This window comes from Brachyhypopomus gauderio, chromosome 2, assembly GCF_052324685.1.
Source record: "Brachyhypopomus gauderio isolate BG-103 chromosome 2, BGAUD_0.2, whole genome shotgun sequence".
Lineage (NCBI taxonomy): Eukaryota > Metazoa > Chordata > Actinopteri > Gymnotiformes > Hypopomidae > Brachyhypopomus > Brachyhypopomus gauderio.
In genome coordinates this window covers 9,838,932-9,980,618 of record NC_135212.1, presented here as the reverse complement: position 1 = coordinate 9,980,618, position 141,687 = coordinate 9,838,932, and the positions used below count along the sequence as shown (strand labels likewise).

Genomic DNA, 141,687 nt, shown 5'->3' with positions numbered 1-141,687 from the left:
ACAGAGAAGAACACAGGTTCAAGAGTTGAGATGAAGAGCAGAAACACCGAAGACAGCAGGAAGGAAGTTGTGTTTTAATATTTTATGAGTTCAGAAAAGCAGAGGCAAAAAACGTCAGTTTTAGAATTTGTTTTGCTCACTGAAGAGTCAGAGAGAGAGAGAGAGAGAAAACATGAAATATGATGAGCATTAAAACAGCAAAGAGAGGGGGAAAAGCAAATGAATAAAAGACGAAAGGTCAAATCACAGAGGGGGCGACGCTATACATTCAGAGCACATAATAGTGAAATAACAGTGAGATAACTGAAACCACCCACCCCAAGAAATACCACAACTAAAACACAGGATCACGTCATCAGAAAGACTAGTATGCTAACACTATTGCAGACCGCAGTCAGAGAATCCAGAAGGACCCCCGTCGGTCGGGCTCAGATCGCGTTTGTCTCCACTTCGCCTTTAAGATCTAGGCTGCAATCCTTCTTATACTTTTTTTTTTTGTTTGTTTTTACATTTCCCCCCCCCCCATCTTTTTTAAATGTCGAAACATCCCCCTCCTGGTGGGTGTGTGCTCCGCACTTGACGCCCAATCGTGTTGCCCTGGGCTCGGAGCGAGGCTGGGGCTCCGCCCCTTGGCGCGGCGGTGCACGCCCAGGCGGGCAGACGGGGCGGAGCGGGCGTTCACGACTTGATGTTGAGGGCGCGGGCGGACCTATCGTGGTGCCAGTCTCTCAGCCTGGCGTAGCGTGGGCTCTGAATCTCACTGAGGAACTTCTCCCTGCCAGAGGCCCCGCGGGGAGACGCGTAGAGGAGGTGGACGAGGTTTTGCACGTGTGGAGGGGACAGGGTCGCACAGGGGAGACCGAGGGAGAAGGAGAAACAGAGAAAACTAGAAAACAGAGACAGAGGCTCATAGAAAAGTAATAAGAACAAAACACAAAGTCTAGGGGGGAGAAGAACTAATTGTACTAATAATAGTTATAGATGGAAATGGAGGTAAAATAGGATGGGGGGGAAAAAGAATAAAACAATGAAGACAAGCAAGCACTCCTCTATACAGTCGAGCCATGCAGGGCACAGTGTGCATGTGGCTGGATGAGAGAGCACTGCTGATTAGAGGTGAGCAGGCCTCTGTGTCTGGGTGGAGCAGAGCACCATCAACTCCTCCATCACAGGATCAGACAGCACTCGGAAACACACGTGGGCCGAGGTGTGGTTTAGTGCCCTCTACCGCACTTCTCTCAGTCTCTCTCTCTCTCTCTCTCTCTCACATACACACACGCACACAAATTACCTGGACCTTTTCATGGTTTCATCATCGGGGTCCTGCACTGAGGGAGGCACGAGAGAGACACAAATGAGATTCTGTTTGGCTCACACACACACCACCACAAACCACCAATCAAAAACAACAACTGAACTGAGCAGGACGTATCTGCAGCGGTTCTGATCCAAGGTTAACAAACAAGCGTCCCTCCGTCTATCCTCGTCAATCCAGGAACACGGCGAGTCAATCCAGGGCTGCATGCGAAACTTTGTTATCTCCAATTTACAGAGGCCAGATCAGGACCACTCAAGCCTCAGCGATTTAGAAAATAAATAATAAACCTCTGGAGAAAAGGTCTAATCCACAACCTGTAGCGCAGCAACGAGATTGGACAGGGGGCTTTATTCTGGCTGATGGTTCAGCCCGAAACATCAGATCAGGGATTCAGTAGTTTAAGCCTCTACTTTCGGACAAGAAAGGTCGTCCCCCGCCCCAATCAACAGCAGGGCCAGAGGCTTAACTACATGTTAGGGGATGAGAGGAATAAATATTTCTACAAGATGACCAAAAAAAAAAAAAATTATATATATATATATAGCAGTAACGTCTGAGGCAGTATTGTCTGGAAAGTGTTGTCGGAGCGTGATGATTACATCAACAGCGGGAGGTTACTCAGATCCTTCACTCAAAACGGAGGCGTTCCTGGGTCTAGACTCCAGCTGGCCTTTACACGCTCTCCCTCGTTTTTGCAAGTGAATGAGTTACTGTGAGTTGCCTGTACTGTAGCTACTACATACGAGAGATGGGCATGAATGTGGCTTACTGTAATCAGCTGCCCCGAGCTGGTGAGAGCTGCTGACTGTAGTCAGCTACAGAGCGCCGGGCGAGGGCGTGAGACGTTGACTGTAGTCAGCTACAGAGCGCCAGGCGGGCGTGAGACGTTGACTATAGTCAGCTACAGAGCGCCGGGCGAGGGCGTGAGACGTTGACTGTAGTCAGCTACAGAGCGCCGGGCGAGGGCGTGAGACGTTGACTGTAGTCAGCTACAGAGCGCCGGGCGAGGGCGTGAGACGTTGACTGTAGTCAGCTACAGAGCGCCGGGCGAGGGCGTGAGACGTTGACTGTAGTCAGCTACAGAGCGCCGGGCGAGGGCGTGAGACGTTGACTGTAGTCATCTACAGAGCGTCGTGCGAGGGCGTGAGACGTTGACTGTAGTCAGCTACAGAGCGCCGGGCGAGGGCGTGAGGCGAGGGCGTGAGACGTTGACTGTAATCAGCTACAGAGCGCCGGGCGAGGGCGTGAGACGTTGACTGTAATCAGCTACAGAGCGCCGGGCGAGGGCGTGAGACGTTGACTGTAGTCATCTACAGAGCGTCGTGCGAGGGCGTGAGACGTTGACTGTAGTCAGCTACAGAGCGTCGTGCGAGGGCGTGAGACGTTGACTGTAGTCAGCTACAGAGCGTCGTGCGAGGGCGTGAGACGTTGACTGTAGTCAGCTACAGAGCGTCGTGCGAGGGCGTGAGACGTTGACTGTAGTCAGCTACAGAGCGCCAGGCGGGCGTGAGACGTTGACTGTAGTCAGCTACAGAGCGCCAGGCGGGCGTGAGACGTTGACTGTAGTCAGCTACAGAGCGCCGGGCGAGGGCGTGAGACGTTGACTGTAGTCAGCTACAGAGCGCCGGGCGAGGGCGTGAGACGTTGACTGTAGTCAGCTACAGAGCGCCAGGCGGGCGTGAGACGTTGACTATAGTCAGCTACAGAGCGCCGGGCGAGGGCGTGAGACGTTGACTGTAGTCAGCTACAGAGCGCCGGGCGAGGGCGTGAGACGTTGACTGTAGTCAGCTACAGAGCGCCGGGCGAGGGCGTGAGACGTTGACTGTAGTCAGCTACAGAGCGCCGGGCGAGGGCGTGAGACGTTGACTGTAGTCAGCTACAGAGCGCCGGGCGAGGGCGTGAGACGTTGACTGTAATCAGCTACAGAGCGCCGGGCGAGGGCGTGAGACGTTGACTGTAATCAGCTACAGAGCGCCGGGCGAGGGCGTGAGACGTTGACTGTAGTCAGCTACAGAGCGTCGTGCGAGGGCGTGAGACGTTGACTGTAGTCAGCTACAGAGCGCCGTGCGAGGGCGTGAGACGTTGACTGTAGTCAGCTACAGAGCGTCGTGCGAGGGCGTGAGACGTTGACTGTAGTCAGCTACAGAGCGTCGTGCGAGGGCGTGAGACGTTGACTGTAGTCAGCTACAGAGCGTCGTGCGAGGGCGTGAGACGTTGACTGTAGTCAGCTACAGAGCGTCGTGCGAGGGCGTGAGACGTTGACTGTAGTCAGCTACAGAGCGCCAGGCGGGCGTGAGACGTTGACTGTAGTCAGCTACAGAGCGCCGGGCGAGGGCGTGAGACGTTGACTGTAGTCAGCTACAGAGCGCCGGGCGAGGGCGTGAGACGTTGACTGTAGTCAGCTACAGAGCGCCGGGCGAGGGCGTGAGACATTGACTGTAGTCAGCTACAGAGCGCCGGGCGAGGGCGTGAGACGTTGACTGTAGTCAGCTACAGAGCGCCGGGCGAGGGCGTGAGACGTTGACTGTAGTCAGCTACAGAGCGCCGGGCGAGGGCGTGAGACGTTGACTGTAGTCAGCTACAGAGCGCCGGGCGAGGGCGTGAGACGTTGACTGTAGTCAGCTACAGAGCGCCGGGCGAGGGCGTGAGACGTTGACTGTAGTCAGCTACAGAGCGCCGGGCGAGGGCGTGAGACGTTGACTGTAGTCAGCTACAGAGCGCCGGGCGAGGGCGTGAGACGTTGACTGTAGTCAGCTACAGAGCGCCGGGCGAGGGCGTGAGACGTTGACTGTAATCAGCTACAGAGCGCCGGGCGAGGGCGTGAGACGTTGACTGTAATCAGCTACAGAGCGCCGGGCGAGGGCGTGAGACGTTGACTGTAATCAGCTACAGAGCGCCGGGCGAGGGCGTGAGACGTTGACTATAATCAGCTACAGAGCGTCGGGCGAGGGCGTGAGACGTTGACTGTAGTCATCTACAGAGCGTCGTGCGAGGGCGTGAGACGTTGACTGTAATCAGCTACAGAGCGCCGGGCGAGGGCGTGAGACGTTGACTATAATCAGCTACAGAGCGTCGGGCGAGGGCGTGAGACGTTGACTGTAGTCATCTACAGAGCGTCGTGCGAGGGCGTGAGACGTTGACTGTAGTCAGCTACAGAGCGTCGTGCGAGGGCGTGAGACGTTGACTGTAGTCAGCTACAGAGCGTCGTGCGAGGGCGTGAGACGTTGACTGTAGTCAGCTACAGAGCGTTGTGCGAGGGCGTGAGACGTTGACTGTAGTCAGCTACAGAGCGCCAGGCGGGCGTGAGACGTTGACTGTAGTCAGCTACAGAGCACCAGGCGGGCGTGAGACGTTGACTGTAGTCAGCTACAGAGCGCCGGGCGAGGGCGTGAGACGTTGACTGTAGTCAGCTACAGAGCGCCGGGCGAGGGCGTGAGACGTTGACTGTAGTCAGCTACAGAGCGCCGGGCGAGGGCGTGAGACGTTGACTGTAGTCAGCTACAGAGCGCCGGGCGAGGGCGTGAGACGTTGACTGTAGTCAGTTACAGAGCGCCGGGCGAGGGCGTGAGACGTTGACTGTAGTCAGCTACAGAGCGCCGGGCGAGGGCGTGAGACGTTGACTGTAGTCAGCTACAGAGCGCCGGGCGAGGGCGTGAGGGCTGCTTACTGTAGTCGGTTCCTGTGAGCTGGGCTAGGATGCGGAAGGAGCGGGACTGCGTGGTGCCGGTGCGCGGCTGCCAGTCCTGTGTGTCCTCGATCAGTCGCTTCTTACTGCGGTCGTTCGGGATAAAGCACGGCAGGTTGTCCACACGCAGACCGTGCCTGGGGGGGGGGAGGGGCGAGGTCAGAGGTCACGGAACGCCGCTCGTTACAACGCAACATTCCGACACGACATGCCACGGCTACAACTCATGCGCCCGGTTTGTTTGTTTACTCAAGCAATGAGCCATCAAACAAAACAAAAAGGATCAAGCCGAGCATGCAGGTGCTACACGTGGTGAGTCATGACCCGGGCACGGACCCACATACGCGCCACCCTTTCTGGTGTGGCTAGAACACCTCACACACACACACACACACACACACAAACGCCAAAACAGCATTTTGAGACGAACGCTCCTAATCCGCTTTATGTGGCGATTTTCTGGGGCCGCGCGACACGGCTGTTTCGGTTAACGCGATGGAGCGCCGACACCAGCTCAGTGAAGCAAACACGCTAGGAGCAAAGCAGTGGAGGTCAACGCAGGGTCAGCACACACACACACACACACACACACACACACACGGGGAGGTTATAGTCTGCACCGCACGCTCAGCCTAATCACCTCCGGGGGCCTAACTTACTTGTCATGGTACAGATCCTCATAGAAACCTTCACCTCTGCCACGAAGGGGGGGAAAAATAGAATGAAGAAAAGAGGAATGAAAGAAAGATCAGAAACACAGGGGGAAAGCGAATAGCAGTACAGAAACAACAAAAGCTGGAACAAAGTGAATCCCACGGTGAATTACACAAGCTCAGTAAAGCCGTGGCATCCACCATGTTTGCACTAGGCTAGACTGGGCCTGATCAGAAACAAGGAACGTGGAATTGCACACGAACGAGCAAAAGAGGGTGCGGCCCAGACAACCGGCTGTGGTGCAGCGAAACCATCACGAGGACGATCTGCTTCTCGGAACTAAATCAAAACTAAATAAGTAAGAAAGCGGTACTAACTTGTCAGGAACCTCCATCTGCTGGATGAGAGGGCAACAAATAAAATAAATTAGAAAAGGTAAACAATTAATTTGTTAAGGAATAACAATTATTTGTTAAAAGGAATAAGAAGCACAAGTCACACATGCGCGAGCAAAATGCCAAAAAGCACAAACCGTGTGCAGCTTGAGGAACAAACGCAGGTGCCCCGTGTGGGCGGAGCTTCACTGCTCATGCCATTGCCTTGAGAAAACTCCTCCCACCACCGGCCCCGCCTCCAATAAGTCTAGTAAAATAACGCCCTGGTCAATAGTTGTTTCTCGCGTCATCCTTTAGCTACTACAGCAGACTGAGTGGGCGTGGTCTTGTGGCATAGTTGTTCCGTTTTGCGAATTGTCTACAATGATCCCTCAAAGAATATCTCGATGTCTGCGGGGTCTTCAGTCAGAAGGTCATTCTGCAGTGCCCAGAGATGTAAACACTTGAGGGGCACACACACACACAGGCGCTAACCACTCTCCCTCCACTACAGCTCAACCCCACACACCCCCCTCGCTCCACAATGAGAAACAGAGACCGGCGGCTGACCTTTTGCTAAAAACAGCTCGCTCAAACACCAAGTTTGTTTGTTTTGAGTACGAACAACTAGGCTTGACGTGTGGTGAAGCGGGAGACTGTTCAGTCGCTCAGGGCAGAGGATGAGACACAGAGCTGAGGCTCTTTCCAAGTAAGGCTGTTAAGTAACTCTGCACTCTGGCAGCTAAAGAACTCGGTGCATTTTAAGGGAAGGCCAGGGCTCTATAAACAGCAGCAGACAACGCCAAGCGCTCGCCTAAAGGCTGACACACACACACACACACACACACACACACACACACACACACACACACACACACACACACACACACACACACACACACACACACACACACACACACACACACACACACACACACACACACACACACCACGCTCCTAAAGTAGTCTCCTACAAATTTAGCCCAACCCCTCAAAGACGAGATGTTCACCGCCTCCTGTCCGGCAACATCTGCTGCTTGGAGTGTTTTTGGGTCTCCTTTATAACGCAGCATCTCCTCCTCACAGCAGTTGGACGGGAGACGTTCCCTGCTGAGGGACGATAAAGGGGAGAGGGGAGGGCCGAGGAAGTAGGCCGGGAGCGTGTCCGACACGGCGGTGCTCCAAACGCACGGAAGAACTCGAACGACATACACCTGCATGGTGTCCAATGAATGAGAGAGAGAGAAAGAGTCGCGCAGCTGCCTAACAGTGTGTGTATCAAAACCCTGCTAAATAAATGCAGTTACACACCCACTCAGACAGAGAAATGATAAACACTGAGAAACAAGTCCGAGACAAGGGAGAGGTAATTAAACAAAAGAGAGAGAGAGAGAGAGAGAGAGAGAGAGAGAGAATTGAATTGAAAATTGAATTGAGAGAGAGAGAGAGAGAGAGAGAGAGAGCGAGAGAGAGAGAGCGAGAGAGCTCAGACAGGAGAGAAGCAGAAAGAGCAAATTATAGACAGAGAGAAGAAAAGTCTCAACTGAAACACTCCTCCCTAGCCAGGTCCCACATCTCTGATGTTCAGGCACCGCCCGCGTTAAGACAGCGAGACAGAAAGCAGACGTGAAGCTGACGGCCGATGCGGCTGGTCTCACGCGCTACTCTCCCTTCAGGGCCAACTATACCTTCACGTGTTGGGAGCCTCCGAATTTCTCGACTTAAAAAACTTTTTCCGCTCAAAAAAAATGTATTTGTTGCCCTCGTTTTGGCTTCAATAACCTTGCATCTTCAGAAAGGTCAAAAGGTTTGAAAATTCACCGCGGTCATAGTGACCGGGGGTTTGTGAGGGACCTACCCATTGTGAGAGTGGGGCGTGCTGGCAGTGGGCAGGGCGCTGAGGCCGTGGGCGGGGCCGGGGCTGCCCATGCTCATATTGTGCGCATACGCCACAGGTCTGATGATGGGCCCTGCGCTTGCATTACTAGCGGCTGCGGAGAAGGGTCGTGCCATCTTGTTTATTCTCATGCTGGGTGAGAAGGAGTACTTTGCTTGAGTGGGTGCAGGTGTGAGTGAACCCTGGGGAGGTCAGACACACACACACACACACACACACACACACACAGCACAACAAACCCAAAACCATGCAGATCAAACAAGGCATTTACACAAACATCAATCGTAACAGATTGGACAATCCCAGACTCACGGGGCCATCACTCAAACGTGACAGACCTGGACCACTGCACAGAAAATAAGCTGCTCGGTCTAAATGAGCTTAGTGGACCAGTCACAGAAACAAACAACGAAAGCCGTATGCTTCTGTGAACATTCATCTCAGCCTCCCCAGACAGCCGGGATCTTCAACAGCTGCGGCTTCCGATGCTCCTGCATCATCATTCAATCCCAGATTAAAATCCATGCATTCAATCTTCCTCGGAGAGCAGTTGCAAATCAAAATAAATAACACTAATAGTTATGCTAAGTGATAAATCTGCCGTCACCTGTTCAGGAGGAGAGAGGGGCGAGAAAGGCAGACAGAAGCCTCAACACAGCCCGCTGTCTGAGTAATATTTCTCTTGGGCGGCCGCCAGAAGCATCCTCTCTGCTTTCTGCTGCATCGGCACTCAGCGCTCGAGTGGCTCCCAGAGTCGAGCTGAATCGTTCGATACGTGGCAGGGATGTGAACAAGAGCGCGGCTCCAGACCGGCCACAGGAGGGCGCCATTTCTCCCCACCGCTCATCTTCCCAAATGGGGAACTCTCGTATGAGGCAGATGTGAATGTCCGCCCATCCTGAAAGATTACTTTTTTTTTTTTTTTTTTTTTTGCATTTCCAGCATTATTTCCACCCACAAAATCTTCCACTGACTTCTCAAACGGGCCCCTGTTGGATCTGTCAAATGAGTCTGGGATTGTGCATTCTGTGGCAGCGTCACAAGGCCCAAACAAAACTGCCAAGAACAGATTTCAGATTTTCATTAGCGTGCAAATAACAGACTTCAACACGGCCTCAGCAAATGGCAAATCACCCGGCGACGGCCCGACAAGACTTCTGCAGCTTAGCACAGCTCGAACAACCCGAACAACGGCTCAACAACGAGAGAGTCAAAGGAGGCACTGCAGTCATGAACCGGAGACTGCAGTCCAACAATGAGCTGCATATATATATATTTTATATATATTGAGGGGCCACAGTCTGCCGTGAGCCACAGCAGAAGCCTTGCAGATTACCAATCAGAACAGCAGAGGAAGACCGTTACCTTCTGTTCACCTCCGCCAGGCTGGAAGGCCCTGTTGAGTGTGAGAGAGAGAGAGAGTGTGTGTGAGAGAGAGTGTGTGTGAGAGAGAGAGAGAGAGAGAGTTACAAATTACAGCAGCATGTTGATTTCTATACATTTTCAGTTAAGAAACAAGAACATTAAAACGCTCTTCTACTCATTATTAGTGATTAGTGCTCTTTGCACATAGAGCCACTTGAACAATGACAGGTATATTTGATCAGATAGAAGTCCCACTGGCAGGCGAGACTTTTCAAGTCTGGACGGTCTCTGTTCCTCCCTCACACGAGGCTCTCTGAAGTCTTTCTACACAATCTCTCTCTCTGTAGGATGCTGTAAAAGGTACATTTCAGATTTCTTGTGGGGTTTGGGGCTTCGGTATATTTACTACTGCTCAATACCTCAGACATGTCTAAGAAGACGTGTTCAACTGCAAAGAAGAGGATTGGTGGATGGGCGGGGGGGTATCCAAACATTCACTTTTTAAACGCACATCGCTCAACACACATCACTTTGCCCTGTTGGCAACCGCGTTCAGTGATCTCACTGCACAAAAGTCCAGGCCCTGATCGAACACGCAGGTCATCCATCTTGCAGCTGCAAAGCGAGCGTCAACAAACGCGTTCCACAGAAAACACATCATTTAAAGCACAGGCTGCCACGAGAAGCTTCTATGTGACACCCTAAGCACTCTGGAGATGGAGCAAAGACTTATGGGATGTAGTGGCATTTCTATAAACAAGCAAACAACAACAACAACCACAACTACAACAACAACCCCCCATAAAGCTCCAGACACTGCCAAATAATTTATAAGTCACTGTGTCTATCGGTTTTGGGGAGTGTTTGTTGTTTTTTTTAAGCTGTATTCTGAGAGCAGCCGTAGTCTGACCTTCCCATACGCAGAGCCACAGTCATGGTAACTTGTCTTGTCCAGCTGCATTGTGTCTGGGGGAAACATCTGTACTCCTCAAACTGATTAATCCATATATTAACATGATGGATTAGGACAGGACTGCTCTTTTAACACGAGACTTGGCTTGACCGTTCTGGCACTGGACTTAAGCTCACGCGGCATGAGGGAATATAACAAATTAATTTGGTAACGAATCTCTGTGGTGAATTGCTTAAAGCCCTTAATAAAGATCAGCTTTTGCAGCGTTTATGAGAACGAAGACGCTCAGAGAGCTCAATGAAGAGTGAATGAGAGACACCCAAACTTGCTTAGTGTCCCTTCCTCAAATCTATCCGCCCATCTTCCTTTAACCTTTGTCTCAGCTGACCAACAAACTAAGGCAACAGAATTTATGACGTTCCATCAATGACAACTCCCCCCACCGTCATGAGCTTGCATTTCCTGTGACCAGGCGTTACTTCCTGCGACACGGCAGGAGCTGGACATCCTGCAACACACTCAGACAACTGCAGGAAGCAAACAGGATGAGATAGTCAGAGTGAGGCTGCTTATCTAAACAGAGGGCACTGAGCATACGGTCCATGAAACTGTAGTCCATCTCTTGCTACACGCCATTCTGCTAAAGGAGGACAAAGGGATACCAGAGTGGGATTCAGGAGTGTTAGGATATCGAGGCTTAAGTATATAAACGCCCAAGTGAGATCGGGGCTCGTATTTACCCCAGTGAGGGGCAAGTCCCTAGCCACTGGCCCAAAGATTTGCAGGGTCTTTTACACATGTGTAGAAGTCTTGCCTTTATGTGTAAAATGTATTTCCTTTATCGCAGGGCCCGTAATGCATCTCCAGCTGGATTTTGGACAGCTCGATGGCTTTAACCACGAGTTCCCAGCAGGTAGCGGCCAGGCAAGCCCATGCCCACTGACTGGGAAGAGAGTGGTGTTAGTAACTTCGCACTTCACGAAAAGACCTCGTGTGTAGAGAAATGGAACAATAGTTTTTCAGGCTGACCTTATAAAGGATACCCCATCCACAAAAACAAGCCACCTTGACAGAAACCAAAGCAGAAACTGCTAAAATTCAACAATGCATTCACTTCCTGACCATCCAATTCTGCGTGTGGAAAAAAAAAAAAAAAAAGAGATCTGTGTATATGCAAGGTGTCAGTTTTCAATGGCACATCACCATCAATACTACCACCACCGCTCCGAGCGCAGACAAGGCCACATACTGTATGTACAAATGAGACACATCAGTAATCTAATCCACTCCAGAGCTTGACCAGAACAGCGGTTGAATCTAGTCAAAGTGAAATCAAAGCAGGAGGCGCGTGGAGATGCGAGTGTAGCTGGACCGGACTTACTAAGCGTGACGCACAAAAAAAGTCCACAAACCGCTTCCAAGAACTTGATGAGCACTATAAATCCACTAATTGCACAACCAGTCTGAAAGGGCCACTAAAAAAAGAACCATAGACGTGTTTGGACTCACACCTGTGATTATGTCCTCCTGCAGACAATGAGCACTGTAATTTTACCACAGTCAACACAACAGAACAGTCAACCTGCTGCAACAAAAGACCAGAAGCCACAGCAAAGCTTCTGATGCAATAACTGCCATTTGTAAATAGCCAGAACTAAACAATTAAAAATTATACTTTGGGATGAGAGTGCCTGTACAATGCCGTAAAGACTTACAAATGTGCCCTAGCTGTCTATTCAGAAAAGCACCCTTAGCTAGCACAAATAGGTTCAAAGTTCACAGTTCGGAGCAAGGGCAAGTGCAAACGTAAAAGTCTTTTTACAAGTGACCTGAAGGTCAAAATCGCAGGTTGGGTGTTGGGCCAGTGCCCTCAAGTATAATGAAGCAGCAGGTCAATTTTTGCCCTTGTAGACAAGCATCAGTTTTAAACCCAATACGAGGGGCTACAAGAAGCCAGTGAGGTGAAGCAGGAAGCAGTGGCGAGATTGTTTGTGCAGCAACATCCTGGATCAATTGCAAGAGCACACGAAAAACACACCAGAAGTGAGCCACAGTGGTAAGGCCTAGAGATGACCAGTGACTAAACCTGCCTGGACACCCTGGAGGGAAAAGGGTGCACTCCCCCCCATCCTTAATATATGCATGATCTATGCTAATATGGTAATATCTGCTCCAAATATGCATGACCATATTAGTGACGTGATCCGAGAGCGACAGCCAGTCATCCACAATTACGCCAAGGTTTCCCCACGCTCTCAGATGGGACGATCGGGTTCTCGAAAGAGATGGCAAACATCCCTGAGAGGACCAACTGCTTCAGTCATGCGTAGCAGCTCCGTCTCGCTGGTATTCAGCTTTAGAGGGCGAGCTGAGCGGCTGCTCGAGTCCAGGGTGAAGAGAACATTAAATTACACGGAGTCCAGGTCAGGAATACGGGGACATCTTCATGGTATATGGTTATATACAATATGCACGATGATATTTCGTTTCTCTGAGGTTTTCCAACATGCTGGAACAAACATGGTGCCCCAGAAAAACAGTACTGCACTCCAAAAATGCTCCAACTGGTCCAATTTGTTTTTAAAATTACTGATGCCTGCAACGTACTCAGAAAAGCACATCAACAATTTGCCAGGATAATGACAACGTAATGCGTAACCACCACCCCATTGTCAGACACAAAAGCAGTCTAGATCAAACTTGTTCACAGGAAGCAAAAACCATGCAACACGTTACATTTCCGCAATGACATCATCTTCACTTTTCGAGTCATCTTCTCCGCATTAAGAAGCACTACCCACTCCGGGACTTCTCCATGACAACCAAAGTCTCCTCTTCTCCCTTAAAAGGAGATAGTCGTGGTGGAGACCAGCAGCTTGGCCCAAAACCCAGAGACTTCAGTCAGCGCACCCCTCAGTGTTGACGTAACGACCGCCTAACGACGGGATAGACCCGTCTGCTCCCATAAACCCCCGTGGGGCCGTAAAGCCGTGGGGCTCGGGGGTTTTACCCCAGCACTCCTCACACCACGTGGGCCACAAAGCCTGCCGGACTCCCTCCTATAGGAGAGCAGTGCTGAGATTTGTAAGGAAAACTGCATTTAAAAGGCAGTTTGATATCGTTTTATAGTTTTAGTCCAAGCTAGAAAGTGCAGTTCTGTCACTCCGGTCATATCAGGGAGCCCATGGTCCTCGGGTCCCGCTCATGAAGCAACAAGCATTCAGAGACAACAAATTTGCTTAGAGCTGATCGTTACAGAAACAGCCCGGAACAAATAAAAATCTATTGGCAGGACGGACGTAGCCTCAAGCGTTTTCAAATCGAGTCTCGATTCGAGTCGTTAAGAAACAAGAGAGCAACAGTGCACATGTGCAGGCCCCTGTCCTGTTGGAGTTTAACAACGAATATACGGTTAGCAAAAGTGCATGTTGAAAGAGTGGGTGAATGCGTTCACACCTGCTGAGCGTCAGGACGAGGGAGTCGGTAGCGGCCTTGATCTTATTCTGCGCCTCCACGTGAGTCATCTCCTCGGCATTGCTGCCTCCGATAGACATCACCCAATCTCCCATACCCACGCCGGCCTGGGCGGCCTTACCTCCTGGAGTCACCTGCAACACACACACACACACACACACACACACACACACACACACACACACACACACACACACACACACACACACACACACACACACACACACACACACACACACACACACACACACACACACACACACACACAGTGAGGGGGGAGGTGTGAATTACATTAGCCATGTCATTATTAATACACCCAGCAGACACAGGTTACGTCTATTTCAAGATGTCAGTGGTGTTTCTCCAGGAAATATATTTATATGTCTAGAACCAGACTTATTCTATTTCTGCACAACCTGCTGTCCACCACATTTGTGTAAGTAGAAGAACACAAGAAGAATAACCGATCAATCGACTCCATGAAGATTTTCCATGTAGATCATTTCATAGTGGCAGCAAGTCAAGTCTACTCAAGGAAATGACGACACGTGTCGGGTCGTTATTAGGGTAGATTATCATTAGCTCCGTTACAATATGGTTAACACCTTTTCCCAGGTAACGTTTAAACACCTTTTCAGCTCAATAGTGCGAGAGCGACATATTCGTTACTTACAGTACATTTATTATTGTTATTAATTATTATTACTTCTACCAATATTACTACTATTAATAACATTGTTAATAGTAACTTCTGTAGTGGTAGTAAAAGTGTATAAATATATTTATATATGTTTATAAAGGCTCTGACTCGTGGAAAAAATTAAACTCCAAAAACTCCCGAGTTAACGACATCGACAGATAATGTAACGGTGTGTCACGTACAGGAAACCGGTACCGTATAACCGCGCGGCTGCTACTCCTGACTCACCGTCTGCAGACGCTGCGGAGTGTCGTCATGGCAGCACGCGCGACGCGACCGAGAGAGTCGACGGGAAAACCGAGGATAAACAGAGTGCGCGCGGGGAGAGATCTCGCGCGTCCAGCGTTCTTCACTTCGCGTTCTGCCAGGTGCAGCACCGTGAGCACCTGCGGCTCGGGTGGATGTGTTCGTGGCGGAGAGGCTCTTCCCGAACCCTGACAAAGCGGGTTCACAATACACAACACGACATTTGAAGCACCTGCGGCAGTCCTAACATAATCACTGCAAATAAAACCAAAAAAGGTGTCGTTTTCTGACTAGGGCGACATTAAGATTGTTATGAAACGTAGTCCATAAACAGATTAATTCTGCTAAGACTTAATCATTGAAAAGTAATTTTAAAAGACTAAATAATAAAGATATCGTGGAAATTAAGCTTGGTTATTAAAATGGCCTGTAACAAGTGGTTACAAAAATAGCATTTTCATTCTCCAGTACTAAACTGATGTGTGATCACCAGAAATGTTGACTGCAGAATTAAATAGGGCATCTGATTGGTTGCAACACCCCCCATTGCGTTTCTGTTAACTTAACAAAATAAATAAATAACTACATGCCACCGATCCTTCACTCACACACACACACACACACACACACACACACCGTCCTTCAAGGCAATCACGAACAGCGATTCTGAATTTCTTGACGGCTTTTATTGCACGAAAACACGTTTCTGAGAGCTTCCCGGTGTCGTTTCCGAGCTATATCTATTCCACTGAATGCAGGGATGTTTTCACGGAGACCCAGCTCTGAACGTCTGAAGCATGCACGCACAAAGATAGCTTCCCCTTCTGCAACACCTCATTCTGTCATTTGCTACTAACTCACTTGTCAATAAAAACACCACATCACCTTGCATAAGCGTTTGAGCCTCCCACCCTAAAAACCTGCTTGACAGGAACCTGTATAGGAAATAAATACACAGGAGGTTTTGGGTGTCAGTGGGACGCCTCAGCCCGAGCAAATGCACACTGGTGATGATCTGGGCAGGTCAGCAGGGCCCTCTCCCGTCTCGAGGACGTAAACGCTCCGGTCAAGTGGGGGGGGGAGTTACGCTGTATCCCACAGCGATGTGGGCAGATCACCTTGCCCTTATGACGCAAACGTGACCTTATGACGTGAGCGCGACCTTTAGAAGAGGAACGTGGCAAACCTGGTGCGGCCAGATCTAACCGCTCCTATAACGAATGATGGGTTGGACGTTTCTCGGTATCGATAGATACGACATCAGTACGCCAAACATTTTAAAAGAGAGCGTTGGGGGGGGGGGGGGTGTTAGGCAAAGGGCGAAGCTTGAACGAGAGTGGCCGTAAGGTTCGGAGGTAAGACAGACAGGGGCACCTGTTCTGCGGGCTCAGGTTCAGAGCAGCTGTTGCTGGACCCGCCCTCTGTTCAGCACAGCGTGGAAATGCTGAGCACAGGCCTTCCAGGTGAAACCGTAAACCCCATCGGCACGGGCGGTGGCAGGAGACGCAGCTCACTCACTCACTCACACATACAAGTCGGGCCACTACCAGCACATTCCAGGGGTGATGGGTTTTTCTTTTTCTTTTTTGTCGGCCTTAAACCACACAGTAGAAAAAAGAAATGCCTCCCACGGTTTCAGGGAGTAGTCAGAGGATTATAAAGATGCCCAGAACAGAGAAGGGTCACTGTGTACATAGCTGGACAGACGATTGCATCAAGACAGCCAGGCAGCTCCTTAAATCACCCTAGGGGTCTCCGCTCTGTGCCCGACGCCACCTGCAGACTCGCCGTCGGCGCCACTCGGAGGCCACCCGGTGAACTGCAGGAGCCCAAACCCGTCCCGGCTCGACTCCTCGTCACATTTCATTTTTACGCTTTACTCACTGCCTTTCAGGGGCCGGGAGGAAGGGCCTTGTGTGCTGCATCAGCTGATAAACAGGAGCCATAAATATCTCGCGTGGTGGTGGGGAAGGGTGGGTTGGGAGTTTGCAGGCGGCCTTCAAGCTCCCAACGTGAGAAACGCAGCCCTCCACCGGGCCGAGCGGCCTGCGGCGGGGCCGAGCGGGTTCGGCGTCGGGAGTCCGACCTTCACCGCGAGAGAGAGGAACGACTCGGGGCAGCGGGTTTACGAGTGGGAAGGCTTTGTGCCGAGATCACTCTGTCGGATAAATCTCCCTCGCAGTTCATTACAACAGCAGAATAAAGAGAGCCGAGGGAGCCGTCGTCGGCACGGGACGGAGGCGGAGGGCCAGGCCGGCTGCCACGCCACCCCAGACGGGCCCACGGATCACGGGCTACACCATCGGCAGCGAGACCTCGGACGAGAGGCGCGGATGAACACATCAAAAGGTGACGTCATAATTACAGCTCAGCTTGACCTCAGCGGGGAAGGCCTGGTGCGGCTCGATGAGAACCAGATGGACGATCCATCGGGAAGGAGCTGAAAATGTAGCGTTTAAAACATCTGAACCGTCGCCCCGTCTCAGCTTCATCTCATGGGGAGACGTCTAATAAACGACCTCGCAATAAAATCCAGCCAAGAGAGAGAGAGGGAGTGTGAAAGAGAGCGAGGGCGAGAGCGTGAGAGAGTAAGCATTCCAAGGAATCCTTCACTGGTTTCATGCCCGTGATTTCACCAGGAAAGTATTCCTTTGAGTCGAGTCTCGCTCTGGACCACAGTGGCCAGGGGGGTTTGAGGGTCCTGTACAGGGGGAAGCAGACAAAGGGGCCCTGTGTGTTTGCCAGGAATAGGAAAGGGACAGGAAAAATAAATAAATAAACAAACAAGAAATGTCAGGAATGCCGCAGTGCCATGGAGATGTTGAGAGGGGAAGGAGGAGGAATAGGAACAAACCAAGAAACAGAAGAGCAGAGGGTGGGGGGCTAAGGGCTGATCCAGGATCAGCATTCGTGTTCTCCTTGGGCATTTCCAAGCCAAGGAAACTGATCCGAGAACAGGCTTTCACTTTTGTGAATGAACACGGACACGGATACGGCGCCTGGGTGGGCTTTCTAGCAGCACATCAGACAAGCGTAGGAGGACGGGAGGAGGCCAGAGACACACAAACGTTTCATCTATGCAAATGTTCACACAAACTTACTAAAGGAAAAAAACAACACAACACTGCTCATACTGTGACATTCCTATTTGGAATCTCACTCACAAAACCTGCCATGTAAACCGGTCATCAGACAGAGCTCGTAAAAAACTTTGCTGCGTTTTGTTTTGTGATTGTTTTGCTGTGGCCTACTTATCCCAAGACACGTGGAGGGGGCGCGGCCTGCAGGGCGTGGCCAGCTGTCAAATAAGGCCCACAATTCTACGGGCCAGCTACAGAGCCTTAACTCGGGCGATCAGCCTCCTGGAACACAGGCGAGCACTCACAGCAAGGCTCAACTTTAGGGGCTCTGGAGGAGACCAGTACGCTCAGCTCTGGATAGAGCCATTAGCACCTTTCACACCAACTTTATGATCTGGATGAAGACCAGAAGAATTTGTTTACTTTTGTGACCAGACACTTAAGCATAAAACTGAACTCCGCTGCATAAAACCAGAAATGTGAATCAGCACTGTAACCTTTTTTTTCGTTTTTGACCTTGTCTCTCTGGGTTAATAAAAGTTGGTACAATGCCATGTCTCCTGGAAGTTAAGAAAATGTACTCTAAACAGGCTGCCGTTTTAACTGCAAGATCAAAACACAACTTCCTTTTTTGCAGTCCTGCTCTTTTACAACCCTCCACTAAAGTGCCGTTTCAAAGACACGAATCCCCCACTGATAGGAAAAAGTCATTATGTGTCACGAAACACACACAAACTGGGTGGAGTCTAAGAGCCACTGGTTCTGAGGAGATCAGGTCGAAGGCGATGCACGTACAGACATGCTCCTCTTATTGGGCAACACCTGCTGGCTGCAGCTCCGTGATTGGCTGCCGCGCTAATGCATGAGGTCATCTAGGAGCTGAAAGCAGACAGTCTGTGTACTGTCCAACACTCAGGTCAGACTTAGTCACCAAACTCAGGCTGACATTAACTGAAACAGATGGAAGGTGTAGCCCCAGGTCATGCTCTGTGTGTGTGTACGAGACAGTGAGTGTGTGTGTGTGTGTGTGTGTGTGACGCAATGCGTTATTCAAGCCATAAAACCCACCATTAAACACGGAGGTGGGGCTACAGGAAAACGCTGACTTGAAAAGATAACGTTTCAAAAATCTCACAGGACAAAAGGCATTGAAAAAAAAAAAATGTTGGCAGAAAACATCAGTTATATTCACATTTTGATGGTACTTTTCAGGTACACATGAAGCATAATTCCAGACTAATAAGGGTGTGTAATGAAGAGCAGATCTGAGTCTAGAAAAAAGGTCATTCATTTGTTGTACCATTCCTGTAGGGAAATTATCAGAGGGATTGTGAACGAACCAATAAGCTGAAACTGGCATGTTCGAGAGGGGAATAAATTCGGAATCCGATGATTCCGACGCGGATAAACCCAAGTGGGCCTGAACTGTCTGAACTGCACCGTCTTATTGTGGAGCTCGACACGGCAACGTAAAACTATAAATATATAAAACAAAACTCTGCGACTTTGTCCAACAGGCGACACCGGCGGGAAGTGGGACGAGAGCAGCGTTCCCCGTCAGCAGCCGACGCGAAGCGGTGCCGAGAAAGTTCGCCGCGATACAAACGTTGAACATATAAGGGCTGGAAGGCACGTTGTAGGCAAGGAAGAAGCACAGAGTCGGGCGACCTTTAGGGAGAGGAGGAGGAGGAGGAGGAGGAGGAGGCGTCCCACAAACCAAACAAACCCAGAACATATCCTTGTGAGGAGAGAGGAGAAGGAGAACGCTGTGGAGAGACCTCGTCTTATGGGTTGGATATCAAGCAGTGACATGTCGGAGATGGAATGCATGTGCCGGAGTGGACCTCACGAAGCAGAGTACACGCGGTTCTCATTAACCTCATTACCATTCCTTTTTAGGATTTGTTTGAAGTCTTTGTGGTTTGTTTTTTAAGAGGAGAACTTTTTTGTTTTGTTTTTTTACATAAAGCCCTCAACAACAAGGCATAAATAGGGATTTTAAGAGAAAGTGAGCAAAAGCCAAAGTGGCCAGGTTAGCATTATGTTGCTATAAAACCTGGACTAGCTTACAGGCATCCTTGGCCACATTAGCAGTTTTAAAGCAAATCTACAGTAAATGGATAAGACGCTTGGTATATGAATGAGGAAATGGCATGTTTGTCAATAGGGCCGCACAATATACAAATAATCCATATTGCGATATTGATCTTGGTGACATTTTTTGTGTTCCATCACTAGTGTGTACCAATGATAACACACAGAAAACAAGGCAAAACAATCTGTATGTCACGGCAGGGTTAATACATTGTGCAAACACATCACAAATGGGGTATGCATCAATGTAATCACAAGATAATGAATTTGGTTACATGGTGCAGCCCCCTGTGATGGTCTGGTGCGGTCCAGACGGCAGGCACTCACCCTGGACACGGTGAGGGGCATACTGAAGTCCTTGCCTCCCTGTAGCCGGAAGCCCCAGGGTGCTGGCCCGTCCAACGTCACACTGTAAGCGTTCATGGCCTGTGGGAGGGAGAGAGGGAGGAAGAGAGAGAGGAAGGAGAAAGGGATGTCATTAGAACAGAGAGAGTGATGGATGGGTGGCTCCAGAGGGCCGTGCTTCCCGGACCGGCTAACCCGACCCTTTACCTCACTGATGTCACAGGGGGCGGGGTCTCTGCGAGCCATCTCCTATGCGACGGCATTTCAAGGCAATTTACAGACATTTCCTGCATTTCTGCGGCAACTTTAAGCCAATTTTTCCCCTACAGGGTAAACCAAATCCCCGAGTTGAATTACACAGTCATCAGAGATTCACCCAAGGAATCTCAACGTCCAGAGAGCCCAGATCGGGCCGCCATCGCGCAGAACAAGCAAAGCGCAGCAGTTTTATCTCGTCCATCTGCTGCCTTGTTTACGGTACAGCGGCAAACACAAGGAACAAAGAAATCGGAGAACGATGCTTAGGTCAGTTAGGAAACCCGAGCAGAGTTAGAAACGCCGCACTCTCCACCGAGGAGTGAAAGGAGCAGAACGGGCCTCGTACCAGCAGAAGCTTCGACCTCCACAAAGTTCTGTAAAGTTCTGTGGAGATGACGAGGCACCAGAACATCCAGAAATTCCTGAGCATGTCCCTGTACGTGTCTATCATTAGAATTATTTATTTATTTATTTTAAGTCATGAGAACTATTACTGTAAGCCATCCGACACAAGATACACCCACGTTCACTGTATACCAAACTGATCAAGAAGCTATAAAACTCTCTATGCCTATGAACCAAAGTCAACTATACAGTGCAAAAAATATCAGAAATAAAGAGATTTTTTTTAGTACAGGCAAGCCAATGAATCTTTCTCTATCCATATCTATATATATTTATTTCCCCTCAAACTATGAGAGTTAAGACCACAGCATTATCTCAGAAGGGAAAAAGTAGCCGAACTGGTAAACTAACATTCATCACAGTTTCTTTGCAGTTTTTGTTCAACTTTTCACGTAAAGCAATGATCTCTCACTGGCCTCTCAGCCTGAAGACTCAGGCAGCCTGTAACCATTGCGTCACCGGGGTCGAGTCGTGTACAAAAGTAAAAAACGCTTGCGTGACATTTAAAGACCCAAGCCATTTAAAGGACCGAGGAGAACCTGAACCCTGTTCAGTACACGACACCTGCTCCCCTCCTCAAATGAGTTACAGCAGTAACGCTGAGGTCTTCTCCCACCGCAACCCCCCCACCCCACAACACCACCCACCCAACCACCATTGAGCTCCGCCGCGTACCTGGAACGGGCCGCTTCAAACGTACCTCGCAGAGAAGGGCCAAATCGGTCACCCAAACCCGTTGAAGAGTGAGAGGAACAGAGGTACTGGGAAGGGAGTCCGACCCTGCGACTGCCGGCCAACGCTGGCGCCCCCACCTGCCCCCCCCCCTATGACTCTCCCCACTCCACTGGCTATATAAGGAATGTAAAACTACACCAAACTATTTCAGCCCAACACCCACATGAGTCACACAGAGAGAGAGAGAGAGAGAGAGAGAGAGAGAGAGAGAGAGAGAGAGAGAGAGAGAGAGAGAGAGAGAGAGAGAGAGAAAGGAGGGAGAAAGAGAGGGAGAAAGAGAGGGAGGGAGGGAGAGGGAGGAAAAAAAAAAGCACCTACTTCCTCACATTTTCTGGATCCAGCAAAAACCATTTAAACCAACGGTTACTGGGAGTCTTGCAAAAAGTGATCACAGAGTGGGAGCATTCCACCGAGAACCAGTTCCATGCTCCAGGGGGCATTACCAAATCACCATCACTGGGATGGTGGCAGACACACGTTCAAAACTACCTCAGGGTAAGTGTCGTGGTGTCCAGTGGTCAAACCACAAACTACCCCCAATCAGGTAACACCAAAGCGGATGCTCTCAGTGACCCCAGGGCCAACTCTGAAGACTCAGTAAACATGTGTGATGATGGTTTCAGCAGTCACAGCAGAGGGGTGGGAGACATACTACACTTCCTTCAGGAGAAATTACATCACAACACGTTTTCCTGTGCTTATTGTTGGGTTTGGCCGTACATCCAGAAATATGATGTCCAATGTTTCATAATAATAAAAACATATATAAGTTTTACTTTGTCCATCTACATAGTCCAACAATGACAAATAGCACCCAAACATGTTGTGGAATCATCAACCATAATGCCATTTTTGATGCTTGCTTGCTTTCTACCAGGTGTTTGATTTTTACTCCTGCTCTTTGTTAAACTGATTATTTTTGGAAACACTGAAAGAAAAATAATCATGTTTGCACCATACCTCTGCATCTAATCTAAGGTAAACTAAGTTAAATATAATGAGATCTATTGGGAAACCTGTTTATAATCTGCTTCCATTAACTTTAGCTGCTGACTTGTGGAATAGTTGTTTGATTGAATCTGTTGGTCAGTGCGGTGTCTCCATTTCAACAGACCACTTTCAACAAGTCCTTTACACCCAAGTCACTAAGGAAACTGCTTCTCATTTTAGTTAGCTAGCCTGTTTATTACAGTTCAGTACTCATCGTCCAGACCAGTTCAGTACTCATGGTCCAGAAGAGACAGGAGTCAAAGTAATAATCCAGGAAAGGACAAACCAGAAACATACACCAATTACAAACATTAATCAAAAAGTTTAAGAATGCATAATAATTAAAAAATAATGAGGAGAATGCTTATTTGCCCCATTTCAAATGAATATGCAAAAAAAGGTAAAACGTCTACATAAAATGAAATATATATCCGTTTTTGTGTGCACCAGGACCTCATTAAAGCTCTGAAAGAGTGTACTGGAAACGGACCGGTCCAGAGGGGCAACAACCTGCAATTACCCAAGTCCAAAATATTCCGAGTTGCTTTTCTGGTGACATCACATAAATTAAGAGGACAAAAAAGGTCTCTCTCGAGCCGACATAACAGCAATGTCCTGGAAGCAAATGCATCTAATAAATGACAATATGCTACATGTATAAATACATTTAGAAAGAAAAGAACATTGAGTTGTATAGAGGAATTTTAACAGCACTCCTAAATGCTATGGCTGAAAAAGCAACAGGAAACTCGGGTAGTCGTCGGCTGTATGAATGAAACGGTAACTCGAATGACGAAGACTCAAACCGAGCTGCCGTTAAAACAACAACATTTGGAAAAACTTCAGGAATACCAAACTCATTTAGATGATCAAAAACATAACGCAGGAAAAGTGCAGCAGACGTGACTATCTGTGGTTAGACGTGGTTAGACGTCGATTCATACAGGAATGCCGAATATTTGTTTCTAAACTTCTCGAATGAGTTCTAACAAAAATCAGAATGCAGCTCGAATTAACTCGAAATCTCACAGTAAACTCAAATCCCTGAGAACACGCGCCACTCAAATCTCCCTCAAGAAAATCCTGAAAGCTGTATAATTACCTCTTGCGTCCCTTGTGTATCTCCAGACATGTTAAAAGACGTTCTAATGGTTCTGTGAGCACGGAGACCACCGACAGGCCAACTATAAACCCAAGACTTCCTTGAGTTGTGCGTGAGGGTTTGAGTTACCCCTCTCGCAGCAGCAACTTTCTGCCCCTCTCGGTTTTTTTACTTGGAGTCAGATGTTACGTCACAGGTCACGTGGGAAGTGACGCGGAAGGTGCGCCCGTGCTGTGCACCTTGATGCAATAACATTTCAAATCTAAATTGGGCTACCTAAAGACTAGTTTAAAAATAAAACAAAACATAGTTTATGTCGTTCTGAAATTCTCCGACGTGTTCGACTTTAAATGGTTTTTCCTGTCAGTTGTTAAGCAACTCGTTTAACTCTTTATTTGATTTGAAGATGCGAATCGAAATATTAAAGATGCAAAAAACAACATTTGGTATTAAAACAAAATACTAAAATTAGGTGAATTTATCCTCCCCTCTATCCCACCCAATCCAATAGAACACGCGTTATACACATATCTGTACTGAAACATTAATTCACAGAATAACCATTGTCATATTATAGTATACTGAAATTTAAGAAGCATGAACTCTCCGCGAGCATCCACTCTCAAGAGCAGGATGTATTAATACCTATCAATCATATGTAAGGCGCGCAGCACGTTTAAGACTTGACTTTTACTTTTAGGCTACTGCTTTTCAGGGAATACTGCAAGAATGAAAGCATGTGTGCTTGCGTCATTCGCGCAGCCCTGCAAGAAACAATTCCTGCATACACGTTGCGAGGTTGTTGAATGAAATTATTTATTTTTTCTTAATCTGACACAGATCAAAATTTGCAATGCAATGCAAATAAACAAATCCGATTTGAGTCACTTGTGCTGTGTGGCACTAGATCAGTATTTGTGGCCATACGACATGAATGAGAACAGTCAGATATGCATTACTGTGGCATTTTGCCTAAACCAAGGGTGGCCGACCAGGGGCGGACTGGGGAGAAAAAGTGGCCCGGGAGTTCCTGACAGACTGGCCCACTATATATATATGTGTATATATACTGTGTATGTATGTATACATACATACATATATATGTATATATAGGCTATATATATATATGTGTGTGTGTGTGTGTGTGTGTGTGTGTGTGTGTGTGTGTGTACTGTATGTGAATCTATACATGGCACGTAGTGTATATGACGGCATTTATTGTCATATGGACAATATTAATTCCAGCAATAATATGATTACAAAGCCACATAGTGGCTTTTAAATAGTCCATCATAAGACCACCAAACAAGTTGTTTTACGCAAAGTGCATCCTAAAGAACAACCTACAACTCTAACGTGGGTATTTCTTCCTCGTACCTATTTGTGGTGGTTAGTTTTAATCTAAGAATTTCAATAGCTTAAAAAAACACAGTGCTTTGGAACCTTTAAGACCGCCACTTGCGTCCGTGTTAACCATGTTAAGGTAATTTGTACATGGTGCCTTAGACGTTGCAGAGGCGACAGCAGTACATTTTAAATAACATGTTATCTACAATTTAAACTGCTGTATGTTTTCGTAGTCCGGCCCGGAGTTTCTGGGACAAGTTGGTTTTTTTTCTGATCTCCGCTGCATCAACTGGCCCAGTCCGCGACCCGGTCCAACTCGTTCATGTGTTTACAGGCCCAGTCCGCGGCCGCGCAGGTTAGTCTGACTGGAGCGGGGGAGGTAATAACACCGTTAAACAGCAGCGTGACTACGGGCCGGGGCCGCAGTGCGCGGCAGTGGCTCCTCCACGGGATGAGTTAGACCACCGGCGGCCCACTAACCCATCGGCCCACCGGGGAAATCCCCGGTAGCAATGTATGCCAGTCCGCCCCTGTGGCCGACCAACCAGGGACTTTAATCTCATTGGTCACAATTGTTTAGGGGGGGGGGGGGGCAAAATAACATGAAGGGCGCCAAAATCACCAGAAAACAGCAAAGCTTGCTGTCTGGATTTAGTCGTTTTCTCGACTTGATCATGTAGCCTACAGCTATTTTGCCATCATACACAGCAAACGCGCTGCATACATGAGCCACTGTGTTAGCTTACAATAATAATCATCTTACACATAATAAGGCTTGTGCAAAAACGTGTCAATGTTCGCGTGCTGTTCCAAATACAGACGCTTTCACACTGCAGGCAAATACAGGACACTTGTGATTTTGAATATGAAAGGTGAACATAGGCAAATACATGGAGCTAACGTGACGGTGTCCTCTGTAGTTAAACTACAACTAAGGGTAGAGGACGCCCATTGGCACCTGTGCGAGGTGCGCAACCCTGTAGGAGACACCCACCCGTCCGCACTGGCGTCACCAACTGGAGATTTACCACTCCACGTATGTCTTATGGGTCTCTGCACTGCCACCTGTAGTCTCGGAGACAACTAGCGCAGACAGCTTCGCCCAATGGGTTAAAAAACATTTGCATCACTTTTTTTGCCATTTACTTCCATATTTACATCCATATTCACTCCTAGTGGTGAGATATTGAGCGCACGTTAATGTACTTTATGATTGTTTTTCGTTTGGTGTTTAAGCGGTGGGATATTTGAGAGAAAGCGCGCAGCGAGAGAAATAAAGAACTAACGACACAAAATGTAAAACTCCTAAATCAACCATGCATGTCAGAAGCGCTGAAGAAACTTTCATTTTGGCGACTATTTACCAGGCTATATTGTGTTCAAATAGGGTGTCTACTCTTACATTCATTTTTAAATACTTTTTTTTGCTTTTCCCGTTGCATCAGAATGAGAGTAGGCGTGCTTGTTTGTTTCCTCATATGGGGTTGTTCATTATACTGTCATTGTTCAGCACTGTGATTATAATAACTCAATTATTATGCAATCTGGCACAACAGCATTGTGCTGTTTTGCTTGACGGGTTTGCTTTAAAATCATTTTGATTTTCAGCCATAATCAATATTTGAAATGTTTTTGAAGTATACGCGTTGACCTCCCTTTCATACCATTTTTGTAATTGGTTTCAGATCCCCCCCGTTAAACATAGCCTGTAAAACTAAAAACACTAAGTTTGGTCTAAAAGTAGACCTTAGTGTAAACTATGTATACAGAGATAACTTCTAGAATTGAGCAAAAAAGTCAATATAATTTGTGTAAAACAAGAACAAGGAAAACATTGAATCGGTCTAATATACAATCTCTTTACAACATTATTAATTAATAATGACGCTTTATTACAAAAGGCTTGTAGTTGTCGCAAACGTCCTGTAGATGGCAGCATAACGTCGCAAATAAAGTGCTCCGTGAGTTCCGCCGTTTCCAGTTTTCCTCCCGACTTCTGATCCGAGATTCTTTGGCGCTGTAGCTCGGTTGTTTGGGTTTTTAAAGAACGATCCGCTGCTTCTGAAGCTGGATTTTTACCTATAAAACCAAGAGCGTTTTTTAAAATTTAGTTCCTAACTTAACATTCAGGAGTGTGTTAGCGTTCTTGTTTTCTCAGCAAATAAATAAATAATAATAATAAAACAGCTGGAGACGCGGTGTACGGAAGCAGGTGCTACTTTTGTTGAAAATGGCCGACACCTTCGGCTTCTCCTCTTTCGACAACGGGGTCCAGGCGGAGGAAGACCCGGCGGCGGCGTTCCTGGCCCAGCAGGAGAGCGAGATCGCGGTCATCGAGAACGACGACGACGACGACGACGGTTTCGGGGCTCTCGAGGAAGCCCAACCGCCGCCACAGCAGCAGCAGGCCTCGCGCTCGTCCGCTCACGCGCTCGACGGTAGGCTGCCCTCGCGCGCGTTAGCCGGCTTTGGCTTTCCCGTCTGTATTCGGACGTTATCTCGACCCAGACTCGAGTTCGGCGACGAGCGGCGGCACAAAGTTCCGCCGAAGCGTTTTTCTTCCCCGAGTTTTGAAAACAGAACGTTTTCATCTCGCCTAGTGCCGTGGTCGCCATTTCAGCCGAGCTAGCCGGTTAGCTGCTTGGCTAACACCTCAGGCGAGCCGTCGCGCGACAGCTGTAAAAGCGGCGGATCACGTGACCAGCTGGCTTACAAACTGACATTTAACACGTACAACACTCGCCAAACCAGACACCCGCCAACTAAATACACTTAATTGTTGTTCATAACTAAATCTGTGGTGAAATAAACGACCTGTCGCTTATTTGTCACAAAACAGATGCGTTTGGAGGAGCGCCCGCCACGGCGGTGAACGGAGACATGTTTCAGGTAGGCGGTACCGAGTGAGTGGACCGGGACGGGCACGTTGTGAGTCCCGAGTCTTCACACCACCGGCAAGAGAGCTTCGGTTAACGGCATGTGATTTATTTATTTTTTGGGTCAGGACTCGAATGGCTTGTCAGACAGCTATGCAGCCATCGCCCAGGTGGACCAGCAGAGGCAGGAGCCCGAGAGTCTGCGCAAGTGGCGTGAGGAGCAGAAGGCCCGGCTGGAGCGATTAGGTACCAACACTCACTTACGTGAGACTGCCAAGCTCGGGTGAAATGAGAATAAAAAACTATTAAAACACCAGTTTGTGGTGGACGCTGAAGTGGTTATACCAGTCCTGGGTGTGTTGTGGATGTTCTTGGGTTGTATAGATTTTACAGGAGATTAGGTCATAGACTTATGTTGTAATTATGGAGACAAAGATGATGCTATGTGTGTTTCTACTTTATCTACATATAAAATTTCACGAGGGCTACACACCTATACCTGACCTTTATGGTTACATCAGTTCTTCTTGTCATGTATTTAAAATGGCAAAGATAAGGTTTAGCTGACGACAAAAGATGCATTCGAGCAAATGTGTCCAGCCTTTGTCACAGAGTGACCGACATCACCAAATGCATCTATATTTGTGCCTCTTTGCACTCCTGGTACACCATTGGGTTTGTTAAAACATGGGCTTCACGGGCAGTAACATGTAAAACACCCTCTCCGGGGAGTTCCTCCCATGGTTGCATGGCTACGACATGATGAGCGCCGAGGTCCTTCAGTCCCGTGTTGGTAGGGCAGGACTTGAGCAGAGTGGTTGGTCCACAGATACGGCATCGAAGGCGGCGGAGGTGGAGTGGAAGGAGAAGGCGAAGAAGGAACTGGAGGACTGGCACCTTCACCAGCAAGAGCAGATGGAGAAGAACAAGGTCAACAACAGGTGCGTCTCCACGCCCGCAGTCTGCCGTACTAGCGAAAGTCAAAGTGAATCAAATGTTTAAAATGTTAATCCCCCTCCCCCGTCCCTATAGATCACTTGCTGATCCTCGTGTAGCTGCTTACAACTGTCTTGTTTAATCGAGCTAATTATCGTAGTCCCTGAAGCAAAGACTTCCATCTGAAGGATTGCATCCCCAGTGGTGGTGATACTTGAATCTAGCCAACATCAGATGTCAGGCCATAGCTTGTGCTGTAATAGAGCTGTGTCGCATAAGGACTTGTACCACTAAGGTTAGAAGAATCGGCCATTCAAATGTGTCGTTAGCCTAAGCCTGGTTCTTAATTCCTGAGTACTAACATCATCCCTCTTTCATACTTTTCAACAGACTCTATCCAAGTCTTGCACGGTATCATATTCCGACTATTGATGTGTATTTACTGCAAAACTGCATGCACACGGAGAAGACTGAGAAACCTTGTTCTCTATCAGATTACTTTGTTCCTATTTATTAGACGCACATCTTAAATGTTTATGAGGGTAGAAACTTGCACATCCACCAGATTGAGTTAACACTCCCATGGTTTTAACATTTGGTTTTCTGGACACGGTTTCTTTAAGATCATTGTTTCAAGCAAAGGTTCCTGGATCGGGCCTAATTGGTGGCACTGAGAAAGGCAGTAATGTAGTTGTGGCTGCCAGGTCGACTTAAATCACTCCGTGTCTTCTACACGAGAAAACATGTCGCATTCTGCCAAACATTTGACTCATAATGTCAGGCTGGTTTAAATCTCAATTTGCTGAAGTTAAGTGTTTCTTAGATAGACGAAAATCACGGATCCATACGGCTCTCTGTGGACTGGTTTATATATCCGGTTGCGTACACATAGTCACAAGGCCAAATTCCCATCGGATTGAACTGAGGGGAATGAGTGGGGAAATGTTGGCGTTTGAACAGTACAAAAGGAAAAAAATGTTCAGTAAAGATGTGGACATTGTAGGATAGGGAGACATTTGACTGGCTTCATGAAGGATAGAGGTGAGTACATGATTAGTTTTCTGAGCTTTATAGAAATTCCCATAGAAAGTTAATAAACAGTCATTGTCTGTCTAAACTTAAACTGTGTCCTGAAAACCAGCATAAAGACCGATAATACACCAGATTCACTATGTACTTCCACCAGTTTTCATTACTAACAATTGTAATGCTGTTTTGGCAGCAGGTTAAATCTGTTAATATAACTCATCCTTTAAATAATACTTTTTACATTCTCACTATCAGTCTTCTTGGTGTCATGAGGAAGTTTCTGATGGCCTTCTAACGCCTTGTTTGTGTGTAGCTTGTGTGAGACTGACTCTCCCCCACCCCCCCCTCTTCCTGTCTGTCCTTCTCTCACTTCTGTCTCCTCTGTCTCTCCCCCACCCCCCTCTTCCTGTCTGTCCTTCTCTCACTTCTGTCTCCTCTGTCTCTCCCCCACCCACCCTCTTCCTGTCTGTCCTTCTCTCACTTCTGTCTCCTCTGTCTCTCCCCCACCCACCCTCTTCCTGTCTGTCCTTCTCTCACTTCTGTCTCCTCTGTCTCTCCCCCACCCCCCTCTTCCTGTCTGTCCTTCTCTCACTTCTGTCTCCTCTGTCTCTCCCCCACCCCCCTCTTCCTGTCTGTCCTTCTCTCACTTCTGTCTCCTCTGTCTCTCCCCCACCCCCCCCTCTTCCTGTCTGTCCTTCTCTCACTTCTGTCTCCTCTGTCTCTCCCCCACCCCCCCCTCTTCCTGTCTGTCCTTCTCTCACTTCTGTCTCCTCTGTCTCTCTTCCACCAACCCGCACTCTAGGATCGCTGATAAGGCTTTCTACAAACAGCCCAACTCTGATGTGATAGGCTTTGTGTATGTCTCCAGTCACATTATCCTTAATTCTTAACAAAGGACAGATCAGCAAAATGACATCACCCTCCCTCCTACTGATTGGATAGAACTCGGGGGGGGGGGGGGGGGGGGGGGGGGCGCAGGGGTACGTGGGTGGTGATGGGTTAATACAGACACTCTCTCTGTGCCTTTGCCATTGACAGATTGTTGAGTGTGATGTCCTCTTGCAGACCGCTTCCTTTGAGCCACAATACATGATTGTGAAGCTGTTATGTTCTGAATGTGCATGTCTGCATCTGCAGGTTTATTGGTCATTATAAGTGATTGTAGTTTTTTGAGAGGAGTTTTGTGTATATTTTTTTAATCAGTGATTTCTGTTCGGTTTGTGTTTACACCCCTCACCCCATCGAGTTACATATGTGCACATGCTTAGAAAGGAACTGCTGTCCCATCCCATCTCACGGCTCCCATTGGCATGGCATGTGTCCAGCGCCACGTTCCCGAGTCTCCTCGTCCTCCGTCCTCACGTCTCCGTGCGTGTGCCTTCACAGAGCATCGGAGGACGCCTTCCTGAAGGAGTGTGACGACAACAGCCCCGGCTCCGAGTGGGAGAAGGTGGCCCGGCTGTGCGACTTCAACCCCAAGACCAGCCGCCAGACGAAAGACGTGTCCCGGATGCGCTCCGTGCTAATCTCCCTGAAACAGACACCGCTGGTCCGCTAAGGCCCCGCCCTGCTGAGGCCCCGCCCCTCCCCGCCGCTGCATCTCGCCTTTCTGTCCCGCTCCCTCTCGCACTTTATTTTAGCACAACTTAACACACTAACGGTTTGGCTTTTACTTTATTTTTAAACGGCGTTACGAAAGAGACGTAAACGTCTGGCCCGTTCACTCCGTTGATCCCGTCATATTGGAAGCGAATGAAAAATGCCTTTTCCTTTCTCCCACGTTTGCCTGTTTAAGGTAGAGGATCTATTCAAGTCTCCAGCTTGGGGAAGTAGAGCGGTTAAAAAAAACAAATTGTAGCTAAGACTGTGGCAAGTGCAGTGGTTTGCCCTTATTTTAATATCCAGGTGGTGCGACGGACGAAAACCGTTGTCTTTAGTCATGTGCCATAGAACATTACGTCTCTGTCTCGCCAGCTACTGAACGATCGTACAATCGTGTCCCGCTCATCCATGGGAATCCCGCCGAAACCTAACGCGCCGTTCTGTTACAGGAGACCCCTGTTGCTTCTCACGTCTGTTACAAAGTTTGAAGGTTTACAAACCTCTGCGTCTTTCGTAGAGCCCGCCTCCATTCCGAAGCTAGATACCACATCGCTCCTGCTCTCGGCTGCTACCACTGAGCATTATGGGCTGGAGCGTCAACCCTGCTGGGTCCTCGGATGAACCATGCTGCCTTTCACGAGGGATTTCCACCAAGGCCAGGAACAGAACACAGCTTGCTTTCTCTCCCAGCCTTTTCCAGAGTGCATGTTGCAGATATTTCATATAGGCTCATTAATGGCTTTTTCCAAGTTAACACATTATTTCAGAATGTTACTTGCTTATTTATTGGTGGTCCTGTTTATACCATTAAACCTACTGTATATTGATTAGACATCTGAGCTGTAGCAGGTTTGACTAGAGGCTTAATTAGCGTTTCAGCCAATCACCTTTTAAGATGAACTTAGTTTGGCATGTGTTGGTGTTGATGATTATTTCCTTTCACTAATATCCACTATATATCTTACAACTTTGAGGCCTTTCTTGATGACAGATTAAATACTGTTACTTGCCTTTCAATTAACCAATTCTGTTGTTGTATGACAGATTGTGTTTGACTGGCTGCCAAAGAGTCCATCGGTATGTCCATGCTATAAATAAAAAACAACCAACCAACCCTTGGGGTGATTTTCCAGACACGGGTTGCTTTACAATGAGTGTTTTACATTGCTCATCACAAAACTCTCCACTCCGGCGTCTGGCCATCTCAGGCTGTGTTATTGTCATGTACACAAGGTTTCTCACTTTCGGGAGAGAGGAGCCTGTTTTTGGTTTAAGAGCAGTCAGAGCCATTCACTGGTGTCCCAATTCCCTGACCTGCAGAGGACTGTTTGAGTGTCTTAAGCTGCACATAAATCATAAATAAATATATCTTTAATAAATCTATTTAATGATACATAATCTCAGACAATGAATGCATTACACTTTGCATAGTCTCAAATGTACAAATATATTTGAATATATGAGGCACAAAGCAATATATAGAAGATCAAACATCGTTCTGTGAAAATTATTCACAGGTGCTTCATACCTCAATGCGTCAAAAAAAAAAAAGTCTTACTATGTCTCATTAACTCAAGCCCCTGTATCTGACATGACCCGGAAGTGCTCCTCGAATGTAGGGCAGCGCTCCCCAAGATTGACCCCTTGCTCCTCCACTACGGTTTGGTTTTCAGGGCCGCGGCGGCCACGCCCACTATGATGGCGACGACGGTGAATCCTTGCGCAAAGATGCGCGTCCGCATGAGCAACTGTGACTGCCGCGTCTTGCCCTGTTTGAAGGCTCGGAGACCGTAAATCAACGCCCCCGCTGTCCCCAAGCAACCTGGAGAACCACAGAAGGACAAGCCAGATAATGACTCAAAATGCTGGGAAGAACAACATGCCATTTTTCAAAAAAAGGTCTTGGTGATTTGAGGTACATTCAATCTTTTCTGCAGCCCTTGATGCAGCTGTCTGCAATATACTGGCAAACTCGGTAAGTATATATAAACACTGATGGTGTACAAGAGGTTAAATAATTGATGTGGCACATCTGGGTAGGATCTCGCACCTATTGTTCTTTTGTGCCTTAAAAAGTTAAAAGCCTGTTTGTAGTATATGAAAGGCACGAAGGCAACGTTACGCAAATTCATCGCCTCACGTGACCAGAGCCAGTGACAGTAAATGCTCACATCACTTTTATAACCCCTGGCAAACCTACTTGGTGCATTTGGATTACTGGGGGCACTTTGAGTAGGAGCACGTGTGCTTTTGTGTGAATGGTGCAGGATGGCCCTCATATTTGAAGAGAGAAGCTTTTGTTTGTTTAATCGTTTCCTGTGCATCTAGACTGCTGGAATTCTGATGCATATCAGAACTCTTCCTGTGTCAGGAGACGGAAGCAAAGGTTTGGAGACAAATTCTTGTTCGTGTTGACATATCCCACCCAAACTTTTGCACACAACCATGAACTGTTCATGTTGACAGATTCTTATAACTTTCCCAAAGTTACTAGACATATGAAATAAGTATTCACAGGTCAGTATTAATGCTTTCAGACAAAGCATGTTTGCTCCTTTTCATTTGCAGAAGGGGTATAAATGAACACCACCCCTGCACTTTTTACTGCAGCGACACTGTACTGCAATAGACTTGTGTGTTTATGTTTGTCACTGTTTAGGAACAAGATAAGTAGCCTCAAGAATTTATTAAAAGAAATTATTCTTCTTAAGTTCCCTTTTAAAGATCCAATTACAAAATAAGTAATGAATTCCAATTTACCAAAAATAACACTTTTTTAATCTAATTGAAGCAGTAGAACTATTGTGTGTTCTTATAAGGGAGGTAATGTAGTCCTCATTTTGTATATGTGATTTTATTTTCTCATAAAATACCCCATTCAATTTTTATGAAAGAAAAATCACTATCTTATAAAAAAAATGGCTTACATGCCAAATTTCTATAAACATTTACTGGTTCCTATATAATGGTTGGTATATGTACACAGGTATGAGGGGACAGATGTGTAGAAGGGCTGCAGTATTTTGTTATTGTTTCTTCTGACGTCATCAACATTTCAGCCACACCTGTAATATCTAGTGACATTAGCTAGCAATAAAGGTCAAAACTCCCTGTGACAGATAGAAACACACCAACATGTGAACTTTGAGAGCGAATGTAAAGTTATTGAAAGCCTTAGGCCATTAAAAACTACATGTTTAATTAATAACAGTAAAAACACATCTAGGTTCGTTCACTTTAAGCAGCTGGACAGACGAGTGGCGTCACTCACCAATAGGTACAAACGGGTTTTCTTTCGTCTTCCGTATAAATTTGTCTTTAAAGCCTTCTTCCTTGGGCCGTGGCAGCGGAGTGAAGCCCTCGATGACTGGGGGTCTGGCCAGGTCAAATGCGATGACCGCTGGAGGTGCGGTGGATTTATCTTTATCAACTGGAGTCGGCGCAGCTGCCATTGCGTCGGCTTGTTTCTTCTCCTTGGACGACTTCTTCGCGCTCAGCAGCTCTGATGTGTACGCACGGTGTGCGCCAGTGTACTGCCCCCTAGTGGACATTCACTCAATTACCTCTAGGGGACGAATGCGTCGATCTGGATTTGCTTGCATTTTCTGTGAGTGAATGAATGAATGCTTCGTTATGTTAAACATTTAAATAAATGCAAAAAAATTACTTATCACTACTGATCTTTTGGCAAAGTAAGGTTGAAAAGTTATAATAAATGTGCCTTCGTTTAAAAATAGTGCACGGACTACTTACTACATCAGTTTGTACATTCATTCCTACGTCACACATCAATTTGTATATTAATTCATACATACGTCACATCACGCAGGCCTATGCATTTGATATTTGGTAGTCCAGTACATTTAGCCCCGCTATTCAGGTAAATGGATACTTATTTCTAAACAAGACAAATATGCTTTAGCTAACAATCATCATCATCAGGAATCAAGGTTTCTGAGAAATAAAACGGGTCAATTGAGTGTTGAGCTCAATGACTTCACCGTCATGTAAAACACATGCAGGTGTGGTAGTCTGGAGGGGAAATATTAGTTGTGATCGGTCTCTTGAGTGCAGAAAGCAGATATATGTAGAAGGCAGAGCTCACATTCTCAGTGTTCATTTATCCTAAAGTCTGGACTCACACACACAGTAAGGAATGGGAAATAAGGTTCAGAAGGTCACAGTTGGCAATTTGCTTCTCCGTTCAGAAATGTACGCTATAGTTTGGTGATGATAAGACATCTTTTGTGAATGCATCTTTGAACATTACAGTCCAATCCACAGTGATGCAGCTTGAAGTCGTTTATCATTTAAACTAGTTCGGTGGCCTGGAGGAGAGTCACCACAGCATTTATCACGCAAACAAACATGAACCGACAAAAGTATATAATAAGGCACAAATTAACACAAATACGGTAAGCAAAAACATTAAAAACGAACCATATAAAATACTGCATTTGTGCATTTTACCACAGCACATGAGCGTTAAGCCACATAACATGAATTAAAATGCTGCATTTGAGGTCGCTCACAGCAGAAATGCTCTTGGCCACTAGGGGGCATTTCGGATGCCAAAGCTACCCCAGTAATTGTGCCTTATGTCTATCGTTGTGAACGTTATGAAGTTAAATGTTTTATGATACTTTTCTATTTAGACAGTAGCTATGCAGCCTAAACCTAGCGTGTCTTAGTGTCCTATGCAGCATAAGCCGCATTTCAACTAAGACTCTTTAAGATAAGTAATTTGTACAAGAAGGCAAATAAATTACCAGCAAATGGTTTACTGACGATTCCACGAGTCGGTCTTCACACGGAAACATCGCCCTCTAATGGCCAAAGAACGCACGTAATGCGAGTGTTTCCTGCCCGTTTTGATTAGTACTTTTGTGTTGTGTCTTAATTTTGGATTGTTTCCACAAATGCAGCGTTTAAAACACTATATAATGTTGTCAGTTAGGTTAAAAGTTAGATTTGATTCGTCAATATTGTAAGTTTACTTTCGGGTCCACATTGTATTTAAAAACAAACATTTGCTCGAAGATCTTTAAGTGTTGTGAGATAGAAACAGCAAAATATATTTCTACTATTATCTTTTCTTGCCCAGTTCCTGAAGTGGACTAACGTCATTTTCAAATGGGTGACTAACACTATCCTTCTCTGTGCAGGCGGGTTCAAGACTCCAAGGCAGTAGGGGGCGCGAGACACGCGCAAGGCGGCGTATTACGTGTCAGAAAACGTGCCTTCGGTTTAAACGTCATCACGTTTTGTTAGGGACTGGCGAGGTAAGATGGCGGCGCCAGAGGAGCAGGAATTATCTCAGGCTCAAACTGAGAAACTCCTTCAGTTTCAGGTAGCGTTACATTCATGTTTATATTTAGCGACGTTAAGTGCCGTGTCTAAATAAAATGAGCTCTAGCGCGTATTCGGCATGTACAAGTTAGTTATTCGTTTGCAAATGATAAGTTCTGTTGTCCACATAGCCATGCTAAATAGCTACTTAGCTAGCCAGTTAGCTGCCGTCAGCGTAGCTAACTAGCTGTGGTCGTTGAGCGAGTTGTTTGACGTTTTCTACATTTATATAATGAAACCCTTGTTTGTGAACCATTTTAACTAGAATAATGTTCAATTAAAAATTCCATACAGTATAGATATTAAGCGCCACTATATCATTAGCAGATGTCAGTTGCCATCAACTTTGTTAGCTAGCTAGTTACTCAGCATGTAAGTATTTGTTTGGCCTTGTTTGGTTGTAGGAAGATGAACTGTGTTTGCTGTGAAATTTAATAATCTTTCTAGTTATATACAATATCAGTTTATCCTCTATACTGCGTGGTAGTTAGTTATGTTACTTAAAATGACTGTTAAACTTCACGAGTGAACATGGCTGTCTAAACCTAGGCAGATAGATTGATGACCAGCTCGGCTGCATTTGATTTGGCCTAGTCAAAATGTATTATTTGAAATGTTTCTAGTTGCTCTGTACTGTTTTGGATTGGACTTTGGCCCGTCTTTATCCATCATCACATTATCTACACAAAAATCCATAGCTACTGTTCCCCCCAGGAATGTCTAAGCACTTTTCAGTGTTAATGGCTTTTCCATAATTTTCTGAAGGCTATTTATCCCTAACCATCTGATGCAGATATTGAGTGTATGTGCTCAGTTTGTAGCAGAACAACTTTTAACGGATGCGTTTCCTTCTGCCTCACAGGACCTGACGGGTCTGGAGTCGATGGACCAATGCCGTCGCACGCTAGAACAGCACAACTGGAACATTGAGGTGAGACCAGATGAATGAAACAAGTGGTGGATTTAGATCGGTACTATATGTCCCCTGAACCATTTAATGGCTGGTTATGGAGAAAAACTCTAAATAATTCTTTGTTTTTTGCAGGCTGCAGTACAAGACAGACTAAATGAGCAAGAAGGAGTTCCGAGTGTGTTTAACCCGCCACCCTCCCGACCCTTACAGGTCAACACAGCAGACCACAGAGTGTATAGTTATATTGTACCAAGGCCACAGCCTAGAGTGAGTGTTCTCCCTGTCTGTAGTGCTTGCAGTCTTCTTTGTCATCAGTCTTTTTGGTTTCAAACACTTACATCTATTTTCTGCTTGTGTTTTCAGGGTTTATTAGGTTGGAGTTATTATTTGATAATGCTTCCATTCAGGTTTACATATTACACACTTCTGGATATATTCAGGTAACGTTGCATTAGTATAACTCTAAAACCTGTCAGATGAATTCAGAATGTTTTTTCCGTGTGAATTCTTCATCTTTCCCCATGCTGTCTGGCCTTTGTTAATCAGGTTTGCCCTGAGGTTCATTAGGCCACACCCACGGGGCCGTGTGACTGATCCTGTTGGAGATGTCGTGGCTTTCATTCATAGTTTTGAAGAAAAATATGGACGCTCACATCCAGTATTCTACCAAGGAACATATAGTCAGGTCATTATTGCCAGTCTCTCAGTTACTGCTTGTGTAATGCTGGACATGATAGCTTCAGATACTGTAAGATTTTGTACAATTACAATTTTTTTTATTGACAGAATTGTCTCACTCACAATGGCCACTTCCTGAATTTGTAGACAAAATATGAACTGTGTAACTGGTTCTCCACTGCATGGATGATATTAAACCTCAGGAACTCCATTATAGTGTAACGACATTAAATGAAAGGCTGATAAATGGCAATGGCGAGTGTTCTGTTTTAAACAGTTTGATGTTTAAAAACCTAAACCGGTGGTCAAAAAAGATTCCCTGACACTTGTTCTTTCCCCTACAGGCTCTGAACGATGCCAAACGAGAACTACGCTACCTGTTAGTTTACCTTCACGGTGATGACCACCAGGACACAGATGAGTTCTGCAGGTAGGTACTGCAGACCAGAGATCCTCTAGTCTGGACTTAAACAATTCCCATTTGCAGCGAGTCCTCACAATCTGGCTTTCTGTCCCATCATCCCCCACAGAAGCACGTTATGCACAGAAGAGGTGCTCACCTTCATTAACACGAGGATGCTCTTCTGGGCATGTTCCACTAGCAAGCCCGAAGGATACAGAGGTACGTGTTACAGCAACCACTTCAGTTCAGCTCCATAAAACCTTTAGACTCTGGGCCTATGTCTGTGTAAAGGGAATCAGAGCGCCGGTTCTAAAGCTCATAGGTGGCACTCAAAAGGCCAATCGGGGTGTGTTCTGTGTTGCTACATAAACGAATGCAAGTTGACATCAGGCGATCTGTGCAGTTTTTACACTTTTCTGTATTTTGTTGGTGCCCTCTGTCATACAAACCATCATTATTTATTACAGGGACTATATTATCATTTGTTTATATTAACATTTATATTTGTATTGTTCTCTTTGTGATGGTAGCCAAGACCAGTTTTAGCTAGTTAGCTTGTAAAGGTGTAAGAATATAGGAGCTCTAGTATGTTAAAACTGGGCTACATCACCACCTCCACAGGCTGAAATGTCAACACATCTGCTTTGCCAAAAAGACAGTATATCATGACCGTGATGGCCAAGACAAAACACAGTACACTGTTCACAGAAACGGGCTGGATGTATCTTTGTCTATCAACCTTTTGGAGTTGTTGACTTTTCTGAGAGGGAACTCCAGTCTTACTGTCCTGGACCTCCTAACTGTGCAGCTGTGTTTGTGAACGTCCTGAACTGTGTTTTGATGACGCTAAAACGTTACACGAGGAGATGTGGGCAGACCTTGCGGTGCCTGACTGTAGTGTTGGGCTCAGTGTCTCAGGCCCTGCGGGAGAACACCTATCCCTTCCTGGCCATGATCATGCTGAAGGAGAGGAAGATGACGGTGGTGGGGAGGCTGGAGGGCCTGATCCAGCCTGACGACCTCATCAACCAGCTCACCTTCATCATGGAGGCCAACCAGACCTACCTGATGTCCGAGCGTATGGAGAGGTGAGTGGGGTGTGGTGGTGAATGATCATCCAAACAGAAGCTCTAGTCGCTGCTGCATGTAGGATGCTGTAAACAAGACACCGCCTGACCTTTGAAATGACAGGACCTAGCACTTCACGCTGGAAAAACTTAGTCAATTAAATCTGCAGTGGAAAATGCATTTGTTTTCTTAGGACAAAACGCATGCAGTGTGTCTAACAAATTACACTCACTCCCGTCAACTCTGAGTAATTGGATTATTGGCTGTTAGGTTTGTTTCTTTACAATATTGTGTGTGTGACAGGGAGGAGAGGAACCAGACTCAGGCTCTGAGGCAGCAGCAGGACGAGGCGTATCTGGCGTCTCTGCGGGCCGACCAGGAGAAGGAGCGTCGGCGGAGGGAGGAGCAGGAGCAGAGGAGACTAGAGGAGGAGGCAGCGCGGCAGAGCGTGCTGGCCGAGGAGAAGAGGCGCAGGGTCAGTGCGCGCGTACACACGCGTACACACACACACACACGACGATGACCTCTGCCTGGGAGAGCTGTGATGAGCACGTTTGCCTGGCGTTCGTGTGTTTACAGACGCTGGAAGAGGAGAAGGAGCGCAAGTCCGAGTGCCTCCCCCCAGAGCCGCCCGTGGAGGACCCGGACAACGTCAAAATAGTGTTCAAACTGCCCAACGATACGCGCGTGGAGCGCCGGTTCCTCTTCTCTCAGTCCCTGGAGGTAAGGCCGCGCTTTACTGAAGAGTCGTTTATGACGCAGGGGCTTAAATCACTCGGGGAATCCTGAGACCGTAGAATTATCCTGCCCTTTTCTGATTCGCCGCTTTCATCTCTTTCCTCCTCCCCCCTTTTTAGGTCATATACGACTTCCTGTTTTCCTTGAAGGAGACCCCTGAGAAATTCCAAATCGTGGCGAACTTCCCGCGGCGAGTCCTGCCATGTTTGCCCACGCCGGAGCAGCCCACCCCCCCCACGCTGAAGGAGGCCGGCCTCAGCTGCTCCCAGGTCCTATTTGTGCAGGACCTCACGGACGATTGACATTTAGCCACGCCTCCCGCTGCTCCTCCTGCCTCACATACAACTCCTTGTCCCTCCGAATGCCCCGCCCCCTTTTTGTCCTCTAACTACGCCCCCCCTTCCCCCCCTTTGGTTCTGTGACATGGCCATTCTGTACAAGGGATTGCTGAAATCTCCTTGGATTAAATTAAGGATCTAAACCACCATCCACACAAGTAACATTTTATTTAAACCGAGCGAAAGGCGAACGCCCCTGTAAATATGACGGAGATATTTAAGGACAAGCCTGAGTACAGTACACATACTTTCCTTACTTTTGTTTTTTTACCACAAAGTCGACCATATAATAAATGTCATACAGTGACCAAATGAGGGTTGATACAAGTATGACAGGCTGTTTTGAGCTCATAGGAAATCGAGTTCTCCAGGAGTGGTTAAAAAAAATAAAAGGCCACAACTATGTGGCTCAGTATGTAGAGTAGTAGAGTCTGCCCATAGTGTGCCTGTGGTCATTCATTAATGCCTACATGGACCATCTGACTGGGCTGGTCGTGTAAAAGATGTAATTTTGCAGTTCTAAATTAAACATTTTAAAATGTTGTTGTGGTTTGACTTTGATAATATTCTAGTTCGAGCTCTTGGTAACCTTTTGCATTGCAGCCTGCTGCAGATACTGCTAACCTTAAAGCCATGTCAATTTTAATATTTTTGTAGGTATGTGGAAACAAATAAAAATATTATACTAAATTATGGGTTAAAATATTCATTTCAAACATACAGTATGAGGAGACATCAAGTGGCAATCAGCAATTAAGAGTTTTATCCCACTGAGGAAAAATGACACTGCTGGTCAGATATCTGCTGTTAAAAAGGCAAAATGCAAAAAATCCTGAGATTTAAACAAACGTAGAGATTTTAAAGCATTGATTACTTAGCCAGTGTAATATTGGTATACATCATACATTTATTAGTGAACAACCCTCTCAAATCAGCCACAACAATTAAAAAAAATATGATTGCACTACTCGGTAAAGCAGAACTAGCAACTTTCATTTAAAAAAAGTACAAATCTTAAAAATTTCAATCAGTATACACGTGTATATAATAATACACTATACCTAGTTATATGTTAAATGCTACAAACAATATGATTCAAATGGAATGAAAAATTATAGCATTAAGAACCATTTCCTATATATAATATATATTAGCTTTTTTATTTTTTACTTTTTTTTTCTTCCAAATACAAACATGGCAAAAATGAGGTAACTGTAAATGTGCAAGTACCAAAGCAAAATATCTTCCTAACACAGAACACATGTCCCTGGCCCTGTTGGCGGCTGGGTAGTCTGGAGTTCAGGCAGCGACCCCTAGAGGCCAGGGGGACTATTAGAACAGTAAACAATCCACTATCCCACAGCAAGAAATCATTGGTAAACAATCAGTGGCATCTACGGAGCAATCAACAAATCACAAATCCTAAATAATTTTAGCTGCTTATTGGAACACAATTTTGCACCACACAAGCTGTGAGATTATTAATTGGATCACAGAAAGACTACAAGATTCTATGTTTGTGTATGTATTTTTTTCAGTACAGGTAACACTGAGGTTTTTTTTTTTTAAGGAATTGGGTTATTGTGAAAATTTCCTTATAAATCTAAATAAGTACAGTATAAACAGCCATCAGGTTTTTCCCAAGCTAAAATGCTCATGTATATGGCAACTGAATTCGTGGGTTTTTTTTTTTTGTATTCTTTTTTTCTTTGTTTTGTTTTTTAACCATAACATTTACAGACAGTGCTTGTTAAGGTAAAAGACCTATGGCAGGTAAATATTTTTAACAGTTTTGGTGAGAGCAAGACAATGCTATTTATGTCCCCTTTAATACACACATTTAAGGCAGATGCACTTCATCTGATCTCCTGGGCAGTAAAAGATCCGTTATACGTTAGACACATTTTGAAGGGGCCACTTTATCAGTGCCCTTAGATCAAACTAAGTTGTTTTTTTTTTTTTATCCCCCGCCAGCCCAACCCCCTGTGTCAACACTTAACTGACCGTTTTCAGGGGGACCACTAGCACTGCATGCTGTAAGGAATACATGAGATTCATAGCAAACTATTGCATTCCCTTAAGTGAGTGTAGCAACATACCTAAAATAGAACGCCTAGCACCTTTTCACTATATGGCTTTCAATTATCTAGTTTCCAGGCATGTCAGTATCAGTGTCACCGAGGACAACAGAAGCACAGAGCAGTCAAGAGCAGGCTTCCTCTGCACCAGGAGGACGACGCCCACCGTTTGTTTTTTGTTTGTTTGTTTATCCTTTAATCACATCTCTCACGGGCACTGGCGCTAATAAAATCTTGTAGTCATTCAGATCTGTTACAAATGTGTGCAGTACGACACATGGCAGTTTTCAGCTGAGCCACAAGTCCTTGATCCCTAGGAACCCGAGGCCAACCAGAGCGGAAAAACAAAGACAAAGAAAAGAAAGAGGGGAAAAAAAATAAAATAAGAGAACCAACTGGGATCTGGTTAGACACGCATGCATACTGTGCACAGTTAAGTAGTGGCCCACTCAGGTCTAGATATCTTTCACTGAAAATACAGGATTTATTTCATTAATTTTTTTTTTCTTCATTTTTTTCTCCCCTTAAATCATGCAAACACTGTTAGAATAGTTTTGGAAGTGGTTTAGGTAGGATAATGTGCTCGAGTGCACGCTTTTCAACGGGATCACGACCTCTAAGTATGTGTGGTTCAAGTACGAGAACACAGAACTTAAACGTTAAACAGGTGTGAACAACACTGGGACGATTGGCCGCAGTGACACCTCACCTGTTCTTAATACACCTCTATGAGTCTTTTTTTTTCTTTTTTTTATTTCCTCCTTGCATGCCGGTCTTTAGATGGCGGAAGAGTAACTACTACCGTTGAAAAGGAATATTCGTTCAGTTGATTACATGTAAAATATGCGTGGCCTGAGGAAAACAACCAAGAAAATTCAAACGCGTCCCCTTCATGGCATCAATCTCACCAACAGACTGTTTTCCTTTATTTTCAGTTACTGAGAGGCCCTGAGTTTTTTTTTCCTTTTCAAAATATATGCCAGTGAACAGATATGTATACACAGATTATTATCAAAAATGTGGGTTAAATTCATCACAATTGCTTTTTTTTTTTCTTAAATTACCTGGCACGTATCAGCACAGACTTACATGCTTCTAAAAATCACAGCAACGGCCCTTGACCCAAGAAAGCAAGTCTGCCTATCTGCTTATGTCTGCTACTCAGTGTACACAATGAAGCAAGAATAATCATTATATATATATATTGTGTGAGTGGTGCATGTGTATACACACATACACGTGCACGCACACCCACCATATATAGTCCTATAATTAGAGTACTTTAAGAAAACATAAGGAAGAAATACTACTCAAACATTTCAACCCTACCCCCCCTTTCAGTTTGGTTTAAGCAGAGCGAACCAGGCGCTAAGCGCGTTTGCAGTGCATTTCTATCGACGGCCGCGTTACCCCCGTCTCTCCCGCTCCTCACGCGGATCGGACCAACACTCGGGAGGAGGGGGGGTCAACGTCACGTGGGTACGGGGGGGGTATTTCGACATTCTTCTGTCTTAAAAGCAAGACGTTACGACGAGGCTACTCGCAGGATGCTTCACCTTTGACATGACTTCACACCACTAGCGTGGCCTGGACCAGACGAATGCTGGCGAAGCATAAACACACAGATACGCCGCGCTAGCATCGCGCCCTCGTCCTTCAGGCTATTCTCCGGGAAGATAAAAACCAATAAATAACACCATGTTAAAAACCGCATACTCTTAAAACAAGTTAAAGCGACTACGGGTTTTAAGATTAGTAACAGGTTTGTGCTTGTCAAGGTCTCGAAGAAGGCAGAGCTGAAATCTTGTTGAGTGTATTGAATATTTGGCTCACGAACAAGGAAAATACCAAGTCCTCCCCCCCCCCCCCAAAAAAAAAGAAACGAAGGATAAAAAGAAAAAAAAAAGTTTCATTCAAAAGAGACACTCATTGCACATATTGCTTTCTGCAAAAGGGTTGCACCTTCTCCACAGTCTTTTCTGTTTGGTTGTTGTTATTATTATTTTTTTGGACGTCGGGTGTAACAAATATTTCTCCGCTTCCGTGGCCAACGTAAGCGTGCTGGGAGATGAGATGGGATGAAGGTGGTCACTGTCCTGGGAGAGAGAGCAGTTTGGGGGGTGGTGGGGGGGGGTAATCGATCGTTCCCCCCTGGCCACTTCTTCGCCACCCCCCCCTCGACCTGGGTCTTGACTGCTGAAATGTACTGGAGCGTGTCAATTAAAAATATTGCTAGCCTAAAAGAAGAATCCGTGCAAAGGCCTGTGGGGTGGTGCTCCTGGGTGTAGCAAAGCCGTGGAGTGGGGCTGGGTGGAGGTGAGTCTTCCCAGAGGGCTTATGCCTGCCAGCAGGGTGGGGAGGGGGGGGGGGGGGGGGGGGGGGGGCTTGGTACAGGTGTGCCATGCAGACAAGAGGTCAGAGGGTAAAGGGCGGAGGTCAGAGGCACGGTGCCAACCTTGCCCTCGTCTTCCAGGGCCGCAGTGACCGTTTCAACTTAGCAACAGTGCATAACGCCACAGCGGTGAGGCCCAGAGTCTGTCTCCAAAGAGGCCGTATGCTCAGTCTCTCTCACTGCACGACAAGCAGGAGGGGATGAGTGGGGTCCCACACACACACACACACACACACACACACACACACCCTGTTGTGTCTGCAGTATGGTGCTCTGTTTTTTTTGTATTTTTTTACTTTTATCTCAGGCCTCCAGAGACTCAGACCCACTGCAAGTCGTACGTTCACATTAGCATTCGCAGATAAAAAGTTGGGATAAGGATATTGAAATTATCAGTACATTATTGCAAAAAATACATTATTAACAAGTCACTTCAGCCCATCACGTATACAAACATGCATCTTATGATGGTCAGACTTTTTTTTTTCTTGTAGCCACGGGAACGGCCTCTTTAAGGATCCAGCATCTGTTTTCGCTGCTGCTCATCTAACTGCACCGTGTCATTAAACCCAACCCAGTGCACAGGGCCCGCCTCCAGGTCCCGCCTCCAGCTCCCTCAAACACAGCTTGAATTATTTGTGATCGGACAACTACAGAATATTCAACTGTGTAAGCAAAGATGTCAACACAACGTGTATTACAGGTTATCTTTGGAATCTGCAAAAACAAGGGCAGAGGCGGAGGAGAAAAGAAAAATGGGAAGGGGCCTCTGAAGGGGCGTGGTCATGGGCGGGGCCACAGAAGGCAGTAGCTTTCATGAAAACTCGCACAATGATGCACAGCGGAGGTCTAACAGGTTCCGTCCAAATTCCAAGATTGCTTATTTGTCAAAAGGCAGGCAGGGAATGGGAGGTGCCTTTGCAATGGGCTAATGAGCACAGGACTGAGTGGCAGGTAGGTGTGTCTGTGCAAGTGTGTGTGTGTGTGTGTGTGTGTGTGTGTGTGTGTGTGTGTGCAAGTGTGAGTGTGTGTGTGTGTGTGTGTGCCTGCCTGCTCGTGCCACACTCTTCAGGGTTTGTGCTGTTTTCCAGTGATGGATGAAGGCCTCAACTCACTCCACGTCTCGGTGAACTTCAGACGCGTCCGCACGGCAGATCGGACACGTGCGATTGGTCTGCACAGCAACAAGGACAATGACGATGAAGTTATTAAACACAACGGCTGTCCCAGCATCATTCTACATGCACACCCCCATACCTACATTATACTGCCTGCTTCTTCAAAACAACACTCAGAGATCGGGACAAACATTTTAATAATAATAATTTAAATTATTTTAATTAAATGTTCTAACTAATCCACCATGCAAGACGGTTGCATATACAGCATTTCCTCAAACAGCTCAGTCACAATATAACAATATTAGCACTTTGATTTGTTCATCCAAACTGAATCAGAAATAAGAATCAATATTGACTCAATCTGGGACCTTGCGTGATCGGCCTGCAAATCTACTGATCTTCCGGTTCAGTCAGATCATGTCTAGCCCCGTTTTTTAAGGGTGGAACGCATAAATAAAGAATCAGGCGAACATGAACAGCAATGGCGAGAAAAACGTCACAAGCTTCGCCAGCCTTTGCTGCAAAAGCACAACATGCTCGTTGGCCGTTTGTCCCGACACAGAAACTCCGGTCAACAGTCAAACGGCCGGCATGGTGTGGGAGTCCTGACGGCGTGAGACACTCACCTTTAACCATTTGTCCACGCACTTCGCATGAAACTCGTGATTACAGGGTAAGACTCGAAGTAGCTGCCTTGACTCAAAATCACTAAAGCACACGACACATCTGAAAGAAGAGGAAACAAAAATCGAATAAAAAAAATACAAAGAGTCTCTTCACAAGCGAATGTTGTATAATGAACAGTCAATACGCAGAAGCACACGCGTCTTACAAGGTTTGCTCGGACTGGTGGCTTTCGGAGTTGAACCGGTAGGATGGGAGCTGTTCTATGTCTGCTTTTGTCAGTCCTCGAGGTTTGGCCTCCCCGAGCCTTTCGGCGAGGTTGAGCAACGCCTGAGACAGAAGACACAGTACGTGTTCCGCATCACACACACACACACACACACACACACACACACTAGATCACATGTGGCTAAGCATGCTAGCTCCACCTCCACCGTCCTGGGCTAGCAAACGGTGTTTGCCCGTCCTCATGACTAGGGTTGTCCCGATCCAATATTTGGATCAGATCGGCCGCCGATATTAGCAAAAAATGCGTATCGGTATCGGATCGGCAGACACGAGAAAATGCCGATCCAGACTCCCGATCCAGTTTTTTTAAGTCCGATCCCGGTTTTCCTGCGCACCCATTTAGATAATCCATTCCAGTTTTTGCTAGTGAGAGTAAAATCCGGTCCGCATTTTCCAGCACACGAGCGTAGTTTCTGCCCCAATTTAGCTCCGTGGCATCTCGGACCGCCGTGTAAATTTGAAGTTATCGGTCAGTTGTGTGGGATTATTTTACCTTAAAGGATGACAAAGACGAAGAGGTAGAGTGCAACATATGCCACAGTAAAGTCAAGCGTTGTGGTAAAGCTGTAAGAACTTTTAATACCACCAATCTAATCAAGCATTTAGCGAAATACCACCATAAACAACATGACGAGTTTCTAATGAAAACCGAAGACAAAAAGAAAGGTCTTACACAACTAACACTGGCAGAAACGTTTGAATTGAAGGCAGTGTATAGATGGGGATGGAGCAGTTTACGATATGTGCACGGATTTTTTTTTAAGCTTTGGTTTACACTTGTTCAAGAGCACTGATGGATGTTAATGTTAATAATAGACTATTTTCCACTCAGGTTGTGTGTTTTTTTTTTTTATATAATTTACAATATTATTTGCACTTGTGGCTTTTTAATCCTTGGTTTACTGATGCTATTTCTGTTTGTTATTTAATATTTTGTCTATTTTGAGTTTATTAATTGCTAAATAAACAGGTCAGTTTCTCCTTACCAACCATTGTGTATTATTCAAACACACCTAATTCAGCTGGCTACTTGTTATCAAGAGTAAAACGCTTTTCAACATGAGTTTGACAACAAAGTAAGTTGGCTAAATAACTTTAAACTTTAATACATGCTCGGATAGGCCGGTATCGGTATCGGCCGATATCGGTATCGGAAGTGCAAATAAATATCGGTATCGGATCGGAAGTTCAAAAAGCTGGATCGGGACATCCCTACTCACGACACGGCCGGCCCGGAACACGTGGCGGTCGCTAACAGGGGAAGGGTGAACGAGGCTGCGTCTCACGTGTACGCTCCTCACCTCGTAATTCTCCATCTCCACGTCATCCACGTCCAAGTCCAGGCTGATGGCCGGGCCCACAGCGGTCGGAGGCACAGGAAGCATCGAGCTGTTCGAGCAACACACGCACACACACACATTACCCAGCATAAAACGGCAGTGTGCTTTTTGACGAGCAGAAACACTTTCACTGCCTTTGTAGTTCAGACAGCGTAGCCTCTAAGGCTATGTGCCTCGTCCCAGACACTGAGAGCTGTGTTTGGGCTCCGTTCCAAACCCCACACTCCCGAGTGAGGTGTGCGGCTGCTTGCCGCCTGACTTCAGGGCTCTGCTAGCTGGAGCAGAACAAACCGGTGTTGTACCAATTAGTCAGAGCCCTGAAGGAGCCCGTGCCTCCTACAAGTGGAGTAACGCTATTTGTTCATGTTCCCCAACTAGTACACTTTAGAGGGACCCTCAGATAGAGTGTACAAGTGTGCAGAAGGAGCGAGGACTCTTACAGGAAGTAGGGAAGGAAGCCGGGGTAGTAGGGTGGAGGTGGTGGTGGCGGAGGCAGGGGTTGCTGTAACCGGTACCTCTGGCCGCTCCCGCGTCTGGGCAGCACGTGCGGGTATGGCTGGAGAAACGAACGGAACCAGGTGAGAGCCAGTCCTACGCATGACAGCTGTGAAGAAAAACGCGGTCACACGGGCAGCCTCAGTTTAGGACAGCGGAGGGAATTGAAACGCCATCGTACCGTCGGAAAAAAGGAACTCAAAAGCATGCCGGCGCATCTCTGACTGGCGGATCAGTTCTTCTCTGGGGCGTCTTACAAACGTGTCTAAGATAGGCAGAGTGGGCGGCGTGTGTGGAATGGGGCTGTGGCTAAGCTGGCGACGTCGGACAGTGATGGTTAAAGACCTGGCGCTAAGGTGCTCGTATAGCTAGGTCATCACACACAGCCGGCGCGGAGGTGGAGGAAAGGGGCTGCTCACCACTCCGAAGGGCAGTTCTTGGTGGAGGGGGTCCTGTGAGAGGTACTGGAGGGGCACGGAGGGGGGCATGGCCGTCGGCGGGTGATGGGCCGGGGGGTAAGAGAACGTCCCCAGGGGGTGCTGCTCTCCTCTCAGGTCCACCTCGTTCTCCACTCTCTGCAGAGGCTGGAGGCAAAGCAGGAGGAGCGCCACGTGAGACGTCTGAGTGGGGTGGTCACGTCGGACGCCCGAGGGGATCCCGTCAACACGCCCGAGGGGATCCCGTCAAGACGCCCGAGGGGATCGCTGCGATGCACTGAAGTACTTCATTCACAACACACCAATATGGCCAACACTGAGCCAAAGGCTGTGGGAAGCAGACAGTGCGTGGGAATGTAGGGCCTAAACGCAGACCATGGCTCCCAGCTGTTAATACTGGGATTAGGGGCTAGTGAGTTATATTCCCCTAGAGTTTATGACAATGCAGTCGTAAATCCTTTCATCTGATGGTTCACTGTCCATTATGTTTATGTTAAGCAAACAACACATGAACCAGGGCGTTTAAAACGTGTTATTTTCATCATTTTATAGAGTGAGATTAAACTTGCAAGTGAGCCGTTTGCAACTCTTGCACTAGCAGAACAGATGAAGAGCTTTGTACCGTCGCTGGTGACAGCATATCTGGTGGGCAAGAGGTGTCAAAATCAGCAGTTTGTCACAAGGACAAGATTCTTTGTTCAAGCTAGAGAAGTCTGCATTAACTCTGTAATTAGCCTGTCTGCCAAAGAGTACAATGAAACCCAGCCACCGGTAATGTGGAAGCCTGCAGCATCATAGGGACCGTGCTGCTCACAGCGGGGGGCCCGCAACTCCAATAAAAAACACAAGCCTCACAAGGCAAACATTGTCAATCCTGCAATGGCGGTGGTTGAAGTGTCTGCAAACTTGGCTCTCACGGTGTGCGCACATTTCATTTGGGCTTCTGTGGCATTTGTACGAGTCTCATCAAAAGAGTAGGAGTAGGTCATTTGTCATAGAAGCCTTTTTTGTTTCGATTTTAAATATTCTTTATAACCCTGTAGCAATCAATCAAACGCTCTGAGGATAATGTCTGTGGCATCCACAGGACTGTGGCCTTGTGTTGACTAAAACGACTGAACGATCTACCTACCTTCTACCCCCCCACGACCTGCCCCCGCCCCCACGCCTTGAGCCCGTGCTCGTTTACACAAGTGCGGAGTTCTTTGCACGGCTCTGCGCACACGCCGCTGAAAAGCTCACCGAGCTAGTAGTGCAAGCACGACAGAGAAAGTTACACCACTACTTACGACAGCTCAATGAGGAAAGAGACGAAAGTAGAAAAGGCTACAACCGAAGAGATTCGATTAAAACGAGTCTTCGTGCTCATCACCATCAGCAAACATTATGAATTAAATTCAGTTTTTAGTTTTTCCTGATGTCCAACATGATGACAGCTTGCCGGCAGGAAGTTATTGAATGCACTAAATATTGAAATAAAATGTCCCAGTACCAACAGACTAACTTGACAAATTTAAGTGCCAACTAGGGCTGCCATGATTAGTCGACTAGTCACGACTATGTCGACTACTAAAATAATCGACGACTAATTTATTAGTCGATGCGTCGGTTTTTTCCCCTCTCCAAACTGCTGCGACAGTTTCCACTGCTGCGTCTGCGTTTCATTCCTTGACGCACATGCGCAGTTTAGTGGAAACCGGAGTAGACAGTTGACGACATCCCAGGACGTTATACAGACAGGCTCTGGTATCGTGTCTACCCGGCTACGGAACTCAAAAGTGCGGGATCATTTTCCGTAGTCGGGTTCCGAAACGCGTGCAATATCTGCAAGGCAGAACTTGCCTTCCACGGCAGCACAACCGCGATGTACGAGCATGTACCTGAAGCATGTTGTGGCTAATTGTGACAACAATGATGAATAGGGACCGTCATCTCTGTAATCTAAATTGCTCGTTAGCTGCTAAAGTTACCATAAACAGAGCGTTAACTTAGTACTTACTTATCGCAGGGTTGCCAACTTTTTTTTCGGCGTGAGATATCGGATGTGTGGTGTGTGAGCGTGTGAAGACGGTCAAATGCGTGTGTCTCACTCTCAATGCGTGAGAGTTGGCAACCCTGCTTATCGTGGTAACTGTAAAAGTTAACATTAGTGATGGCGATTTGTTTCATTAGCCTTAGCACGCATTCGTGTATTTTCTGTAACGTCAGTGAGACCAAAACTTTATTTTTGTGAATAACTCCTTAGTTTCAGGTCCCTACCTAATTTGATTTAAATGTAGCGAAGTTTGTTGCCAGAGACTAATGAAAGAAAGAAAAACCTAAAAAAAAATTCTTTATTAATGTAGGCCTATTTATTTTTGTGTTTTTTAAGGCAGTGCCTTATCCTTATTTTAATAATTGTTTGTTGCAACAAGCTGCATATTTCATTAAAGGTTTAATGAACTATGATCTTAATTGTTTTTATTTTTAGTTATAGCTGAAATCTAATGATGGTTATATAATAGCAGTTGCATTCTAGTGTGATAAGCTGTATGTTTTATATTCAATTAACGTACAATCCGACTAGTCGACTAATCGTAAAAATTAATCGGTGATTAGTCGACTATTAAAATAATCGTTTGTGGCAGCCCTAGTGCCAACAATAGCCATGTTTATCATTTTCCTCCATTATGATGTTGTTTTGTTACATATGAATGTGACAAATTCTGGACTGGGCGATATGACAAAAATATTATCACGATATTTTTCAATATTGATATTTATCATAATGTATAATTTGATAATGTATCTTGCTAATGACTGAACCCTGAGGAAGCCAGAGTGGTTATTTACTTAAACTTTAGAATATAGTTTACTTGCATAATTAAATAAAACATTTAACATGCTTGCTTGCATTTTTTCATACAGGTAATGGCTGTAAAAGGTGACACGATCTGTTATTGTTTTGGTACAACCGCTATATCACCGCTTAAACACAGACAGACCAATGTGGGCCGCATTTTCACACTGTGGCTGTGATAACTAGGATGGCAACCTTCTCAGATGGTGGAAAAGATTTGTTGCGCTTCCTGTCTTGGTTAACACTGACCGACAACATTTTGCAGATTTAACCTGTGCTTCATCGCATTGTCAGGAATTTTCGCTGCTTTGAAAGATATCACAGGCTTCACTTTCATCTTCACACCACTTGTTGGTTCCACTAACGTTTTCCTATTTTTCAGAGCTTTCTTCAGTGCTGGTAGCTAAAACATTCCTTTGTGGAAGGAAACGGGTGTGCGTAAGCCAAGATGTGTAAGCCAAAACTGACTAACAGTCGTGCTTATTTCTGCTGTGTAATGGACAGTTACAGCTATCCTTATAGTAAAAACATCAAATTTACCATTGTTATCGACAAATTGTATCGCGATGCTGATTCAGGATCGTTTTAATCGTCCACCTCTACACAAAGTGGTTGGAAATAATGATAATTTTGTTCTTTCCTCCGGTGCTCTCTCTCATGACTCTAGGCAGTGTGTGTTTTGGATGAGTGGAGGAGTGAAGGTAGGGGCGGTATTTCTTTGGTTGGATTTCAAAAACTAGCAAATATTTGCTGGTTTCTACAAAATTACCTACTCCATTTTACCATAAACGGAAGACGAACAAGTCCCTGCACAGCACCAACCACGGCTCCAACAACCACAGTTCTGAACGGAGCCGAACGAACCCGCTCCAATCTATAAAAGTGTCAGCCCTGATCAACAGAACAAGGCGTCTGCGCGTCCTGATCCAGACATGCTCTGCTCCATCTGGCCACACTAGTGAACTCCCCTCCTTAAGGGAACATGACTGATGAAATTAGTGGTGGACAAAGTTAGAATAAATAAATGTCTAGACAGCAGGGAGGGTGAACCCTGTGTTTGTTTGTTTTTTTCTGTAATTACATTTTCGTTATGCCAATTCCCACGCAGCAGCTAGCTAGGCTACGACGGCTAGGAGCAAGGAAGCGGGCAGTCGAACACGTGCTTCCTCGGAGAGACACACGGGGCTAAGGGTTTTAGGGAACCGCTATGTGGAGAAAAACTTTAGATAGCAATTCAACTGCAATATATATATGAAAAACATAGTATTTAAAGATTGACCGTTTGTTTTGTTTTCACTCTTATTTACCTCATTATTTACACTTGTTGAATTGAGCAAAGAGTGATTCATTCAAACGTGCAGGGAAAGCTCATCAGAGATTGTTCAAGATCCTCACAGCACACAAGGAGAAATGTCATGATGTGTCAAGAGACCGATCGCACCCTTCTGCGATCATCACAGAGGCCGATAACGATACAAGGAATGATACATCGTGCGACACTGATCATTTGCAAACTAGATGAAGCACTCCCTGGCAGCAGCAGGCGAGGGCCTCCGGGTCCCTCCACCCCTAGGGGGCGGCGGCGGGTCTTACCATGCGCGGGTGCTGCAGGGGCACGAACTGGCTGAGCGGGGCCAGGTGAGGGGGCTGGTGCGCTGGCACCGGCGGGCTGGGGTGCAGGATGAAATGCTCACTGGAAATCAGCGGTGGGAAGGCCTGGTAAGACACTGGTAAGTGCTGCATGGTGCATGCCTGAATAAGCTGGAGAGAGAGAGAGAGAGAGAGAGAGAGAGAGAGAGAGAGAGAGAGAGAGAGAGAGAGAGAGAGAGAGAGAGAGAGAGAGAGATCATGAAAGGTGCTCATTTGACAGTCAAAGCAAGGTATCAAAGCAAAAAGGCTGTGACATCATTAATGCAATAACATCCTTTTAACCAGAAACATGGCTAACGCTTCACAACTCTGCTCGTTGTTCTTGGAACACGAAACCGTCGCAGACGGTGCTGCGCTCACGTGAACGGCCATTTTGTGGCGCCCATGTTGCAAAATATGAAAAAGTGAAAGGCGTGGATGTCGGCCACAGCGCAGGCTGGTGCGTGCTGCCCGTCCGCTACCATCAGAGCGAACACAAACACAACGCACGGGTGGAGGCTACTCATGTCAACAGCACAGATGTAATGAATTAAGCGGATGACATCACCAGAACCTACTCTTTTTAAATACAGGCTTAAAAGACATTATTAACAAAGCATGGTGGCTACAGCAACGGCCCTGACCGAATGTGCCGAGCGGACCGGTCGACTACAATGCCAACGAGGTTAATCGGGAATGACGGCAGCCAACGATCGCCGAGACGTTAATTCTCCAACGCCTGGAGTCTGGAGGGGCTGCAGGCACTCGTCAACAAGCACATTGGCACGTAAAGTCACACCAGATCCAGGGCGGGCGGAGGTCGGGCTAATCTGTGGAGCTAGCACTGGGAGCTGGTGGCGGAATGACGCGCGGCAGGTGGAGGCGCACGCTACACAGACGGCACGGACATTCCAGCTCTTCCTTTTCAGACTCACGGGAGGAGGAAGGCAGCAGAGCAGAGAGAGCTGTCCGCTGAACATTACCGAGCATGCTGGGAGCTGATGGCCGCCGCACGCCGGCATCGGCTGCCCCGCGTGCACGGGGAAGCCGTGGGTCGTCACCGTGGTAACTGTGTAAGATATCGGTACTGATCCTTGATGCATCTTTGGAAGAAAGGGGGGGGGGGAGACACACAGAAGCATTTAAAACACAGTGAGGGAAGAAGGGGGAAATAAGAGGCGTACCGTTTTTTTTTTAAGCGAGCCCTAGTAGACTAATTCTCTGTGGGGTTCAGGGCCACTCGGTAAAGGCGTGAACCTGGACTGGTCCCCCGCGCCCCAGCGGGTGCAGCCTACCTGCTCGTGGAGGTCCACCATGATGGAGCTTGGCTGAGGTGGGTGCGGGTGGAGGAGGCGCGGAGGCGCGCCGGCGTGACCGTACTGCCTGGAGTCCTCTAGGGGGAGCTGTTGAGGCGGGAACGCAGCGTGTGGAAAGCTCTCATCCTGTCGCGGGGTACCGCGCACCACAGCTGCGTCTCGCTGTCCCCACTGCCGTCGCGCTGGAGGACTGGGGACCACAGAACAAACACCACCACCACCACCCCCCACACATGAGCTTCCTTTATCTGGACACTTTTGTCAATAAGGCTGGCAACCTCAAAAGTACTGAGGCAAAAATTTTTTATGACGAAATGTAAATGAATAACACCCCTGCTGGACAACTTGGCGTTCTCCAACCACCAACACCTCTGAATCATCTCATCCACAGCTTGAAGAGCCTCACACTCTGCTGAGGTCCGTGCCGTGCTAGCACGACGGCTGAAAACATAATGGGTGACCCACCTTCTCCTGAGGTGCACAGGCGTGTTGCACGGTCCCCCGAGGAACCTCCTCTGGTTTAAGGGGGCTGTTGGCGGCCGCCTATTCACAGCAATTTCCCATGGTCGCATTTGGGACGTCGTGAAGAACGAGTCACCGCTGGGGTAGGGGAGGGAGTCGTGCGGGAGGCACTTGTGTTGGAAAGCGCAGATTGTCTTCACTCTGTCACAGACACAAACTATGATGATTCAAGTGCACTAAAGAGCGTTCTTGCATTTACTACCTTACTAAAATTGTCATCAAAGCTGTTAACTTTGATATTATATAACAATAATATACATTATATAAAATAAAATATTTCCCCAAAAAACATATATTTTTATTATTTAAATGCCTCGATGTAATAACGAAGCACTCTAGAGTTTTCTATGAATTGACAGAAAGAGCCATTGATCGTTTCATTCATTAAAGGAATTATTATTATAACCTATATCTTTTCTAGTACTCTGCCTAGCTGGGAAACAGGAAAATTGACCAAACACTGGCCGAAATGAAAAGTATCGGGAGTACTTAATTTCTTTATTAAGACCACGATTTATCGTTTGACGTATCGTATGACTTATCGTACGAAAACGTGGAGATTAAACGCTGTGAAACGGGACGCTGCAACTTCAACAAAGCGCGTAACGTTAAAGCCATGTGCTCGCAGACAAAGCAATAACAAAGAAGCCACATCAAAACAGACCTTAGTCACGCCAGACTCGTGTGTCCAAACACGACGAGGCGAAATCAGACTAAAGTAAACCAGCTGTGCACATTTAACACGCTTTAAACGTGTATAGAGCGTGCAAATGAGCGTTCGTCTCTTTAATGTAGAATATATTATTGCAATGCTACGGCTAGCTAACTAGCTCAACAGCTAGCTAGCTAGCACAAAGACAGAAATGCCATGCACGTGCGGCTGACTTTGTTGCCACTGATTAGCTTATAGCTGCAGTTTTTTTTTTTGTTTTGATAAAGTTCACATTATTTTGGGACGCTTTTTAACATAAAGAGTAAAAGTAGGGGGGTCGCAAACGTACAGCAGACATCAAACACAACGTTAGCCGACTGGCTGGCGTTTCAAATTAAGTGACTTTTCTTTAGCCGTCCACCACCTCGGCTAGCTGCGGTTAGCGCGGACTGTATGCAAAACAAGCAGAAACAGGAAACGCAAGCGGCGCGCGCGCCACGACAAAGGAGAGCGGACCGTTGGGGTCGCGCGACGCGCAGCTCGCGCCACGACAAAGGAGAGCGGACCGTTGGGGTCGCGCGTTAGCCGGCTAGCTTTGTTTCTGTGTAGGATGGGAAGTTACCCAGCAAGCTAGTTTAAAACGTTTTCGGTTACTTTGACTCCGGTTATATCAGTTGATACGTTGTCCTAGCTGCGTGTGGCCGACGTTAGCCGTTTAAATAAATAATAGTTAGAGTAGTTGAGTTTTTTTCCGAGAATAAGTGTCAGCTAGCTAGATAGCTAAGCTAGCTGGGTAGCTAAGTTGCCTAGCAGCATAGCTAGCAGCTGCCTTACTTGTTCTTTCAACTGGCGGATCAGGCTCCGACACGTCCGGGGAGTCTTTAGCGTCAGGAACCCGACAAGTTCTGCAAATAGACCAAAAACCCAGTGGGCAGCCACGACCTGCATGCGAACCAAAGCTCATGCGAGCCGCGCGTAGACTCGTTCTGCGTCCTGCCCGTTTACTTCCTTTCGCATGAGGTTGTTGACTGTGGCTGGTAGCTGTTCATGTCCAGCATCGGATTAAAAGAGGGAGAAGTCGGTCTTTTCCGTTTAGCTCGTTTATTTCCACTCGAAAGCCATGCGGCTAAACGGACGATTCGACAGTTTCGTTTAGGATAACTATATCGCTGCGTCCCAGTAACACTTTAATGCGCCACATTCCTCTGCGCCTGTTGTCATTCTGTAGGTCCGCGTACAACACACTCACGTAGCCCCGCCCTCTTCCTCCAAAACACCAGGCGAATGTTTCAGTGTGCTTTTTTTTCTAGATTTAGCTGTAGTTCTGTTAAAACTTCACATCAACTTCAGAATTGTTTCACACTGACCTGTCACTAAACCCCAGAGTCGTTTTACAGGGCTATAAGGGCTTTCAATAGCCTATTATGCAAAAGGAAAGGACGGTGTGGTTTTCAAAGCTAGGAATGAGTGACGGGGTTGATCCGTAATTTAAATAATATAATGATTCATGCCGATAAATAAATGGCTACTTAACTACAGCCTCTTTATACCTCCGGTCACAGCGATATATAGGCTATTATGATAATTGTTGTTGCAGCACTGGACCTTGCAATATCGCATTCACAAAAGGCTGCAATTATCACTTTCTAGTTGGCAGTACGCCTAGTTAAGAATCAAGCCCCCCCTGGAAGCTCAACTGAGCAAATGTTCTGAAGAATCAGACCTTCATATGGCCTGATAAATACAGTTCTGTGAGCCTCGTATTTAAAGATACGAAATATCAACCTTGCATTATCTCATATTGTTATTGAATTAAACAGCTCGAATTTAAGCATGAACCATTTTGTCCTGTTGTTTTTTAGTATTCACTATATTACCAAATTTACTAATGTCCTCGCTGAGATCAGTTTTTATCAAGCATTTAATGTATCTTTTTGTGTTGAACTTTAACAATGTGTTTATTTTCCACTAGGAAAAAAAAAATCAGTATACTACAAAAATATGACCGTGATTTGCACTTAACATTTGATGTAACTATAGCATACAATTTGTAGTTACATTATAGCTAGATACAAAAGCCCGTTATTGTACAGTAAGTAGGCTTATGAATAGTCTACCACCATTATAAACGTAAGGCTTTCTAAATGCCCTTTTCCAGCAAAGTTAGTACACCCACGAAACATGCGTCGAAACAGCACCCGATATCTAACACTATTACACAGTCGTTACTTCATGGCTCACATCTTTTCACAACACAAAAAGGCGCAACCAGTGACATTGCTGAATATATTTCCGAGCTCAATGTAGCCCAGGATGCTACAGCCACGGGTCCTAGTGTTTCTCTCTCTGTTCTGTATAGAATAGGCCTATTTCTATTATAGCTTTTCTATGCGCTCTTTACGCGCACTGCATGCTCATGGCAGGACAGCAGCGTCTCGTCTGCGCACAGGTGAACATCTCAAACGGTTCTGACGGACCTTCTCCAGTCACAGGGTGACATAGACAACCTCGTTACGTAAGCCTTGCGACAAATGACTAGCCGGCAACGAAGACAATCCAACGGAATAACATTAGTCGAAGCTTCCTATCCTCTTTAAAGCTGACTTTAAAAGAAGCTCTGAACTGTGGAAACAGAAAATAGAAATGCAATTTCTGTCGCAAATAAACATGTTGGTGTGCAGTAACCACACGGATCACTTGGGCGATGACTAACACAATTTTCAGTATAGTCTTGGTCAGGTACTTCAATGTCATTTTTTAAATTCAACTAGTTGATATTACAGAGCAAATGTTTGCGTTTTACATCATTTACAGAAGCCCCTCGTCGGCTTCACTGCAGGGAAGACACTGCAATGTGACAGACGAGCCTGTTTCTGGCCAAAAGCACAGAAGCAATTATATATTTTCGTTATCGCCTTTGGACCGTTTATGAAATATCGTTGCAGAACTCGACGTGCACGGCTGAACACCGTGTTTACAACCAGCACCAGAACATTCACTATGTGCTTCCAGTCCAATGTAAACATTACATAGCTCTCACAGCCATAGAAAACAAGGAGGGGCGCAAGGATGGGGGGAAAAGACGAACACGGTGGAGGCGCAAAAGCACCTAATCTAACCGATACCCAAGCACTGCACCAAGGCCAAACGCACACGAGCACGTCGATATGTTGCAGATCATTACCTGATTGTTAATTTGCACGCATTTCAGTCACTGGCATTTTTTTTCTCGTAATCCATCACATGTCTCACATATTCGGTGCGGCATTATCCTCAGCGGTTCCTGTTAGTGGAACATTCCGTGGATTTCACCACCGTTAGGGCGAAAGGTGCAAACAGTGGCGCACCAGAGTCAAGAAACCTAACCGATGCAAAATGCGTAACATTTCTCGCTTCGTAACCGAACAGTTTAAGTGTTGGACTTCTGGATAAACTATGCAACCTGCGTGGCTCCGTGTGATACTTTAGGCAATTGCATGCTTTTTTGGACAGACCCCTATGTGGGACGTTTTAAAGGGCGCTCGCCATTACGACTTGTTCTACCGTAATTATTGTATAACTTTATCCACCGAACTCCCCAATGTCATACCTCCGTTGCCAAGATCATGCGATATGTGGAGGTCAATGAACCGTAAGGTGAACCCCGCAAATTAAATGATCTTATTCTTGATATACCTACTGTAGCAATCAAACGTGACTTTCTAGAGAGTCGAATGCGCATTTGCACATGGAATTATACATGGTTCTCATATTAATTAAGGTTATGTGCAAGACAGTAATAGCACAATATTCAAGACAATTGGTAAAATTAACTCGAATTCATCGTAGCCTTTTTGATTGATTGATTGATTGATCGACTGAGTTTGTTTTGCGATTTGAATAAACGAAATATTAGATTGCAGTCATTATATGACCGACCAATACCTGCGCAGTGGCACTGTGTGCATAGCAATTACACGATGCATTGAGACGTCTCCCTCCACTGGCGAGGTGTTGTAGGTGAACACCGTCTCATAATGCAGATTCTAACGCATGAAACTATATGAAGAGAGCTTATAGAGACTACACTATTACCGTTTATAAGAGATTAAAGCATGCATTAAAGCCTTTAACATTTTTGGAAGATTTTTGTTCAGTTGGCATATCACTACAAACAGTACAGAAAGTTGGGTACTTCAAATTAAAAATATTAAATACTTTATTTTCTTTATTTATATACTTGATTTATTTTCTGCTATGCTCTCTTACACTGTTGAGTTAAATAGCACTGATATCAATGACTGGATAAAACAATAATCATATACTGAAAAAAATCTAAAATCACACGAGACTGCATCATTCAAAACTGAATGTATATGTATTTTACAGTACATGTATTTTATAGCAAATATAAAAGAAGGTAAAGAGATGATTCAGATCTTTTCAGAAAAATCGCAAAATCACGTGTATTCTAACCAGTCAAAATGCGACCAGTCCAAACAAACTAACAAAACCAAACTTTTATAGCTGGGCAAAAATCTTTTAGTTTGTAGCACTATTGCACATGCATTAATGACCAGAGTTCTGGATTGTGGTTTTCTTAACGGCACATTACTATCTTTTACGTTTCTTAGTTGCTGTAAATGTGACGAATTCCCAATTATCTATTAACTGTGCAAACTATCATTTTAGTCATAAAGTAAGCAAGGGTTTAGACTGGCTGGAATAGTTTCCACCTGACTGTCATGACTTCTCGCACTGCCCGTCTCGTGCATCTTAACCAGAACTGGGAGGATGACAGGACAAAAATGTAAAGTAATTAAAAATCTTCACAATACAGTTCATGTCTAATGTATCATTTTGGCCCACAAGTCTACTTGCGTTACTCTTGTATTTCTGATATAATGATTTTACTGAATATATTTAAAATGCTGTATAATGTATTTATATAAAAATGCATGATGTATATTATGTATAATGTAGAAATTGGTGTAATGCATGTATAGACACTAATGTATTTGGTGTAATGCATGTATAGACACTAATGTATTTGGTGTAATGCATGTATATACACTAATGTATTTGGTGTAATGCATATATAGACACTAATGCATTTGGTGTAGTGCATGTATAGACACTAATGTATTTGGTGTAATGCATGTATATACACTAATGTATTTGGTGTAGTGCATGTATAGACACTAATGTATTTGGTGTAATGCATGTATAGACACTAATGTATTTGGTGTAATGCATGTATATACACTAATGTATTTGGTGTAATGCATATATAGACACTAATGCATTTGGTGTAGTGCACGTATAGACACTAATGTATTTGGTGTAATGCACGTATAGACACTAATGTATTTGGTGTAATGCACGTATAGACACTAATGTATTTGGTGTAATGCATATATAGACACTAATGCATTTGGTGTAGTGCATGTATAGACACTAATGTATTTGGTGTAATGCATGTATAGACACTAATGTATTTGGTGTAGTGCATGTATATACACTAATGCATTTGGTGTAGTGCATGTATAGACACTAATGTATTTGGTGTAATGCATGTATAGACACTAATGTATTTGGTGTAATGCATGTATAGACACTAATGTATTTGGTGTAGTGCATGTATAGACACTAATGTATTTGGTGTAATGCATGTATAGACACTAATGTATTTGGTGTAGTGCATGTATATACACTAATGCATTTGGTGTAGTGCATGTATAGACACTAATGTATTTGGTGTAGTGCATGTATAGACACTAATGTATTTGGTGTAATGCATGTATAGACACTAATGTATTTGGTGTAGTGCATGTATAGACACTAATGTATTTGGTGTAATGCACGTATAGACACTAATGTATTTGGTGTAATGCATATATAGACACTAATGCATTTGGTGTAATGCATGTATAGACACTAATGCATTTGGTGTAATGCATGTATAGACACTAATGTATTTGGTGTAATGCATATATATGTATTTGGTGTAGTGCATGTATAGACACTAATGCATTTGGTGTAATGCATGTATAGACACTAATGTATTTGGTGTAATGCATATATAGACACTAATGTATTTGGTGTAATGCATGTATAGACACTAATGTATTTGGTGTAGTGCATGTATAGACACTAATGTATTTGGTGTAATGCATATATAGACACTAATGTATTTGGTGTAATGCATGTATATACACTAATGCATTTGGTGTAATGCATGTATAGACACTAATGTATTTGGTGTAATGCATGTATATACACTAATGTATTTGGTGTAGTGCATGTATAGACACTAATGTATTTGGTGTAATGCATGTATAGACACTAATGTATTTGGTGTAATGCATGTATATACACTAATGTATTTGGTGTAGTGCATGTATAGACACTAATGTATTTGGTGTAATGCATGTATAGACACTAATGCATTTGTATATCGACTGCTAGACTTCCCTCGACCATCGTTTATTGCAGCAGCCTGCCCCCTACAGGTGGTTCGCGCACTGTGAACTACAGGCGGAAGCAATGTATCGCGAGCGCGCCTTTTACTGGAGGAGCTTAGAGAAAAGGTGACCAGTTGAGGCCGATCACTGGGCCAACTGGGAGACTCGTCACGAGGCCAACACAAAGACGACTGTGGTAACTCGACGCCAAGTATATAAAAGCGCACGAACAGACAAACTTATACAAAATACATAACCGAACGGACATGCCTTTCTATATATTGCTATGATCGGTCAGTTCGTCATTAGAACAGAAATTATTTTAAAAACTACTGGTTATGCTCGTGTATTTCCCTTGGCACATTTTTATGGGAACTCAAGAGCAAATTTGAAAACAAAATAGTGCGATTACTTTTTACTGAAAGTTCTCAGTAATAATCACCCAGTAGCCTACAGGGCTGCCATCCGTCCCGTAAAATGCGGAATCGTGTTTTACTTGGTAATTAAATGTTGGGCTGCTTATTGAACCAATACAGGACGCGATTTGATCCGTATTTCCATATATGTCAATCACAACACCGCACAAGCACCCCCAACCCCACACCTCCACAGCTTCAGTGGAGATGTTTGCAAGAAGTGCCACAGCAGTGGTGGGCGTGGCCATGAGGAGCCATGGTGGGCGTCCCACCCATTTTCATTTCTGTAAGGTGGCAACCAGAACTCAATAATTTGCAATTAATTACTTTTTTTGAGTAACTTCTCCAGCAAATATTATTTTATAATTTTTTACATTATTTATTAAGATAATTTATTATTAGTAGAACTTATAAAAGACAAATAACGTGTAGAATGTAATTAGCCTGACTTACTGAGCTTTGCTTGGTGCAGTCCCCACGCTGTTGCCAACCATAAAAACACAACAAGGATGGGTAGAACCCCACACTCTTATCTGGCCCTCTAACTGCCTGGGTGTTTATGGCCTCTTAGGTACAGAATGCACCAAAGCTTATGATAATATTTTATAGCAGCTTACACACACTTTCACTGCATTTTAGAAATATGACAAATGCAACTAATTCTTTAACAATTCTTTAACAAGTCTCAGATCAGACCAGACATTTCCATCATCATTGAGTATATGTAAACTACATTATTAATTGTTGTTGGGGGTATGTATGCTTTGTAGAGTATGTTATAAATCAATGTCTAACAGGATAAGATTACAGCCTCATGAAATGTTTCTATTAAACTTTCAGGTAGATATTTACAGTAAGCCAGTTTATTAACTTCACTGTCATTCTATTTTTAATTACTGTGCCCACACCTTATTAGATGGCCTATGATTGTTTTGCATGTTCAATTAATGTTAATGTTATTTACATTATTTACATACAAATTATTGGTATAGCCCAAATAACTTGCCCAGACAGAGGCAGTTTATTAAATATGCTTAATGCTTGTGCTTACAGTATTACAGTCTGCTCACAATAATGTGCTTGCAGTATTTTAGAACCACATTACATAATTTTATTGATGTCAGTCATGATTATACAGTGCAATCTTATGTACATGTGGAATTTCCTGGTGGAAGTCAATGTTCAGAAATGGCTCCTATATACAGGGCTAGTTGATGAGATTAATGAAGTGTGTTAAAGCAGGCCAACTGATGAGTCAGTGTTGAACAATGTCAAATTGAAGTTTAGTGTTGTTTTCTCCTCTATTACACCTCACGGCTGAACCGGTAGAAAAGCCATGGTAGAGTAGTGAGGATCCCCTCTGCTCAGGCTCGTTAGGAGAATATCCACCATTGTTATATGTTGGGTTTGATGATGGCCATGGTTGATAGTCCATTAAACCACAATTCACTATGAGGCCCAAATGGTAAAAGGGAGAGTTCAAAAAGGGTATGGAGAAAGCAGGTTTGTTTTGGTCTCTGGGAAATGTGAAGAAAGATGTAGAAAGTTCCTCTCAGCAAGTGAGCCATTGGACAGAGGCCGCAGTGGAAAACTGAGACTGCCGCCCTCCTCTTCCCAACATCCAAGTGGGTGACGCTCTAGTCCCTTCACTCCTGAACCCCCACACCCTCTGCTCGAAGGCCTGCTCCGTACCGCAGAGCCGCCCCGGCTGGCTCCAGCTTCCTGGTTCCCCCCCTCCCCCACATCAACTCTCCCTCCGCTGTGTTAATGATTCATGTTTACAACAGTGTGATGTCAATCAACATATTTCATACCAGGCAAAGGTTTCATCCTGAGTTCAGTTAGCCCACACTCAAGAAACAGCGGCCATCAGAAACGGGGAAGACTCGGTAAGATGAGCCAATTCCCTGGTTTATCATAACCTCAGGGGTCACTATTTTTTCTTCTGTTGCTGGGTTTTTAATTTGCTATTTATAATATTCCTTGAGATTTAAGCCTTGTCGCGTCCTATTTTGAAGATTTATTTATTGCTTGTTTGTTGGAGCTCCTGAATCATTTAACTGCATCTGAATAATCTACATGGATGAGTGAAAAACAAAAATATTTTTTCTTGCTCTTCTTTTTCTTTGGATTGTTTTGACAAAAAAGTCACCTGTAAAAAAGAAAGAAAGCTGTATGACCTCTATATGTTACATTTGGGGACTATGTCCTCTTATCTTAAAGAATCACATTTTAATATATAATACAAATAATGTATGTTGTTATTTAAAAATAAGATACAAATGTTTCCTTTCTAAAATTGTGAGACTCATTGGCAAATTGTGAGGGTTTGAGGAAGTTGTGCTGATGACTGATCCGTATGTTACGGATTTCTTAACCACTTGTTTGCCATCTGCAGACGGACGGCGGGAGAATGGGGAGTTTTCTATTTCTGCTCCTGTTTCTCTTTTCCACCTGTAAGTATGACACCGAAAGGTGAAACTGATGTGCTGATGATTAACGATTGCTGCATCGCATGAGATCAAAGTTCAAAATATCATTGTGGCAGTCCACTAACGACAGTCTCGGGAGGGCTCAATCTGTTCATCGCATGGCTTATGTGCCCATGTCATGTGGTTTATGCAGGTTACTCTCAAAATGTTCCAGTCATTGAAACATTCTCGGCCAGCGTGAGGGAAGATCTTCGTAAAGGTACAGTGTGTCCGTATCATCCTGAACAACCATGTTGTCAGAGATGCTGGGCATTTTACAGATTGTGTGTCGCCTGATATTCGTGATATTCGTGTTGGCAAGAGGCTTATCATTGGTATATTTCATTTTGAGGTACTCAGATAATTTGAGAGATGTTTTCAAGTATAGTTTAATCTGCAAAATTTGTAGAATGCCTGTAGCAAAACAGATGGGTCTGTGATAGCTCAGGTAAAATATAAAGTTCCCATTAAAAGTATTTTAAGGGAGCAGAGGGTGTCACCTGTTGATGAGTAAAATAAACTCAACTCAGCAGTTTTTGGTTCACAAAATCAGCTCTTTGATGTTTTAAAACGACATAATTACGACATAATTTAAATGTGCACAAGACATAATGATAATGTTACATGATGCTCTGCAATATGACAATTATTTAACATGCCGACAAACTGAAGAAGGTATGGATCGAGTTTTTCATTTTTAGTACTGTATCAAACACAATGTTCCTTTTTTCTCCTGTTAACTGTCACACTCACTGAGGTTAAAAGTGACGATGGTTCCTCACTCTTCCCCACAGATGATTTTGCTTTTCAAATTGTGGCGTTCGATCTAGATAATGACCCACTGACATATACTATCAGAAACAATAAGAATCATTTCAGAGTGGATGAAAATACCGGTGCCGTATACATCAACAACCCACTCGACAGAGAGGTAATTCTATTTTAAAGAAGCCTTGCAAACACAAGACATTTATTCATTTTGAGCTTTGTCAAAGAGCAACACACAACCTGATGTTTTTTCCCATAGGAGGAAGAGAGGGTTTCAGCAGACGTTGCTGTGAGTGATGGAGATTACGATGAGGTAAGATTAATTCATGCAGTGCGGAGTTCACAGCTTTCTGAAACTTGACTCTAATACTTAGCATTTCATTTGCAGACGAGGAAAACAATATATATTTTAGTTGAAGATGCAAACGACAATGCTCCAAGGTTCGAGAACACTCCGTACACCGTGAATGTGCAAGAGGTGAGTGTGACTACTGCGAATACACAGGCATTTTTTAAAGCAGTCAAAGCATCGTCTCTGGTAGTGCAGACACTCCAGTCAGAAGAATCAGATTATGAACGTGGCCAGCTCTCCTGCTGTTGCCAACTGCTGGAATGTACCATACATCCTTGTGAAGTTTCATCTCAAGTGGAGACTCTCTTTGTTTAAGTTTAGAAGCTTATTAAATGCTGTCAGGCTGGGTTCTGAAACTTGGTGTGATGAGAATGTGGTGGAAATATTTAGAAACCATTAAAAATCTACCAGAGAGTCTGACGTTTTGCTGGTTTCAGTATTCAACCACACAGCCCTAGTGCTCATGTGCACAAATGTTCCTTCTGTGCTCTACTACACTGTTCATCGTTGTGTGATGTCTCCACCTATAGAACACCCCTGTGGACAGCACGATACTGACAGTTCGGGCGACAGATCCTGACTCTGGACCGGCTGGACGCATCAGTTTTTCCATCCATCAAGTACGTTTCTCTTTATATACCTCATAAAAGTCAACACATACTGTAACTCATATATTGTGCCTTTGAGGTTGGTTACAGTGTACAAAGTAAACCGGCTTCAAATGCAGACGATGGTTCTGAGTGTTTGTTTATCATGCGGGAAATTTGCTGACTTGCAGTCAGTACAATCACTGTGTCTGTATCAGGTTCAACCTGTAGAAGGATTCGGCATGTTCGCAGTCTCTAATGAAGGTCACGTCACACTGAAAGAGCCACTGAGTTTCAATGACAAGAGTGCTTATTATCAGATAACCATCACTGCGACTGTGAGTATACCTTTACCCACCCAATTACTTTCAGAAAGCTGATAGTTGTGTAGGATCTGTTTCTGAGATCAAACTACATAAGAGCTGATATGCAGAGTTGGAATGCTGAACATTCTGTATAGTGATTACCTTGTAGGCTATTTTACTCCATCATCATGTAAAGAAGGACACAAAAGCTTTATACAGAATAATTAATAGTTAATAATTATTACTTAATTCAGTTCTCTACTTGTTTATTCTTTATGCTTTGTGCTCCAAAGGACGGTGGTGGACAACTGTATGAAGATCCCAACTACGTTCAGTCCAGCGACACCACTGCTTTCATTACAGTGCTTGATGTACCCGACCTTGAACCTCTGTTCTTAAATCTTCCTACCATGGTCACAGTCGATGAGAATTCACCAGTGGTATGTACCATGTGTGGCTTTCATGTTGTCTTTAAGGGCAATAGAGAATTTAAAACAACAGTTTTAGCATTTGTAAATCTTATGACTTATTTAATCATAAATTCCCACAAACATAAGTATCAACAAACTCTTTATAACTTTTGTTTTGTATCGTTTCATTCTAGTATATTTGTCTGCAGAGTTTACGTTTTTTTTCTTTATGGTTCACAAGCAGACGTTTTGACTCAAAGGACAGAAAACAAATGGTGTGATGTCATTGGTTGCAGGGCACTTCTGTATTCAAGGTCCAAGCCAGAGATCCGGATACAGGAGTCAATGACATCATTCGGTACACCATTGCAGGTGAGCTAACTGTGGATCCGCACTGGATCTCACTGGATCCGCATTGGATCTAACGGTAAAACCCAATCATGAAAGGATGGACTTTTTAATGTTTTCACCAGCTTCATACAAAACAACAACAGTGACAAAAACTCAAACTTAAAAAATTTAAACTTGGCAGCAAATGAGGGAGCAGTAGAATTTTAGAAGTAGATGGTCTTCCTGGTTCACCACTAGACTAGTGTTCATTGGCTTACAAAAATGCTCTCACTTCCTTTGTGAAATACTAACCCCTTTTTTTAACAGAGACTAATAAACCAGACCTGTTCCAGATCAACGAAAACGATGGTGTTGTTTCCATCAAGACCGTCTTTGATCGAGAAGAACTGATGGACATCAACTCTATTGTAAAGTTGACCGTGAAGGTATCATGATCCAACATTTGTAGCATAAGTCATGTGCTGGACAGAAGCAAATGCAGACAGCCATGTGCTGGGGTCTACAACTCGGGATGCCAGTCTTCATTTCCCAGTTCTGGTGTTTCATGGCAGGTAGTTAATTCAACAATGAATGGAAGCAAATGGTCAGTCTATGGACAATCTTGGCTCACAGGTAGAAATAGCTGTAGCACTGGGACCATAAAGACTGTGATTTGAGCAGTTATCATCTATGATGTAAATAAATTACCAGCAATTACAGTAACCATGAATACATTCTGGATTCAAGGTCCAGAGAAGAAGAAGAGACGTGGCTTAGAAGATCATAGTTTCGATGTCTCACGAATCATGAGGAGTTTTTTTCTTTACTCTGCCATGAACCTTTAAAAGAAGTATTTTTATTTACATTTTATTGAGCTTATTTAAAAAGATGTATAATATAAAAACCTAAATCATTTTTTAAAGTTAAATGTAAACAGTCATGGCTGTTTGAAAGCATTAGATTTCACACATATTAAATCATATTTGTCTTCAGGCCACTGAGTCCAAACTAGACGTGAACAACATCTATGCGAGTGCGACAGCAACGCTGGACATCATGATAGGCGACGTGAATGACAATGAGCCACTCTTCTACAAATGTGGAGAGGACTCGTGCACCGTGTCGAACACCTTCAACGGTGACATCGATGAGCACTCGTCTGTGGGGCTGTCCGTGACAGGCCTGAACATTAGGGTGAAAGACAAAGATCAGGTGAGGCAAACATGATTTACCCGAAGTCTGATGGGCATCTGGTGAACGCACCGCAAAAAAAAATCCCGCCACCGAAGAATAGCGTCGCATGACACTAAAGAGACAAGGATACAGTCACCTATGCATTTATCATGGAAAACAATGGTTTTAATACCTTCCAACAAATAAATTATAACAGGCAACCTTTTCCTTTAAGATGGGGCCAGCAGCAGATCTTTAAGGCCTTTGCACTGGTCCTCACCAATGTAAAACTGAGGGTGCCATCTCTCTCTGAAATCCCACACTCACCGCTGATTAGAAGTGGTGCAGAAATGAGTGACTGTGCGTCTGTTTGTACGAATGACATGAGGAGCACGTTTGTGATTTTTAGGGTGAGAACAGCCACTTCAACCTGCGCCTCGAGGGACCAGATATGGATGCCTTCTCCGTCTCGCCCGTGTCCGGCACTTTGGAGACTAATGTGCTGATCCAGGTTAAAAACCCCGTTGATATCGACTATGAGGAGAAAAAGACAATGATCGTGGAGGTAGGCACAAATACTTGGCTAAACAGGTTCTGGGATTTTTTTTCTGACCTTTGAACCCATGTGATGATTGCTGTGGTTTAGGAGAGGCGGGCTTTTGTGTAGATAAGGAGGGAGTGGGTGACTATATATCAGAGGTGGGGACTCGAGTCACATGACTTGGACTCGAGTCAGACTCGAGTCATTAATATTAAGACTTTTGACTTGACTTGAAAAAATATTCAGAGACTTAGACTTGACTTGGACTTTTACACCAATAACTTGGGACTTGAATTGGACTTGAACCTGTTTACTTGCAAAGACTTGATTTTTTTACCCCAAATCTAAATTTTAAAACGCATATTAATATTTATAAAGTGCGCCCCATTAATTTCATTTCCGTACTTCTGACGCAGACCGGTCCTCTGCTTTTCCACACTCTGTACGTTATGTGTGTGTGTGTGTGTGTGTGTGTGTGTGTGTGTGTGTGTGTGTGTGTGCATGAGCTGCAGCACAACCAATCAAATAGGGGGGGGTCAGCGAACGTGAATTGTTACCGGGCGGGGTGTAAAATGGACACAAATTAAGTATTATATCGCGATCGATCAATCGCCAGTGGTTGGTGCCAGAGCGAACTAGTAACTCATTGAATCATAGATAAGGATCAGAGGTAAATAAACTAGATTTTTTTTCGGCGTGAGAAATCGGATGTGTGGCGTGAGAGCGTGTAAAGACGGTCAAATGCGTGTGTCTCACGCTCAATGCGTGAGGGTTGGCAACCCTGGGTTCTGTATCTGAACTCAGGGAAGAGAACCTCTCTCTGTCACCATCATATCCAGTTCTATCTCAGCATGGATTGTGTATTTGAAGATATCTACGTCGAGAAAAAAATATATTGACAAAAGTGGAGCGAGTTTTCAGCCTAGTGGGACATCATTCATCGTGCACAAATGACATACAGACTTTTGGCCAGTTTGGTCTTTTGCTAATGCAATGCAGAATAGTTTACTGAAATGTCTAAAGTTGCATTCCTGATTCCTGTTAATTGTTCAGTTCTTATATTTGTTTGTCTTGTGTCACTCACACATGGACACACATGTTCTCCAAGAAACCAGATAAGAGAAGAGAGGGAAAAATGCTGTTATGGTTCTTTGTATTGTACTGTGAAAATATCAGCACTTTTTATTTGAACATGGAGTTCTATTTATGACTTTTTCACAGAATATTTATTTCTGGAAAATTGTAGTTTAAAGTATGAATATTTTTGCAGCTAATTTTAACAAATTGAACTGTGCAATAAAGAGGTGTAATTTAAATTTTTTTTATACTTCGTGTTTTCAGTTACACATGTTTTATCAAGATTTGAGGAGAATACAGATTTAAAAAAGAACACATGTCTATTATTTACATTTAAAATATACCTGCAACATTGGTTTAAAAAAAAAAGACTCGAAAGGACTTGAAATTCCAAGTTTCAGACTTGGGACTTGACTTGACTGTTGCCTGTCTTGACTCGAGACTTGACTTGACTTGACTGTCTTTGCTTGAGACTTGACTCGGGACTTGAGGATAAAGACTTGGACTTACTTGAGACTTGCAAAACACTGACTTGGTCCCACCTCTGCTATATATCCTCTTTCTTACAGGTCTGTGATGTTCTTCTTTTTTAGATCTAAAATGCCTACAATGTCAGGGATTTGTCTTTCCTTTTATGATGCCATTTTTACACTATACGGCTGTTTTTGGATTGCTTTTTTCCATTCTTTATGTCCCATTGCACTATTGGTCAGTGGTGTACATACCCTTGGTCAGATTGCTTCTCTGCATATGGTTGTGATTTCTATTTTATCTGCACGCATGTGACAAAATAATTTGAATAAATCAGTCTTCGTTTATTCACACTCCACCACCTGTTAAATTACTTTATAAGCTTGTTGTTCATTTTCATTTGTTCTATGATCAAGAATATGGATTCCTGTTGTTTCGCTTACACTTGCTAATTTGACAGAAGAGTAGCCTATAGAAGATTAAACGTAATTAGATCTAGTTGTATAACCTTTTATAAATATACAAGAATGCACTACACTAAATAATTACTACATTAACCAATTGCTACCAAATAAAAATCTAGAAATAGCCCTCAGGTTTATTTTCCCTTTCATACCCACAGGTGATTGCTGAAGATGCCTTAATTGACAGATTTGTTTCTACAGCAACGGTCACCATTCATATCAATGACGTTAATGACAACTTCCCACAATTTGCGGAAGAAGTTTATGAACTGTCTGTGCACGAGCACTGCTTAAACGGAGAGATTGTGGGCACCGTTACGGTACGTGTGAATTAGCCTGAAGGATACGTGCACATTCTGTCCCGGTAATTGTCAGATGTCTCCCATCACTGCCCCTCTGTCATTTCTTGTGCTCACCAGGCGACAGACGAGGATGCTCTGGACGTGGATAAGCTCACTTATAGGCTGCTACCGGAGAGCATGTACGTACTGCTTCTTGGCTCCGCACCATGCGCTCATTGCAGTCAGAACCTGGTACCAGAAAAGCTGTTGTAGATGCATTATCCCAGGTTCTTGGTAGCTGTAGGTGGACATTCAGGCGAAGGTTCGCCTTAAACAAGCTATTAAAAAACGGCATTAGCAACTGCAGTCACAACATATGAAACTGAAGAGAAGGAAACTTACAATGAGATAAACACAATGCACATGATGAAAGCTTTTGAAACAATGTGTTGAAACTTATTTACAATATGTTTGTACGTTTGTTGGGTGTTGTTAAAGAGGTGTGACAGGCAGTTATACAGTCAAGTTCAACAAGAGAGATTTTTGTAAAGATGTTTGGGACATTCTGGTGTGCTCTAAACTCCCCTAGTCTAGATGTTGTAACAATATGTATACTTAACATCCGTCCAGTCTTTGATTAAATGATTTTGTGATTTACACCATATTTGATGTCAGCACAAGTGATTTCCATGGAGTTTACACTGAATTCAGTTTTAGACAGCAGCACTAAGATGACAAGTGGTGTAAGATCCGCCACGGTCATGCTCATTCACGGCCATGTTCCTCTCCGTCACCCTGTTCAATTTCCTTTCCTTTTTGCAGGCACCCTTTCTTCGATGTCTTCACAGAGAATGGGACCATTTTCGTGCAAAACGGAAACCTGTTGGACTGGGAACGTCGGAACTCCTACTCCCCCACGCTCCAGGCCCGAGATTCAGCAGGAAACATTGGCTCCACCGTTCTCGAGATCTCCATCATTGACATCAATGACCAGGAGCCCCAGTTTCTCAGAGACTACAAGGTCTTCATTGAAGAGAACAAGGAGTTGCAGCTTCAGGTGGAGGTAAGATCATAGCAGACAGTGAATGGAAAAGCTTAGCCACCTGAAGAACTGTGTGGATGGGAGCAAATGTGCAGTGTCTAGAAGAGATGATTACACACACACACACACACACACACACACACACACACACACACACACACACACACACACACACACACACACACACACACATCTACATGCACATCTATCTATCTATCTATCTATCTATCTATCTATCTGAATAATAAAGGCAAAAGGAAAAGTGCAAAAGGACAGCGGAAAGTTCAATAAACCCTGTTTGTCCAAGCAGAATGAATCGAACAGGGAAGGAAGACGTAAAACCATAAGATAAAGTGTTAGGACAAAGACAGGAGATTCATGATGCTTCTTTCAGGGATTGGCAAGACCTAGTTAAGGATATAGGGTAATATTTATTTATTTATTTTTGCTTATGGGATTCAGGCAGACCACATCCTTCTGTCTGATTTATTAATTCCTGAACAATAGTTTGTACAGTATTTATTCATTAATTGCACAGGCTATAGATGCCGATGACCCAGAAACCGTCAACAGCAAAGTCCAGTATGCCATCATGAACGGGGCGTACAGCACAAACTTCTCCGTAGACGCAGACACCGGGCTGATCAGCAGTAGGGGCACCCTGGACAGGGAGGCCATCGATCCTGACCTGCGCGGGGAGATCACCCTGAACGTCACGGCCACGGACATGGGAACGCCACCTCTATCGTCCTGGGTCAAGGCCATAATCAACGTCGACGTGAGTGTGGGCCTCCGCGCACCATGAAAGATTCGTTTTTGTTCATGAGCATCCAGCTATTTTCAACCAACCACTGCCATTGAGATTCTTTTATAAATATGATCAAATGTTTTTTGTTTCTTTTTGTGCATACACTGTTAAATAATATTAAAGAAAGAAATTAGGATCACTGAAGTTGGTTAAAAGGCGCAAAATTTTTTTTTACAATTTATTTTACAAAATAAAACAAAAATGTTAGAAACAATATTAAATAACCATGTGATTTACATTGAACACCGCATGTCCTGACGTATCCAGTGACAACAGTTACATTTATATTTACCCACAGCAGTTTACAGAAGCACTTTGGTCTTCACACACTAAATGTATCCTTAGCTAGAATAAGTGGTTAGAATGCAAAAACACCATTAACCAGTTAGAAAGAAGAGTCAATGTTGATACCTAGACAAACAATATACACACCAAAGATAAAGCCTTTCATAACAGACAGACATTTTAATGTGGTTGATTATTAGTGTTAAATGCTTTTGGAAGATATTCAAAGTTTAAGGTGTGTTTGTCTGGGGTTATGTTTGAATTTTATTTGGATTAAATTATATATTTTTTATTTTAACCCAGGATGTCAATGACAACACTCCTCAGTACCTGGACCCAGATTACATCTTTCATGTGAATGAAAGTGAAAAAGGCAAGTTCCTTTATGAGTTTGTGTATTCCTTGTGCTGTGTGTTTTAGTAGATCTTTATGAGTATGTGTATTCAGCCTGATGTGTGTTCTAGTAGATCATTATGATTGTTATTCAGTCTGATGTGTGTTCTAGCAGATATCTCTTTGTATTCATGATGATTTCATAATATGTGATCTCCTGATCTCCTTCCTCATCCCCCAGGGATATTTGTTGGATTTGTGCGGGCGCGAGACGCAGACCAAACGGAGTACAACAACCGCACCTCTTTCCGATTCACTGGCAGCGGCCAGAGCACCTTCCTGTGCGGCTCGGCCCCCGACGGTGATGGCTACAAAGGGATCATCACCGTGGACCCTGACGTGGAGCTGGACTATGAGAGTGATCGCAAGAGCTACACCCTGACAGTGGAGGCAGCTGACCTGGCTCAACAAAGTGCCCAGGTGACCGTGTGGGTGGAGGTGGTGGACATTAATGACACTCCGCCCGTGTTCCCGGACGACCTGACCATGAGTGTAAAGGAGAACTCGCCCCCACTGACGGTGGTGGGCCAGATCAAGGGGAGTGACGTGGATGGAGACCACTCGCTGATCTACGAGTTTGTCTCCACGCAATGCCGCTGCTCCGGTGCCTGGGAGCCATGCGTGGACGAGTGGTTCCTGCTGGAAAAATCGGGCGTGGTGAAGACCAGTCCTGAGTATGTCATCGACCATGAGGAGTGTGATCGGGTGGATATGACAGCCAGAGTGGTCGACCTTTACACTGAGAAGGGGAGGAACAGCACGGAGGGTGAGCGCTAGTGATGGCCGACAGAAGGACTAACAAACTGCTCACTGTTGTTTCGTGCTACAGAATTATGTGAATTTCAGATTCACATCATTTTCGGGGTGTTTCTCCTGTTTTAGTTGCATATTAAATTTGTGTGTAGTTACAGAAATAATTAATTGAGCAGCTTTTGTTCATTGAGGTATTTGATGCTTTTTTACAGGTGTCGTAATTATCAATATAGTGGACGTGAATGACAATGCCCCCGAGTTCATCCCAGTCCAGGAATTTTTTGGTAAATATGAGTATATGAGTCTAGTCTCAAGTCCCCCTGAGAAACGTTTTGTTTAATCTCATTATTTACAGTTTATAGTCTCATTTATTTCCGAAGTTGATAACGTATTCTTAATCGCATAATATTAAGACATGGAAGATATGCAACAGTGGTCTGCAGACAAAATTACTAACAAAAATGGCAAGTCGCTCACATGACATCAGACGTGATCAGATGAGTCATGAGTCAGTTAAACAAAAGTCCGAAGCCAGTTGCAAGTCAGTTAAGCAAAAATCAAGAGTCAAATCGACTGACTCGAGTTGCCATTTCTGGGTCCTAACACGATTGTTTCTGCTCCCGTAGTTCTACTTGCCGAGAATATTGAACGGGGCTCATCTGTAGCTGATGTTTGTGTAAGTAGGGGGGGAATGCTGATGTGTTATTAGCAAACATGTTCAAAACCTCCATGAGTTGTTGTTTCTGCTTTGGATTGTGATGTTTCGTTTTTTTTTCCTTCTTCAATATTTTTTTATGTTGTGATGCTTACCTGGATTTTATTGTATTATTCTAGGTATTTTGTTAATATAACATAACAATAACATATCTACATGCATGTTTCAGATCTAAAGTGTCTGAATAAGAGACATAAAAGCACTATGCATATAATAGTCTTGTCTCCTTAGCAAATAATGATGGGACTACACTGACTGGATCAGTAGTTCAGTAACTGGATTAGTAGTTCAATGACTGGTTTAGTTGTTTCTTGACTCTTGCTGTTATGTTGCATTTTGTTGGTTTGGGATGTCAGGAATTTTAAAGTTTACGAACACACACAATACAACAATCCAAGAATCATAACTCTAGCTTTGCTTTACCTGTTTTCTGTCATTTCCTATTACAAAAGGTCAAAGACAAAGATTCAGGGGAGAACAAGATATCCAAATTTGACGTCACAGGAGTGGACTTCGCCAGCTCCACGGCAGGAGAGAAGCCAACCCCAGTTGACCTAATTTTCTATGCGGACACCAAAGAACAGCCAGACTCCGATGGAAACTACATCGGCATTATCAGGCAAGCGAGCATGTTTCTCCTGGTCTTGAGGGTGGAACAACTTCTGATCCTCCTTGATATTGAACCTCAATTGATAAATTCAGGGGATACTATTTGCTTATGTATTTGAGCTGGAATGTGGACCACAAAGTACACTGTGTGTTAGTAGACTGAGTTAGAACAGCTCAATTTCACTTCTGAACTCAAGTGTAGAGCCATGCCAATGTTCATCGACATGGCAACCAGAGTCTCCCAAGATTACTGACTATTTGTTCAACATCTTTGTTCAATCTCTTTGCACCAGTTGCATATTTCTAAATAGAAGTGTTTCTCTGTGATCAGTTTTTGGCTTTTATACAGTGATGGATGAAGTACACAAACCACATACTTGAATTTAAGAATAGATACCTGAGGTAAAACATTACTCCAGTACAAGTAGAAGTCCTCCCTTTAGTTCTCTACTTGAGTAAAAGTATAAAAGTATTGGCCTTCAAATGTACTTAAGTACTGAAACTAAAATGAAAGGCTCCAATATTTAGCACCATGCTCTGCATGTAAATCCTGTCAAAATATGTATTTAGGTAGCTGGAATCTCCAAATACAATTAACTATGGTAAAATAAATTAACTACCTATCTAGCTAGCTAGTTGTTTATTTTACCATAGTAAAATTAGCTAGCTACATTTTTACCATAGCTATCTGAGCTAGCTACATGCGTTTTCTGTACTAGCAATAGCTAGTCTTGTCTGTACTAGCAATAGCCTACTTAGCTAGCTAGCTAAAGAACCATGTATACAATGCTAATGTCGGACGTACTTTAGCATACACAAAGAAATCTTTTTGCTGCAAGATATTAGATTTCTCATTAAGATAAATGACCAGTAGACTTATGAAAATAGCTCACCTCTATGTGTTTCCTTAGATAGGATGAGGAATTCTTATAAGAACAAATCTTATTGGACTGAGGCATTCAGAAAAGGCACTTGAAAACAAAGGAGTATTTTTTCTTTTCGACTACTTCAAAGGATTTCACTCAGGCCATGGGTGTTATGTCGAGATTTGTTCTCCATTAACGTTATGCTGTTGCGGTGACACTGAACCGAAAGCTGATACTTTTTAATGTAGGCTACTGAAGGAACGACACATTATGTAATGGAGTCAAAAGTACTTTTACAAAAGTGTCTTTTAGTACGGATTCAGTTCTCCCCATGCGTCTGTTTAAAAGGCGTATCATAAATGATCACACTTCTGAAGCTTTTTGCTCTCTTTTTGATTCTGTCACGTTGAGGACCCCGGCCCCTCCCTTTTGGGCGTGTGTATACGTTGTCCACGTGCTTTGTCTGCGTCAGTGGATCTCCGTGGTTAGGGTTATGTCGTGTGATTAATAAGTCTCACCTGTGACTTGTCTCATAATCACGTGGGGCTAATGTGGTTTGTCTATTTAATGTGCGCTCGCGCAGTGTCCTGTGCTCGTCGTTGTCCAATGTTTACACGTTACGTGTCTAGTTCGATGTTCTACGTGCGCTATTGCGCAATACTTGTTGTAATAAAAGTGACCGTGAGAAATTCCAGCGGACTCGTGTCTCGTCCGTCAGCCGCCTCCCGCGTCACAGATTCAGCCTCTTTAGATTTTAATAATGAAAGTGTGGACTCTTTTGCAACATGTTTCAATACTCTCTGTGTGGATATTTTAGACAAAATTGCACCTATGAAACAGGGGTGGGTTTCCCGAAACGTTCGTAGCGCTAAGTACTTCTTAACCTCGTACGTTTCATACGAGGTTACAAAGTACTTGGCGCTACGAACGTTTCGGGAAACCAACCCCAGAACACCATTCAGCGTACAGCCTGTCCTTGGATTAATAAGGAAATTCTTAGTATGAGGAGAATGTGTAGAAAGGTTGTGCGACAATGGAAGAGCACTAAACTGGAGGTTCACAGACTCTATCTAAAAGACCTGATTAGTTCTTTTAATGAGATGCTTAAAAATGTTAGAATCAAATATTTTGCTAATCTTATCAAGTCAAAAGGCCGAAACCCGAATATTTTATTTGATACTATTAAGAACATTGTTTCACCTGTCTTAATTTCTGAAAGTACTTTTACAGAAGCAGATTGTAACCGTTTCTTAAACTATTTCTTAGATAAGGTTGATAGCATCAGGACCCATATTTCACCCTCACCTTTCCACTGTTTGGCTTTTTCTCCTCTGACTTCTGTAACATGGTCTGCTTTCACCCCTGTGTCTTTTCGGGACATTACAAAGCTGTTGGGTCAAATGAAAATATCATCTAATTTCCATGACATCTTCCCATCGTCTCTTTTTAAAGAAACTTTTAGCTCAATAGGCCCTTGTGTGGTAAAACTGATTAACTCTTCCCTTGCCTTTAAAAAAATCCCAATGCTTTAAAAAAATCTATTGTATGCCCAATGATCAAAAAGCCTAATTTGGATCCATCTCTACCGGAAAGTTACAGGCCTATCTCAAAGCTACCATTTTTATCCAAAATTCTTGAGAAAGTTGTATCAAAACAACTAAATTGTTTTTTGGAAGAAAATGATCTGATTGATGACTTTCAGTCTGGCTTTCGCAAATTACACTCCACAGAAACAGCATTATTAAAGGTTTCTAGTGATGTGCTGATGGCTGCTGACTCTGGATGCTATACTGTATTGGTTTTATTGGATTTGACTTCTGCTTTTGACACTGTGGATCACACTGTTTTGATTAATCGGTTAAGAGATTTGTTTAGCATTTCTGGTTCTGTGTTAAACTGGTTTACATCATATCTATCTGATAGGTCTTTTACAGTTTTTATGAATCATGCTTATTCTGATGAGGCAAAACTCTCATGTGGGGTGCCCCAAGGCTCAGTTTTGGGCCCAATCCTTTTCTTATTGTATTTATACCCATTAGGGAATATTTTAAAACGTTACAATAATGTGTCTTATCATCTCTATGCTGATGACATCCAGTTGTACTGCTCTTTTAAAGCTTCAGAGTTTTACAAACTGTCTGAACTTAGTAGCTGCCTGTCAGAAATCAAAATGTAGCTAAACAATAATTACCTACAGTTAAATGCAAATAAGACGGAGACTCTTATTCTTGCGCCGGATGATAAAATTCCAGGAATTAGGCAGCACCTGACATTTTTAACTCCTTCAGTTAAAAATAGTCTTAGAAATCTAGGGGTTGTTTTTGACAGTTCTTTATCTTTTGACAGTCACTGTAAAACACTAGTAAAAAACTGTTTTTATCATTTAAGAAATATTTCTAAGTTGAGATCTGTTGTGTCTCTGAAGGAACTTGAGATGATTGTTCATGCTCTTATCTCATCCCGTTTGGATTATTGTAACAGTCTTTTTAGTTGTGTTAACAAATCCTGTTTGACACGGTTACAGTCTGTAGAAAACGCTGCTGCGAGGCTGATAACTAAGACACACAGAAGAGCACATATAACTCCAGTTCTGGCCTCCCTACACTGGCTCCCTGTGCATTTGAGGAGTCATTTAAAAATTTTGGTTTTAACTTATAGAGCACTCCATGGTCAGGCTCCCAAATATATTCGGGACCTTTTGAATCCTCTTTGCCCATCCAGGTGTTTGAGGTCGTCAACTAAAATGCTGTTGGTGGTTCCGCGTACCCATTTTAAAACCCGGGGGGACCGATCATTTCAGGTGCTGGCCCCGAGGCTCTGGAACGCCCTCCCATTATCTTTGCGCTGCTCAGACTCTACTGATCTCTTTAAGAAGCATTTTAAAACGTTTTTATTCAGACAGGCTTTTAATTAATTTTTATTACTCATTTTGTATTTTTATTGTTTTCATGTATGTAAAGTATTTTGTGATACTATATCTGTGAAAGGTGCTATATAAATAAAGTTTATTATTATTATTATTATTAGTATTATTATAAAAGTAAAATATTTGACTTTTTAATGTAGTGGAGATAAAGTAAAAAGTTACAAAAATGGAAATACTTGAGTAAATAAACACAAAATTTGACTTAAATACAGTAATGAACTACATTTACTTCATTACTGTCCACCATTGCTTTTATATATTAGGAGAAACAGCCCTGATTTATGCGATAGCCAAAATATTTCTGGTTTTGCCCAGAATCATTAAAGCCAATAAGAATGCTCTAGTTCAAACTGTCCGGCTGTCACCATGGTGAGATGATGTCAGCAAGGTCCAGACTATGAACCCAAAAATGGAGAATGAATTCTCTCTCTCTCTCTCTCTCTCTCTCTCTCTCTCAGGTCCCACCAGAGTCTGGATAGTGATAAAAAGGGGAAATACTTGGTGAAAGTGATGGCAAAAAACGGAGAGCTGAGTACCAACGAGACTCTCGAGGTAGGTGTCCACTCCCCATCTTGAAAGATCCAGTTGTCTGAGTTCACTTAACTTAGAATCCAGTTTCCTTGACTTTATTGCACTGTCCTAGTTGCAGTTATTTGTTACAGTTACAGAACATTATTACAGTAAAGGCCATCGTTCCGTAGAGCGTTCAGATTCGCTAGCTGCATGACCCGGTCTGGGAGTTTGCTCCTCATACTGGCTGGATCTGATGTGCTGCTGCTGTTTGCTTCCTTGTTTTTCGTTTTGCAGCTCATCACGGTCGACAAGTCCTTCAGGGTGAGCCTTAATTTCGATTCTTCAGTGGTAGAGGTGAACAAGAACTTGCAAGAAATCAGAGGGTGAGATACATTATCGCTGCTTCCGCCAAAATCTGGCATATATTTAATAGGTTCTGATCCACCTTAAAATGAATCCATTTATTTTTGTTGATATGCATTTTTTACAGAGCTCTAACTGGTGCCACAAAAGCAAAAGTAGATATAGTTAAGGTGTCATCTGAAACAACTGAGAAAGTACAGAGGTAAGAGCAGGTGTGCTTTCCTTCTCAAACTACAATGCATACAAAAGTAAACACATATATATCATGTGTTTCCAGTCTGAATACTGGTTTTCTACATCAACATTAAAATTGACTTCATTTTCTTTTTAAAGACAACACCTAAATAATGTGTATCAAAAAGGGTGTTTTTGTACATTATTAGAAGTTACTGGTGTTACGCTTAAATTACGCTGGGTTGTTTCCTGCTTGCTTGTATGTTCTCCAGGAATGTTGTGACGGTTCTCGAGGCGTACTTCGTTTTCCCCAATGGAACAGCACTGGACTCTGAGTCTGTGGGAAAGATCCTGAATTCACAGGAGGTCTACGATGAATATGGAGTCGTACTCCAGCAGTATGGCCTCCGGGGCATCGTAAGTTCGTCACTCTGGCGACCCGCCTGCAGGGGGCATAGCCGTGAACAGCTTTAGCTGAGGCATCTGTTCCCCGTCCAACTTGCAAAACCTGGCTTGGTAGTCAGAGGCAAAGCCCAAAGTCCATGCCCATTCCTGTGATTAGGGCCTTCAGTAATCCCTGCTGGTGGCTAAGTAGTTTGTCACGTGTTTCTGCAGCTGAAAAGCACGTTTGAGCCGACGGAGAACAAAACAGAGCTCTTCATCATGATTGGCCTGATTGGAGGACTCGTCATCATCCTCGCCGTCGCAGTGACGTCACTCGTGTGCATTAAATCGAAGTAAGAGTTGTCTTTTTGTTTTGTTGTTGTTAACCTAATGTCTTAATGTGGGTGCTGGCCCATTGCTTTGTGCAACACTCCCTTTCACCTGCAGTCAGCCCAATGGCCAGGTGGACAGCAAACCTTCCCACACTGTGGAAATCTGATAAATGTGACTCTTGGCAAACACTGACCTCACCCATAAGAGATGATGGTTCCCTGGATTGCTATCTACAGAGGCATCAGTCTTAAAGCTTTCTGTGGTTCATGATTTATGTGCACACTTTTTTCCAGTTACAAGAGGAAACTGAAGGCAGCCAAGGCCATGAACACAGCAGCTACGATGGCCAGTGCAAGCCAGAAAGCTGGACCCATTGTCCCCGGTACCAACATGTACACCAGAGACGGGTGAGTCCACATATTCCTGTCCAATTAGAATAATCCATTAGAACAATGAATTCAAATTAGGCCATAGATAAATTTCATTTCATAATTTATTTCAGTGGCCCCAGTAGAAAGTTGTTCATAATATATCTAGTTAAAGGACAATTCATTTCATATAAGATTTTTATTACTTACTTCTTCGAACTAATACAAAGAAAAAAAAGTGGACTTATTGTTAGTTCCATGTAATTTTGGAATGAGTTTACTGGTCTGGCCCCCCTGAGATCCGATTAAGTTGTATGTGGCACCCAGACCAAAATGAGTTTGACTCCTTTAAAAATCCTTTAAAATTGTTATTTAAGTTACTTGAATCAGAAAATATTCTGCATTCAAAACAGAGGTCGTGCTTCCTCTGCATTAAGAACACGCCTCCTCCTGGTGCCTGGAGACCATGTGTAATGTGTGCTAACATGGGCGGATGTATATTCCACCAGGGCGAACCCAGTGCTCAACCTGAATGCTGCCTCTGACTTGGGATTCGACGAGGACACGTCTAGTGGCGATCAGGAGAGGTAGCTACCCAAACACATACCTGATGATGTTTCCAGGCGAAATTGGGTTCTATATATATATATACTTCTACATGTATATTTCCCAACTATCCCAGAATAGATTCCTAATTAAACGTATTTTGTATTTTGACCTATAGGAAAACTGCTATTTCTTAGGCATTAATAGGCATTTACTAATAATAGATTTCATATAGTGAGATGAATTAAGCATGGTGTGTGCATCTGTGTATATATACACATGCATCCACATGCAGATGGAAACACAGTCCATGCAGTGTTCCTGGACAGCCACAGTTACATTACTACTGCTTCTGGACAGCCACAGTTACAATACCACTGCTGCTGGACAGCCACAGCTACATTACTACTTCTGCTGGACAGCCACAGTTACAATACCACTGCTGCTGGACAGCCACAGTTACATTACTACTTCTGCTGGACAGCCACAGTAACAGAACTACAACTGCTGGACAGCCACAGTTACAATACTACTGTTGATACTCCATTAGGACACGTGTAGCTACCACACACATACCACTCCACACTTCAGGGCATGCTCCAGTATCATTACCACACACATACCACTCCACACTTCAGAGCATGCTCCAGTATCATTACCACACACACACCACTCCACACTTCAGGGCATGCTCCAGTATCATTACCCCACACACACCACTCCACACTTCAGAGCATGCTCCAGTATCATTACCACACACACACCACTCCACACTTCAGGGCATGCTCCAGTATCATTACCACACACACACACCACTCCACACTTCGGGGCATGCTCCAGTATCATTACCACACACACACACCACTCCACACTTCAGGGCATGCTCCAGTATCATTACCACACACACACACCACTCCACACTTCAGAGCATGCTCCAGTATCATTACCCCACACACACCACTCCACACTTCAGAGCATGCTCCAGTATCATTACCACACACACACACCACTCCACACTTCAGAGCATGCTCCAGTATCATTACCACACACACACACCACTCCACACTTCAGAGCATGCTCCAGTATCATTACCCCACACACACACCACTCCACACTTCGGGGCATGCTCCAGTATCATTACCACACACACACACCACTCCACACTTCAGAGCATGCTCCAGTATCATTACCCCACACACACCACTCCACACTTCAGAGCATGCTCCAGTATCATTACCACACACACACACCACTCCACACTTCAGAGCATGCTCCAGTATCATTACCACACACACACACCACTCCACACTTCAGAGCATGCTCCAGTATCATTACCCCACACACACACCACTCCACACTTCGGGGCATGCTCCAGTATCATTACCACACACACACACCACTCCACACTTCAGAGCATGCTCCAGTATCATTACCCCACACACACACCACTCCACACTTCGGGACATGCTCCAGTATCATTCGTTTATGAGATTCAGATTTTGTGCCTCCTCCGTTTTTCAGCCTGAATTCCCTCGACTACAACGTGGACATGACAGAGAAAGACAACACAATGGCGGTAAACACATCAAAAAATGTAACACATACCTGTATACACTGTAGCGTTATTGTGCTGAAAAAGCTACTGGACATTCTTGCTTTCATTTAACCCATCAGGTGTACACATGAGGTACTGAGGGGTTTGGACTGTGTATCTGCTTGTGTTTAATACATTCATACTATGTGTATGCACGCTTATTATATACATAGTCTTGTCAGCATCGTGTGTGTGCGTTTTCCCTTGTTAGGTGATTCAGGAGGAAGATGAGGATGAGTCATCGTACGTTGAGCCACTGGGGGCTGCACTGGCACAGCGAGGGCGAAAGAAAGGTTCAGAGAGCCCGGGCGTGACCATAGCCAACCCCTTGTTCAGCTCTGTAGACCTGTAAACCCCATCAGCCACATTCTCCACCCTCGAACCGACTGCCTGACCACGGGACCTGCTTACCCGGAAAACATTCATTTTTGGCCTAAGATACTGCAGTGAGAATTCTTAAAATTAAATTTAGAATATTAAACATTTATACAGTACTTTGGGGAAAAACTGTCTAAGTTAGTTATTTGGGAGAGAATGTGTCCAATTTCCTGCACTTTAAATAATTTTAGTATATATAGATATATTTTCAATATGTAATTTTTTGCAATCAGTGTATTTTTATGTATTTTAAAATTTTACTTGTGTTTAGTTCTCATAAGATATGTATTCTGTTTTCAAAGTTGAATTCTCCAATTTTAGCCAGATATTAATAAACAATTTAACATTTTGGTCAAAGTAAACACCAGATGAATACAATATTGCTTCTTGTAAATCCTGCGAAATTGTAAGTGGAGTTATTCAACTTATGATATTTAATAAGGCAAATTGTATATGTTATACATACCCACTTTCAGCTGTCAATTTGATGAAATGTTTTTTGTGATTAATTAAATTCCAACCATTTGAATAAAAACGACTTGAAATGTCATGAAAGTGAAATTGTATTGAAAGGAAGATTCTGTTCTGCGGCTTGAACTGTGATGTCATCACACGAATGAGGGAATTTTTAATTTGTTCTTGAAATTTCCCTTCAGACCTGACCTTCATTGCTTCATGCAGAATGTGTCATATATATGAGGTATAATGCCATTTTCTAACTATATTTCAGAATGACCAGCTTGTAGCCGTGGTTCCTAGTTTTATATATTCAAAGTGAAATTTCCTAAATTCCATTTTCATGCACTTTAATGTTAACTGCATTTCACTCGTGACTATTAATATTTAAACACGCATTTCTAATTATATACACAGTCAACGCAAGATCAAGGCACATTGTTTTCATAATTTTCATTTTGACTGGTATTGTTTCACTCCAAACAAAAATCACACCATTAGTCCTGGTGGTGGGAACTATTCTATTACCATAATTAAATCCTGCCTTTGAGATGGCAAAGGTTCAAACAAAACCTGTCCTATGGTCAAGATAGAGGAAAGACAAGACGACGGCAAGTCAGCAAGACCAAACTAATGAAATCGTGGTTACTGAGGTTGTAGCATTAGTGAGCGTGTGTGCGTATGTGTTTGTGTATGTGAAACTACGTTACCCATAAACCAAAGCGTCACACCACTGTTTCCGGTCCAGCTACCTCTTCAGAGTCTCCTTGTTCACTGCAGTTCGGTTTTGCTGTAAAATATTAGTTTACGTGTGGTTATTATGTAGGTAACGGAGACGCCTGGGCTGTCAATGACACGTCGATCCGGTATCCGTCACTTTTGGCAGCGGCCAAATCCCGTGAGGAAGCGCGGATTTGATCAACAGTATGTTTATTTCGGCTAATTAACTAGTTAGGGGCTAACCCAGCTGCTAGCTAGCTACCATCAACTGTAGCTGTGCAACTGTGCATCTGTTCATACTTACTTTTTTGTTTAATAAGTGTAATAGTTCACGCTAAATCGTACCGAAATAGTAACCAGCGCGATCTGGCTAGCTGGCTGACTTGCATGATGAGTTCACCGTCTGCATTTGTTCTTTAGGAGAGAAGATGTGGCAGAGCTTGGGCTTAACTGTGCTGGTCATTGTGGCCACGTTGGTATGCGTCCTACTCTTTATGGTTTTCGGTATGTATCTTGTGCAAAAGTCTCGGTGTGTGTTTATAGTTTACATTTTTCATTAATCTGGCATAAAAATGTGTTTATTGTGTAATGAGGAGGATTCAACTGACAAGATTGTCAGGAATCCTAAAGTTCAATTAGGATTGGACACTGGGCAGCTCAGGAGAGAAAAACAAAATGTAAAAATAGGCCGATTTATGACTGTCAGCAGGTTGGTTTCAGCACACACTTGTCAGAGAACCTTTGGGTTTCCTTCTTCGTTTAGCTGTTTTTGTTCTTGCCCACAACCAAGTGTAAAAGCAACTTATTTAACGTCACCCAAAGTACTTTTCATGTGTTTAGATATAACTAGATAACCCGGGCCGTGCTCTAGATTCCAGACTGTCTGATCTGTTTTTTTTTTATCCAGACGCTCTCCAACAACCTTTTTAATAAGATCCCGTACAGAAATTGTTTTCCTAAGCAGTTTTCCCTTGGGGCAGTAGTCTGATAATAAATGTTCCTCCACAACAGATTTTTGCCTAGACATCCCTTTGTTTCTGTTCGCTAGACAGGTGGAGAAACTTCATCTACTTGTCGCCCAGACTGAGCTGCCTCCTTGTGTTTCCGTGGAAGACGATCTTTTTAAAAACAAAATCATTAACATTTATCAAAACATGCCATTTGAAACAGTTATTCCTCTTTCGCTTCTGTATATTTTAATTGTCATTGTACTAAGTAGCATATCAGATTAAATTAAACCACTTAAAATCCACAGTGAGTAAAGAATGATCGTGGTAAACAACTGAACATATGATGATGAAACAGTATAGTAATTTAATAATCAAATTAAAATTTTAATTATTTGCAGGTTGGTATGTGGTGTGGCAGCTCTTCCTGTCCAAGTTTAAATTTCTGCGAGAGCTAGTTGGGGACACGGGCTCCCCCCAGGCCGAAACAGAGCCCTCCGGGTCGGAGAGCGAGCGCAGTTCACCTCCGACCCCCCGACACCGGCCGAAGACTGCCCGCCAAAGAACCGCACCCCCCACCGGAGCCACGTAAAACCTCCGGAAAACCTGCTCCTCTGGACACCATCTTCCCCACCACGCCACCTCCCTCGCACCCAAAAAGATAAGAATCCAGCATTAAAACAGTTGCCTTTTGTCTTATGTGTGCAAAACGACCCTCTTCCTTGTGGCCTGTATATGGAGCGGAGAAGGCCAAGGTGCACTGCTTACAGTCTCCACACAACGGTGTCATGTCATGTCACCATTTTGTTTTTATTTGGGTGTGTTTTAGTCCGTGAGAGTATGAAAAGCCTCAGAATGACCTGGTTACGTCCCTGGTGAGACTAGCTAGCGTGCTGCTCCTTGTTCATTCTGCACATATGCTGCTAGGTGAGGGGGTGGAGTGGGTTTGTGACGAGTTATAGTGAGGAGATGCAATGGAGGCGGGTTTACTGTCATACTCCACAGATGTGGGCTGCTGAAATATTCATTAAACAAGCAAAAACCAAGGAAACTATCAGATTCACAACTGACGCCGTAAACTTTTAACTGTCAGCAGTGTAACTGCAAATATTTACACTAATACTTCTAGATATCTAATCGTGATTTTTGCTGATAAAAAGTGCAATAAAAATGGAAAACTTTTCTGTTCTTGTTTAAAAAGGCACGCTTAAGTAAAAGTCAAAAGGCCCGTCTGCTGGTTTGAAGAGAAGGGCCACACACCTTCAATCTGTCCTGTTCCCCGATGAATGCCCGTGAAGGCTCTCTGCACTAATGTTGGCTTTCTGGGGCTCCAGACATGGCACGACGGTTTTAGAATGGCTGCCATGGTTACCAGTGATTGGGGGGGGGGGGGTGGTTTGAATCTCCCCTTTCCCACCGATCAAGGACCTGCTTCCTTCGGCTGAGATGTAGTATAACGCATTACAATGGGACAGTGCTAGAACTGAGCTCAGATCTGTAACGCCCCGCCCCTCACCCTTATGAACATTTCAAAAAAGGCACCACCCCTAGATAATTTTGTAACCTACCTATCTACAACTGCATTTTCTGATCATTTTTTTTGGTTTGTTTTTCTTTTATGGCAGTAGCTGTATTCCCTTCATAATAAATTTATTTCAGAAAATATCCCTTGCAACACATGCTGTGTATGTGAACTATTTCTTCATATCACCTTTTTAATATTTGTCCATGTTTTTCTTTTTTCCTGGTTCCTCTGTTAATTATCAAGCAAAGGAGCTTTACCATGCTGTTGGAGATACTGGAGGAACATGCATCCAGATATACTGTTGCTATTCAGTCTAACACGTTCTTTTCCACTTTGTAGCCTGTGTAAACAGAAATAGTTAGATATTTGAAGTTTGCCAATTTTATTATATGGTGACGCACTATGTGATATTTTAAATCCTAAAAATAAGACAGGCATCACCTACAATGACCGGTAGGTGGCAGTGGTATGTATCTAAAGCTCCTACATATAGTTCACGGTGTTAGACGATGCCTAGCAAAGTTTCCGAGTGGTATGCAGTTGACACAGTTATTGACACTGATATTAGTACAACCTGAGAAACCGCGAGAACTAAATGTTTAATTCAGCTCAATCAAAGATTTTGCAGTAGGCTACACACTTCACTCAAATCTTTTTGTCTAGTGACTAATGTGGAGGTAAGTTATCTAAAAACATAAAATACCAGTAGATTAAGTCAAAATTAAATGACAACTTCAAGACAGTATTCTAATTTAGATCATGTAAGACCGCAGTGAGGTTGCATGCGATCTAACATGGTCTGTGATCGTCCACGTCGTTTGTGTTCACCGACAGAACGGACGTAGAGCTCATCCGCTCACCCCCTTGACCCAGGTTATAACAGTGCCCCCCCTCCCCAGTCTTCTCGGCTTCTGTGGTGGCACAGTGTCGCCCCCTGGTGTTGGAGGTCCCACATCGCCATGGGCCCTTTGCACCTGACCCCCTTTTAGAGAAGGGAGACCATTGACTGTATATGAGGGAGACCCTTACATGGGGATTCAGAGCCCAGGCAAACTCCCACACTGTAATATTAGGCTGCTTTAAAAACTGGGATCTTTGCTATGGCTTGCTGGCCTTTCATATAAATACAAAAGCACATGCATACACACTCCAGAGCAGCTCTTTAAAAGCCACCATAAACCCTTTATTCTGTTATTTAAGTAATGGAATTATTTGAAAGCAAGCTAATATTTTTTAAGTCGACTTTTCGTTATTATTTTGTTTGTTTTGTACGTTTGCTTATAAATTGTAGAAAATGAAAAATACAATTCGTTAAAATGCTCATGAATGATTATAAATGTTTCTTAAAGCTTATGAATGCTTATCTCCTGCATCAAGAACTGCAGGAAGCAACTTGGTGGGGAGTCGCATCCTGCTTCTCACTTCACGAGGTTCTGTTGTGAAATCTAAACGGTAAAGCAGACTCCCAAAACTTTTCCACCATTGAAGTACATGGCATTTGTTAGCTGTTACATTTGTATTTATTTTTCTTTATGTGAATTGAGTGTCAAGATGTAGCCTACGTGAAAAATGCCCAGTGATTCTACATTTCCAATATTTCCTTACACACAGTAGTTGGGGCAATAGAGCCTTCACCACCACGATACTGGTGATTCAGATTTCCTTTACAATTCATGTGCCGTGTGTCTACATAAATAGAGAACGCGTGAAACCTTAATATTTTTGTCCGCACTTTTGTCCTTTGTATGTCCTTGGTTTGCTGGCGTGAAGACGCTCTTACAGGGTTTCTTTTCATTTTGTGATTTCCCTTGACATTTCTGAGGCTTTTAAATTCATTACAGACTCAAGAGAATATTTTATTTTATGAGAACTATACGTAGAGTAAATAATATGATGCAGTGAGCACGGGGTTTAATAACGGAATTATACTAACTTTAATAATGGAATTATATTAATTTAATAATGCTCCTGGCCCCTTACGAAAACAGCAGATGAAATACAGCCTAGGTGATGCATATTGGTGATTTATTTTTAAAGAAATCACATCAGAACAATCAACATCATTTCCCTTCAGAAAATAAATCAATGTCAATATCGCAATGCCTAAGAAATTAATTATTTTCAAACTGGGATGGATGAAATGGAAGATACTGTTATCGCATGGAAGCAACACTATGTATGGCACAAGGTTTCACTCGTTTCTGTCATGAGTAAACTGAAGAGAGTCGCATGGTTCGGTCCACATGGTGCTGCTGGCACTATTCGTCTCTCTTCTGCCAGGATCTGAAACTGAGGACCGCGCTGCCAGCGTAACTCAAAGACACGAGGAAGGCAAAGAACTGGAAAACAGACCGGGAAAAAATATGTGGGTTATAAAAAAAAGACTTGCTTGCATTTCAATCTTAAAACTTCTGTTTTTTATTTGTCTGCCACGGCATAAAATTTGCCTCCCATACACAGGCAGCGTTTAAAACCGCGTAATGATAAAAAAGATCAAATATTCCGCAATAGCAACTTATTATATAAATGTAATTTTTATAGCGAGACCTTATAGATAGAACATTTCTATATTAAAATCTGTCTGGGATTACGAGTGCTCTGCAGTTATTAAGTAGTAATGCGTTTCTTCATGTTGCTGCTTAAATGATCACTGAGAAAGTAGTCTTAGTTTGCCCAAATAATAACACTTTCACTTCTGCCTTGTACTTCCAGACACGTTTGTTTAGTCCTGTAACTAAAGATGCTGCTCTAGCCATGGAGTCGGATAACTGGAGATTAAAGCGGCGTGCTAATACATAAATGATGATAATTAAACGTTTGGCAAAGTGCATTAAAATACCAAACGAAAAAGCCTTACTTACGTGATAACATTAAATTCATTAATTTATCTATGGCACAATTTCTTGAAAGTAAAATGGTCTTTGGAAGTGTGGAGATGGCATTTTGGCAGCATCTGTTAGCCTACTCTAAAGCCAAGAATTTGACGAACAATTTAAATCATTTTAAATCAGATTAGAATGCATTGGTTAAGATCCATTATTTGCATAATCAGGCTTTTAGCATTTGACCCTAGCTGGATTACCGTGGATGCTGCCCAGCTGTTGTAGTCATGGCGACCTTTGACTCCATATCCCACCAGTGTGGCTTCAGTAACAGCAGACACCAGGTACAGCAGCGTGGCACTGCAGTTGAACACCAGGACCTTAAACAGGACATGGGAAATAAAGTCACACTACTGCCATCTGTTCAATGTAAACAGATAAGTGAAATTATTGTTTTTGTATGCCAGCACCAGATAACTATGTGTGTGTGTGTGTGTGTGTGTTTGACAATTTGTAAGTGGCAAACATACAAAAACGCAATGTTATGTTACCAAGCTGGCTAACTATTGCTACTGGTTGAATTGGTTGTCACTGCATCCGAGTTGTCATTTAACATAACATTTGAGATTCATGTTTATGTAAAGTTTTAGTACATGGTTTACAAAAATAATTATTCAGCTTTATATTTTATTTTTGAACCATGATTATTATCTTTTACTAAAGTCTGTTTTCGTGAATGCATTGTCTGATGGTTTAACTTATTTGGTTAGCATTGAGTATGCTACTTAGTACTGTATCATTTTGTGTATTAAAGTGCAACTTATCACCACACCATTCTTGTGAGTTTGTTACTTTACGACAGAAGGCTGAAACATGCCAAGGTGACATCACCATGATGGCCCTCAAATCAAATTCTGTTACACCTGTAGCCTCAAGCCTACCTCCTGTGGACTACATTGCCCATAATCCTCCTGCGTGTTCCCAATTCCCCATTTGTTAAGTTCACCCGTGTCTGGTTATCCCTAATGTTTACCTTTGTGAAGTCTTTGGTCTCGTGTTTTCGAGCTGGTGTTCTGGCTCTATGCCTAGGTTCTCTGTTTGCATTCTTTTGCATGTTCCGTGCCTGATTTGTTTGCATAGTGGTTTAACTTTACTGGTCCTGAACCTAACCTGTGTTTGGATCATCATGTGAGTGATTTCATCACATATTTCAGGCTTACCCTGTGTTCAGCTCAGCACACTGTGCCTGGTCCTCTGCTTAACACCTCATAAAGGCTTCACAGCCTACGCACAAAACCTCAGCATGCTACATAGGTTCTATATATATCAACCTAATGCATCACTACACTTAAAATTCTCGATATAAACTGGTTACCATTACCCTACTCACCACAGTAACCCAGGGAATCTGTGGGATCCGTGTGTGTGCCCTGGTGAGGAGTAGGAGGAGGAGGAAGAGCGTGAGAACCCAGTAGAACACAGAGACAAACATCACCCATCCGAAAGGAGAAAAGCGGAAATACTCCGTCCCAGCAATCAGTGTCCACACCAGTAGTCCCAGAACCTGACAGGAGAGGGAGCATGTCCAACAGGTTTGAACACATTCCCACCACTAATTTTAAATAGTCTAATTATCTGAAGTATTGATAACTGTTAGAACATTGGTTGCTCTTTCTCATCTCATCTCTCTCTCTCTCTCTCTCTCTCTCTCTATCTCTCTCTCTCTCTCTCTCTCTCTCTATATATATATATATATATATATATATATATATATATATAACACAAATCTGTATATTGTAAATATAAAAGGACAAAAATACATGATCAACTGAGTCAGTTGCCCCACTGGGAATGTAGGATCGAACATCAGCAGTGCTGTGTGTCTTCCAGCTGGGCCTCCTGACTCAGTTAGAGAGGAGGTAGGTGTTTCTCACATGACTGCACTGAAACACGAGAGTTTGCACGGTTGCGTGACAGTTTGCCATCCTCCTCTACTCGATTTGCTTAGTCGCTGCAGGTTCATTGGTGTTTTTAACACTGGAGCGCCACTTTAAAAGTTTCTCATTGATTTCAGTGTGCAAAGGCATGACTGCGAAAGTGTGTAGGTCTATTTTAGACAAATAACTTTGCACGCACAGGCGTATCCAGCGACTGCAGAATGACCTCAGTAATGCGAGGCCTCGCGCGCAGAACGGATGTCGCATCTGGAAGACGTTCATCAGCCAAAGGAAATAACAGCACCCAGAAAGAAAGAAGCGTCATGCAAAACCAACAACCTTCCCACGTTCACACAGTGGGCCATACAGCTTTATAAGTTCGGAGTAATGCTCGATATAGTGGTGTTTGGGTTTTTTGTGGTAACGTAGCAACCGGGTCCTGCGGCGCGCGCGGCGTCTCCTGCACAAAGCGCCATTCTCCTCTCAGGAATTCCACCGATAGCGCGTGAGTAAGATAAAGAGTAAGAGCAGAGGCCCGTGGACTGAACATAAAAGTCCGAATTTCTCAATGCAAGAAAATACACAGTGGTTCAGCCGTCAAGGCGACAACGTTAAGGCGACAACTCACGAGTTCTAGCATGATGAGGAGACCAGGTGCGCTCTGCAGGAAGCGCCTGTCGTACGACACGGAGGTGATGGAAAAGTTGTCGAACTCCACGTACGGGCTGCTGCTGCTGGTCACGATCGTCCTGGGCTTGGCGCTCTCCTCCATCGGGTTACAATAAAGTAGTTTTTTTCTTCTCTACAGATCAGTTCGTTGTACTTTAAGCTATTCGAAAACGTGCGTTATAACAAGGTACTAGTTTCCGTTCTAATAACCTGTCGTGCATCTTATCCACTGACTTTTATTCAGTTCGTATATTGATTCCCAATAATACCCTACATACTAAGAAAGCGTATTGTAAACTATTGTTTTACAATTACAACAATGTCCAACGCTGAGTGCCCTGGAAAGAAATCACGAACTCACCACAGTTAAAGCAGGTTCAGAAGACTCCGCCTATTCCGCCCCTTTCTTCAATCTCTGAATACATGCACAGAAAAATGTCTAGTGGTGCAAGTGTCCAGTAGCAGCGCTGCGCTACACTAAAATGAATATTCACGGCACACACTACATATTTACGGCAGTGAGCATTCGAGTCACCTTTTATAAAAGTTAATAATAGAGAACAGACACACACGCACGCGAGCGCACAGCCACTAGGTGGTTATATCAGCAAGACAAAGATTGTTTATACTGATCTCTGATAGAGGAATGTTGGTTGAGATTTGGCTTCCACGCTAATACGAGATCAATTTCTCTGTTAAATACAAGACTTGTTGAGACACGAAGATCAGGTTGCAGATCACTGGAATAACCTCGACTAAATTGAGGCTGTAAAAATATATTATAATTAAATTTCTCTTTCTCTCTCACTCACTCACACACACACACACACACACACACACACACACACATTGTTTACTTAATACCAAAAGATGTCAATTTCTCTATCATTTTATTAAATTGCTAGACCAAATGGCGTAACCAAACGTGTCTTAGAAATTCAAATATAGATACATATAGGTAGATGCCAACACATGGCATATAAATATATAAATGACTTTAAAATGAACATGCATGCACACCTGTTTTTCACTGAGAGCTGCAACAATTACAGGAAGTCAGCATTACTTTGCTATGATCATTTCCTGCTCTCTCCCTCTCCCTCTCCTCTCTCTCTCTCCCTCTCCACCTTTCTCTGTCTCTCTCTTTATCTCTCTCTCTCTCTCTCTCTCCATCTCAGACCCAGCCACCCTGGTGTTGTTTGTATTGTTGAGACTTATTACGCACACACAAGCAAAGTGATCTTCCTATCCTTAAACTTTAACCTCTGCAATGAAGTGATGGTCTGTATCATGTTAGACATTTTCAGAATATCTGTTTCTGATTAGTTTATTGTATGTGGAACCAAATATCTGTGTGTGTGTGTGTGTGTGTGTGTGTGTGTGTGTGTGAGAGAGAGAGAGAGAGAGAGAGAGAGAGAGAGACGATTAAGGCTTATAATTTTGAAGATCCTTTCTTTATGTATCTTTTGGCATATAGCCGATATTCTTATCCAGTGCAACTTCCAAAATGCCATGCTCCAAATGCCAAAATATCCTCCACCTCACCAGCACAGCAGGTTACACAGATACTGCTGATCTAGAATACTTCTGAAACACAGGAGGATTTTATCATTTCAAAGCTGATACCTAGAAGAAATGTGAAATGGCCATAAAACAACAAATAAGGGTCAGTGACAAATAAGGGTTAGTATGACGTCCAAATAACAAATATGCTTTAAACAAGTTAAAATAATTTGTTTGTTTAGATGTATAGTTTGCATTTCTGTTGTTGCCATAGCATTTTAAATGACATTTTTACCATTTTTAACCAATTAAAGAATCACAGTCACATTAAATTGTCAAATTGTGTAACCAAAAAAGCATGACAAGTATTAAATAATTCAGCCTTCTAGAAGTTATATATGTATACAGATGAAATAAGTGATTTATTATTACAGATTTTCTCAGTCGATTTGGTTCATTTCTCACATCATGATTTAAATTGGCATCACAACTAGTGCATTTTTCAAAACAGTTAGTGCAAACATCAAAACTCAATGAAATACCTGCAAAAGCAGATACTTCACTCAAAATTCTTTGTTTTTGCCCCAAAATCAAATATTTAGGTCACTCAATTTGTCAGTGCCATCAGAGTATCTAGTCTGTGTGCCATTGCCTATGAACAAGGCAGTCAAAATACTTAGTCATGTTGTCAGTGCAACTATAAGTCACAGTCAGTGTAGACTGTATATTCTGAGGGAAACTAGCTAAGCTTTTTATTTCAAGAACGCTGCACATACTGTGGTATATCAAATACATGTTACACACATACAAACTTACATGGAAAAAAGTTACACATGACTGTATGTGGGAGACTGATAGCAAGAAATTGGACTGGAATCAAATTTGTACAGCAATATTGTTTGACGGTATTGTTCGCACTGCAATTTGTTGACAAAAATTAATCTGAGTGAAATTCAGAAAAGACTGACTGACTGGAAAAACTGCAAAATTAGAAACTTATTCTACACATTCAAAACAACCTGAGCACATACAGCCTCCTTTTGCTGTGTGAAAATGGAACCTCTGCTACCACTATGAGCTAGTCTTGATATCCTATATGGTAAAAGAATGCAAAAATGCAAAAGAAATTGAATACAGTAACATGTCAGAATGTATGTCAATGTGCAGCATTACAGCAGAGAGCACATTTCTGAATTACACTCGTTTTCTCGATGAAGTATTTGAACGATTGAAGACACAGTTGTTCTTCCAATATTCGGCTGCAACCAGCTTCAGCCTTAGTGAGACCATGACTTACATGTAAAACATGGTCCACAATTGTTGCCCTTACTGTATTTCACTGTTTTGTCCCCTCAGCCTTACACCACACAGTCTTACCCATCTACACCATAGTCTTACCCCTCTACACCACACAGTCTTACCCCTCTACACCACACAGTCTTACCCCTCTACACCACAGTCTTACCCCTCTACACCACAGTCTTACTTCTCCTATTGACTGTTCACCCTATACATGACCTTGTCTTTCCATTATGAGACTTTGTGATATAGATGTTTAGCATCTATAAATGTTTGCCAATTACAGTAAAGGTTCATGAGACGCACCTCTGACCTATAGTTGAGATCATTGGGTGATCTAAGCCTTCACCAATTCCCTTTCTTACTGTAACTGAATGTTCACTTGCAAACAATTTAATCAAATTAGGATAAATTACCAAAATGTAACAAAAAAAAACTAAATAAATAAATGTAAAATGATGCCTTAGAGATTATGACATGTTCAGCACTTTTGCATATAATGACCTAGGCGATGACCTAAAGACTGAATGTTTTGGGGGGTAAGACGATTCAACAGACAATCTGTACAACACATTTTGATAAACATGACATAAGCAAATTGATAATGTAAAAAACAACAGACAATTGTACATGTCCATTTCAAAATGTACAAAAGCATTTGCAAAATGTGAAACACAATGAGAAATGCAATTATGATGTGCACAAGTGACAAGGAGATGTGGAGACTGAATGAACAGTTTTGAGAATTTCAATTCTGATCTGAGAAATGAACCAAATCGACTGAGAAAAACTGTAATGGAAATATTCAGAACTGCCATGTTTCTCTATTATTATTTGATTTTTAAAAATACTTGTTTAAGATTATTCCAGTGTATTTCAAAGGCTGTTTAGAATGTCTTTACATATTTTTTCAACAACTTATATTCTTGGTGCTGCATTTTTATGGTTACACCATTTAGACAATGTTGCCATTTTCTCTTAATATTATCTCAGAACGTAATAAAATCAGGCATGTCAAGATAGTTGCACAAAGAAAAAGATATTTCAAAGTAAATTATAGCTTTATTTTGAAATAATCATTATCAATAATCATTTTTAAAAATCATCACATTTTTAAAGTAATTCAAACATCAGAGACAGAAAAAAATAAGCGGCACGTCTTTCACCCAAAACCAAATTATACTAAACAATATCAAACAATTTATACACTCCTGACATTTGTTCTTTGAACTAGAGCCTAGTAGCACATTTGAATCAATAACTCAACTAGTTAAGACTGCGAGTTGCTAAGCAGTTCTTTAGCCACCGGTTGTCAGATTAAACATCACTAATTTGCATTTTAACATGGTTGTACTACCGAGGCCTCACTCCATGATGAAATAGCAAATAAGTTATATTAAAATGCAATAACATCTTGAACAGAAAACACAATTTCAAATATTCAAAAGCATCCTAAATCTTCAAAACACGGAATATGATAATTTACCTTATATCCAAAAGAGACACTAGAGAGCACTAGAGCAAGAGATTGCAAGTGTGTGTGTGTGTGTGTGTGTGTGTGTGTGTGTGTGTGTGCACGGAACGAAAAAGAGAGGAACAGAGAGAGAGGGAGGGACTTGGATAGAGAGCGTGAGCATCAGAGAGGATAGGGAGAAACATACAGATAGAGAAAAAGAGAGAGAAAGAGAGAGGGAGAGAGAGGTGGAAGGAGAAAGATGATGAGCCACTGAAAGATTCATCCAGCTGTCTCCACACTCACTTGGCTGCCCAGCGGGATTCGAGCTTTGATATATCTCTTTAATGGAAACTCCAACAGTTCTACACACATGCGCGCACACATATACGCACACAAAACAGCACTCGTTATGACTCCACCAATCTGATCTTCTGTTTGTGAGTTAGGTCTCTTGTGTGGAGGCATTGTCTGAACGTGTATATGGCTGCCGCATACAGGGAGTGTGTGTGTGTGATGTGCTCAGTAAGGGGTAAGCCGGCTTATATGTCTCTCTGTTTCTGCTCTTTCATTGAGTATTTGCCATTGGAATTATAAAAAGGCAAAAGAGTGTCCATCGTGAGTGCGTGCACACACACACACACACACACACACACACACACACACACACACACACACACACTACATTAGACATTGAATCTTGCTTTGTGATAATACATCAAACAGCTCTATAATAGACTTTGCTCATATAATACACTTTGTCTTCCCTGTTCTTCTAATGCAAATACAGCAGTGTGCTGTTTTGGCCTGGGAAGCACATGTGAGCGCTCGCCGCTGCTCCTGGGTAGTGTTCCAGTACATCACGCCAGCCCTCACCAGCTCTGAACCCCGATCCACAACACCCCACCTCTGCTTCACCCGCACAGACGCACACCGGGACCAGCATGGCAGCCTGGTACATTTTGCAATCAGGCAGGGTGCTGTCATGGCAACACGAACTCGGAACATGACCTCACGTATCAACAGTAATGTCAGTCACAGAGGATCCATGCCAAAAAAGCACACCATCCCTAACAAACACAAACACAACACACACACGATTAATTTGATCTTTAGCACTGATCCTGTTTAAGTAAGAACCATTTAAATGCAAAGGTCTTCAGTCCTGTGTACACGCTCCGATCCCCCAGGACAGGTGTTTGGTCTTCATCACTTAAATCACTAAAGCCACTTCAAACTGTGACCCTTTCTTATTGGTTTTCCCAATTACAGTCATGAGTGGAAATGTGAGTGTATGATAAATGAAACCCGATTCAGGTGATAAAGAAAGACAGACAGGCTAGGTTTAAAAACAGCCAGCCCAACAAATGCTCCTAAAGGTCAGAGAAGAGGGGGAGGGGTTTTGTGTGTGGCAGGGGGCGGGACCGAGGAGGCGAAGTGCCTGACAGCAAATCAAACTGACAGCCAATAGCGCGAGCATCGGCCTGCTTCAGTCTAGCAGAGGACTAAGCTGATTAGACCCGTGGCCCTGGCTCCGCCCTTCCCAGCCACTGGTAACCCTGTTTCTCTAATCCACTCTCTCTCCAAAAGAGCCTCTCTCTGCCGTCACCCACAATGCTTCACAGTCTTTGGGTTCAGAGTGGTTAACATAATATCAGGGATGTGTGTGTGTGTGTGTGTGTGTGTGTGTGTGTGTGTGTGTGTGTGTGTGTGTGTGTGTAAAGTCGCGCAGCTCTCAGACCTCATTTTCTCTGTGAGAGCTGGGCACAACTGTGTCCCGCCCTTTTAGGGGAGGGGCCATGGGTTCCCATCACAATGGGAGCTGAGCTAATACCATGTTGGCTCAGCCTCCATAAAGGGGGCTGATCAAATCCCATTGAGGGTTGGTGCTGCTCATAGGCGGCCCTCTCCTGATGCACTAACACGGTTCCACTTGTTTAAAAAAATTACTTGTCAGACAAACGTGAGATCTGCTGTTGTACATTTTATAAAATGTCTGCACGGATTAATGGGCAGCTGACTCTACCAGAGGCAAACAACGCGACAAGTTGGTGGATTAATGCTGTTGGGGCACCCTAGCTCTGAGTGTTCAGAGGCCGTGTTTAGAAGTCTTTGGTATTTGCTGTTGTTCCCCGAAGGGATACTTTACGTTGTTAAATTCACATGCAGACACCCTCTGGAATTTCGATATCTAATGGGTCCCTGCCGTAGCCGTTTCTCCCCTTTTGGATAACACGCAGACCATAAATGGATTCCAAAATGATTATTGGCTAATGTGCAGTGATGCACTGTGCAGTCTGGCTTTCATATCCTTGTTCAAATCAGCTAGAAGAAAAAATATTTTTGAAATTGGAGAAGTATTCAATCCGTCTTCTGAGTAATGGTAAAATGTTTTTGAAATTAGCACTTTCTTTGAAGATGGTCCAGTGGACTGTGTGTGTGTGTGTGTGTGTGTGTGTGTGTGTGTGTGTGTGTGTGTGTGTGTGTGTGTGTGTGTGTTTATTTCTCAGCTCCAGGCCCAAGCTGTGCTCTGCTGAAGGTCAGCAGCTTTCCAAAGCCCTAGTTCGGCTTTCCGATGGAGGAAAGTGGAATCTTCAGCACTACTGCCTCTATCTCTATCTTCAGAGGAGTGGAGGAGTGAGACTCCAGTAGATCCTTTTATAAATGCTTCATCTCTCTTTCTCCATTTCAGCTGCCAAATATCTGTGAGCAAACGCTGGACCTGGGGATGGATGGAGAAAAGATGGAGATTCCAACTCTGTGGTGATGAATATCCACAGCGATGTTGGAGTGAAACCACCTTGTTTTGATATTGAATAACCCAGGACTGAGAAGGTATGTCAGATGTATTACACTGTGACTGTATGGTCAATGGTTGTTTTTTTGTTTTTTTTAATCTAGGTACCACTGCAGAAATATAGACTTTCTGCTTTTAGTCATTAAGATGGCTGAAACACAAACTACAGCTAAACTACAGATTATCTAAAGCTATACTACAGCTAATTCTGTGCAAAGATCTTTTACTGGGCCAGATAAGGTTAATAAGCTCACCTAGATGAACAGGCAAGTAACAAATCTGAAATGTTTCAACATAAGTGAATCAAGATATTAAGTAGCCTTGTGACTATACTATACCCTGAATGTAACTGAAAAAAGCCCAAACCCTTTGGAGAAAGTGAATGTATGGAGAACTTTTAAAATGTCCTGCTGTGGGTGGGGGTGGTAGGTCAAACAGAACCCCAGCTTCATCTAAGACATGTCACAGTTCAGCATTAACCTGCTTCAACTGAGACGTGTCACACTTCAGCATTAACCTGCTTCATCTGAGACGTGTCACAGTTCAGCATTAACCTGCTTCATCTGAGACGTGTCACAGTTCAGCATTAACCTGCTTCATCTGAGACGTGTCACACTTCAGCATTAACCTGCTTCATCTGAGACGTGTCACACTTCAGCATTAACCTGCTTCATCTGAGACGTGTCACAGTTCAGCATTAACCTGCTTCATCTGAGACGTGTCACACTTCAGCATTAACCTGCTTCATCTGAGACGTGTCACAGTTCAGCATTAACCTGCTTCATCTGAGACGTGTAACACTTCAGCATTAACCTGCTTCATCTGAGACGTGTCACAGTTCAGCATTAACCTGCTTCATCTGAGACGTGTCACACTTCAGCATTAACCTGCTTCATCTGAGACGTGTCACACTTCAGCATTAACCTGCTTCATCTGAGACGTGTCACACTTCAGCATTAACCTGCTTGATTTGAGACGTGTCACAGTTCAGATTAACCTGCTTCATCTGAGACGTGTCACAGTTCAGCATTAACCTGCTTGATTTGAGACGTGTCACAGTTCAGCATTAACCTGCTTCATCTGAGACATGTCACAGTTCAGCATTAACCTGCTTCATCTGAGACGTGTCACAGTTCAGCATTAACCTGCTTCATCTGAGACGTGTCACAGTTCAGCATTAACCTGCTTCATCTGAGACGTGTCACAGTTCAGCATTAACCTGCTTCATCTGAGACGTGTCACAGTTCAGCATTAACCTGCTTCATCTGAGACGTGTCACAGTTCAGCATTAACCTGCTTCATCTGAGATGTGTCACAGTTCAGCATTAACCTGCTTCATCTGAGACGTGTCACAGTTCAGCATTAACCTGCTTCATCTGAGACGTGTCACACTTCAGCATTAACCTGCTTCATCTGAGACGTGTCACACTTCAGCATTAACCTGCTTCATCTGAGACATGTCACAGTTCAGCATTAACCTGCTTCATCTGAGACGTGTCACACTTCAGCATTAACCTGCTTGATTTGAGACGTGTCACAGTTCAGCATTAACCTGCTTCATCTGAGACGTGTCACAGTTCAGCATTAACCTGCTTCATCTGAGACATGTCACAGTTCAGCATTAACCTGCTTCATCTGAGACGTGTCACACTTCAGCATTAACCTGCTTCATCTGAGACATGTCACAGTTCAGCATTAACCTGCTTCATCTGAGACGTGTCACACTTCAGCATTAACCTGCTTCATCTGAGACGTGTTACAGTTCAGCATTAACCTGCTTCATCTGAGACGTGTCACAGTTCAGCATTAACCTGCTTCATCTGAGACGTGTCACACTTCAGCATTAACCTGCTTCATCTGAGACGTGTCACACTTCAGCATTAACCTGCTTCATCTGAGACATGTCACACTTCAGCATTAACCTGCTTCATCTGAGACGTGTCACACTTCAGCATTAACCTGCTTGATTTGAGACGTGTCACAGTTCAGCATTAACCTGCTTCATCTGAGACGTGTCACAGTTCAGCATTAACCTGCTTGATTTGAGACGTGTCACAGTTCAGCATTAACCTGCTTCATCTGAGACGTGTCACAGTTCAGCATTAACCTGCTTCATCTGAGACGTGTCACACTTCAGCATTAACCTGCTTCATCTGAGACATGTCACAGTTCAGCATTAATCTGCTTCATCTGAGACGTGTCACACTTCAGCATTAACCTGCTTCATCTGAGACGTGTCACAGTTCAGCATTAACCTGCTTCATCTGAGACGTGTCACAGTTCAGCATTAACCTGCTTCATCTGAGACGTGTCACAGTTCAGCATTAACCTGCTTCATCTGAGACGTGTCACACTTCAGCATTAACCTGCTTCATCTGAGACGTGTCACACTTCAGAATTAACCTGCTTGATTTGAGACGTGTCACAGTTCAGCATTAACCTGCTTCATCTGAGACGTGTCACAGTTCAGCATTAACCTGCTTCATCTGAGACGTGTCACAGTTCAGCATTAACCTGCTTCATCTGAGACGTGTCACACTTCAGCATTAACCTGCTTCATCTGAGACGTGTCACACTTCAGCATTAACCTGCTTCATCTGAGACGTGTCACAGTTCAGCATTAACCTGCTTCATCTGAGACGTGTCACACTTCAGCATTAACCTGCTTCATCTGAGACGTGTCACAGTTCAGCATTAACCTGCTTCATCTGAGATGTGTAACACTTCAGCATTAACCTGCTTCATCTGAGACGTGTCACAGTTCAGCATTAACCTGCTTCATCTGAGACGTGTCACACTTCAGCATTAACCTGCTTCATCTGAGACGTGTCACACTTCAGCATTAACCTGCTTCATCTGAGACGTGTCACACTTCAGCATTAACCTGCTTGATTTGAGACGTGTCACAGTTCAGATTAACCTGCTTCATCTGAGACGTGTCACAGTTCAGCATTAACCTGCTTGATTTGAGACGTGTCACAGTTCAGCATTAACCTGCTTCATCTGAGACATGTCACAGTTCAGCATTAACCTGCTTCATCTGAGACGTGTCACAGTTCAGCATTAACCTGCTTCATCTGAGACGTGTCACAGTTCAGCATTAACCTGCTTCATCTGAGACGTGTCACAGTTCAGCATTAACCTGCTTCATCTGAGACGTGTCACAGTTCAGCATTAACCTGCTTCATCTGAGACGTGTCACAGTTCAGCATTAACCTGCTTCATCTGAGATGTGTCACAGTTCAGCATTAACCTGCTTCATCTGAGACGTGTCACAGTTCAGCATTAACCTGCTTCATCTGAGACGTGTCACACTTCAGCATTAACCTGCTTCATCTGAGACGTGTCACACTTCAGCATTAACCTGCTTCATCTGAGACATGTCACAGTTCAGCATTAATCTGCTTCATCTGAGACGTGTCACACTTCAGCATTAACCTGCTTCATCTGAGACGTGTCACAGTTCAGCATTAACCTGCTTCATCTGAGACATGTCACAGTTCAGCATTAACCTGCTTCATCTGAGACGTGTCACAGTTCAGCATTAACCTGCTTGATTTGAGACGTGTCACACTTCAGAATTAACCTGCTTGATTTGAGACGTGTCACAGTTCAGCATTAACCTGCTTCATCTGAGACGTGTCACAGTTCAGCATTAACCTGCTTCATCTGAGACGTGTCACACTTCAGCATTAACCTGCTTCATCTGAGACGTGTCACACTTCAGCATTAACCTGCTTCATCTGAGACGTGTCACAGTTCAGCATTAACCTGCTTCATCTGAGACGTGTCACACTTCAGCATTAACCTGCTTCATCTGAGACGTGTCACAGTTCAGCATTAACCTGCTTCATCTGAGACGTGTAACACTTCAGCATTAACCTGCTTCATCTGAGACGTGTCACAGTTCAGCATTAACCTGCTTCATCTGAGACGTGTCACACTTCAGCATTAACCTGCTTCATCTGAGACGTGTCACACTTCAGCATTAACCTGCTTCATCTGAGACGTGTCACACTTCAGCATTAACCTGCTTGATTTGAGACGTGTCACAGTTCAGATTAACCTGCTTCATCTGAGACGTGTCACAGTTCAGCATTAACCTGCTTGATTTGAGACGTGTCACAGTTCAGCATTAACCTGCTTCATCTGAGACATGTCACAGTTCAGCATTAACCTGCTTCATCTGAGACGTGTCACAGTTCAGCATTAACCTGCTTCATCTGAGACGTGTCACAGTTCAGCATTAACCTGCTTCATCTGAGACGTGTCACAGTTCAGCATTAACCTGCTTCATCTGAGACGTGTCACAGTTCAGCATTAACCTGCTTCATCTGAGACGTGTCACAGTTCAGCATTAACCTGCTTCATCTGAGATGTGTCACAGTTCAGCATTAACCTGCTTCATCTGAGACGTGTCACAGTTCAGCATTAACCTGCTTAATCTGAGACGTGTCACACTTCAGCATTAACCTGCTTCATCTGAGACGTGTCACACTTCAGCATTAACCTGCTTCATCTGAGACATGTCACAGTTCAGCATTAACCTGCTTCATCTGAGACGTGTCACACTTCAGCATTAACCTGCTTGATTTGAGACGTGTCACAGTTCAGCATTAACCTGCTTCATCTGAGACGTGTCACAGTTCAGCATTAACCTGCTTCATCTGAGACATGTCACAGTTCAGCATTAACCTGCTTCATCTGAGACGTGTCACACTTCAGCATTAACCTGCTTCATCTGAGACATGTCACAGTTCAGCATTAACCTGCTTCATCTGAGACGTGTCACACTTCAGCATTAACCTGCTTCATCTGAGACGTGTCACAGTTCAGCATTAACCTGCTTCATCTGAGACGTGTCACACTTCAGCATTAACCTGCTTCATCTGAGACGTGTCACACTTCAGCATTAACCTGCTTCATCTGAGACGTGTCACACTTCAGCATTAACCTGCTTCATCTGAGACATGTCACACTTCAGCATTAACCTGCTTCATCTGAGACGTGTCACACTTCAGCATTAACCTGCTTGATTTGAGACGTGTCACAGTTCAGCATTAACCTGCTTCATCTGAGACGTGTCACAGTTCAGCATTAACCTGCTTGATTTGAGACGTGTCACAGTTCAGCATTAACCTGCTTCATCTGAGACGTGTCACAGTTCAGCATTAACCTGCTTCATCTGAGACGTGTCACACTTCAGCATTAACCTGCTTCATCTGAGACATGTCACAGTTCAGCATTAATCTGCTTCATCTGAGACGTGTCACACTTCAGCATTAACCTGCTTCATCTGAGACGTGTCACAGTTCAGCATTAACCTGCTTCATCTGAGACGTGTCACAGTTCAGCATTAACCTGCTTCATCTGAGACGTGTCACAGTTCAGCATTAACCTGCTTGATTTGAGACGTGTCACACTTCAGCATTAACCTGCTTCATCTGAGACGTGTCACAGTTCAGCATTAACCTGCTTCATCTGAGACGTGTCACAGTTCAGCAATAACCTGCTTCATCTGAGACGTGTCACACTTCAGCATTAACCTGCTTCATCTGAGACATGTCACACTTCAGCATTAACCTGCTTCATCTGAGACGTGTCACACTTCAGCATTAACCTGCTTGATTTGAGACGTGTCACAGTTCAGCATTAACCTGCTTCATCTGAGACGTGTCACAGTTCAGCATTAACCTGCTTGATTTGAGACGTGTCACAGTTCAGCATTAACCTGCTTCATCTGAGACGTGTCACAGTTCAGCATTAACCTGCTTCATCTGAGACGTGTCACAGTTCAGCATTAACCTGCTTCATCTGAGACGTGTCACAGTTCAGCATTAACCTGCTTCATCTGAGACGTGTCACAGTTCAGCATTAACCTGCTTCATCTGAGATGTGTCACAGTTCAGCATTAACCTGCTTCATCTGAGACGTGTCACAGTTCAGCATTAACCTGCTTCATCTGAGACGTGTCACACTTCAGCATTAACCTGCTTCATCTGAGACGTGTCACACTTCAGCATTAACCTGCTTCATCTGAGACATGTCACAGTTCAGCATTAATCTGCTTCATCTGAGACGTGTCACACTTCAGCATTAACCTGCTTCATCTGAGACGTGTCACAGTTCAGCATTAACCTGCTTCATCTGAGACATGTCACAGTTCAGCATTAACCTGCTTCATCTGAGACGTGTCACAGTTCAGCATTAACCTGCTTGATTTGAGACGTGTCACACTTCAGAATTAACCTGCTTGATTTGAGACGTGTCACAGTTCAGCATTAACCTGCTTCATCTGAGACGTGTCACAGTTCAGCATTAACCTGCTTCATCTGAGACGTGTCACAGTTCAGCATTAACCTGCTTCATCTGAGACGTGTCACACTTCAGCATTAACCTGCTTCATCTGAGACGTGTCACACTTCAGCATTAACCTGCTTCATCTGAGACGTGTCACAGTTCAGCATTAACCTGCTTCATCTGAGACGTGTCACACTTCAGCATTAACCTGCTTCATCTGAGACGTGTCACAGTTCAGCATTAACCTGCTTCATCTGAGACGTGTAACACTTCAGCATTAACCTGCTTCATCTGAGACGTGTCACAGTTCAGCATTAACCTGCTTCATCTGAGACGTGTCACACTTCAGCATTAACCTGCTTCATCTGAGACGTGTCACACTTCAGCATTAACCTGCTTCATCTGAGACGTGTCACACTTCAGCATTAACCTGCTTGATTTGAGACGTGTCACAGTTCAGATTAACCTGCTTCATCTGAGACGTGTCACAGTTCAGCATTAACCTGCTTGATTTGAGACGTGTCACAGTTCAGCATTAACCTGCTTCATCTGAGACATGTCACAGTTCAGCATTAACCTGCTTCATCTGAGACGTGTCACAGTTCAGCATTAACCTGCTTCATCTGAGACGTGTCACAGTTCAGCATTAACCTGCTTCATCTGAGACGTGTCACAGTTCAGCATTAACCTGCTTCATCTGAGACGTGTCACAGTTCAGCATTAACCTGCTTCATCTGAGACGTGTCACAGTTCAGCATTAACCTGCTTCATCTGAGACGTGTCACAGTTCAGCATTAACCTGCTTCATCTGAGACGTGTCACAGTTCAGCATTAACCTGCTTCATCTGAGATGTGTCACAGTTCAGCATTAACCTGCTTCATCTGAGACGTGTCACAGTTCAGCATTAACCTGCTTAATCTGAGACGTGTCACACTTCAGCATTAACCTGCTTCATCTGAGACGTGTCACACTTCAGCATTAACCTGCTTCATCTGAGACATGTCACAGTTCAGCATTAACCTGCTTCATCTGAGACGTGTCACACTTCAGCATTAACCTGCTTGATTTGAGACGTGTCACAGTTCAGCATTAACCTGCTTCATCTGAGACGTGTCACAGTTCAGCATTAACCTGCTTCATCTGAGACATGTCACAGTTCAGCATTAACCTGCTTCATCTGAGACGTGTCACACTTCAGCATTAACCTGCTTCATCTGAGACATGTCACAGTTCAGCATTAACCTGCTTCATCTGAGACGTGTCACACTTCAGCATTAACCTGCTTCATCTGAGACGTGTCACAGTTCAGCATTAACCTGCTTCATCTGAGACGTGTCACACTTCAGCATTAACCTGCTTCATCTGAGACGTGTCACACTTCAGCATTAACCTGCTTCATCTGAGACGTGTCACACTTCAGCATTAACCTGCTTCATCTGAGACATGTCACACTTCAGCATTAACCTGCTTCATCTGAGACGTGTCACACTTCAGCATTAACCTGCTTGATTTGAGACGTGTCACAGTTCAGCATTAACCTGCTTCATCTGAGACGTGTCACAGTTCAGCATTAACCTGCTTGATTTGAGACGTGTCACAGTTCAGCATTAACCTGCTTCATCTGAGACGTGTCACAGTTCAGCATTAACCTGCTTCATCTGAGACGTGTCACACTTCAGCATTAACCTGCTTCATCTGAGACATGTCACAGTTCAGCATTAATCTGCTTCATCTGAGACGTGTCACACTTCAGCATTAACCTGCTTCATCTGAGACGTGTCACAGTTCAGCATTAACCTGCTTCATCTGAGACGTGTCACAGTTCAGCATTAACCTGCTTCATCTGAGACGTGTCACAGTTCAGCATTAACCTGCTTGATTTGAGACGTGTCACACTTCAGCATTAACCTGCTTCATCTGAGACGTGTCACAGTTCAGCATTAACCTGCTTCATCTGAGACGTGTCACAGTTCAGCAATAACCTGCTTCATCTGAGACGTGTCACACTTCAGCATTAACCTGCTTCATCTGAGACATGTCACACTTCAGCATTAACCTGCTTCATCTGAGACGTGTCACACTTCAGCATTAACCTGCTTGATTTGAGACGTGTCACACTTCAGCATTAACCTGCTTCATCTGAGACGTGTCACAGTTCAGCATTAACCTGCTTGATTTGAGACGTGTCACAGTTCAGCATTAACCTGCTTCATCTGAGACGTGTCACACTTCAGCATTAACCTGCTTCATCTGAGACGTGTCACACTTCAGCATTAACCTGCTTCATCTGAGACATGTCACAGTTCAGCATTAATCTGCTTCATCTGAGACGTGTCACACTTCAGCATTAACCTGCTTCATCTGAGACGTGTCACAGTTCAGCATTAACCTGCTTCATCTGAGACGTGTCACAGTTCAGCATTAACCTGCTTCATCTGAGACGTGTCACAGTTCAGCATTAACCTGCTTCATCTGAGACGTGTCACAGTTCAGCATTAACCTGCTTGATTTGAGACGTGTCACACTTCAGCATTAACCTGCTTGATTTGAGACGTGTCACACTTCAGCATTAACCTGCTTCATCTGAGACGTGTCACAGTTCAGCATTAACCTGCTTCATCTGAGACGTGTCACAGTTCAGCATTAACCTGCTTCATCTGAGACGTGTCACACTTCAGCATTAACCTGCTTCATCTGAGACATGTCACAGTTCAGCATTAATCTGCTTCATCTGAGACGTGTCACACTTCAGCATTAACCTGCTTCATCTGAGACGTGTCACAGTTCAGCATTAACCTGCTTCATCTGAGACGTGTCACAGTTCAGCATTAACCTGCTTCATCTGAGACGTGTCACAGTTCAGCATTAACCTGCTTCATCTGAGACGTGTCACACTTCAGCATTAACCTGCTTGATTTGAGACGTGTCACAGTTCAGCATTAACCTGCTTCATCTGAGACGTGTCACAGTTCAGCATTAACCTGCTTCATCTGAGACGTGTCACAGTTCAGCATTAACCTGCTTCATCTGAGACGTGTCACACTTCAGCATTAACCTGCTTCATCTGAGACATGTCACAGTTCAGCATTAACCTGCTTCATCTGAGACGTGTCACACTTCAGCATTAACCTGCTTCATCTGAGACGTGTCACACTTCAGCATTAACCTGCTTCATCTGAGACGTGTCACACTTCAGCATTAACCTGCTTGATTTGAGACGTGTCACAGTTCAGCATTAACCTGCTTCATCTGAGACGTGTCACAGGTTAGCATTAACATGCTTCATGTGAGACGTGTCACACTTCAGCATTAACCTGCTTCATCTGAGACGTGTCACAGTTCAGCATTAACCTGCTTCATCTGAGACGTGTCACAGTTCAGCATTAACCTGCTTCATCTGAGACGTGTCACAGTTCAGCATTAACCTGCTTGATTTGAGACGTGTCACAGTTCAGCATTAACCTGCTTCATCTGAGACGTGTCACACTTCAGCATTAACCTGCTTGATTTGAGACGTGTCACAGTTCAGCATTAACCTGCTTCATCTGAGATGTGTCACAGTTCAGCATTAACCTGCTTCATCTGAGACGTGTCACAGTTCAGCATTAACCTGCTTCATCTGAGACGTGTCACAGTTCAGCATTAACCTGCTTGATTTGAGACGTGTCACAGTTCAACATTAACCTGCTTCATCTGAGACGTGTCACACTTCAGCCTTAACCTGCTTCATCTGAGACATGTCACACTTCAGCATTAACCTGCTTCATCTGAGACGTGTCACAGTTCAGCATTAACCTGCTTCATCTGAGACGTGTCACACTTCAGCATTAACCTGCTTCATCTGAGACGTGTCACACTTCAGCATTAACCTGCACAGTGGTGGGCCAACCCCTCGTGGTCATCACTGGTTTCACTCTTGCTTGCTGCCAACACAGGCTGAAACATAATTAAAGTTTACAGAGGCCACTGTACTAATGCTGATGCCTGATCAGCTAATGGCATCTAGAAAACTTTGCTAAAGATCATAAGCACAGTGTGACAGCAGATTACTTGTCTTAACAATTCAAATATTTATTATCTCTGGAGAAGCAGAGGGTGGATGTTAGGACCAGAGGTCTGGGATTTAAGAATGGGAAATCAACCTGATATTTTGTTCTCTGAAAGCCTCATAGCATTTCTGTAGCAACTGTAATTTGTAGCATCTCTGAAATAATTGCTGATCAGTGTCTGGGCAAAAGCACCATCAGTTGCTTAGCAAACCACACTGACACATCCATTACGTATGTGCTCAATCACTGACACTTCTGTTCACAACTACAAATGACAATTACATTTATGAACAATTATGCCAGCACCACTTATGAAAACGAATGCACAGCTTTCGCATACCCTGTAATAACTGCATATCTAAAATGAAATGGAGACTTTGTGATCTTGCATTTGTGTTGTGGGAGAATCTGATGGATTATTGAAGCCTTCCTTCCAATGTCCTGTTTTTGAGAAGAAATGGATTTAGAAAAAATCCTGTATTTATATAAGCTTGTATGCTTATATAATGTTTATATTTTATAGAAGCACATTAAGCAGAGTTTAGCATTGCTGTTGGGCTTTATAGTGAAAGTATAAATATTATAGAGCACATCGCCATATGAAAACTGAAATACAACGTTTTCCTTATTCGGTTCAAAATGGCGGGTCCTCTCTTGCTCGTAAGGAGAACAGACATGGCCGTATAGAGCAGGCAGAGAACAGAGCCAGTGGGGTTTGAAAAAACAGCCGGGCAAACATGTCTAATTTCATGTGTGTGCTTTTAGGGGTATGGCTGCCACTTTTCAAAGTGATTATTGCTTTGACAAATTGCGAGTCTGTGTGTTTTGAGGGGTTTAGCTGCCAAGTTTTTCAAAGAGATAGTTACTTTGACTAAATGTGTGTGTGTGTGTGTGTGTGTGTGTGTGTGTGTGTGTGTGTGTGTGTGTGTGTGTGTGTGTGTGTGTGTGTGTGTGTGTGTGTGTGAAGCTATACCCCCTGCTGACTTTAATCAACATTCACATTAGGCAGTGAGGGATAAAACCAGTGTTCTCTTCTGCAGTCTGCTTGGTATTCAGTGAGAATGCGCTGGATTAATGTCAGATCTCTGGAAAGAGTCTTCAGGTGCCACAAACATCGAGCATAGGATAAGACGTGTGTGTGTGTGTGTTTGTGTGCACCCATAAAAGCTTGACCACATTCAGTATTAAAGCACTGTGCGGGAGAGTTCTGATAGTAGGGGTTGGGGGGCTTTGGGGGGTTGTGTCTTTCTTGTTTGCTACTGATTTTTATCACATGCTGACATTCCTCCCAGAAAACCCAGAGTCATCCATACGGGGCGATTTACTCACACTAAAGATAGACGGTGGCTCAAGAGGGTAAATCTTTACACATACAAAGTTCAAATCACCTATCACTAAGCACAATAGCTGATATATTAGTTGAATAGTTAATTAATTTACTTAATATCCTCTCAGGATAATTTACTTAATATCCTCCTAACTACTCACAATTTTAAAAGCCAGATTATGGAGAAAAAAGTAAAAAATGGTCAAATGTCTCCTTTGATTCAAATACATTAATAATACAGATCAAAGCATCTGTTCCAACGATGGCCTGCTTCTGTAGAGATGAGAGAACAGATCCACACACACACACACACACACACACACACACACACACACACGCACGCACACACACACACACACACACACACACACACACACACACACACTCACTAGTGGCAATTAAATTAATTACATCTCTTGAGCTTCATAAGCAGAATGGGAAAGAAAAAGCCATAACAAAGAAACAGCTAATGTGTGCACGTATGCGGGAGCATTAGGGGATTCTAGTCAAGGAGAAGACTGAATGGAAGAGATGCGGTAGTGATCTGTCCGTTAGAAACACAGCAAAATCCTCACTGTCAACTGGCCCCCAGTTTGTGATCTCTGCACATTATTCTCATTAATACAAACAGCCTGTGGTGCTGAAGCTGGTTAGGTTGGCGTTCGGCATCCGACCTCGTGCCGCGATGCGACACCGGCGTGCAGACACAGTCAGGAACAGCCGTGTCGGACCACGCTCGGGGAAACGGGGCGTCGGGCCACAGCCAGGAAGAGCCAGACCACGGTTGGGAAGAGTTGTGCTGCAGTGCGTGGAGAGGTGGAGGTGGAGGAAGGTGGAGAGACGGAGGTGCGGGGGAGGGGCGTGGAGGAAGAGGAGGGGAGAGAGGGCTACTGCTGGCTAGTGTGTTATTACGATGGGTGCTACCCAACACACCCAGCTCATGCGTACACACACACACACACACACACACACACACACAAACACACACACACACACACACACACACACACACACACACACACACACACACACACACACACACACACACACACACAGCCTTCCCTTGGGAAAGCATCTTTTATAGTGTCAGTGGGTTTGTAATTACTGCAACTCCTATCCTCCCCTTCCCAGAGAGAGAGAGAGAGAGAGAGAGAGAGAGAGAGAGAGAGGGAGAGAGAGAGAGAGATGGAGGTGGGTCATATTTGGGAAGAAACACCCTTGCTGGTGTTCCCTCTTGCCCCTCCTGGGCAACTACACTGTGTGATAAGACAGTTTACCGTAAGACACACAGTGTGTTCAAGTACCTCACGCTCTTCCCAGGACACCACAGGGATTCTAAGCACATTTCAGCTGGGTCAAATGTAAATATTTTGCTTACACAGCAGTATTGTGCTGTTTAGCGCAAATGCATGTGATACCTGGATCACACCTCTTCTCCCCCACCCCTCATGAAACTCTTTCAGCTTTGGCATCACGATAAAGAGAAAACTGGTCCTTGGTGCAGTCACATTAGTAATCACACACAGCCTCACATTAGTAATCACACACAGTGATGCACTGTTAAAGCTTTTCTTGTTTGCTTCGTTGGAGGGTTCCACGAGGTACATAATTTATGAAGATATGGAATTTTTCTTTAATAGGCAAGATTGTCATCCAGACTCAGAGAGCTGTTCTCACATCAGTGCATTAGCTCTGACAGGACTAGGAGTCACACCCACTGATCCTATACATCTGTATCCCTTCACCCTTCTCACTGGATGTTTAGTGACGTTTAGGTTTAATGAAGAAGAAACATACACATACACTGCTGTGGCAGCCTGTGTTTACAGTAAAGTCTAGACTCATTTACTGGTCTCAGAGGTGCCTGTAGAATGAAATGACAGAAAATTATTTCTATTTCTACTACCCGTTAACCTGTAGGTAAATTAACAGTAAATATAAACATAGTAATGTAATTTCCATTATCAGGAATGTAATATTTGTAGTATTTAGTTGTTTTTTGCTAAATATTTGGCCAACAAATGGTAAAAAAGTACAGAAATCCTTCTATTTAAAAAAAATATATATAAATGTGGTAATATGAGAATAAGTAATAATAATGGAAATACAGACATAAGGACTTGAAAAGCAATGATAGAAATAAATAATTTTTAAAAATAGACACAATATATACTGAAATACATTATATATATATATATATATATATATATATATATATATATATATATATATATATATATATATATATATATATATAATTGATATTTTTATGAAATATTTCCTGTTAAATTTAATTACACGTATTCTAAGCACACAGTGTCCATTTTTGCTAATGCTGTTAGCATGCGCACGGTCCCCTGGCTCGCACAAAAGCAGGAGCAACATGCCACATCTAGTGTATCTAGATGGATCTAGTGTATCTAGATGGATCTAGTGTATCTAGATGGATCTAGTGTATACACTGGTGTACGTGTGTGTGTGTTTGTGCGCGCGCGCATGCCTGTGAAAGTGTGAAAACACAGAGGCAGAATCTGAGATTGTGGTGCGAAGGAGAAACGGCGCCCGTGTGTTCTCTGAGCGGTTCATCGTGATGCGTCTCCATGGTGGTGTATAGGCTGCTTCGCACCGCTCATCCCAGCATCTCGCTAGTCGTCCGAGCATCTCGCTAGTTGTCCGAGCAGCCGAACTGTCCCTCTCCTACCCTCGTGCGGCCAGGGACAACAGATCATGGCATTTTGGGAGAAAAGGCACCAAAGTGCATTTGAAGCCTTTTTCTGTGAAAGTAGAGTGGGTTTCATTCTTTTGTGCCCAGCCCTTGAAGTCGTGTAATGCTGGCTACCAAACCGTGCCTAATGGCTCCTGGGGAGAGAGGGCCTGATTTGAGTATCTTTCCCCCCCAAAAAAGGCTTAAATTTCAGGGTGTCACTGCTCCCCCCACCCCCTCTCAGGAGAAAGCAGGATGAGTATACACACTACACACACGCATGCAGGCAAGACAGGAATACTGCATTCTCCCCCCTCCTGTTTTAGACTACTGCGTTCGTAGTTTTGGGGGTTTTTTTGCCATTTGGTTTGTCTTCGTTTATGTTCTACAGATGCTATTAATGGATCTGGTGGTTACTGGCTTACCTTGAAGCCTGATGGACAATTTACAGGCCTTCCAGAGGGAACCTTGGCAGCCAGAAGCCCACCGTGGAACAGCGTTAGGGTCTAGGTGGGTACGCCGTTTGTCCTTGTTTCTGCGTAGATTCAGGGTGAGCCTCATCCCACAAATATCTTCATTGAAGTGTTTGATTTTTTTTAAAGGTGCTTAACCAGAACCCATTGCTAAGCAACAAGATTGTAATGGGTTGTAATTGTGATGGATACAGAACGGTGGAATACAGTGTTTTCTAAAAAAAAAAAACTATACAAAAAAAAAAAAAAACCTGGATGATTTGAAATGGGAAAAGTTGACATTGGTGGTTCCACTATATGTGTCTGTGTGTTTGCATTATAGGGTTAATTAAGAGGCTTTCAGTAGGCGTAATCTGCCGTTATAATAGAACATTGTCATCCATACCTAGCATACCTGTCAAGTGAAGATGATAGTGACTTTGGGTCATCCTAGCCTCTAGGTCTCTCTCTCTCTCTCTCTTTCTCTCTCTCTCTCTCTCTCTCTCTCCCTCTCTCTAAGCACAGTAAACTGCCTGGTGCTGAATCCTGAATTGCGGCATTCATGAGAGCTCAGTTTCCCTTGCCATGCTATGAAATCTGCCGATTTGACCTGTGTCTTGTTTTATTAGTGCATGTGCATGCTGGGAAAGCAAGACGTGGCACAGGTGACATCACGAGAGGAAGAAAGGTGGAGGGAGGGAGGGAGGCAAAGATGGCAGGCTGAAAGGGACAGGGGACGGTGAGATTAGAGGACGTCTCCATCTTAATGCCACCAATGACCGTGTTGGTTACTCGACTTCGATTTGTCCACAAATCAGCTAAAGAAACAAAACCATCTCTGCGATTGAAGGCTGAAATAAATTTCCCATAAGGTAGCTGGAGTCTTCGGGAGGTCAACTCTCATCAGTGCATGAAAGGACAGGAGCCACTTCTCAGTCGAATGAGCTAAACAACCTCTTCATTCAAAACGACCCACGTCTCGTCTGAGGCTCCCTGTGTCGCTTGTTTAAACTGCTGAGCATTTGTACATTGTTGGTTTTAGCGAGTTTGAATGTGTCACCTGTGTGTGAGAACCAAAATGTCTATATTTCCATATGCTACTTCTGATGAAACTCCTACAAAGGTATGGTCTTACAATCTGAATGAACACACACACACACACACGCACACACAAAAACAGACAGGCACGTTCACGCTCATCATGGTAGCAAAGAGGATCTCCCAATAAAAAAGGAAAACAACAACAACCCGTGAGCTTGAATAACAAAAAAATAAATTAAATAATATGAATAAATAAAATAACTAAAAATAAATAACTAAAAAACAAGAAACAGCTCTGAGAATCCAGCAAACACTGAATCATTAGGATGGCATTTGATTAAAGGGACATTCCATTTTCTCTAAGACAACCAAGTAATTTGTATATATCTTGTAAACTTACCATGTCCATCAGTCCAATGAAAATGTATTTTTCAGCCAACTAGACATCCAGTAGATGAAAACCTCTCGTACGAAAACCTTCCACCTGCAAACTCCATGTTGTAATGTGTTCCCTGTCCTCTCCTCCCACAGGCCAGGGGGCTTTGCTTTCTGTTTTACTGTAGTATCGGTGCATGACTAATACACAAAGAATACAGGACAGATGATGCAGGATACATGTGCTAACATGAAACAAGCCTTTGTTTGATTTTATCATTTTGACCTTTAAAAGATGGGAATGACAAATTCACTGGAAAGACACTGACAACGGCTAATGGTAATGAAAAATGTTCATTTATTTGTTTTTTTTCTGACCAATTTGTGTTTATTGTGAAAAGGATTTCACAAACAGCGTTGAAACCTTATATGATGATAAATATATATAACATAATTCATGAGCCAAAGTAATGTAATTGTTGGTGATGCATCATATCTCGCAATTAATGATTGCAAGAAATAATGTGCCATCAACATGATGATACTGGAGAAGGTGGATCAAATTGAACATGATTGTCTGAACTAGCTCTCATCATGTTGTGGGTCAAGAACTGGTCTGGGGAGAAAATGGAATTGGACTTTAAACATTGACCCCTGTTATCATCCTTAATGAACTGATCAAGGTGTTTTCTCTCTGGTTCTCTCTAGCCATTGTTCTAAAACAATAATATGAAAAGGTTTTCAGTGTCGTTCCATGATTTTTGAATAATGATTCTAACCATGAAATAGGGAACTACGGTATATTTTGTATACAACAACATACATTTTTCTGTGCACCTAAGGCCTGAACCCAGTGATGTCTCATTAAACTGCATCAATCCCAAACCAACTTAAATCATACCATAGTATTGATTTCTTGTTTAAAAAAAACACAGTGCCAAAACAGGATGCCTACAACTGCCTCCAGAATGTATTATGTTCTTAGAATTGTAAGCAGCAACATCTATAGAAATATATAATAGAAATATGTATAAAAAGTACTGTGCATTTTCATTTTTCCTTATGCATATTTCTTTTTCTACAGGGAGAAGAAAGGAGCAGCTACTTGTAAGGACATCGTATTTGCAGCCTTTCTTTTTTAAAAACTCCATATTCCATTTTACATTTAAATTAGATAATCAGCTTTTAATCATCATTATTTTCTGATTTGGAATTGTACGTTTGCAACTGATTTTCTGTGACTCATTTATTAATCAATACTTTTGTATATTTGTGTAGTACTTTAAATATGTAATCAAGTTATACCTATTATTGTTCAGGGCGAGTCTGAAAAGATGTCCTCACAGAGGTCAGAGGTCACGCATCTGTCTTGCTCTTGATGTGATGATACACTTTCCTGAACTTGTGGTGTGTGTGTAGTTGTCAAACACATCCTTCCAGTAGCTTACTTACTATGCTAATGGCTTTGATGCTCAGAATGTAAGAGGCTTAATAACATCCATATACATCATATATGTTTGTGTTTTTAAATGCTTTAATTTAGAACCAGTATAATACTAAGAAAATAGGTTTGATGTTCTTTTCAAATATGTACTGCATTTATAACGATATTATGATGGATGTTATTTTTCTACATCTTGACTGAGAGCAAAGTGAGCAGTACTGCTTTGGGCTCTAGCGGACAAACAAAGGGTCAGTTGTGTGACTTGTTCACTCTGTGCACTGCCACTGACTACTGAATTTACTGGTTTGAGGAAGAAAAACACTTACACACACACTGCGACAGTAGGGAGCATGTCTTAGTGTACTGAGACTAAATACTGGCACAGTCTCAGCAGCCTTTGCCTAGCTTGTAGTAGATATGAGGGCTGATCAACTCACACACTCCACATTTAAACTGGCCTCATTAAAAATGGTAGATCCGATTTTTGTCACATATCCAGTAAACATCATATATTTCAGTGAAAGGAGGGAAGGAGGAGATGAGAGCATATGCATTCATCTGGTTTGAAGAGAAACACATTGGTGATGATTTTATATATATATATATATATATATATAAGGAGATGAGGAGAGAAAGGAGATATATGTACTACATGTAAATGTATTAACACCCTATAGTGTCTGGGGTATTAACACCCTAGACACTAAAATAACCAGCTCAGAAAAAGGATCAATTGTCATTAGCTTTTCATCCTCATGCATTACTGTGGGAATTGTCTACTCCATTACTTTCAAGAGATGTAATTAGATTTATATTGGAGATACCAAGAGAAGACTTGCTGATCGTTTTGTTGAACACCTTTAGATCAAGATTATGGATTTGTCATTTCCAGTGTCAAGGCATTTTAATACTAATGGACATTGTATTAATTTGTTTGCATTGCCAGTTGTTGCTATGGCAGCAATGAAATTAGGAAATTAAAAGAAAAAGAACTGATCTCCACTCTTGGAACTTTATTTTTCATAGAGAAGCATTTTGCGTGCCCAGCTGATCAAAATGTCCCGTTTCTCTGGAAACTTTGTGTACTTCACTACCAGTTTTAATCTCTCTCTCTCTCTCGTGTGTGTGTGTAAACAATATATAATGTGTGCAGTCATAGAGTACAGTTTCATTTCTGATTGTTCATGTGAATTAGTAAATAGATTTTCAAATTATTGTTTCACTTTATTCTTGTATTTCTTCTGTTGCATGTTAGTTACTTTAATCATCTTGCCTGTGTAAACCACTTATAAAAGAACAATCCAATATCTAGATTCACTGCCTCAGCTATGAATGTATGGCATCGTTATAGGTTTTTATTACACCAGTTCTGAGATTCTTAGTGAAAACTATTTGATTTTGACAGAGCTTGCTGGAAGAGTGTAGGCTATATGACTACCATGCCCCCTTTATCTTCAGCCTACATGTAGCCTACACACGTTTATGGACAAGTCTTAGACAGTAACATGGGTATTTATTAAAACTTAGTGATGCACAGCAGGCCCAATAACAGGTAGCTTGTTACAAAGAGAAAACTTGTTTTCTTCTGTTGAGAATATAAAAACACTGAAACTCTAAAAAGTTAATTAAAAATCAATTGCCAGTTAAAGGAGAATAAAAAATAAACGACTAGCTGTAAATATCTTGTCGTGTAGTAAAATAAATATACTCGTTCTCGGAAAGTAAGTCAAGTCTCAGCGATACAAACATTACCTTGTGTTTGGAAGTGGATCTCCCAACATCCTTTTCAAAACAGTCACATTCCAAACTAATGAATGTACCTCTCCCTACACGCATCTGCTATATCACTCCGCGCATACCACAAAACCAGAGTTCGCTTAAATAAAAACCAACACCTTACAAAAAGTAAAAGTCAGTTTTTACAATAAGACTGATATGGTTCCGTGATCTAACGTTTGATTGTACAGTGCGAGTGTGAGCATCGCATCGGAAACCGCACAAGGTAGAGGTCTAATTTTTCTTGGACGCGGTAGAATACATTAACCGCATTCTTGGTATAAGAACTTCCTGTGAGCGCCGCCATTTTGAGGTCCAGTTTGCAGCTACACGGCGGTTGTAGCGTCACTGCAGCGACCCAGGAGCGCGGCTACCCGTCCGGAATCTCGCCGGGTGGTCCAGCTGTTTCATTCCCGTTTGGATATCGAAACGTTGCTTCCCACGCTACTGACAGAAACACACGCACGGAAAAAAACGGCTAATCCGTTTTGTAACAGGTAAGCGTATTTGTGGGAAGTTTGGGCGTTTCTTTTTGGGGGACATCGGGGCTCCCGAGTCGCCGCCGCTCAGGCTGCGTTGGGACTGGATCTACTTTTTTCTGACCTGATCTGATTGGGGGGGGGGGGGTGCGTGGAAATGTAAGTATTTAATAATTTTTACATCCTTTAAATGTCGACGAGGTCATTTAACCAAGTCGCAGTGGGGTTGTATGTGAGATTTGGGTCGATTTGGAAGTGTGTTGACGGTCGTCGGTGGTGTTAGGTGGGCAGAGTAGCGCCGTGGGCTCTTCCAGCGCTGCCCGCTGCCGTTATTACCTCAGCGGGCATCTAACCGGTTAGTCGGCCGACCTGGTTGTCCTACCAGTTGACCTACTTCGCCCGTTAACTTTGTGGAGGGGGACAGACCGGTTACAGAAAATAAATCGCTCCGAAATGAGAAGACCTTCAGCGGTGGGCTGGCTAGGTGGGCTAACTCGTTGCATCCAGTGTATTGGCTACCTGGGTGAATGTAAACTATATTAAAATAATAAATGGGTCATAAATACGACCATTACTTGACTAGATGGCAAAGTAACTGTAGTGTACCGTCAAGTCTTAAAAAATTACATTATTACATTGGGAAGCGACCTCCATAACGAGCTGGCTCTTGAGGTTGAGGTTGGTTCTTATTTAACTGGGTTGGTACCGTAAACTGAGTCCTGTTTCATTGTAGGTAAGCTCACCAAATGGTGCCTACAGATGGCTTTCAACCCACAGTAGTGTCAAATCTCACTTTTCCTCTCTGGAATTCCTCTTTCTGGTTAACCTTCCAGTTTTGGCCTAAACTTTTTCTTGCTTTGTGAAAACGTGTATAAACACTTCAGATTTCAAGACTTTAAAATTTAGTGTTTGAGCATCCTTTAACTATATATATATATGGATATATATATATATATATATATATATATATATGGATTTTTACGTTTCTTGATTGGTATTTCCCCAGTGACTCTAGAGCAGCTCTCTCGCTTTTCCTTCCCGTGCTGTCCAGCCCAGGACACGGACCCCCGTCCTTCATCCCCTGAGAGAAGTGGAGGAAGGTGACCACACGACTGGTCATGGAAGACGGTCACACTTACTTCAGTGGCTGTGGAAGGGCAGCGCAGAAAAGTGCCTTTTGATCTCGTAAACATTGAGCTCTGATGGGGGGGAAAAAAAACCCACAGCATCATTAAACACTGCATCCGTTTTCCCTTACGACACGGCACGGAAAATAGACGTGAGAATAACATTTTTATGAGGCTGTGCTGCTTTCCCCTATTAACAGTTTAGTTCTCAAGGTTTTATTGTGTCTAAAGCGAGAATAACACGTATGTTTGTAGTTCCGATGGCCATGGAGGAGCAAATGAACGTTTTTAGATCGGTTTTACAGACCTGTGCTTATCGTGTGTGTGGGGTGTATTTACATTTGTGTTTATCAGTACGTACTGGTGGTCCGGCGCCTGCAGGTTTTCTTTAAGCTGTGGTTAACTGGTTACAGTGAGGTTTTAATGAACCCATGAAGCACGGTTAGTTGGGCAGTACCTAATGTTTGCTTTGAAGAAGTTGTTTCCAGATGAGTTCCATATGGACGAGGGTGGTGTGTTTGTGTGCGTACCTCGCTGTAGTTTGAATTGTACAACACCCCCACCACCACGTTTATTTTTTATTTATGTTATGAACTGCTTCTTGCAGGGTAGGTTTAGCAGCGAGGTATACAAGCTTTCAAACAACGGTGTTGCAATAGTGCAACTGTTAAAATGCATGTTATATTTTAACTGTGGCAGTTGCTCCAGTATTCCAAACCGAGGTTTCATGTGCCACATTTTTTAGTTTTAATTTTATTAGGAGCGGTGCCATGTAAATCGTGGCATTGCAGAAATCCAGTTTTCATAAGTTACCACAGCTGCCCCTGTTTGCTTTCAAAGCATTTTCAAGTCCTGCCCCCTCACCCATAAAAAGCCTAATTTATTAAGTTTGGCACAACTTCACAGCACACTATTACCGTCCTCCTATTAGAAGCTTTCTGTCTCCCTACACCAAACCAGACATTTGAAGTGCTATACAGTACCTCCCTGGCAGACGCGCACACACGGAGTGCGGAATGTCCAATGCTGACGGCAGGATGTTTTCATAAATGTGGGTTCCTGTAATTGCCCGTATCTGAAAGGAGCTCTTTTTCTGCGTGTCTCACACTGAGAGGCAATGTGCTAACTCGAGCAATTTGACTTCAGGCTGATAACTCTGACTGAAATAAGATGTAAGAGATGTTTAGGAGATGTAAACCGCTGTATTTCAAGCTTCTCTCGAAAATGCTGCGATGGCCAACAGGGAGGGGAAGGTAACGGTGACCAGTAATTGGTCCAGTTGTCTTTGTGTAAAGCAACTGAACAATGGCGGTTTTCTTTATCCGAGTGAAGGCTGAGAAGTGTAATCCTGCTGCAACAAAGACACTGTCGGTGACTTCTAGTTCAACCTGTTTCAGCGTTTAGCTCCAGGCACTTGATTACCCATCTAACACCAAGATTACTTCATTTCAAGCTTGGAAGCAAATGAGGCCAGACTGCCCTGATGATTTTTAGTTCAGGCCTGTTTTTAGATGCTCTTCACCTAAAAAATAAAAAGAATGAACTGTTACAAATTCTTCAGCTCGATGAGCGCAGTGGAGGTAGTGAATGTCTGGGACTCGTGTTTTGACTTCTACTCTCCCTGGCCAGTGCAGGAAGCTTCACCTAACCCTGCAGAGATTTCCGTTTTCCTGCGTTTGTCCGCATCCTCTCTCGTTCCGGAGAAGTGCTGCGGAAAGTTTGCGTTCGTCTGCCCGTTTACTTAACCAGCCTTGGTCCCGCTTAATGTATGTTTGCTTAAAGTTTGAGTTATCTGTAGATTAATCGATGCTTTAAAAGCCAAATTAGAATTGAGCGTGAACCAGCATTCTCGTATCAGTGGGGCTTGCAGGCTAGAAGTTGGTTCGTGTATCGTTTCCAAAATGTCTACCATTTCTTTTGTGCAGTACAACAAATGTTAACCTGTAGTTTAACTCTAAAGGAGTTGCGTGGAGGTGCCACTCTGGTTTAGGGTGTCCCATCCCCCCAATCCTAGATGTGCCCTGCTGTGATTGGTTATGGCACAGGAGACTTGCCCCCATGCCCAGAGCGTATAGGAGGTCCAATCTTTTGGTAGTTCTTTTTTGTTCTCTCTGTAAAACAATCCCTTGACCTCAGTTCTGACGTCACATGACTTGGGGAGGTTTTTCCTACGTCACAGGCAAGTGTCTGAAAATCCATGATTGTGTGGGGGGGGTTTTTTTTTCTTTCAGCCAGACCATTTGTGGTCGGTTGCTGTCAATAAACCTCCAATTAACACCCCCCTTGAGCGGCTGTTACTGCCGTGATCTCGCACCCCCTCCACTCAGATGGTGGAGTTGCAGGCGCACGCCCGACTGAGTGAGTCATACTCCGTACGTTTACTGGAGGACGGTGTGCGGCTTCATCTGCCTGTTTGATGTACGTGATTTTCAACAAACGAGACTTTCTTAACAAGGCAGTCAGTTATGATCTGTTTTGCTTTGGTGGGGGAGGGGTGATGGCTTTTTTGCAGAGCCAGATTAGAATAAATGGTAATGTAAGAGGTCTCACTCAAGAATTGTTGGTAACGTTGAGGGTGCACAGCGATGTGCATTAAAGCCATTTCACTTCGCCCGTTGAGCAGAGCTTTAGGTCTGGTCTACTTTGATCCTTAAAGTTCACAACTGCACATGGGTGATTCACTCGCTATACATGATTCAAATGGACATGGCCACAGTTGATCCACACGGAATGCTGTTCATGTTGTTTTGTTTATCACCTGGGTCGACGAAACCTCTGGCGCTCTTATCAACTTCTGCTGAATGAAGATGACTAACCCCCCCCCCCCCCCTCCCGGAATGTATTCAGCGGCTCTGCCGGCGTGACTCACTTGAGCGTGAGAGCGTGAGTTGGCCAGCTGTTTGAACGCAGGGAGTTTCCCTGAGAGCGTGCGCGCCTCTCCAGCCCCCCCTGTCCCGCTGGCAGCTGTTGTCTGAAAGGAATGGCGAACCGAAAGATCAGATTTCAGGTGGTTTGAGAGCCGGTATCGCTTGCTTTTCCTGCGCGGATTTGCCAGGCTGCTTCAGTGCGGCTTTTGTGTTCTTTCATAAACGGTCTTGGTCGTGCTCACACCTCCTTTTGTTTATTTTTTCGTCCACAGATTTGGAAGTAGTTCGGACTGAGGGCTTGGCAGCACGATGGCTACCCAGTGTGAGTACCTTTCCATTATAGTCCTGGTAAAAACGAATGATTGTGAATCGGTGTTCATTTACCCTGTTACTGCCGTAACGGATACCCCACCGAAAACTAGCGAGCCGCGCATACGCTGACTGGTTAGGGCGCCTTTTTGAATGAGCGTCGGCAGGCGCATAGTGTGAGATCCTCACCCATTAAGGCACGAGCTACAGGCCTGTCTGTAGTCACCTGGTCAGCTGTCACCCACCCCTAACCCACTCGCCTGCGTCTGCCACCCACGTGCAGCTGATCTGATGGAGCTGGACATGGCTATGGAGCAGGACCGCAAGGCGGCGGTCAGCCACTGGCAGCAGCAGTCTTACCTGGACTCTGGGATCCACTCTGGGGCCACCACCACCGCGCCCTCGCTCTCCGGCAAGGGCAACCCCGAGGAGGAAGACCTGGACAACCAGGTGCTGTACGACTGGGACCAGGGCTTCAGCCAGCCCTTCACCCCAGAGCAAGTGGCAGGTACGTAGTTGCTCCAGCCCTTAAAATGTATACCTGGGACTTTTCTTTGGTTTTATTTAGTTTTTCGGTCGTCTTCATGTTGTCTGATGCCACAGGCACCCATTAAAGCTAGATAGTATCACAGTGCCACAATATGAGTGTGCAGCGGTCCAAATGAGTGCTTTTCTTTGTAAAATTCCTTCAGTGGCTTTCTCAGCTCGGAGCTAACGGCCAGTATATCTCCCCAGATATGGACGGGCAGTACGCCATGACGCGCGCCCAGCGCGTGCGAGCCGCCATGTTCCCGGAGACGCTGGACGAGGGCATGCAGGTGCCCTCCACCCAGTTCGACTCCGCCAACCCCACCAACGTGCAGCGGCTCGCCGAACCCTCCCAGATGCTCAAGCACGCCGTCGTCAACCTGATCAACTACCAGGACGATGCCGAGCTGGCCACACGGGCCATCCCGGAGCTGACCAAACTCCTCAACGATGAGGACCAGGTCTGGCTCTCCTCCCAATCCTTCTCCATCCTCCTTGTTCTTTGGACTGCGGGAGGGTAAAGTGGGTGGGGTTTATTCAATGTAAACTCATTGGGGAATTTGTGGCAGTATGTTGATCACCTTTGGGGGTTTTTGTGATTGCATAAGCAGAGAGATCTTCTGTAGCTTTTCAAAGCAGTTTTACTGTAATGTTTCTCCAGCTTGCAAACGGCACCTTACTGTCGAGCTAGGTCTGTTTTTAATCCGTTTCTGGGTCACTTCGGTGGCTTAAAATAACCAGCCCATGCAGGCTGTCTGTTCTCTGAATCACACTTGAATTCGCCTTGTAAGATGTGCAGAAAGAAGTTGAACTTGTCTGTGGGTGATTCTCGTCTAACTCTGGATCTCTGTCCCTCTCTCCCTGGAGGTGGTGGTGAACAAGGCGTCCGTGATGGTGCACCAACTGTCGAAGAAGGAGGCGTCGCGCCACGCCATCATGCGCTCCCCGCAGATGGTGTCAGCCATCGTGCGGACCATGCAGAACACGGCCGACGTGGAGACGGCCCGCTGCACCGCCGGGACGCTGCACAACCTGTCCCACCACCGGGAGGGCCTGCTGGCCATCTTCAAGTCCGGGGGCATCCCCGCCCTCGTCAAGATGTTGGGGTGAGCGCCGCGGTCCCTGGGCGGGTCCCGTAGGAGCTGGGGAACCGTAGCTCTGTGGTTGTTGGGTGATTTTTTTCCTCCCCAGCTTCCATTGTTGGAGACAAGAATTGTTGATTTTATGTGGTTCTTTTGAGTTGGCACCTTAGAGGAGCTGAGACTCTACTGTAGTCCTTCACCACTGTTGTGCAAGAATGAAGAATCTTGCTTTAAAATGACATTGGTAATGTCTGCTTTCATCATTGCTTTCAGTTTATTCACACCTTCAATTGTAAACAGAACTCAGTCTTTCTCTCAGATCTCCGGTGGACAGCGTGCTTTTCTACGCCATCACCACCCTACACAACCTCCTGCTACACCAGGAAGGAGCAAAGATGGCCGTCCGCCTGGCCGGAGGCCTCCAGAAGATGGTGGCCCTCCTCAACAAGACCAATGTCAAGTTCCTCGCCATCACCACAGACTGCCTACAGATCCTGGCCTATGGGAACCAGGAGAGCAAGGTGCGACCACGCCCTCCCTAGCAACCACACGGGACAGGAACCACCATTTATGCCTTTTGTCATCGTTGTCAACACAGTCCGTGTGGGTGTGTTGCCTCGCTGTGTAAAAAGCTGTGTTTGTTTGTTTATTTATTTATTTTAATTTTTTTCCCGTCTGCCCGTTTAGCTGATCATCCTAGCGAGCGGCGGTCCCCAGGCCTTGGTGAACATCATGCGGACTTACACGTACGAGAAGCTGCTGTGGACCACCAGCCGCGTGCTCAAAGTGCTCTCCGTTTGCTCCAGCAACAAACCCGCCATCGTGGAGGCCGGTGCGTTCACCAGCACACACTCCCGCAGACGCCTTGTAGCGGACGCCGTGTCCGTTCCGCTGCGCTCACAGTCCTTTTCGCTTTTTTTTTGCAGGAGGCATGCAGGCGCTCGGCCTTCACCTCACCGATCCCAGCCAGCGTCTGGTACAGAACTGCCTCTGGACGCTCCGCAACCTGTCGGACGCAGCCACCAAGCAGGTACCTGTTGCACGTACCTGTCCAGTCGCTCAGTCCTCCTGCTGAGTTTTCACTAGGGGTGTCACAATTCTCTAAATCCTCGATTCGATTGTATTAGTCACGTTTCGATTCTCGATTTACAGCAGAGAGGCCTCTGCCAGTTTTAGATTAGTCTACGGCAGGGGTCGGCAACCTATGGCTCACGTGCCACCATTGGCACGCCGAGGCATAATCACTGGCACGCGCCACGCTGGACCAGCATCAGCAAAAAAATTTAATAATGAAAAATCTGACAGAGCACGATCCTCCAATTGAATCGTTCCTCAACGCTCTGCACTCGGCTCCCGCCACAGACCCATGTTTAAATTTGTTTAAATAACCATAACGGCCGCACGATGCTGCGTGTGACGTAATCCCTGAGCTGCGTCAAGGCTTGATTATTTATTATGGATTATACTTTGTGACCGTAGCGCGCGACTCCGCACACCTCGTGCGAACGGTGGAGGCGTTTATATTCTTTGCAGCGTTCTCCAAAACAATATGTGGTAGTATAAAGAAACACCCCTCAAAAATAGGGGACGGAACATTTACCTAACGAAAATTAATGTTGCATTGTGTTCCAGGTTTGAAAAGTGCTGAGATTTTATGCTAAATTACTTGAAAATGCTTGAAAGTGTAACTACTTCGTTTCACAACAAATAGCCGTCTGACTGAACAGTTCTCCTGTATTACGTTAACAAATACGAGTCTCTTGTAATTCCAGGAGGAAACACGAGAGTACGTGAAGACGTTAATATTGGGCGTTTTGAAAATAAACAACCATTAAATAATGTGATTAAAAAGTGAATTATTTCGAATCATTGCGTGCGTGCGTGCGTGCGTGCGTGTGTGTTAGTGCTGTCAATTCCAGGTGCCGCGATTAAAAGTCCTCACCAGGATTTTGCGTAGTGTGGGTGCTTGCGTAGCTTAGAGGGAGGGATCGTCAATCCTCTTTTTGAATTCGAGGCTCGAGATTGTGACAATTTCGATCGATTTCGATTTAATATCGAAATCGTGACACCCCTAGTTTTCACCCACTGTCAGACTGGTATTCTGTCACCACCTGCCATCAGCTAGGCACTCTGCAGATATGCGTCCCTCGCTACTCGCGTGCTTCAGTCTAACTCCGCGTTCTGGGCGCTGCTCGTCTTCCTGTCTGACGCGTGTCTGTCTCCGTCTGCGCCCGCAGGAGGGCATGGAGGGTCTCCTCGGCACCCTGGTGCAGCTGCTCGGCTCGGACGACATCAACGTGGTGACGTGCGCCGCTGGCATCCTGTCCAACCTCACCTGCAACAACTACAAGAACAAGATGATGGTGTGTCAGGTGGGCGGGATCGAGGCGCTGGTGCGCACCGTCCTGCGAGCCGGGGACCGCGAGGACATCACCGAGCCAGCCGTCTGCGCCCTCCGCCACCTCACCTCCAGGCACCAGGATGCAGAGATGGCCCAGAATGCTGTGCGGCTCCACTACGGCCTCCCCGTGGTGGTGAAGCTGCTACACCCGCCCTCTCACTGGCCCCTCATTAAGGTACGGGAACGGGTGGTGGTGGTCGTGGGGGGGGGCTGGTGGTCTGAAATGACCCGTTTTGCAAAGACTAAAAGAGAAACGTTTAAATTCCCTCTGCTGAGTTTATTGCTTCTGAACCCAAAAATAATTGAATTTAGTTCAAATAAATACTCCTCACTCCCACCCCACAGGCCACGGTTGGTCTGATCCGTAACCTAGCGCTGTGTCCGGCCAATCATGCGCCGCTGCGCGAGCAGGGAGCCATCCCCCGATTGGTCCAGCTGCTGGTGAGGGCGCACCAGGACACCCAGAGACGCACCTCCATGGGAGGCACCCAGCAGCAGTTTGTGGTGAGACAGCTGCTTTCATTCTCCCTTTACCACCATGTTGGCACATCCAACAAAGGAGGCTTTGATTGCAGATAAAACGCCAGTGTGGCTCTTGTGATCAGTAGAGTTTTTTGTGTTGGAACTACGGAAGCATTGTAGTTTTCAGTCCGGGAAAGTGATTTTGTGTGTGTGTGTGTGTGTGTGTGTGTGTGTGTGTGTGTGTGTGTGTGTGTGTGTGTGTGTGTGTGTGTGTGTGTGTGTGGTGCAGGAGGGGGTCCGGATGGAGGAGATCGTGGAGGGCTGCACCGGCGCTCTTCACATCCTGGCCAGAGATGTGCACAACAGGCTCGTTATCCGAGGACTCAACACCATCCCTCTCTTTGTACAGGTACACCATGTGATGCACATCTGTGTTCCTGTGTGCTGTAAGAGCCCCCACCTCTCGCGCTGAGGGAGGGGGCGGGAGAACTCTGAACTCACCCGACCACGAGCCAATGGCAGTAAATCTTCACGCTAGCCTGATGACGATTGTCTGGGATGAACTACACTTCTATTGCTGCTTATGAACCAAGTCTCTCTCTCTCTCTCACCACCCCCCCACGTGCAGCTCCTCTACTCCCCCATCGAGAACATCCAGCGTGTGGCGGCGGGCGTGCTGTGTGAGCTGGCCCAGGACAAGGAGGCGGCCGAGGCCATCGAGGCGGAGGGTGCCACCGCACCCCTCACCGAACTGCTGCACTCCAGGAACGAGGGAGTGGGTGAGTAGAGGGAGTGGGTGAGTAGAGGGAGTGGGTGAGTAGAGGGAGTGGGTGAGTAGAGGGAGTGGGTGAGTAGAGGGAGTGGGTGAGTAGAGGGAGTGGGTGAGTAGAGGGAGTGGGTGAGTAGAGGGAGTGGGTGAGTAGAGGGAGTGGGTGAGTAGAGGGAGTGGGTGAGTAGAGGGAGTGGGTGAGTAGAGGGAGTGGGTGAGTAGAGGGAGTGGGTGAGTAGAGGGAGTGGGTGAGTAGAGGGAGTGGGTGAGTAGAGGGAGTGGGTGAGTAGGCGGGGCAAGTGGCTGTTGTGCAAACGCGCCATCAGAACAGAGATTCCCGCCTCGACGATTCCCGTCAGGCGCTGCTGTGTATTAAGACCAAACCAGCTGCCTTCATTTTTAGTGAGTTGTCTTGCTTTGCTTGAGCAGCTTTGAATGCAGGACACTGCAGGACCCGTCGAGCTTGTAGTGGTTGCCCGTTCTGTCAGAACTCTGCCGAGTGTCCCCAAGTAGCTTATTGGCTTTGCGTACACTTGTTTCTATGAGCCCTGGTTAGTGTATAGATATCAAAGCGTCGAGTCACTACATGCATCTTCCCTTCGATCCTTCCAGCTACGTACGCGGCAGCTGTGCTGTTCCGCATGTCCGAGGATAAACCCCAGGACTACAAGAAGCGCCTGTCTGTGGAGCTCACCAGCTCCCTGTTCAGAACGGAGCCGATGGCCTGGAATGAGGTATGAACGTCAACGCCCCCGTCACCCTCTCGCCCCAAACTGCAGTGCCGCGTCTTGACCGTCTGTCTTCACTTTCCCAGACTGGAGATATCGGTCTGGATATTGGTGCTCAGGGAGATCCTGTTGGATACAGACCTGATGGTACGTTTACTTTTCCTTTCTGTACAAGTCGTCCGTCCATCCCCCCCCCATAGTTTCGGGATGAACTAACGTTTTGTCCGCCCTCCCTTCCGCTGTCTCCTATTGGCTGGCCCTGGTCCGACAGACCCAAGCTATCGCTCCTTCCACTCTGGCTATGGCCAGGACGGCCTCGGCATGGACGGGATGCTGGAGCACGAGCTGGCCGGCCACCACCCGGGGCCGGACTACCCCGTGGAGGGCCTCCCCGACCTGGGCCACTCCCAGGACCTGATGGACGGCCTGCCACCCACAGACTCTAATCAGCTGGCCTGGTTCGACACGGACCTCTAGACCCGCCCTAACGGAGTCTGGGGTGTAGTGAATGTGAGATCTTTCCCTTCCAATCCTGATAGGTTTTTGCTTGCTCGTGCACTATTTCTGCCAGCGGTTGGACGGGGTCGTGAATGGCATCTGTATAATATTAAATATGACTGCATTCACATAAGTGAGGGACTTTTAAAATAAATGAAAGTTTATTTTAATGGAGCTGCTGTTGAAGGCTGAAATGCTAATATTCCTAATTGAGAGAGAAGGCTCATGGTTTTTTTTTATTTTTGGCAGTGAATCATTGGAAATGTTTAAATTTTTGTTTTGTCATGTTGGCTTATTTGGGACATGATTGCTTATTTATGGTATATGTATTTATTGTCTGCTTTTCTCTTTTCTCCTCGTCTGCAGCTGTATTTTTGAATGAGTCTGCGTTGAGATGTTTTGAGATGTTTTGCCGGAGGAGTCACGGAAGAGTTGCCGATGGTGGGCGAGCATATCGGGAAGTGCCTGACACGTGTGCGCGCACACACTCACTCACACACACACACACACTTGCACAAACACGTACACCCCTACACACACCCCATTCATGCACATACTTGTTGGGGGGGGCGGGGAGGGTGTTTCCTGCCAGGAGAGGAAGCCAGCCCCTTTTTGTGTGTGTGCGCGCGCGTGCGTGTATTTTTCTGGACTTTTTTTTTTTTTCCCTCCATTTTGTGATTTTGGCCCTTTGGTGAAATGGGAATTCCGAGGGATTTCAGGAGTGCACCGGACGAACGCTGTAAAGATGGAACTATAAACCTTTATTTTTAGCCCTCATTTTAATGTCTTTTTTTTTTAAGTTGTTTTTTAAAGATCAGCCTGTTATGGTACTGACCCCTGGCTTGGTTTTGAGCTTTAGCCTGTATTCATTCATTCCCCCCACTACTTCTGTTTCAAGCAGTACTTTGTATTCCATTTTTTATGTCTTCTGTAGTGTTGAGTTGTAGTGAACTTCCTCATTGGTTTTTGAATCTTTCTCATGTAATGGTGTCGAACACTAATATCAGTTTCTATGTAATCTGACTGAAAGTGTAACAATGTGTAGCTTTTTTTTTTTTTATACGATCAGCTGTTTAAAATGGGAATTACTGGGGTGGTAGAAATATATGCATTCTTATTAAATATGTTTAAAAGAAAAAAAACAAACAAAAAAAACGCGCAGAGAAGTGGTTTTCGGTGTCCCGATAACTCTGGAACGGGTATTGGGGGGGGGGGGGGTCTCAGGGAGGGGGCGGAGACAGAAATCTTTCTTTTCTATGCTATCGAGGTAGTCTCTATTGATGCGACGTTGTTTTGCCTGTGCGGCTTCTTTTGGGAACATGGATAATGACATGGCTAAACAAATAAAAGACTTTATTCCAGTGAGCCTCCCTGATTCTTTCTTCACTGGGGGGGTTTTGGGTGTGCTGTATATCTAAATATTAGAGACTCGTTGGTAACACGATTGCAGCTCCGCACGTTCCCATCATTCCGTGTTGTCTGTGGGTCTAAATGGGAGTCGTTTTTAGAGCAGTAGCATGCTCACAGGTTTCCATCGATATGCCTTTTGTACGTCACTCTCAGATCCAGCGCAGGGGTTGCTTGGCATCTTGAAGCTCTTGTGTGAAATCGGAGCGAAGTTTGCTTATCTACCAATCTGCCTGTGAGGAGGAAAAGTGTATGTGCGTGCTCTACTTTTAACTGGGCTGTCACACCACCCCATATTTAGAATTAAATGGAAGTCTTATCTTTTTGTAGATTAGATCATTTGGCTTAGTCTAACTCGTATCAACAGCACGTTAAGTCTCGTGCAGTCATTTCTGATTCAGTGTTTAGTTTTTTTCCTTCTGGGTTTCTCCCGGTTCTCCGCACGGCAGTTACGTAGTCCGAGTAGAAGCTGCAAGTGTCAACACGAACGCTTGTGGGGGGTGAAAAGTGTTGTAGTGGTGACTCGGTAGCCGAGGTTGGTAGTTCTTTTAAAACAAAAAAAAATCTCTCTGCAAACCGAGCTGCACCATTATCCTTGCTGAAGAACATGTGCTCACTCTTGAAGTTTGAATAGGGTTTTTTTTTTTTTTATCTTTTCTCTCCCTCTTTTTTTTTTTTTGTGGCGAGAGGAATTCCACTGAGCCCTTGCCAAGTGCGGGAGTGCATCTGAAGTCATGCCAGTGTGCTTTGTGTTGGGTAGCTCTCGTGGCCCTCCTCCAGGGACTTCAAAAACGCACACTCACACCCCCCCTCTCCCCAGTTAAGGGAGGGGGGGGCACAAGAGAATTTGTCCGAATTGAGCTCAAAGACAGTTGCTTGATAACACAATGGTCCTGTATTCCACTTGGAAGGAGCCGTGAGAGAGTAGACACTACTTCAGTCGGCCGTCTTAAGTTCCCAAACATGAACCAACCCCCATCCCCAATGCAGTGTATATACGGAGAACAGCCTTCACTCAGAGCTTGAAAAAGACGCACACCCTGTCATGGCGGAGTCATATATCAGCAGATCAAAGAGGTTGCGGGGAAGGGAGATAAGGTAGATGGTGGAGATTTAGACTGCTCCCCAGAGGAAGAGGGGGGGGGACAAAGACCATACCAGAACTCTAACCTCTGTTCCCGCCCACACACACACCTGTCTTGAGGCTATGAGCTGCACCTGTGTGTTGAGCAGCCCACATTAATGAAGACAGGGTCACAACCCTTTTGTCTGAGCCCCGTCATGGTGAAACTGACCCCAACTGGGTGAAAAGAAATCCGGGATCTTTTATCCTTATTATGACTTAGATGTGTGCTCTACACACAGTTCCTCTGTGCTTATGTTTGAGATCTGCTTCAGGTCAGAAGGTGGACTTGGAATGTCTTCTGCACAAGGTTTTATTTCTTTATTATGACTTCTTTGTATCTGTAGTTCAAAATATAGCACGGTGGGTATTTAGACAATTAGGCTTAAAGGAAACCTGCACTGTCATGTCTGTCTTCAAAAGAGATGTGCTATGGTTTGGAAGCTAGGAAGGCTCACAGTTCTGTTATCTAGGTTATGTTAAGTGCTGATGTCAGCTAACTTCCTGTGAACTGATAGTCCAATGACAAACACACACACACACTGCTTTTACAGGAACAAGGGGACTGTTGCCTGGCAACCACAGGGGTTCATAGCTAGAGAGGCACTTGGCTTTGCGCACGCACGCACACTTGCACGCATACACACACACACACACACACACACTGACACATATGTAAGTGCAGGTGTCCATTGGGAGGAGAGCGGGGAGAGGCACAGCCCGAGGAAGAAGATGAAAGCCCTGCATCACCAGATCAAAGAGAGGCACTATGACATCCACTCAAATAAAACAGACTTTCAAAACAAGTTCATTTCCAACCAAGCTAGCAGTGAGCTACGTTCTCTGTCTCTCACTCACACTCTGTCGGACAATTGGACACACTTTGTGTTCAGAGACCACTGTGCAATAACCCTTGAATGCATGGTTGACGGTGACATAAAAGAAATAGGCATTAAAAGGATATTGAGGCATGTGAAGGTATAGGGGAGACAGACATCCTGTCACATGAATAAGTGATGTCATGCGTGATGTAGTGAATAAATGATGTCAGAGCATAAGGACAGGCATACTGAAGCTGCCAGCACTACTGTATACAGTTCAGCACTCAAACAACATTTAACTCTTGCTAAGCCTCAACAAGATTCAACATTCAGTGTAAAATAACAATAAGGATATTCTAATTGGATTTAAGTTTATTTTTGTTATTTTTTCAAGAAACCTGTAGGTCTGTGTCTGGCATATAATAGTCTCATTGGCTGTTGTGCTGTGTGAGAGAGACCAATCACAACGCACAGGCGTGACAGGAAGTTTTACAGACCGCTTGTAATTACAGTTCAACCCAACTGTATTTTCACTATTTCTTATGTTTTATTCACATACCAAAAGTTTGAAACATGGCGGGGAAAAAAAAAACCAAGACCATGTGAACAGAAGTGAGGTCCTCACGCTGCAGCCCAGACTTGCAGAAAAGCGTCTCCTAAGATCCTTGTGTATTTACTTTGGTAAAAGAAGCCGTTGCATTCAGTATTATAAGTTGCAAGTCACAGTGGCCGTCATGGTTTCAGTAAATGTCTGCAGCTTTGAGGTCTGTGTCTAGGTGGTGTAGTCAAAAAAAAAAAACCACTTGTACATTTGTAAATATGTAACAAGATATGTAAAACACGATGTAACACATTTAATGTTTCGAAAGGTAAATTTCAGACTGTGGTGTGTATATTTGCGTACGTTGGTATTTGTGTATTCAATCACAAACATTGCGAATGTGATACGTTGAAGCCTTGAAGAGCTTTAAGCCATAGAGGAGCTGTCAATCATGGGTTGCCGTGGGCAGTGTTCTGTCTTAGTGCCGGAGGCAGGATCATTGATAGCCCCTCCTCCTCGACCCGGGAGAGTGCACAGGGAAATCAGACACACTGACCTTATGACTCCACGAGTTCTCACTCTATCCTGTCTGACTCTAATGAGTAGATCCTTATTGTGTGTGTACACGTGTGAATGAGAGAGTATGTTTGTGGCAACAGAGAATATTGTGATTGACAATTCTCACTTTTAGCACTTCCATCATATTAAAGATAGCCTTGTATACACATCAATCAACACACCATTACACTGTCCCATAGAGCACATCTCTTCTGTATGGTCTGACAAGACATTCATTACCAGAATTCACATGCATTCTGGTAAAACCCAAAATAATATTTTTTTCAAATGCATCTCTGAACAGTAGAAACATGCATACATATCCCAAACTTATTATTATTACACTGAATCAGAGCAGGCAAAGGGATTATTTGAATTGACAAGACAAAAACAAGCTTTTCTGCAGATCTCGCCCATTTTATTTGGAAGTGGAAGGATTTCTTGTCTTTTTTTGTTGTGTGATCTCCCTGTGGAACTTGAAGCTAATGTTCTGTTGCTTTGCCCATCTGTTGTGTATGCGTGTAGAGAACACATTTCCTCGATCAGCACCCTTTACCAGAGCGGGTGGCTCACGAGTTCTCCATTCCAACATTACGAGTACATTTCATATCATGAATCATTGGAGTGTGTACATAATCTATCAGTCGGCTTCCATGAAACTGTAAAATGGTTCATTAATTAAGGGCCTCTCTATTCAATACTGCATCGATGAACTTTGATTGATCTTGCTGTCACATAAAGTTGATGCTCAGGAACCTTGCCAGGAAGTGGAGAAGAAGACGGTGCTTGCCTCTGCTTCTGGAGTTTACTGGGCAAGCGCACTGCTACAGCAGTGGCCCCAGGACAATGGCGTGGTTTCACTGACAGCTCCTGAGAGTGGATTCAGCATGGCTTTGACCCTGGGGATTGGGGTCTTTTTTTTTTATAGGCGGGTGCAGTTACGCCCTCTTTTGATGCCCAGAGCCTCCCCCTGCTCCCAGAGGATCCCGGAGACAGAGGCCACTTTCTCTCTCTCTCTCTCTCTCTCTCTCTCTTTCCCTCTCTGGTTATATGGATGGTTAGGCTCTCAATTGAATAGATTATGTAGGCAAGAAACCCAGACCAGATGCATTTACAATCAACACTAGATCTAAATGGTGTTCACTGTCAGTGAGTGACATGTTCAATGTGTTTGTGTGCCTTTTGGTCTCTAGTTTGTAATGGGGCCACTGAAACCAATGGGACTCTAATTGAGTTGCAGGGGGATTTAGCAAGCATCTCTTTGAACTGTATTGAATCTGTTTTGTGTCTGTGGTGGACAGTCAGAAAAGGAAAGACACTCACTCTATTAGCAGAAAGTAGATCCTACGTGCTGGTGCAGTGCCTGCTGTGCCCGTTGTGATAAGAATGGCAAGATTTCATTTATAGGAAAGAATCAGTGAGACCTGACATTGTCCAGTGACTGAATGCATGAATGTATCTATGAATATACAATGGATGGTGGTTTGTTTTTATCAGATTATTGGTGCATGCGCACACACACACACACACACACACACACACACACACACACACACACACACACACACACACATTATATATATATATATATATATATATATATATATATATATATATATATATATATATATATATATATGTGTGTGTGTGTGTGTGTGTGTGTGTGTGTGTGTGTGTGTGTGTGTGTGTGTGTGTGTGTGTAATGGAGATGGCTCATTCATTCAGGAAAGTTCTTTTTAATATTCATGTTTAGCCACCTATAAGGCCAAATGGGAGGATAATGAGGACCCCTGGGACACGACCAGCACTCCCAAGAGACTTTAATCTGCACCTGTCACAAACATACACACATGCATGCATGTACACACGCAGTGGACAGTCAACAATAATGGATACCATGTGGACTGGGACCAGGAGTGCAACTCACTTCCACAGAAAGACCCACCAATCATTCAGCGTTCAGAGAGACCAGCTGTTTCAGAGAGACTGTTCCACAACTTCGCCCATAAGTGGACAGAGATGCTGTTTTTGTTGCTCTGCTGGGATGCGAAGAAAGATCAGTTTGGCAAACAGTTGCATAGTTTTTTTTGTTTGATGTGTTTTGCTGCATCACCAGTTCTGCATAACTGGTTAATGGCTATTATGGTATTATGGCTAGCTAGCACATAATAAGTGCAGAGCTAATGCTGAGCTAACACAGAGCTAACAGAGCTAATGCAGAGCTAGCACAGAGCTAAATGTAGAGCTTACACAGAGCTAATGTAGAGCTTACACAGAGCTACTGTAGAGCTAACAGAGAGATAACACAGAGCTAACAGAGCTAATGCAAAGCTAGCACAGAGCTAAATGTAGAGCTTACACAGAGATAACACAGAGCTAACAAACAGCTAACACAAAGCCAATGCAGAGCTAGAACAGAGATAGAGACTTAGTTCTTCTTACCTAGCTGCCTTCCATAATACATTTAGAACTATTTCCTGACACCTGTGTGTTGTGAATGTGTTCTCCTGGTACCCCCTGTGGAACACTAAGGCCTGAACTCATTAGCATTGGTGTTTGTGAACCCTGATGGCTATAATCTATGTCTAGAGACATAGATTGCAAAGAGAGGTTGTAAAGTCAAACACACAGGGCTAATATAGTGGTGTCAATATACATTCCTGAGCATTTGCATCTGGACTCTGTGGTTGTTGTGTCTTGTGAATCACAGTTTGAGACTGAGGCCGACAACTCCAACACCTCCCTCATAGCCACAACCACAACATCAAACGGGAGGACACCTTCCATGTTCCTGAAGCAGGAAATAACCAGTGACCTTAGCAAGAGTGAACATAAACGTCAGAAACAGAAGACCAGAGTGTGGAATGGTAAAAACAAAATTGACGATGAACAAATGCTCATAGCCTATAGTCGAGACTGACGGTGCAAACCTGGCATCTCCGGTTGTCTGCAAGTCTCATGGTGGCCATCGCTAACAACCTACAGTTTATGGACTCAGTTTTTCCAATTTCCTTTATTCACTGAAGTGGAAGTAGTTGTAAAATGTAAAGAGGGCCGTGAACCCTTTGACTCTCGCAGTGCTGATGTTAAAATTAAAGCCCAAACTGAAGCAGTGCTTTTCAATCATTGGTTCATTAACCATTTCAAATTCATGGTACTGAAACAAGAGACACTCCAATTGTGTTTTCGACCAGTTTTTATATTTATGTCAAAACTGTGTTTTCGTGTTCCTGGCCAGTTACTGCAGGACCGCCCTCTATGTGGACTGGTGTGGGCCAGATGACTGGGGTGAGACTGGGGTGAGACACAGGTGAGACTGGGGTGAGACTAGCCTCCAGGGCTGCTCCAACAGCTGTATTGCATAGCTGCAGCATGGAGTTTGTGGGTGTGGTGGTGGACACAGAGGTGAAAGTATTCCTCACCACTTGAGTATTATCTTTCATTGTTATTGGTGTTATTTACTAACAAGCAAAACTCACAATCATTCACACCTGACAATATAAAGCAGGCTGGATATGCATATTCCTGGAATTATCAAAAGTCTATAAAATATAACTCCTCATTTCACTTGTGTGCATGTGCAGATGAAAACGTTCAGCAGACAAATGTCACAGCAGAGACACAAGCACAGCAAAGATCTGAACAACACACTTGCATGCACTCGCCATCCTTTAACTTCCAGATGCACAGATTAATATGGATTAAGTCAATTTGCATATAAATTGTTTTTATCAAATACCATTCCTTGGGATTAACGAGACATGGTTTGAGTAGGACCAGGATGGTGGAACAGCATATGCCTCCAGCGTGATTCACTCACAGCTCTACAAACCCCGTCAATGCTATCTCCATCAACAGATGGGGTTCACAGAGGAGGAAGGAAGAGGAATAACACTCTTACAAGCTTCCTCTGTCTCTCTCATGTTTAAACGGTTCCCTGTCTCACTTTGACTCACAAAGAGAAGGACGTGCGATTGGCAATCCGGACCGATATGAGGACAGCAGTAGATTAACATGAAAACGGGCAAGTTGTAGTGGCGTGCGAGCACAGAGGAAGACGGGAGGTCAGGGTAACCCGACACCACTGCTCCAGATCTACCGTCTCACAGTGCTCAGTTCTGACACGTGACTCTAGCGTTCAGACTTTGGTTAGCAGAAACAGGTGTGTCGGACGAAGGCCGAAACTACTCAAATATATAGAGGTGCATAGACACATTCTCTCACACGCACACAAATCCAGGAGACCACCAACACGTAAAATCATGTCAACAGTCAAGTTCTACACAAACTTTAGGCAGCATTATTTGTTTATTGTTTATGGGTGTGTGCCATAGGAGGATGGGATATTGAGCAATGTCCTTGTGTAATTATTCATTGATTTTTAAAATTATAATTCAACAGTGAATATCCCTGTATGTTAAAGCATTTCCCTATTATTCCTAACAAAGAAGACCTTGGATAATAAGAAGAGGGAGGTGGCAGGTCTGTACATGTTCTCTCTCTCTCTCTCTCTCTCTCTCTCTCTCTCTCTCTCTCTCTCTCTCTCTCTCTCTCCATCATTCTCTCTCACCTGAACAGCAGACTCACTGAGACTCCCAGCCTCTGA

At 44.2% G+C, this 141,687-nt stretch overlaps 9 protein-coding genes and 2 long non-coding RNA genes across 31 annotated transcripts in view; 6 read left to right on the top strand and 5 right to left on the bottom strand.

Annotated features, from left to right (window-relative positions):
• pdlim7 (PDZ and LIM domain 7) overlaps positions 1-23,805 on the bottom strand; it is a 28,667-nt gene extending 4,862 nt beyond the window's left edge. For 2 of the 5 annotated variants that reach the window (XM_076986573.1, XM_076986587.1), the window contains exons 1-5: positions 23,636-23,805; positions 20,128-20,226; positions 13,663-13,814; positions 9,294-9,324; positions 7,890-8,110 (exon numbers count right to left, since the gene is read on the bottom strand). In XM_076986573.1, the coding sequence (XP_076842688.1) occupies positions 7,890-8,110; positions 9,294-9,324; positions 13,663-13,814; positions 20,128-20,226; positions 23,636-23,665 (533 nt within the window). In that variant the 5' untranslated portion in view covers positions 23,666-23,805. Of the gene's footprint in view, positions 1-58; positions 776-1,291; positions 1,329-4,985; positions 5,141-5,662; positions 5,699-6,034; positions 6,052-7,889; positions 8,111-9,293; positions 9,325-13,662; positions 13,815-20,127; positions 20,227-21,483; positions 21,626-23,635 lie in introns of those variants that run through there. The other 3 variants (XM_076986604.1, XM_076986579.1, XM_076986596.1) reach the window with 3 other exon arrangements.
• A 3,166-nt stretch (positions 23,806-26,971) lies between these two features.
• cltb (clathrin, light chain B) lies at positions 26,972-32,559 on the top strand. Of its 7 annotated transcripts, XM_076986416.1 has the most exons (8): positions 26,972-27,420; positions 27,822-27,871; positions 27,987-28,104; positions 28,688-28,799; positions 29,185-29,205; positions 30,626-30,679; positions 31,210-31,372; positions 31,943-32,559. In XM_076986416.1, exons 1-8 carry the CDS (start codon positions 27,213-27,215, stop codon positions 31,964-31,966), a joined length of 750 nt encoding a protein of 249 aa, XP_076842531.1. In that variant the 5' UTR covers positions 26,972-27,212; the 3' UTR covers positions 31,967-32,559. The 7 variants fall into 7 exon arrangements, with proteins under 7 accessions (XP_076842531.1, XP_076842533.1, XP_076842536.1 ...); XM_076986418.1 differs by lacking the exon at positions 29,185-29,205 and having other exon boundaries at positions 26,973-27,420; XM_076986421.1 differs by lacking the exon at positions 30,626-30,679 and having other exon boundaries at positions 26,974-27,420.
• Positions 32,181-35,011, bottom strand: higd2a (HIG1 hypoxia inducible domain family, member 2A). Its single transcript, XM_076986424.1, has 2 exons — positions 34,697-35,011; positions 32,181-33,247 (listed from the first exon to the last, which is right to left on the bottom strand). The coding sequence occupies exons 1-2, from the start codon at positions 34,974-34,976 to the stop codon at positions 33,081-33,083; spliced, it is 447 nt and encodes a 148-aa protein (XP_076842539.1). The 5' UTR covers positions 34,977-35,011; the 3' UTR covers positions 32,181-33,080.
• Positions 35,012-36,630: 1,619 nt separating this feature from the next.
• On the top strand, positions 36,631-44,856 carry faf2 (Fas associated factor family member 2). The gene is made up of 11 exons (XM_076986415.1): positions 36,631-36,775; positions 37,637-37,705; positions 37,820-37,954; positions 38,051-38,127; positions 38,234-38,372; positions 38,710-38,795; positions 38,896-38,987; positions 39,679-39,856; positions 40,140-40,311; positions 40,416-40,559; positions 40,694-44,856. Exons 1-11 carry the CDS (start codon positions 36,713-36,715, stop codon positions 40,874-40,876), a joined length of 1,338 nt encoding a protein of 445 aa, XP_076842530.1. The 5' UTR covers positions 36,631-36,712; the 3' UTR covers positions 40,877-44,856.
• On the bottom strand, positions 42,547-60,141 carry rnf44 (ring finger protein 44). Of its 7 annotated transcripts, none has more exons than XM_076986408.1 (11): positions 59,830-60,141; positions 55,937-56,134; positions 55,451-55,661; positions 55,091-55,258; positions 54,120-54,287; positions 49,670-49,834; positions 49,196-49,359; positions 48,717-48,804; positions 47,336-47,457; positions 47,130-47,229; positions 42,547-46,556 (listed from the first exon to the last, which is right to left on the bottom strand). In XM_076986408.1, the coding sequence occupies exons 2-11, from the start codon at positions 56,041-56,043 to the stop codon at positions 46,494-46,496; spliced, it is 1,356 nt and encodes a 451-aa protein (XP_076842523.1). In that variant the 5' UTR covers positions 56,044-56,134; positions 59,830-60,141; the 3' UTR covers positions 42,547-46,493. The 7 variants fall into 7 exon arrangements, with proteins under 7 accessions (XP_076842523.1, XP_076842522.1, XP_076842527.1 ...); XM_076986407.1 differs by lacking the exon at positions 59,830-60,141 and adding an exon at positions 57,480-57,897; XM_076986412.1 differs by lacking the exon at positions 59,830-60,141 and adding an exon at positions 57,480-57,897 and having other exon boundaries at positions 49,196-49,311.
• A 2,763-nt stretch (positions 60,142-62,904) lies between these two features.
• On the top strand, positions 62,905-86,314 carry cdhr2 (cadherin related family member 2). Of its 3 annotated transcripts, XM_076986405.1 has the most exons (32): positions 63,937-65,129; positions 65,322-65,393; positions 65,903-65,960; positions 66,130-66,195; positions 66,770-66,906; positions 67,003-67,056; positions 67,132-67,221; positions 67,626-67,715; positions 67,901-68,020; positions 68,281-68,427; positions 68,694-68,769; positions 69,055-69,173; positions 69,721-69,939; positions 70,310-70,465; positions 72,612-72,773; positions 72,873-72,934; positions 73,557-73,797; positions 74,315-74,554; positions 75,173-75,242; positions 75,444-76,028; positions 76,228-76,299; positions 76,642-76,691; positions 77,183-77,349; positions 81,590-81,683; positions 81,939-82,027; positions 82,135-82,209; positions 82,454-82,598; positions 82,797-82,918; positions 83,192-83,305; positions 83,776-83,853; positions 85,334-85,388; positions 85,618-86,314. In XM_076986405.1, exons 3-32 carry the CDS (start codon positions 65,918-65,920, stop codon positions 85,756-85,758), a joined length of 3,879 nt encoding a protein of 1,292 aa, XP_076842520.1. In that variant the 5' UTR covers positions 63,937-65,129; positions 65,322-65,393; positions 65,903-65,917; the 3' UTR covers positions 85,759-86,314. The 3 variants fall into 3 exon arrangements, with proteins under 3 accessions (XP_076842521.1, XP_076842520.1, XP_076842519.1); XM_076986406.1 differs by lacking the exons at positions 63,937-65,129; positions 65,322-65,393 and adding an exon at positions 62,905-63,284; XM_076986404.1 differs by having other exon boundaries at positions 63,937-65,393.
• A 649-nt stretch (positions 86,315-86,963) lies between these two features.
• smim13 (small integral membrane protein 13) lies at positions 86,964-89,572 on the top strand. The gene is made up of 3 exons (XM_076986403.1): positions 86,964-87,164; positions 87,381-87,464; positions 88,309-89,572. The coding sequence occupies exons 2-3, from the start codon at positions 87,389-87,391 to the stop codon at positions 88,497-88,499; spliced, it is 267 nt and encodes an 88-aa protein (XP_076842518.1). The 5' UTR covers positions 86,964-87,164; positions 87,381-87,388; the 3' UTR covers positions 88,500-89,572.
• Positions 89,573-91,440: 1,868 nt separating this feature from the next.
• LOC143487091 (CKLF-like MARVEL transmembrane domain-containing protein 8) lies at positions 91,441-95,215 on the bottom strand. Of its 2 annotated transcripts, XM_076986402.1 has the most exons (5): positions 94,820-95,215; positions 94,391-94,458; positions 93,645-93,684; positions 92,515-92,634; positions 91,441-91,771 (listed from the first exon to the last, which is right to left on the bottom strand). In XM_076986402.1, exons 1-5 carry the CDS (start codon positions 94,961-94,963, stop codon positions 91,691-91,693), a joined length of 453 nt encoding a protein of 150 aa, XP_076842517.1. In that variant the 5' UTR covers positions 94,964-95,215; the 3' UTR covers positions 91,441-91,690. The 2 variants fall into 2 exon arrangements, with proteins under 2 accessions (XP_076842517.1, XP_076842516.1); XM_076986401.1 differs by lacking the exon at positions 94,391-94,458 and having other exon boundaries at positions 93,645-93,818.
• A 6,609-nt stretch (positions 95,216-101,824) lies between these two features.
• On the top strand, positions 101,825-120,776 carry LOC143487133 (uncharacterized). The gene is made up of 3 exons (XR_013123951.1): positions 101,825-101,950; positions 116,685-116,803; positions 119,246-120,776. It is a non-coding gene; the product is annotated as an uncharacterized LOC143487133 (long non-coding RNA).
• On the bottom strand, positions 117,040-121,409 carry LOC143487144 (uncharacterized). Its single transcript, XR_013123962.1, has 3 exons — positions 121,358-121,409; positions 118,187-118,362; positions 117,040-117,805 (listed from the first exon to the last, which is right to left on the bottom strand). It is a non-coding gene; the product is annotated as an uncharacterized LOC143487144 (long non-coding RNA).
• A 268-nt stretch (positions 121,410-121,677) lies between these two features.
• Positions 121,678-133,992, top strand: ctnnb2 (catenin, beta 2). 2 transcript variants are annotated; one of them, XM_076986390.1, is made up of 16 exons: positions 121,678-121,878; positions 126,127-126,176; positions 126,447-126,671; positions 126,899-127,152; positions 127,559-127,797; positions 128,093-128,294; positions 128,461-128,605; positions 128,700-128,803; positions 130,011-130,349; positions 130,520-130,678; positions 130,926-131,045; positions 131,265-131,415; positions 132,018-132,139; positions 132,220-132,280; positions 132,405-132,643; positions 132,998-133,992. In XM_076986390.1, exons 2-15 carry the CDS (start codon positions 126,164-126,166, stop codon positions 132,608-132,610), a joined length of 2,340 nt encoding a protein of 779 aa, XP_076842505.1. In that variant the 5' UTR covers positions 121,678-121,878; positions 126,127-126,163; the 3' UTR covers positions 132,611-132,643; positions 132,998-133,992. The 2 variants fall into 2 exon arrangements, with proteins under 2 accessions (XP_076842505.1, XP_076842513.1); XM_076986398.1 differs by lacking the exon at positions 121,678-121,878 and adding an exon at positions 122,914-123,139.
• Positions 133,993-141,687: the final 7,695 nt, after the last annotated feature.

Bases quoted from the DNA above. Each gene is read 5' to 3' on its own strand.
- cltb (XM_076986416.1), top strand. From the start codon at position 27,213: ATGGCCGACACCTTCGGCTTCTCCTCTTTCGACAACGGGGTCCAGGCG. The intron at 27,421-27,821 runs GTAGGCTGCCCT...GTCACAAAACAG, and splicing joins GTCCGCTCACGCGCTCGACG to ATGCGTTTGGAGGAGCGCCC. The intron at 30,680-31,209 runs GTATGTCTCCAG...GTGCCTTCACAG, and splicing joins TCTGATGTGATAGGCTTTGT to AGCATCGGAGGACGCCTTCC.
- higd2a (XM_076986424.1), bottom strand. From the start codon at position 34,976: ATGTCCACTAGGGGGCAGTACACTGGCGCACACCGTGCGTACACATCA. The intron at 33,248-34,696 runs GTGAGTGACGCC...GTGGTTCTCCAG, and splicing joins AAACCCGTTTGTACCTATTG to GTTGCTTGGGGACAGCGGGG.
- faf2 (XM_076986415.1), top strand. From the start codon at position 36,713: ATGGCGGCGCCAGAGGAGCAGGAATTATCTCAGGCTCAAACTGAGAAA. The intron at 37,706-37,819 runs GTGAGACCAGAT...TGTTTTTTGCAG, and splicing joins AGCACAACTGGAACATTGAG to GCTGCAGTACAAGACAGACT. The intron at 40,560-40,693 runs GTAAGGCCGCGC...CCCCCTTTTTAG, and splicing joins TCTTCTCTCAGTCCCTGGAG to GTCATATACGACTTCCTGTT.
- rnf44 (XM_076986408.1), bottom strand. From the start codon at position 56,043: ATGCGACCATGGGAAATTGCTGTGAATAGGCGGCCGCCAACAGCCCCC. The intron at 55,662-55,936 runs GTGGGTCACCCA...TGTGGTCCCCAG, and splicing joins CCTGTGCACCTCAGGAGAAG to TCCTCCAGCGCGACGGCAGT. The intron at 47,458-48,716 runs GTGAGGAGCGTA...CTTCTGTCTCAG, and splicing joins TGGAGATGGAGAATTACGAG to GCGTTGCTCAACCTCGCCGA.
- cdhr2 (XM_076986406.1), top strand. From the start codon at position 65,918: ATGGGGAGTTTTCTATTTCTGCTCCTGTTTCTCTTTTCCACCT. The intron at 77,350-81,589 runs GCAAGCGAGCAT...TCTCTCTCTCAG, and splicing joins AACTACATCGGCATTATCAG to GTCCCACCAGAGTCTGGATA. The intron at 82,210-82,453 runs GTAAGAGCAGGT...TATGTTCTCCAG, and splicing joins ACAACTGAGAAAGTACAGAG to GAATGTTGTGACGGTTCTCG.
- smim13 (XM_076986403.1), top strand. From the start codon at position 87,389: ATGTGGCAGAGCTTGGGCTTAACTGTGCTGGTCATTGTGGCCACGTTG. The intron at 87,465-88,308 runs GTATGTATCTTG...AATTATTTGCAG, and splicing joins CCTACTCTTTATGGTTTTCG to GTTGGTATGTGGTGTGGCAG.
- LOC143487091 (XM_076986401.1), bottom strand. From the start codon at position 94,963: ATGGAGGAGAGCGCCAAGCCCAGGACGATCGTGACCAGCAGCAGCAGC. The intron at 92,635-93,644 runs GTGAGTAGGGTA...GTCCTGTTTAAG, and splicing joins AGATTCCCTGGGTTACTGTG to GTCCTGGTGTTCAACTGCAG. The intron at 91,772-92,514 runs GTAATCCAGCTA...TCTGTTTTCCAG, and splicing joins ACAGCTGGGCAGCATCCACG to TTCTTTGCCTTCCTCGTGTC.
- ctnnb2 (XM_076986390.1), top strand. The intron at 126,672-126,898 runs GTACGTAGTTGC...ATATCTCCCCAG, and splicing joins CACCCCAGAGCAAGTGGCAG to ATATGGACGGGCAGTACGCC. The intron at 131,046-131,264 runs GTACACCATGTG...CCCCACGTGCAG, and splicing joins CCATCCCTCTCTTTGTACAG to CTCCTCTACTCCCCCATCGA.